The following is a 106,752-nucleotide window of genomic DNA, read 5'->3' on the forward strand; positions in this document are numbered from 1 at the left end:
AAAAATAATGATTTGAAATTCTTATATTTTCTGATTATATCCAAAATTGGTGGAGCATCGAAGGATTTTTTTCTTCATTAATTTGACTTATAAGGATTTTTGGTTTGAAAATTATCGAATTGAATTGATATGAGAATTAAGATTTGATTCATATTGATTATAGTAAATCTATATAATGGTTTAAATATGATATTGGATTCAAGGTTAATCAAGATTATTGTACATCAGTAAAAGTACGAATAAGAATCGAAAGTTAATCTTTGACTTCAATTGAAATTTAAAATTTTAGATCTTTTTTATTGATAAGGTAAAGAAATAATTTGATCAAACTTTTTTTGGTGAACCTAAAAAATTTTGATTGTTAGATCAGAGTGCGCAGTGAAAGCATGGTAATCTGGATTACTTTGAGTAAGTCAGGAATGTTGACCCTTTGAGTTAAAAAATTATGATAGATGATATGGTTTGATACAAAAAATTTATTGATATTAAAAAAATAATATTTTAAAATTTTGAATTTTTTAGATATCCTAATATGATTTTTAAAAGTAGTGCTTCCACCTATATATTTAAAAAAAAATATTTAGCATCCTAATTCTAGGATGAGTGGATCCTTGATTTTTGATTTTAGATTTAGAATATTTTGAGATAAATTTTTTTTATCCTAGAATTGAATTTTATAATTCTCTATTTATTAGGAAGAATTTGAGATTGTTTATTGAATAATAATTTTGATCTTAGATTATTATACTCAAATATTTATCTTTAGGGTATAATAAAATTTGAAGTTAGAACTCTTTTGATCATTATTATTTCTCTGACTGAATGAAAAAGATTGAGGTTATCTATTGATATTGACGATTGTTCTACAAAAAATAAATTAGAGTTATTTATAATTTAATTTGATAATGAATCGATTAATTAAGAGTAGTTAATATTTAGATAAAATAAATTGATATACTTACTTAGAATAGAGACATTGATTTTGATTATAAGAAAAATATAGTTTTGATTTAGATCAATTTTTGAGTTATTGATTTTTATTATGGAATGACTTAATGATAAAATTTGCTTCAAGAATTAGAATATTTAAGAGTTTGAGGGTTTAAGTAAGAAAATTTTGATGACTAGAAATAGTGATATTGATTCAATCAACAATGGTGATATTGATCTTTATGAAATGACTTAATGATGAAGTTGTATCGAGAATTAAAATATCAAAAGTTCGAAATGAGATTGAAATGATAAATCTTCAACCTTTGAAAGTACGAATAAGAGAAAATATTTTTGAATTTTGATTGATTTGGGATGTCATCATATGATTCACATAAGTATGTTTTTCCTATCTTATGATGGGTTGAAATTAAGAATGAATAATATTTAAAAAAAAATGAATGATGATAATGAATGAAGTTCTTATGCAAGAATAGAGACATTGATTTTCTTCTACCTACAAGAGATGGATTTAATTTTAATTTGAGTCGTGAGATATTAAACATGATTTTTATAAGAAATGAGATCATAATTTCGAAATCTTGAAATATTAAAAATCTTTGAGATGTTGGTCTTGATAGATAAAAAAAAATGAATGGTTCGTTTCAGATCGATATTGATGTATTGACTTTTTCTTATGAAATGATTTAAGAATAAATTTTATATCAAGAATTAGAATATTGAAATATTTATGGATGAAATTCAAGTAAGGAAATACGAAGGCTCAAGCAAGAAAAATTTCAAGGATGAAATTTCTTTTAGAGGGAAAGAATGTGATAGCCCGGCCCGGCCATGTAACAAACTCAGCCCACAAAGCCCAAATGAAAAAAAAAAAAAAATAGAGGAGAAGAACTCCCAAGGGAGTCTTCTTCCTCCTCTCGTCGGCTCCCAATCGGAGTCGGAAAAGAGCCCCCTCTGGCTCTATTTAAGGAGGAGATCCCTCCTCTCTTCCTTCCATCAAAGACCTGAGATCCAGTCGGTGGCAATCGTCGGAAAACCACCGTGGAGACCCATCCCTGTGCCCATCCAATTGCTCGCTGAAAAAGCCTCGCGATGTCGGAGGTAAGCCTCCTCCCTTCCTCTCTTCTCCCTTTTCCTTCCGTGCCGGTGTGCACGCTCGCCGGCATCGGAGTCGTCGAATTTTATTGCGAAAGAACCTCTATTTTGGCCCATTTTTCTTTGATTTCTGACGCCGGTGGTCACCGCCGACTACCGGTTTGGCCCTCCTCTTGTCGTTGGGCTGCCCCCTCCTGCCGACGGCCGCCCCATGCCGGCTGCATCGCCGGTCGAAACTCCAATGAGGGGATTTAAGATCCCCTGTTTCGGTCAAAGCAAGCCCGGGAAGAAGAAAAGAAAAAGAAGAAGAAGAAGGAAAAGAAAAAGAAAAGAAGAAGGAAAAGAAAAGAAAAAAAGAAAAAGAAAAGGAAAAAAAAAAAAAAAAAAAATAAAAAAATAATAATATAATAATAAATAGGATTTTCTCTCCTCTCTCTTTCGTGAAGAAAAAGAAAAAAAAGAAAGAAAAGAAGAAAAAAATAAAATAAATTAATTAATAAATAATGATATAAATAATAAAATATGAGAAAGAGAGTTTCTCTCTCTTCCCTCTCTTTCTTCAGCCTGAACTAGTATTTTCTCTCTCTAAAATTGAACTTTTTCTCTCTACTTTCTCTCTCTGAAATCTTCCTTCTAGGTTATTTTTCTCTCCTAAGATTTTTAGAATTTTGAGAAAAATAATGATGAATTTAAATGATCATAATGATGAATTTTTGATCTGTGATCGTCGGACGGTACGCCGACACCCATTTTGATCAGATCAGGTATTTTTAAGATTCTATTTTTATGATTTTATTGAATTATCCACATGATAATTTTAGCATGATTTGAGCTGATCGATCGAATTTGTTAAATCATATCGTCTGAGGAGTCCAAGATGAATTTTTTCTCTCTAAAATTTTTTCTCTCTAGAATTTTCTCTCTTAAAGCCATTTCTCTCTCGATCGATTTCTCTCTCTTGATCGACTTATCAATGAGAAAATTTTTTTAATATTTTTGATCTGATGAAGAATCCTGATTTATGATTGTCAGACAGCATACTGGCATCCACCTTGATCAGACCATGAATCTTTAGATTTGATCATTCATGATCCCGATCTAGCCATGACTTGATTTGATCATGTTGATTTCACCAATCAAGATATTGGATCAATTGTAATGTTGGATTGTGTCACCTGATCAATTCGAATTATACCTCATGAATTATCTCTCTTCTAATTGTCTCTCTCTACTTGATTTTATAAAATCGATGAAGAAATCTCGGTCCTATCACTTCAAATCTGATTTGATCTGATAGTCAAACTTTGGATCGTTTAGGTCCTAATTAGATTTTGATTAGATGAAATTAGATGATCGGACCCAATCTAAACCGTTGAAATATGGTATTCGTATTCTTTCTAATTATTGAAATTGATTCTATATAGGATTGTGGATGTTTGATCATGAGATATTGCGATATGATCTACGAACAGAATTTTTTGGAAGAAAATTTATAAAATTATGTGGATTTATTGGAATGCGTTCAAGATAAGTAATGTTTTACTTTTTCTAGATTTATCGATAAATTATAATATATTTTTCTGACATGATTTGTGAAACGATGCATGAATTAGATGAATGGTATTTTGTTATGAAAATATCTTATTTGAAATATTATGATGAAGTATGATTGAACATATTGATTCCATGATGCATTATATTGATTGATTTCGATACTACATGATTATATGTTTTATTATCGAAATTAGAATATGAAATATGATTTATGAAGAATTATGATATAAGAAACATTATGAATTGACAACCTGACTATGTAAATGACCCTGCCAATGGGGGCATATACATTGGCAATTGATTTATCCTGAGGGTTTACGTCGCCAGCGAGACCAGCGACAAACCGTCAGAGAGATCAGCGGTTCCGAAGGACTTTGCTGCCAGATGATTCGCAGCTCACCGCAAGAAGATACGCGGTGTTATGATCCTGCCAAGAGAAAATATGATCATAACTCATGGTTGACGAAAAGAATTAAAGAATGAAAGAAATTGAAATCTCGAAAGAAACTTGAATTTTGAAAAAGAAATAAATTTGGCATGAATTATGTTGCATAATTGAAATTGATTTCGAATTGATGAACTCTATATGCTTATTTTCTATAAATAATTATTTACTTAAATATCTGATGAAATCTATTGAGAAGTGATCATTGCTTACTGGACTGTCTAGCTCATTGCTTCCTATTTTACTGATTTTACAGATGTTGAGGAATTAAGATGATACAAAATATCAATGGAAGAGTGATCAGAAGCAGAATCTCTATACTTTTATTTTCGGTTGAAATCTTATTGAATTTGATGTAAGGATTATGAATCATTGTTGAATTTATTGAAATATTAAAGAAAAAATTTAGATCGTTATATTTTAGATTTAAATTATTGACTAATTATTCCGCTGTTGTTTTAGGATAGTATGATAAGATGCCTTGCATGTTTATGGGAAGAGTTTTCTATGAGTATGCGGCGGTTGTCATGATCTCGATTCACAATCTCGGATCGGTGACGTGACAGAAATGGTTTACATCAATGATAGTCGGACCATGATAAATTTATCAAGAGTTGTTATCAATTACTTGAATTAGACTTTCATCTATATTATTAATGCTATCATTTCAATAAATTGACGTAACGTTGGAGTAGGGAGGAGTTTTGCTTTTCCTTTCTTTAAGAGACCAAAAATCTACAGTTGGCCTTATGTCCCCGGAAATTGCTACCAGTCAAATGTCAAGGGCAAAACTAGGAGAATCTTTGCTTCCTTTTCCCAGCTGCCGTATTATTCCCCCACCCTTAGCAGTACTGCTCTACTTCTTCCTCGTTTAGGTGCTGTCCAAAGCCTGAACACCAAAATGCGCTGTGTTGGGATGTCAGGCGACGAATAAAGGCCAGCAATACCAATAGCCGTCAGGGATCCTTTTGCATCACAGCGCCTTTATTCCAAGTTCCAGCTCAAGAGCCAAATCAATAATTGTGGATGGAGCCCTGCAACTATCAACGGCTCAAGAACATGGCTCAAGGCTGCAAGTTAAATTGGTGTTAAAAAATATGGCTTGATCCAAATGATGGACTGCCTCCATTGCTGTTTTGAATGTAAATGAAGCTATCATCTGCCCTAACTTGCCTGGATTAAGAATGTTCAGGTGTATAATTAATAGTCATTGGCTACCAACTATAGAAAATAATGAAAAAAATCTTTCACAAAACATGGAAAATATTGCAACATTATTTGCTTAAGTCGCTGCTTTATCGGGCCAAAGATTTGAATTTGAAATGTATTATTTTATTCACTAAATAGTGAAAAATGATAAATATAAGCGTTTATCCAATGTGCAACGGATATTTTAAAAATATAAACAAATAGATAACAACTATTATTCAACTTCTTATTATCAATATAGATTAACAACAAGGTGACATCACCTATATTCATTTATCATTAAAGGAATAGATAATGCAATGGCCACTTACAACAGATATCTATTAATAAAAGTGATCATGAAAATCTATCTTCTTATATCAGCTATAAGAGCAAATAACAAATGCTATTTGCTATAAAATATATTATTTGGTTAATTCGATATTTAAAACTATTCTAATGATAATTATTATATAATAGTAATAGATAATAATAAAAAATAACGACAATACTTTTTTATCACATTTCATATGATAAAAATATTATTTCTCAAACTGTACAAATTCATTTGGAAAAAAATAATGAAAATGCTGAACCTTGAAAAGATATATAGTAAAAAAATGATGCAAATGAAAGTAATGGCTGCTCTTGATATCAAAACTAACTATGATAACACTAAATAATATATTATAAGAGACTCATTTATCAAAACTAAGAAATTTATTTATCACAATGTAAGGTATTAAGATCTTATAAACTCATTAGCGGAATTTTTTTATGAATATAATAATTTTTATCAAGCATATGGAGCTTGATGAATGATTATAATCATTATATATATATATATATATAATATATATATATATATATATATATATAAAAGCTATTCCAAATAAAGAATCATCTAAAATTAGGGTCCTATTTATCATTCAAAGTAAAGAATCGAATAATAATAATAAATCCAACATAATCGAATAATAATAATAAATCCAACATAAATAATCTTATTAAATAAAAACCCTACTTATTATCCAAAATAAGAACTATATTAATTAATAGTATTATTAATACATCTATGATGGAGAGCTTAGCACAGGCTGAGCCTCCATTTTAATTATATATATCTATTCTATGGCAAAGCTCTCGGGGATGCCGATTGATCGGCAAACACGGGTGTAAAGAATCAAGTTTGACTGGGCGTCCAGTTTTCTTCATTACAACTCTCAATGTATAAAGATTGTATGGTTGTACCCATGGAACTATGATGTATAATCATCTTGATATCACAAAAAAGTAGTCATACAGATGCCACACAGTTGAAGCAATCAAACAAGACAATACGGAGTGATACTAAATTAGGTTTTAGCAAGAGCATCCTAAAGGTGGCTAGCCATTGTATTTATTTAAAAAACTTCTGTTGACAGACCGTACTTTCGGAAAATACTTCAAAACATAAAAAAAGAGAGGAGCCTTTGGAGAATAATTCAACCCATGCACTGGAGATATGTTTAATGCATCTGGCATCCAAAACGTTGGGAAAATTACTCGGTTCTCAAGTAATAACAACAACAAATTCATGGCTGAGATGGGAGAGGAAAAAAAATATAGATATGAAAGGTAGAGGGGGAAAAAATCAATTTTAAAAATTTCATGCTTTGCTTCTTCATTATAACTGATGCATGACTCATCTCAATACAAGCTTGTTGCGAGATTAAGAATGTATTCCCCTGACCCAGTGCTGAAAATGCACGTATCTGTTCATTAGATAGACGCAATAGTTATTATGAAGAGATCCAACATGCATATTCTTGCAAAAATACAGACTAAATGCAGTCAATCTAAAGCTAGAAAACCATGGGGCTTCAATTGTTTTGGCTTTTGGGTACACCAAGACGCTGACGGAAATCCTCTTCCATGAGTGGCAGACCCTCACGTAATGTTACCTTGGGCTCCCAGCCAAGCAGTTCCTTGGCCTTTGTGATATCAGGCTTCCTTTGACGTGGATCATCAGGTGTATTCTCCACAATCATCACTTCCACTGTTGGATCAATCAACTGAAATCAACAACAAGGTTTCAGTAAGTTAGTAACACTCTTTCAACACTTCTTCATCAAATTATGAAGCAATTCATTAAAAACTTATGATTCTACTTTTACGTTGCCCACAATCTACCAATTGGTCTAACCTAGAACTTGGGAGATATTTTATAACAAGGGTCAGAGAGTTATAAAAACTCAACTTTGTAGTATAAAGGGCTGATCAACTTTATACAAACAGATTGTGTTGACAGCTGAAACCAGTGGTCTCAAGTTTCATGCTGGGTTAATTAAATAAAACAAGGCAAAGACATCTTTAGCAGAACTAAACAGGAATAACAAAGGATTTCGGGCATAAGCTGACCTCCTTCACAGTTTCTGCAAGCTCCATCATTGTAAATTCACCTACGATGGTTAATGCTAATTAGAATTATGGAACTCAATTGCCTAAAAAGATATAAGTTATGACAGAGAAAAACAAGTTATGACACTTAATTGGGCCAACAACAAAAAAGAGCTGAAAGCAGGAAGGCCCACAGATAAAACAAGACATCAACTAAGAAAGATCAAAGAAAATTTCAGAAATTACCTGGGTTTCCGATGTTGATTGGACCAGTGTGATCTCCTTCCATCAGGTGAATAAGGCCATCAACCTTCAGGATTAAACCAGTTAAATAATCAAATAACCACATCATACATGACCAAACAGCTCTGAAACTTATAGAAAGAAACAGAACATGTACCATGTCGGAAACATAACAGAAACTTCGAGTTTGTGTTCCTGGTGCTTGAACTGTTAAGTGTTCACCTCTGCATGACATCAGAGAAAGTAAGAAAGACTACAACAAGATAAGCAAAGATTGATGAGATGGGAGTCAAATATAAAGTTGGAATGCAAACAGAAGTCCTTAGAAATCTTACAGAATAAACAAAACAAACTAAGGGCCTTTGGAAGTAATACCGGAGTGCTTGAGCTATGAAGTTACTCACTACGCGACCATCATCAATGTTCATCCTTGGTCCGTATGTATTAAAAATTCTAGCAATTCGAATTTCTGTTACAGAGGATCCATCAAAAGATGGAATTTTCAAGAAGCATTAGGATTCACAATAAAAATAACTCCGAGCAGAAATTATTAACACAGACACAAAAGCTCAGAAAATTTAGTAAAAAACAGTATTTCACCTATGCCATGCTGCCTGTGATAATCAAACATCAAAGTCTCTGCCACACGCTTCCCCTCATCATAGCAGCTCCTTACTCCTACAATCAATCAATAAATTCAAAAGTTCAGAAAATGCCTAGAAGAAAGTTGATTATGATTCTCAAAGAATGTCAAATATAAATTCCAGCAAAAAGTTATAACTATATAGAAGATGTCAAGGTGGTGCTAATGATAAAAACAGTGAAAAAGAAAATAAACTAACAAAAGACAATAATGACATGCATGAAATCCAAACCCAATGCTAAGTATTGAAATATTGCAAAAAGAATAATCCACTTTGCAATAATAATCAATAGATTCAATACAAATTAATTCAGAAGGTAGACTCCTGAAAAATGAATGCCCAAGTAAAATATGAGGAAGTTGTAGCATGTATGTCAAACACAAAATATCTATTAACTATCCCCTAATTAACCATCCTTCCAGAACAACAAAGCACAAAGATTTGACAAGACCAATTATTTGAAGTGTGGTTCGCAGTAGTGGTTTCAGCACTTGTACCAGTACCATTTTGGTATGGAGTCAGTACACGCCGGTTTGTGCTACCATCACAATACACCCCCATTTTGAGTATTAGTTTGCTACCAAAATCTTTTGCTACACCCGATGCCAGATGCTACAATCCGGTATCACATGATTTAAGCGATCCACTAGGTAGATAAAATTCTTCAGCAAAAAGGAAATGATTTTACAAGATTATCATAAACTAAAAAGCTCATCTTTTGTAAGAAATAGCAGTATACCAATGTAAGTGCATTAATAATAATCCACAAGTTTAGTTGAGAATGACACAAAACAATTTATCACAGGGGAAATTGAGTGATCAACATAAAGGATCATTACAAGAAGTATGCAACATTCACAATAACCAATTCTGGATTACTTAAGAAAGAATCCAACATACCAATTGGGTTAACATTTCCCCAGTACTCTTCCTTTTGGGGATGCTCGAGAGGATCACCATAAACCTCTGAGGTTGATGTGAGTAAGATCCTGCAAGAGAAAAAAATGCACAAGGGATTTAAAATATCAACTTTGTCAGAAAACAAATTAAGCACCATAAGCAAGTCAAGAACTAACCTTGCTCCAACTCTCTTTGCAAGCCCCAACATGTTCAACGTGCCAATGACGTTTGTCTTTATGGTCTATTGCATATCATATTTTCAAGATATCACTTCCAAGTTCAATAAGCATAATTTATATAAGAAAACAAGTTTCAAGCTCATGGAAATATGCACCTAAGATAAAGGGAGGCAGAATTAAAGAAGATTTTCTTCTCACACAATGTTTTCTTGCTTTCAATTTGAAAACATGCTCTATTTTTTGAGAAAGATATTACTTCTATTTTTGTTTCTCTCACTAGATAATGGTTTAAAGAGACTATAGGACTTGTACTTCTGAAAAAGAAGAATCCATTCGCTATTTCGGTTAAGCTAAACAAGAGGGGTTTCGGTGATAGATATCATACAGATGCAAGTCATTGTCATATAACACATGCAAGTAATGCTATGCTGAGTAGGAGGGGCCTAGGGCAAGCCTATTTTAGCTGATGAGGTGCTTGTGAGGATTTCGAACATGTGTTCTTTGGATGCCATCTCCCTGCTGTTGCATGGCACTTATTTTGTTTGAGCCATTGATTTGCCTCCTTAGATAACAGCTCTCAGATAACCACGATGCTAAGTCATCGAAAGCACGATAAGTTGGGGACTTGTATACAGTCAATTATTTCTATATTTTATAGCTATTATGAGATGCAAGGAGCAGACAAGTATATTGGTATACCCAGTTCGTATCATAACAAGGGCTCAATATTTGGTTGACAAACATGACAGCTTTCTTGAACTACAACAAATAAATGGAGTTCAGTTTGACCACTGGTGAGCTATATGCTTGCGTGATATTTTGCCATCATTCTATTCCATTATTTGTTGGCCTCCCCCTCAACCTAACTGGAATAAATGGAACTTTGATGGCTCTTACAAGGCAGATGTTTATGCTGGTGATAGTTTCATCATCCGAGATAGCAATGGTTCTATGATGGCTGTCGGTTGTTCTCATGTACTCAGAGAATTCAGTGCGTTTTATTGAGTTACAGGGGCATGGGAAGGACTGAAGTATATACAAATGTAGAAAGGGACTAATATATGGGTGAGAAGTGACTTGGCAATGGCTATTTTGTGGCTAAATCAAAGGCCAGATCATAACCATCCCTATATCTCACCCACAGCTGCCTGTAGAATGGAATTTACAAATTCTAAAGGGACACTTGTAACACGAGAGGCAAATCATATAGCTGATTACTTGGCTAATATAGCTGTAGATTCAGAATAGGTGCGAGTTTGGACCAATGAATATCATTATGTAATCTGCACCTATGTCATAGGTGCCATGGCATTGCGTATGGTTCAATAAAATGACTATCCTTTCCTTCCAAAAAAGTAACAGTAGCATATGAGAAAGGGCACTAACACACGAAGAGACACAAAATGGTGTAGACATCGGAGTTTGCTATGGACCCCACAGCAAAGATTTCTAATGAGAAGGCTTTTGATACTATAGCAGATACTAATGCTACATTTGGTTTGCAAGAATGAAAAGGAATTGAATGGGGATTAGAATGCAATGGGAATAGAAGACAGGGAATTGGAATCATGATTTATATTCCAGTGTTTGGAGATGAAACCAATGAATGCATGGAAAAGGAATAGCAATTCAATTCCAATATTTAATTTAACTATTTATATACTATAATATAATAAATTTTATTTTATTTTAAAATATATTATTAACTAAGTAATAGAACTAATTTGAGAATACCAAGCTATAATTCTTTTGGGGATGTTTGATTATTATGACATAATTTGTACTTGTTATTTTCCATATATTTTTTATCGTATTTCTATTTCTATATTTATTTTATTTTAAATTTTAATATTATTTATTTATGTTTTTTCTAATAGTTTATTTATTTTATTCATATTTTAAATTTTCTAATATATATTTTATTATTTTTTAGTTATTTATTCTAATTAATTAATTCATCATCAAATATGTCATTTCTTTCCATTTTCATGGAAATAATCATCCCTCCCATGTAAGAGCCATTCCTTCAAGTGAAGGAATTGTGATTCCAAAGGAAGCGTGGTTATATTCTTGATCGCCATATCAAACATGGGAATGGAGCCAATGTTGAAATCCTCATTCCATTCTAATGCACATTCAGCAAACTAAACATAGAGCGAGAGCAGAGGAATAGTAAACCATGCACTTGGGGAAATAAGCTTCCACATGTACGAATGTGCAAAAAATTCAATAGCAGAATTGTTGATAATGATAAAGCAAAGCCAGGCTCGTAAGTCATGTCCCACAGAATATGGTTCTTAGAATCTGAGTTTCTTGAGCTTCCACTACTGGAAGTTGTATCTTGCACTTATTTCATCAGTTAGTGAAAAATCTTGGTTAAGCCAAAATTGTAAAGATTCGGTTATTCTGTAAAAGCTGAAATTAGCCTATAGGCTCACATATGATAGAATTTCAAGAATGTTAAACAGATAGATTCTTGTTGTATTCGAAGAGAATAATCATCAAAGATTCTTGATCCCTAAAATTAAGATAAGAGGATACACACCTTTACAGGGTTGTATTTGTAGAAAATTGGAGAAGCGGGGCAAGCAAGATGATAGATCCGATCAACCTCTACCAGCAATGGTTCCGTAACATCTAAAAGGATAATAAAAATGTATTTAACTACATGAATGGACATACAGACTTTTCACGGATGCATAAAATCTATGTAAATTGATGAAAGATATATAAATGTTTCTAAGTTGGACTAGAGAATATACTAGGAAACCACGAAATGATCAGACATTCAAGACAAGTTAAAAGGTCTGAAATTATGGAATTCTAGAAACTCTTCAAATATCATTATTAAAAAAAAAAAAAAAGGAACCGTCAAGGATATAAATAACAATTATTTAACAATGAGGCCAATGCAAGCATTGATATTTTCAACTTTAGGCATATCAATTTACCATGTCGGATAAGCTCAAATCTTGGGTGCCCAATCCACCTTTTGAGGTTATCTTTTGAACCAGTAAAATAGTTATCCACAACAATAACCTGAAGATAATAAAGTTAAAAAAAATAAGTAAATTATCAAGGAAAGCGTACATATGATTTAATCAGCCATCCCATAGAACAGAATGATCAGCTGGAAAGACGCTGTACCATTGCCACACTTGGAGAAAACATTATAGTTAATGCATTAAATAACATATTGACCTGCTAGCAACATAATTTAATGTAGTTGCCTTTTTCCTTTTGTTATGATTGCCAATTTTTGAGATAAATCTTTCCTGATTACTCAACAATTTTCAAACAAGAATTATCACTTCTCCTGATGAACTTGGAGAGAAGCGATGCAACTAATGCCTATTGTTAGAACAAAGTGAGAGGAAATAACAGAAACCAGGAGTGATAGTATAATTAGTTAAATAGTTATGCATCAATGGCATCATGGCCTCAACAAAATATATCAGATCATGCCTGAGAGAAGATAGTGGAGGATCAGATCAATGAAAAAAAGGATAAGACCCACATTCTTGGATTAGTCAAAGTATCATGTGATCTTCCATCCAGGAAAACTGTATGTATGTTCAGAAGATTGTGAACTTGCAAATTATTAAAATTTTTGCATCTGAAATTAACAATCACAATAGATATTAACACCACATACAGAAGTCATCCAAAAAGTACCTCGTGTTTCTCGTTTTCCATCAACTTGTCAACAAGATGAGACCCAATAAATCCGGCACCCCCGGTAACCAAGATCCGCAGATTAGCCTGTCAATTGTTAACATGACAGTGAGTTAACATACATGCACTTAATATCATCGCTTCTTACCAAATAAACATATGCCCATAAATCTCTTCCATGGAAAATCTAATTCTTTCGACATAATTTAGCTGAAAGCAAAATAACCTGAAAGAATTTGGAAAATCGCAGAGGAGAAGGGGTCGGAGGCGGCCTCGTGATGGTGTGCTGATGATCTCCATTGGCAGACTCCGCCATCGTTCCGATCTCCGCTTAAACAGCTGGTCTCGTTTCCAAACGCTAATATCATCAGATCTTATTGAAACTAATTTTATAAACAGGAATCGATTACAATCGATCATCTAGGTTTAGTATTATTCCATCCCAACATCTGAAGAACATTAAAAGCTTTAAAAAAAACAATTTGCTAACGTCGACGTAACAAAAACAGAAATTCGAACCAACAAATTTAGATGGAAAAAACGCCTATGTTCTTGTGCGGAGCCAATAAATCTAGGACCTTCATCTAGAGCAGGCGAGTTCAGCACCACCACCCACCGATGCAATGATCAAAACCTAAAATCCCGTAACATATGGTAGAACGAGCAGCGAAGATCACGCTTGAAACGGAGCAAAAGAAGGAAGAAAGCCGATCGAAAGCGATACCCATCGATTACGGGATCTCGACTCAAATCCGATTTTACTGTGTTTGATTGACTTGACACCGAGGATTAAAACAAAAAAATACCTGTATAAAAAGGATATGGTGAGAGTTATCGGCCTTCTTTGGATCGAATTGATTGGTCTTTTTAAAAAATTTTGCGATGAAAATAATGATAACTGTTTGGGATGAAGAGCGGAGGAGTTGGGAATTTATACAACGCTAACGCTCTCTCTCCCTCCTTTGCATCTATCTAACCCTCCCACTACTCCGTGGCTGAGCTGGCGCTACGTAAGATGGTTGACAAACACCAAACGCATGTTGATCCAGAACAAGTGGGGTAATTGGAAAATACGCTAGGGCCCCACTCTCGCACCAATAATATTAAAAGACCCAATCCACGCTTCTCTAGCTACCGGTTGGTGCAACCGAACCCCACCATTTGCGCAGGACCCATGAACCATACGGTTGGGGCCACAATATTTGTCAACATATTATCCCGTTTTGATGGAATTATGGCCGTCTGATGCGGATTATCTGGACTTTAACCAATACGACAAACTTTCGTGATAGACAGAAAACAGGTTTTTCTGTTTTTAACGTATGAGGAGGTGAGACGTGTCGTTCTGGCATGGAGGGAAGGGTTCTAGTGTTTCACTTCGGTGCAAGCACTCTTCTTTTATTTATGCATATTAGGTGACAGGGACGTGGCTTGGTTTTTTTGGTACATCGATGGCAAATAAAAAAATGGGCTGCTAATTAATATTGATGAGGTGAGTATTAAATCCTAGCCTTACATCTGTGGTGTTCGTTTCATCAGACCGACAGTAAGTCGTGTATCGGAGATATCCATATCTGCAATAGGCTACAAAATGAATATTTTCTATTTCCATCACCAGCAATCAGCATTGTTGTGTAGCCTAGAAAATTAGCAATACAAATTTACTGGGACTCCCGGTGCATTTCATATTTTTAATCGATATATTCGATCCTTTCTATATTGCTTACTCTCAGGAAACAAAGTTGCAGATTATGCACTATAACCTGATCGAGGACATAACATCGACTGCAAACAAAATTTTATGAGACAATGGATGCAGCAACATCACCATCAGGCACTGCTGCATTGCATCCTGACCACATTAAGTCCCAACTGACCTGTCTACAATGTGTCACAGACAGCATGACGAATCTGCAAACACAATTGAGGGCACAACTTAATGATGCAGCCAATATTGTCTATGCCCGCACCTAATCCACCACAATCTGCTCCAATCTACGTCATTGCTGGCGATGTTGCAAACATAGAAGGATTGAAAAATGAGTAAGCCACCTAATTCTACCTAGCTCTCAAAAGTTCTATCTTAATAAGCTATCTTTTTCACTAGGGAAACAAGTCTCTCAAATCATATCCAATTAATTAACTTAATTTGCAGAGCCATAACCTAGCTGCTTGGCGTATCAGGATGCAAATTTCGGCCATGCAATTCTGGGGATCAAGAAATGAACAAATGCCTACTTTCTCGTGGCATCCCAATCGGAACGGAGAAAAAGCTGCTACTCTGTTTTTGGATCTGGATGGTTAAACATGATTTTGATCTAATAACTAGTATTCGCTACAAATCGAGCAGGGTGTGTTCGTTATAGTTGAAGGTGTAAATTCTCTGTTTCGAATGAGATTTTTTTTAAAAAGCCGCTGTTTGGGTAAATGGCAAGGATAAACTTCACTTGCAATGATACTCAAGAATGCCAGTCGCAACAGTGATGTCCTGCTTGATGGGAATATATTATTAGTTGACGTGAATCAGCTCTATTTCTTCCCATTGATCAGGATCTATTAATGTCCTCATAGCTAATAGCATGCTCTTGGATTTATGTTCAAACCTTCCAGTATTTCGTTATTTCTAAGGTTGATATTAGGTTATTTTTTGCCCGACCGTATCATTGATTAAAAAAAAAAAAAAGGTTTTACTATCATAGGATTATCTTCGTTAATCTATCGATTGTCGACTGTTAAGGTGGGCACTAGCTACTCAAGTATTCGAACGTATTGATGGAACAAGGTTAGGATTCCCACCTTCAAGTACAGGGGACAATGCTTAACCATTTAATTTGCTTCAATTCATCTTATATCAGATTATATCGTCTATTTGATACAATAATCAGACTCAAATTTGAATTATTTTTTCATCGGTTAAATAAGTTGAATTTGAATTGACAAATTTTTTATCTATTCTGTATCCAATACGTATCTTGTCTGCCCCCATTGCCAACCCTAAAAATAAATGGCCCACAAACAAGTTCATCTGGCCCACGTTCTTTTTCTTAATACACGCAAGTAGATGGCACAAAATCGCCATAGCGCACCCCACCACTGAAACAACACAACCTTGCATAAGTGGTTATAACGAATAAAATAGGCGAACAATCTGAGACCCTGTTAAATGAAGATTAACCAGTTTTACCAAAAAAAAAAAAATGAAGATAAACCAGCAACTCACAACTTCATACACATATTCATGCGTCCATACGCATCAAAATTAAATAAATAAATAAATTGACACCTCTTCCAGCTCTGACACTTCAACCATCCACGAAGCAATCTCTATGACAATCCATAACATTCTCATCTTCTGCGCAACGGCCAGAACCCCACCCCGCTCATTTATCCATCATGCCTGACCATACAAGAACTTCCAACAAACAAGATCTCTTCATTCTTTAATATGCCTTGCACAAAGTATCAACAATTACAAACCAAACAAATAATTGCACAACATATTTTAATTATTTAATATCAAGATACAATCCGGTCCATGGATCAAAACAAACTTTTTTTGAGCCATTAGCTTATATGAGGGCAATTTAAAATTTTAATAGCACCCCTGCATGGCTCAGATCTTCAGGCTTAGCATATTCATAACCGGAGGAACTTCCAACTATAGTACAAACACAAAAGCACAAGAACATGCCCTGATGCGAGGCAGGTTGTAACAAATTAATTAAAATATCTCCTTTAAAAAAAGGTAAAGCTAGTGAGCCCACTCCCCTCATCTTCGGATGCACCAGCTGTAGCAGAAGAAAACCGACTAGTGAAGAGATACATAGCTCCAGAAAGGCTCAATTACTAGGCTTGAACATGGACTGGAGCTCTTCCGTTCTCCCATTTTTTTTCTGGTTTAGGTTCATACCATGACGAAGAATTAATTACATGTCCTGAAGGTGGGCTCTAGAATATGTCTGGGTGGAACCGTCCAGGAATAGAACTGGATTCCTGTGCCCTCTGAAGATGTATATTCAATGTGTAATTGTTCAGCTGCACCAAAATTATAACATTTTATCATCCCAGTCAAGACCAAGCATACTGAACATCCTAGAGCAATATGAAAGTGGCAAAGCCGTGTTTTGACCTAACATTATTAAGTTGAAACAAAATCCCAATAACAATTTGGAAGAGCACAGAATGTGGGATGGGTGGCTTCAGATGAAGAACAGGCAATGTGGCAGGGGCTGTAATTCTCTAAGCACACATGCTCAAAGTTTCACAAGTTGTATTTTACCATCACCATCTCTCTTAAACCATGAATGCATGTGCATGGGCCAAATTCAACATAACACTAAGTAGAGCTAAACTGAGAACTACTTTTGCCTACCTCCAATGTCCGGATTTGCTCTTGGTACTGACTAATAATGTGCTTCAATTGCTCCACCTCCTTTAGCTTCTCCTCATGCTCTATATTGCGTTCATGCTGAATAGCAACAGCTCTTCTCAGAATCTGGTTGTCTTTCAACAAACACTGCAATTGCTCCTTAAGAGAAGCAATCTCCTGCTGCTCCACATCAAAGTCAACAAGAAAGTCACAATCATTTATCAAGAAGAGAAAAGATAGGGGAAGAGCTCTCATGGAAGCCAAAATGGATTCTTTAGATCATCTACCTCCACTGATGCTGTGGTCTGTGCAGCAACATTTTGTTCAAAAGCTTCCAAGATTTTCATAGCACGGTTTCGAACATCATCCCAATTTGAGGCATTCATCATTTCTTGTACAAACATATCTACCCATGAAGCCACATTTTGGGAAATATTCGGTGCAGAATCCAACCTGTCAGTGTGAGTACCTTCAACATTCTGTGCAGATGTCTGAGAATTACCACCACCTGAAACTTGTAGACAGATAAAAGGTCTAAGAGAAAGTCATATGCAAGACTCAAAACTGAAATACAGATAGAAATATATGCAGGATATTACATGTAAATCCATGTCCTAACCTTCAACAGGATTTTCAGTTGCTTGGAGAATAGAGTGAAGCCTTGCTGACTCGATTCTTGCAGAATCATCACCAAGGCACAAAGCATGAAGACTCTTGATGGCATCATCAATTTTGTGATCATGAGTCTTTAAAACAGTTTCCACAACCTGTGCAGCAATTGCAAATAGAAAAATCATATTGTTGATGGTTAGAAAGGAAAAATGATTTACAGGGATTCATGGAAAACTAGATTCCAAGACGTTTGATAAAATAATATCGGCAGAAGGCAAAATACACTTGAGTCAAAATTGTTCCGTCAAAACTGACTAATTTCATATAACAACACAAACATTTACAGCATGAACATATCCCATATGAAAAAGAGGTACAATTATGCGGTGATAACATGATTTTTCAACGAACGTGTGAAGACATTAATGTCAGTAAATTCCATATAAACCACAATTACCCTATCGAGCACAACCCTGAAACCTTTAGGTGACCTGGGAGCTACTGAGCAAAGGAGTTTATTCTTCTTTAATAACAGTACATCTATGGTTTTCACATGTCTCAAACACTATTCAGAGAGCATACAAAATAGAGGACTGCTTTTAATTCATGCATGGGAATATAATAAAAAAAAAAATCGATAAAAATATCATACTTCCATCCCAATCTACAATGTTATCTAATGCAAGCTAATGAACTGCCAATTTTATGTGTCAACAACATCGGGGAACATACAACCATGTTTGACATGACGGTCACCATAACTAAATGAAACAAATCTCTTGTGAGATATCAGGCCTGAAAGTGCGCAGTGAGGATCACACTCTGCTTAAATGCATAAACTACTGGTAATTTAAAAACATTACGAGCTCAATTTGCCACAAAAATCAAATAGGAATCCAGCCAGCACATGACGCCAGTTTGTTTCAACACATCTCTTGGGGCTGAATCTTAGAAAAGAATATCAGTTCGTTTTACCTCAAATCCTCAGAAACAAATAATTTCCTATGCCAAGGAACAACGTCGAGAATACTTGTAAACAAAAGTTAAACGTCAGACTCATCCATTCACTAAATACACTCTCTTCAGCAGCTTTGAGTGAATTATTTCCCCATGGAACTTCGTACTTTCTTATTTCACCTATAACATTTGGTGTTTTCACAATTTATAACTGTAATTTGATCATGATCAAGAAAAAAAAATCGAAGAAAAAATTGCAGGAAATCGGAAAGCAATTGCTCCAACGAATTTATATCATTTACTGAACAAAAAAGGGGAAAAAATTTAAGAAATCCGCATCAGCGACCAAAAAAATAGCCAAACAAACCATCTAAATCCAATATATATCAAATTAGCATGCGGGGAAAAAGAAAGAGGGCAAGAAAGAATGTTTACCTCCCGATCCATGGAGGGGAACATGCGAAGGAGTATGGAGACCCTGTCGTCGGATCCGAGGCCGAAATCGGAGGAACGGATGGGAGATCCGTAGCGCGAGCAGCGAGATCTCTTCGCCGACGGTGCCGGCGCCGGAGATCCGAAGATTTCCTCCAACCCTAGGCGCTTCCCGCAGATCCCCGCAGACATGGCAACCAAACCCTAGCCCTGCGCAAAACCCTAGGGTTTTTGATCGAAAGGGGGCGAGCCCTCCCTCCCTTGTCCCGATTCCTTTCGCCCCCGTTGATCGCCCTTTCTTCTCTCTCCCCGCAAAATCCCACCGCTGTCCCCCACTCCTCCTGGTTCTCGTTCAATCGCAGATCCGTGTGGCTTTTAACCCGGCTCTGCTTTATATCTGACGTCTCTCGTCTCAGCCAGCCGCGGAAGATGAGAGAGGCCGCCGATTTATACTACACCGAATACGGTGTGGCGAGGCTTTTTGGACGGTTTGATCAGAGGTGGACGGCAACGATTTTTCTCTTATCCAGATAGGACTGGCTGACAACAGCGCTCGTGTAAATGAGGTACCCACGTGTCTACGGCTCGTCATCATGATCGTCAGCAGTGCACTGCACGGTATCGAATTGCATACCGACGGCTGTGATTGAGAAGGAATACATGTCGCAATGTAAGCACGTTTCTTCTAAGGATTTGATATATCAATTATTATAGAGAAATATATGAAGGTGTGATTGGAGGGAAATCTGGCGCCTTGGGCTGGCGAGCTACAAGTAGATAAATTCTCTATGTGATTAAATAGGTAGTTCTGAGCATAGTTGTCATACCTGGTTGTAGTTTATTTCTGAAAATTTTCACGTTGTGGCATCATTTGCTTTGTTCTTTTCTAATATATTCATAAATTCACATTATTTGCTTTTTTTTTTTTGGTAAGTAATTCGCATTATTTGCTTTGTTTTCTCCTTGCCTGTTAATAAGAGGGAGTACTTTTTATGTATATTCATAATTTTTCTCCTCCATTCTGCAAATGTATGGAGGCATTGAATTACGTTCCCTAAATTTATGATAAATGTAACAAAATATAAAATTTGTTGTGTGAATGAAAATGAGTTCGATTCATTATGTTGATAAATAATTATATATAAAAAAAAACATAGGGTGAATGACAACAATACTACTAGAACATATTTATGTAATAATTTGGATATTTTTTGAAATACTATAAATATTTCATGTAATGTAAGGTAAAAAGGTTTAATAGTTAAAAGAGTATCTTTTGTAATACTCTTACAAATTACAAGAATAATAGCTTATTATCTTTTGACATTGCGTCATGTATGTGATTTTATTTTTCTACAAGTTAGGAAAATGTCATAAAAAAATCGATGTTAAAGATAGTATTTGCATAGAATTATAGTTATTATTTATTTTTATTTTCACTATTTTTCAAAAATAATAAGTTTTTTTTGCTATCCAAAGCTTTAATGATTTATAAATAGTTTCAAAAAATAAAAAATTTATTATAATATATCGCCCAACCTAGTCTATTTTTTTAATAATTTTTTATGATAAAAATAAAAAATAACAATAATATCAATCAGGAGTGGTGCTAGTTGCTATACAGCAACCACATATTTGTGTTCGGCTGTAATTGCTCTCTACTTCAAAAAAAGTCGGTGGTCAAAGAAGCAGGGCATGGGCAATTTCAAAGCAAGATGGGTTATACTTTTGACTTTAATCAGATAATGGTTGGGCCCACTTTTGTTGTGGGACGTACATTGGGCCCATCTTCGTTTGTCGTTAAAAGAGAATATCAGGAGAAAGCCGTAGTGGATACTGAATGCGACAAAACATAGCTTGAAAAAGATCTTATCATGAAACCATACTGGTTCTGATGTAATTCAAAATAGAATGAAGGATTGCATGCGCGAGCGATGGGCTTCCACAACAGAATTTTCTTCGGATGTGTTTTTCCTTTTCTACCTTCTATAATGTATAGTTTTGTTAATTAAGCAATATTTTTTAATGAAGACACGATGTTATATCCTCTTGCACCAATTTATGCCATTTTATCAGCAACATGTCATTGCACATTATAATTTTGTTGACTAAAGTACCATACCAAGCAATCAACTTATATGTTGAATTCCTTTTCCAAAAGAACAGAATATTCTTCGTGGTGCAATCATTCTGACATTAGGTGAGAAATCAACTTTGTCAAGGCACCAAACAAAAGATAAAATGCGTTGTGATCAAAAGACCAAAGTACACACGTTCAGACGATACTTGATGCATGATCTTCAGAAGCACCATCGTTCCTTGACTTATGCAACGTTTCCTCCGGAGCACAAGCCCTTTCTCTGTGACATGAGGAACTAAAAATTATATGTGAAGATAATAAAACAAATCTCAACGGTGAAACGCCAGTAAGCAACACTTCATGTCCTTGAAGAGATTTCGACTAGCGGCAACTTGGTAAACATCCAATGCATATGAGGTTTTATTCACCCAACGGAATGTATTCCAAAAATTTTGACCATCTCGGATTTAGTTATCAATGCATCATCGTATTTCTTCAACTTTAATTACAACAATGAGAATCAATGCACCTAATTCCACATTGAAGGAACAGAGATCATAGATTAGCTTTATGTTTCTATGAAAGATATATCAGCTTTAATAAGTTGACATTTTAAGGGAAACTAACAACCGGCAAACAAGTGAAAAAGGGCTACAATTTAATTTCCAGATATTATGAAATCAATCAAAACCCAGAATAATAGAAGAAATTTTGATTCTTTAATCAATATGCTGCATATGAAAAGATGCAACAGAAAAATATAAAGCTCTCTATGGAAGGAAATTCAAAATCAATGACAATTACCTAGAAAATTTGATGCTTCAGTGAGTTTTAGCGAGCAATGGCGACATGTTTTTTAAATGAAACTAGGGCACAAGATACCATTCAATCACTATAGTCTGTCTGATGGGATAATGTTGGGCCCATGCTACATTTAACATGGGTGTCATCATGTTAGCCGAATAATCTTTCAAGTGTCAAACCTTGTCCCTTAATCCCAACAATAACCTCATATCCATATGTTTGCATCCATTGAGATTGTCAGTTGGGTGGGATCCATGCATGCAACAGTAGCAGACTGCTTGATAAACACAAAAAGATGAGAGCAGGAAAACAAAATATGCGAACGGAACACCATCGAAAATTAATTAAGTTCAGCCACTTAACAAGCATCATCAGTGGGCTGCGGCATCAGACCTGACTTCTCAACCAAACACCCAGCAAGTTAAAATTGAAAAATAAATAATTTCAAAGCAGATGTAGAAATGAGTACCTGATGAAGCGAGGAAAGAATGCCGAGAATTCAAACTGATCACCACCAGGGGTGCCAGGAATATTAGATTCAGGAAGTCTTTGAATGTACCGCAAGTAAACCCAACCCCAATAAGTGCCATAGAGCACAAATGACAGATGTTGCATTGGTTCCAACGTGATAATGCTTATGAAAATGGACATAAAGATGAAGAAAGATGGTAGCCACTAAACAACATCCACAATATTGATAATGAAGTCAATAAATGTTCGGTAAGTCAAGGGATCTATCCAAATTAACGTTGTAACTTATGAAACAAGTTTTTATCAAACGAATCTGCAAACGTCAATTTTTTTGCACAAACCTCAGATCTTAAATGGAAGCAACCAAACACCTCAATATCTTGATCAGGTGCAATTTGTTTCATTGCTACTAGAAAGCCTGCTAGAACTCCATGAAATCCAGAAAGCGGAACGTATCTGTAAGGCAGAGTATATAAGATAATGATGATCACCCATTATCTTAAAGAGTTACTGGAGGATGCTAAAGGAGGACATGATAATGCCAGGCAGACAAACTACATCATGAACTCAAAGCACAAAAAATCTCATTTTTTCCAAAAATTATTCAACATCTTTACATTATTAGATATTAAAATGAGCTTCTATAGTTATCTCAATTTTTAAAAAATTCGACTGAATTGACAATTTTATTATGCATATTTTATAAAAAGTGCCAACATGGAAAGTTTTTTTTTTTTTTCTTTCTTTGTTTTTTTTACAAATGAAAAGTATGGGTTTGGAGACACAGAGATTGTAGTAGAAGAGGCTAGACTATGTAATAGATATGTTTCCTTTTGTGCTAAAGTTGAGGTGTTGCAATGGAAATTAAATCCACGATATTAAGATTTGAAAGGTGTTACCCTGGTTGTTAGATTCACTTTACCATATATAAGTAGTGAAACGTAAAGTGTTTATGGGTTAGAATTGGTATCTAACACTGCCATTATGGCCATGGAGCAAATCAATGATGCAGCTTCATAAATATACCATTCACCAGAAACGTAAATAGATTATTTTTAGATGGTTAGAAGCTATGACGGAGAAAGAAGGAAAAAAGGGATGTATAGAAATATGTAAATGATAACAGCACATCATGAAATATCACATCAAATTATGTCAATGGTTGAAGAAGCTCCAATTACAAAGTGATACAAGACAGAATAAACCATCATCCTTACACATGGTTAGCTACAACAATAAAAGAGAACAAGCCAATTACACAATACAGGTCTGTTCCAAGAAATTTAATAAAACAAGTAAGAAAGTGCTCACAGAAGTGTCTCTGCCTTTGTCATATGGAAAATAGCAACAGCCGTGAGATAGACCCCAAGTAAAGTGGTTGTGTTTACAAAGATAATGAATTTCAGAAATTCTCTTGATGTCCACATGGGCTCCAGAAACTTCCCACAAAGAAGAAGGCCCAATATGCTTGATATCAACTGCAAAGTGCACACAAAAAGGTATTGCAATTTATCTTATCTACATACTAGCTTTGGCGATCAATAAAGAACAGTGTAGGTACTAAGAACAAAGACATGACAAGGACAACTGTGATATACTGCTAATAGAATTACTAGACAATAAATTGATAGGCAGAACAGAAGAAGGAAAAAACAGAAAGGAGACAACAGGTTTAATCTGAACAGCATCAATACATGCAGGATGCAAGGTAGACTGCCATAGTACTGTGCACTGATGATCCTGGTAACCATTTTTCTTACAAATAGGAGCTAGACTGCCAAAGGAGGGGGGAGATTCTAATGCATCAATCAAGAATCAAGAAAACATAAGGGAAATACATTAACCAGAAGAAACTCAATGATCATTCTTGTGAATATGCTTATTTATAACAGAGAAGCAGTTTTGAAATCTTTACGCAAGATGCAAGGTTTAAAGCAACCAAGACAGAACAGAATTACAAAGGAAATTTTGCTCCATCAAGTTTTGAATTTATCAGACGCCTCTTTAAAGAAAAGATTTCTACCGTGAGCAGAATCATATTATCAAGAAAAGAAACTTCCCATGATGCTGAAGCCGCCAAATTTTACCGACATTATAACCATCAAATTCATACTTGTTCACAATCAAGAAGGGGGAATAACATGAACAGTACCTCAGATATCGACTGTTCTATGTACCCTGCAGTAATGATGTTCCACACGAAAGGGAAGGTCCTGCATAAATAAAACCAAAAATCAACGTATCAGATAGTTGACAGCAGCATTTTTTTGCAAGAAAATAGCCAACGTCCCACTAAAATTCAAGAACCTAAAGGCATATTGACGCTTTTTTTTTTTTTTCCAGACCAAATTAATAAAAGAAAATCGAATATCATACTTGGCAGGAACTAGAGCCAGGTAATTCAAAGTCCATGGAGAGATTAGGACTAGAAGGTAACCAAGAAACAGCACTCCACATAGTCCTTTAGAGATGGCGAATCCACTCATAAACATCTGGTGATAAGGGAATTTAAAAAAAAAAAAAAGAAACAACAATAAACTCGTAAAGAACTCAAGGCAGATAAAGGAAGAGTAAAGAGGGATTACAATGGACAAATCCGCGGCGAGCAACGGAGTTTCTCGAGTTGAAGAGATTGCGAGAAGGGGAGGAGGGTCCATGGGGAGCGAGCGAAACAGCAAGCTGGCGAGAGAGATGGACCAAGAAAGAAAACAGAAGCGGGAACAGATTGAGAAAGAAGAGAGGAAGCGAGCGCAAGGGTACTAAAGGGTTTTTCTTCCCCGGAGACCGTACCCGCATTTATAAGTGGCGATTCGGATGGCCCAAACCGGAGCCAAAAGCCTATCGGCGCGCTTTTCTAATGAAAAGGGTGTGGAATAAGCTAACGCCTGGTTTCTACTTTCCAGGCTTGTACAGCCAAATAGGCCAAATCATAAAATCGATTCTAACCGCTAATTTCAGCTTTTTTGGGTTGAATTTTTTTTTTCATATTCTATTTGATTTCTATTTAAAAATTTAGAATTAAAAAAATAATTTGATTCCAGTTTAAATTTTAAAAATTTGATTTAAACTTAATCCATCTGTGTGCCTACATATGATAAATAAAAATTTATAAAAATACCCCTTCATTTTAATCTAATTTTATTTACATTCTCTTTATTTAAAAATGTTAAACTGGTCCTTTTAGTTATCGATATGTTCTAATATAGTTCATTATCTATCTTCATTAACAAAATTTTATAAAATAACGAACATACCCTAATCTCCATCTACTTCTTATTTCTTTCTTCCGTTTCTCCGATTGATCTCTTCCTCCTCCATCACCGGCATTTTTCTTTCTCACTCCTCTTTCCTCCATCACTTTTTTTCCTCCTCTTCATTCTCATCCACTTCTCCTTATTTATCGTGGCTTTCTTCACCTCCACTATTCTTCCATCTCCTCTCATTTCACCTCATCCACTTCTCTTCCAAACTGCTTATAAACAATCTTCTTCCATGGTGGTCCTCTCCACCTTCACCCCTTCTTGTTGGTAATCAACACTTCTTCCTTTTCTTTCTTCCTATCCTCTTCTTCTCCTGGTCCTCCTTGTTCAATTCATTTTTTGCTAGTAGCCCCTCTTTCCTCCTCTTATTCATTCTCATCACTTATTTATATTGTTAGAATTTGATGCTTCGAGATTCGATCCATATTGAGCCCACAGTGAGGTCCGCGACGATGAATGGAATCTAACGAGCTTAAGATCACATCAAACGGAGTCCGAATGATCGAGATATGCTCGATTGAAGTTGGCACGAAATTCGGAGTGATGGAGGATCGGAGAGAGCCGGCGGTGGCACGGCCTAGTGCACGAACGTGCAGGCGCACGTGCGCAGAGTGCGGCCCAACGCACAGAGCGCGACCCAGGCCAGGAATGCACACTGTGCGTGGCCCAGGCCCAAGCACGTGGCTCGAGCGTGGTCCAGGCCCATGTGCATGCGCGCGGGTGTTCAGGCACTCGGATATCTCGATCCACGATGGATTGGGCGGTCCATGGGTGGGCACGTGGACTACAAGGGCATTTCTCCTTGGTTTCTCGCGGTCCATCATAGATCGGATGGTGTTTTCCTCTCGATTCTCATGGTCTATTTCGTGGACCATATCATGATCGGACGGCCTGGGAGCTGTCGGTCATGATCCGATGGTTCTGAGAGGTTTTCTAGGTGCTGTGGGACACTGTTTCCTATTATTTCACGGCTTTAAGCCTTTAAAAGGCTCTATTCCATGAACAAAGAGTAGGTGTGCGCGGCTTTGATCGGTGAAGAACTCAAGAACAGAAGTACGATGCTGACAGGAGCAGAAGCAGGGCCTTCAGACAGACTGTTGGATAGTGAACAGTAATCACTTTAGGAGTTCAGGAGGATCTTCCTACAGAGAGCTTTTATGAGAGAGAGCTTCCTGTGAGGGAGAGATTGGGTATACGAGGGTTGAGGGTGTGATCTTCTTTTGTAATTTTTCTCTTTTCTCATAGTGAAGTTTGCATGCCCCGTGGAGATGAGCTTTTTTTTGACTAATCCACGTATTTGATTATTTTTGTTTTATTTCTTCTTTCTTCCTGCTGTGACGCGCGGTATCGAAAAGATCCTGGGAGGTGGTATCCTGGTCAGACATCCCCAACAAAGTGATATCAGAGCAAGCGATATCAAGACGCAGATTGCAGCGATGGTGAGCAAGATTGAAGATGGAAAAAACATGATCAATCAAGATGGAGATCAACAGAGCAATTTTCTTTGTGGCAGGTAAGGGTAAAAGACACGCTCATCCATCAAGGATTGATCGATGCTCTTTTATGCGAGAAAAAGCCGACCATCATGGAGGTGCAGGATTGGAGGCGGCTCCAGATGTAGGTGGTAAGTACCATCCACACACATCTAGCGGATGAGATGGTAATCCATATGCTTGGCGAGACTTCTCCGATCATACTGTGGTCAAAGCTCGAAGAGTTATACGTGGCAAAATCTCTCACCAACATTCTCTTCTTTGGAGGCAGTTCTATCAGCTGTGATGATTGAGGAACAAAACATACAGGAGCATCTCAGCCACTTTCAAAAGATCTCCATCGACCTCCTCAGGTTGGCGAAAAGTTAAGGAGAAGATCAAGGCACTGGACTTGCTAGCGTCGCTCTCCGTTTTGTGTATTCTTGGTGACTGCTTTTCTAGTGGGAAAGAACACCATTAAGATGGATGAGGTCACTATAGCGATTCTTCAGAATGAGGTTCTCAGGAGAAAGAACCTAGCTTCGAGCTCAGGTGACGACAGCTCAGCTTTGATGGTTTCTAGAAGAGCAGGAGGCGGTAGATGAAGCAACAGAAGATCGCAATGAGGGCGATCCAAGTCCAAGATGAGGGATTTAAGCAAAATCAGATATTATCGATGTGACAAGTTGGGACATCTAGCTAGAGATTGCTCTCAACTCAATGATCGAACGAGGGCTACTGTCGCGACGGCCAGTGATGATTCAAAGATGATGCCCTGGAGATATCTGACGAGATATCTACTTCTTTCCAACAGTGAATTTTAGATTCTGCATGCACCAATCATGTATGAGCAGTTTGACTCTCTGGAGAGCAGTGAGAGTACTGTTTATCTATCGGATGGATCGAACTATACGATCAGAGATATTGGGACGGTCAGCTGGAGAACACATGATGGTATAGTGAGGAGATTGAAGGAGGTTCGATACATATCCAATTTCAGACAGAATCTTATCTCACTGATCAGACTGGATTCGAGAGGCTACAGGACAGTAGCTGATGGAGGAATCCTAAAGGTATTACGTGGCGATAAGATTATTGTGGAGGAGAAGAAGAGGACGAGAGGATATTACTATCTGGTGGGGAGCCCAATGCGAGGTAGAGCTTTGGAGCCAGGTGGAGCCCAAAGTGAAGTGGAGCTCTAGGTGGAGTAGATTGGGCACGAGATGCGAGACTCGAGAGGATGAAATATGATATCGCAAGGTAAATTTTTATTGTCGCAGGATGATACCCCGAGCAGGTCTCAGGTTAGGAGGATTACAGCATAGACAGAGCTAAGATCTAGTGGTCTGGCTTGACTCTTATATTTGTCCATCCATGATCAACAAGTGATTGTCCCAATATATGGGGGCGAGGAGATCCAGAAGCTCTCAGAGTCAGGAGGAGGTTGAATGTCGAGTCGAGATGGAGATTGTTAGGATTTGATGTCTCGAGATTCGATCTATATTGAGCTCACAGCGAGGTCCGTGATGACGAACAAAGTCCAATGAGCCTAAGATCACCTCAAATGGAGTCCGAATGATCGAGATATGCTTGATTGAAATTGGCACAAAATTCAAAGCAACGAAAGACCGACGGTGGGCCGACGGAGCAGCGGTGGTGCGGCCACATGCGGCAGTGTGTGGCTTAGCACACTGATGCACTGGCACACGGAGTGCAGCCCAGGCCTAGGCGCACACGTGTTGTGCGCGGCCCAGGCCCAGGCGCGTGAGTGCGGGCATGGCCAGGCCCACGCGCACGCGCGTGGGGTTCAGGCACCCGAATATTTCAGTCCACGGTGGATCGGGCAGTCCATGGGTGGGTGCGTGGATCGTGAGGACGTTTCTCCTCGATTTATTGCAGTCCACCGTAGACCAAATGGCATTTTTTTTTTCGATTCTCGCAGTCTATGGGCTATTTCGTAGACCATGTCACGATCGGACGGCTTGGGGAAGCTGTCGGTCACGATCCGACGGTTCTGGGAGGTTTTTTAGGTGCTGTGGGACTGTTTTCTATTGTTTTATGGCTTTAAGCCTTTAAAAGGCTATGTTCCGTGAACAGAGAGTAGGTGTGTGCGGCTTTATTCGATAAAGAACTCAGAGAACAAAAGCATGGTGTCGACAGGAGCAGAAGCAGGGCCTTCAGACAAACTGTTGGACAGCGAACAGTGATCGTTTCAGAGGTTCAGGGGAGTCTTCCTAGAGGGAGAGCTGTTGTGAGGAAGAGCTTTCTGTGAGGGAGAGATTGGGTATATGAGGTTAAGGGTGTGATCTCTCTTGTATTTTTTTTCTTTTCTCATAGTGAAGTTTGCATGCCCCGTGGAGGCAAGCTCTTTTTTTGACTGATCCACGTATTTGATTGTTTCTATTTTATTTCTTTTTCTTTCTGCTGTGACGCGCGGTATTGAAAAAGTTCTGGGAGATGGTATTCTGGCCAGACATCCCCAACATTATCCTCTTCCTTCTTCTCATTCTCTTCTTTCTTCAAACCCACTCATGAGCTCTATCCTTCTACGATGGCTTCCTTCACATCCATTTCTTCTCATCGACAATCCATCTTTCTTTCTCCTCTTCCATCTCATCCATTTCTCTTCCATGTCGGCTCCCTCCACCTCCTTTCTTTCTCTTCATCCTCCTCTAAGCTGCCTATAAATCTATCCCTCCATGGCATTCTCCTCTACCTCTATTCTTTTCCGTCGGCAATTCATCTTCCCCTCCCCTTCCTCTTATTCTCTTTTCTTCCTTGTCCTCTTTCTCCTTCTTCAATCTATTCCTCGTTGGCCATCCTTCTCTCCTCCCATTCCTCCTTATCTACTCTTTCTCCTCATCCTCTTCCTTCTCCAAACCTCCTCCATAAATGAGAGGTATTTTCATCCATCAAAGAAAAATTAACACCATTTGTTAATAAAATGAACAGTTGGATCATATTGGAAAAATCAATAGCTAGAAGAGTCGATTTGATATTTCTTAAAGTATGGAGGTATAAATAAAATTGAACTAAAGTTGGGAGGCTATTTCTATAATTTTTTTTATGATAAATTATAAATTATCTTTATTTTTAAAAAATTATAGATCTATCTTATTTAATCTAGTCATAAATTATCTATTTAGCCTATCTTATAAGCTACCTATTTAATATGATTAAAATTTAAAATGGATGGTGGCACGTTCAGCGTATTTCATAAGCTGCTGATTTGATAGAAATTTAATAGCCAATAATCCAAAAGTCAAATAGGACTGAACTGATTTTTTTGAATTAATTTAATTTTTTTTTTGTATGATCAGTTCAGTTTTGATTTTAATTTTAGCCAATTTGATTTAAAGATTGATCCAAATCAATCAAAACTGAACCATGCATATCCCTTCTTATTTCCAAAAAAAAATGCTCACGTGCTCCAAACTTGCGCATAGAAGTCTCCATGCAAGCACTTGCATTCCATCTCCCGTCATCACAATTCATACAATCGTAATTAACTTCAGAGGGTTCATCTTCGTCGATTTTTTTGCATGAGATCCTTCTTCACGGGATCATGTTCTCTTGGATACATGCCCCATTGCGTTTTATATACCCTTATTGGGCATAATGCCAAAAAGCATTAAAATTGGCGGGTTCAAACTCGTAACCAAAATGTCTGTCTTTTTGAATGTTAAAAGAGGGTGAGATATCTCTCCTCACACTATCAAGTTGCTACGTTTACACTGCAACTAATTGGAACATCTAAAACCGCTTAATGCCATTCAAATCAAGTATCACCCTCGAACCACAGGTTTCAATTTATTACTACTGAAATCCGAAATCAGACTGAGAGCGATAAGATCGAGATGGTAATGAGGTGGGTCTCTTCGCCAAGCACCATGCGGATCAAGGATATAAAAATCGAAGCAACTCGGTTAATGGATGGACCTTAAAAATAGTTTTTTTGACCAAAGTTTTTCTATTGGAGGACCCTGTGATGCTCAACTCAATCGAAATTAAAAAATAGTTGAAGAGAGAGAAAGAAAGAGAATGAAAATTATGTGAGTGGCTGAATGTCTTATCTGAGGGTCACCCATTCATCCCTATTAATATCAAATGCATTTCCATATTTTCTCACAATTAAGGCTACTCTAAGCATATGATTATGGCCGAAAAGGGTCAATATTCTCAGATTGATATTATCATCTTTTCAGTCAGATATTATTGGAATAGCTTCATTTTTGGTTATTATTAAGATCAGACAAATAAATATCAATCATATCAATTGCCACAACAGATAACAAATAAGAAATGATTCGCTGCCTACAATAACAGTTTCCTTTTATTTATTTTTCTTTTTTTTAAAGAAATATTTTTCTAGGTAGTTGAAGAGTTTGAACCCTCGAACACAGCTTGTGCACGCGTCAGACAAAGTAGGTCTTTCCCATGGCCATGGAAGTCTGATCTCTATTTTGTTGACAAGGATTTTGATGCAATCAGCACAGCATCGATGACCAATGAAAGACCGTGTTTGTGTTGTTTTATACATCCGGCAACATCTTGAGAAACAACTCTGCCAGCTGCTTCCATGACCGAGGGTGCTTTCTTTTTGGCATCCTAGTAGCTTGTAGATATTAGGGCATGTTTGCACACTTGAGCATGCCATCCTTGTGATATCTCCTCATGGTTGTGCATGCAAGATGTGAAGTATATAGCAAATGAGGTAACCATGCTACTCGAACATGCTATTGGATTGCATTCATGCCCTTTTAGGTCGAATTCAACCTGCAACAATTTATCCTGCAATCAGTGCCAACCATGCAAGACCACATAAGGCCTTTCCCCCAAGCTGATGACTCACAAGGGGTGTTATTCATATAATTTCCACCACATCATAAGAATAATCTGAGCCCAACGACAGTTGAATTATTGAACAACCCACTCAAATATAATAGTATTACGGAATCTGGTGGTTATGAGAATTGTGCAAACCCGTGTCCAAGACATCTGCAACCCATTTCTTCCAACACAAGGTCCTATGGTGGCTTCTGAATTTCTCTCTCTCATATAAGAAGGATAGCAGTTGCAACACAACAACGTTGTCCGGCATCCCCCATAAATAAATCCAGAGGAGACCAGGTATAGCTACTGAAGTGTGACCATGTGAGAATTTATAAATCATTGGCAAAGACAAATATGGGTCTCATCTAATTATAACAACATTTTTTTTGCTGATCAAATGACATGGAATGCAGATATTTCTCTAGGATGCGTGCATGACCAACTTTCAAATTAAATTGTTTGCTGTTGTTAAACAATACCTTCTGCACAATGGTGCTAGTTCATAACTTGTGGTGCAAGTCACCGTAGAATACGAAGATCAAACCAGTACATGACTAAATTACTGTCAGCAGGTTTTGATCCCTAAACCAATTAGCTTAAAAAGGCAGACGTTACCTGGCTTCCTAATTGAGCTTTAAATATGAAAAATGATTGCAGATTCTTAAAAGGAAACACATTACCTAATATCATTTAAGTGCAAGAGTAGTAAAATGACTGCAAGATCATGCATGGATACATATTTCACCGGGGATGATACTATCCCATTACCTGAGGGGTGGTTTCAAAAAACCTTTCTGCAGCAGGTAAACGTCCCTACAGAATATATGCAATATGGATGTCTCTGCATCTCAGCTGTACTAGTCACTAATATTATGAACAGCACAAAACACGAACTGTGCCCCTTGAAACTTAAAAAAAAAAAACACCTTAGTTATGCGTTCAGTGGATCGCTGAACCCTTCTTCTGTGAGCGTGTTCTAGGGAGAAACCTAAGCCTTGGTGAGAACCGCAACGAAGGCTTCTTAGAAGATGCTGTCCTTTTTGAAGCAGGGAAACTTTCATCATCTTGCAAAATTTCACCTGCAAAGAATCAAGTTGTCCCATCATGCAAACATTGGAAAGTAGAAAAGGTTGGTTACCGTAAGCACCACAAAGATAAGCCAATATAAAAAGATCAGTCATTCTTTGCAATCACCTCGATCTTCCTTGGTAGGTGGAGTAACACTGGATGCCCTGGTCCTCTTCCTGCTATCCAGCGTCAAATTGGTCTCTGTATCTACAGAAGAGGGAATTTTCTTCTTCTTGCCCTCAATATTCTCAGGTGTGACGAGTTCTTCTGCATCTTGAGTCAACTTGTTGTTTTCAAGCTCTTGCTTAATATTTGCAACACACCTCATTTTCTTCTCTGCAGAATGCGTTAACCTTGTGCTTACAAGACTTGCAAACTTTCCATTTGAGGACCCTTGCTCCACCTCAACAGTTGAATTTAGTATATCTTTCTGTACAGCTGAACGAGTTAATCTTGTTGTCACCACACCGCCATTCTGCTTCCCATCTGTTACTGAATTTTTTGAATGTTTCACAATGGTAGAGCTTCCCACTTTCTTGCCTGACTCTTTGGATGCTCCTGCTGGTTTCTCTTGTGAACTTAATGAAGCTGGAGATTCCTCAGACACACATTTTTTTGTATTATTCTTTCTAGTAGAAATACATGCCTGGATAAATTTCTATCTTCAACTGGTGGACCATTGTATGAATTTTCAGTGGAACTTAAAAGGACAGATGGATTGTACTGGATCTTGACATCAGAGATGTCAAGCAAGCCTTCTACATCCAAAAAGTGCTCATCGATGTGCTTCTTTAGACCTTCTGGGGCAGGGTCCAAATAGCCTTCTTTTCCTATTTGACAGATGGGAAATTCGGGTTCATGTGGTAGTTCATGCACTAATGAAGCCAGAGCTGCGCGAGCAGCAAGAGGGCTCAAAGGCACATCCTCCGAACGCTTATTGAGTTCAATATCAAGCTGTTGTTTACTCTGGCTCCTGGTGGATCTTCTGAAATCATCATGACCATTAAATAGAATTGTTCGTGAAGTAACAACCATTTTATTCCATTTGCGGCCATTGAGGTTAGCTGTAAACAGGAAGTGTTCAGTTGTAAACATATGCCTGCCAACCAATTAAATCAACTAGAATAATGCATCCGGAAACTTGTGAATTTGAGGTTTTTAATATACATATACACATGCATAGAATGGAAAAGATATTTCAAGTATGTGCTACTATAATTTGCATGGCACAAATAGCAAGAATAACATAGAAGTATGTTGCTTAAGGAGTATTTTATCAAGTTCTGTTAATCAAGCACCGGGGCCTTAATGCTTGCTATATGGAAAGAAAATTATGATGATCTTTGTTATATGGATATAATAGTTTCTGTGCCACAAGGGGTGAATAAATTGGCAGCTTTCCTTATCAATTAAGGGTTTTAAGAAATTCTTCTCTCTTATTTCTTTTTTTTTTATTTTGAAAATATGCTTACACCTACACCAATACAGTTCTCCCTGCATTTTATATTTTTTTTCTATCCTCTTAACATCTTAATTTAAAAGGAAAAATGATAGATAACATTATTTCTTTTAACTAATCAAAATCAACGGCTGCATATAGAATCATACCTCGTTTAGCTTCTAACAGAACCTCTCTCGGGCACTCCAATCGATCAGCCGATTTGCTTATCTCTTCTATTTGCTTTTCCAACAATCCATGAAGGTTAGTTTCGCGGGTAGTTTCCTCTAAAAGATCAAGGAATGAAGGAAATTCCACACCATTTCTACGAGTCAAAGTGGTTAAAAATGCAGCGAATGCTGGGTGGCTGTCAATATCTTTATCAGAGAGTTTCATAACTGACTTAGATGGAACAGTCACAGTTTCCCCATTCAGCTTAGGATTAAGCCATCTGACTTCAAAAGTGCATCTGCAGTGTACTCGATTTGAATGTTTCACTCTGTATGTCTGCAGATGACACAGATCAAATGTACCAAACAAATCGGCATGGAGTAAGCATCCATATAATGAACAGAAAAAATGAAGTAGGAAGATAACTTGGACAATGAAATGTGAAGTTCTATCCTTATCTTTTCTTTGGATCATGTTATCTGAAATGCCAAGACTCTATGCACAAAAAATACTGGCAATCCATTTTCTTGTAGAAACAATAGAGTTCAAGTTCATGGTTAATACGAGCTTTTTTTTTTAAAAAAAAAAAAAAACTTTAATGATTATGCTAAGATTCATTTCCACTCTCAGAGAACACAATAACCTTCTTAAGCACAAAAAAGGTCAAGGTTAGCACACCCTGAAACATCCAGAGGTTGCAAAAAGTACACTCTTGCACCAGGGATGGTAGACTGCTGAACCCCTGAGTTTAGGATATCTGGAAAAACTGAATATAACTTAATAACATTATGGAAAAATAATAATAATAGTCATGAAAAAGCATTTCACATCTTACAACCTTTGAAAAAAAATAAGGGTAATTAACATACACAACAATTCGTCCATAAATAAACCAGTAACTTGTAAGAAACTGCTTAACAATGTCTAACTGAACCGGAAATCCTATCACCTATTGACACCAATTTTTTCTTGGTGTCCACTTCAAAGTTCTAGTTCACTCTGTCTGGTGGGTCCAAGCACCCAAGGTAGACTAAAGGTTTGATGCGTGGAGGAAGAGTTACTAGGAGAATGGTTACTACTAGAGCAAACCCCGCATCATTATTGCAATGGTGCTGCAGGTAGTTTATTTTTCAACTCAGCGCTTCTTGATCTCACACAGCCCAACTATACAGACAGTTGCTTCATCCAAGCAAATCGCCTCATGACACAAATGTTTGTTATGACAAGGATATGACTTTTCCTATATTATCTTTGTGAATCTAACCTTAGAAAAATCACATCTCATGTTTCATTTTTGTCCCAAATATGACCAACAATTTCATGCATCGCAGCATTAAACATAAACATTTTAGCTACTTTAATGTGTTTACAGCACCATTAGATGATATTTGCAGAAATTACAAAACAACAAGTCTTAAGTTCATTTTGGTTTGTATCAGGCATGTCGAGGAAGCTCCAAGCTTCAACTCAATGAATTATGAACTTTCCGCTTGAAACCTAGTGATTGTAGTATAAAAGCATTTCTCCTCCAATATCTGAAACAAAACTTAAGATGAGAAACTACCAAGTTCAACAGGCCTTTTTAATATCACATATCAATTCGGATGCAACACAGGAGTTTTAGCGGTCAAAATGGAAGGGAGTCAAGGGACCATGGCCAAAAGAGTCATTTTAGTTTGGACTTGAAATAATCGAATGCTTCATCAAAAACATTACATGCTGGTTAAAGTCTTAACAAGTGAAAAAATATAATATCTTGAACAGAAATGGATGAATATCTAGCATAAGCAAATTTAAATGAATGAAGCAAAATGGAAATTCCTCTATCGACTAAGTAAAATAGGCTATTTGGCTCCATTCCCCAGCAGAAAATGGGCATGTAAGAAAACCAAAGAGAACAACCACAAAGATAAATAGAACATTTCACATGTTTCTTCCTCTTTAAATTTGTCATCACAAAGGTCTACAAGAATGGAAATATTTGGTAGAAAATAAGTACCTTCTCTATAACAGCATCAAAGAACAAGCTTGTAGTTTGCCCCTTGCGCATGACAAGAACACACTCTCCTTCTTTGATATGAGAACACTCACCATATTCAAGGGGGGTGGAACGAAAGCGTAAACGTGCTAAGGCATCTTCTCTATCGGATATAATATCTTCTTGATTGCAACTTTCAAATTGCACAACAATAAAAGAAGTTGCATCATTGGAACTGCACAGTAATAATCATGCTTTAAAATTCTTAATACAAGTCAAAGAAGAAACAATTAGAAACAATAGCAACTTCAAGAAAAAAAATTCATATTATGTTTCACTCACTGATTACATCATACCTACACAAGCAGATGTACATATGCAAGTCTACATGTGCGTATGCATGTTCATAATCTCTTTAAAATCACTAATGCAGTTGCCAATTGCTACACGCTTATACATAGATATGATGTCAGGCATGCATGTACATATCTGGTGTGTGTGGAGGAGTGATAAAATGTGCTTAAAATTCAGATCAACATCATTCTATTTATCCTTCGGAGCATTTAAAACGATTCAATTTAAATAGACAAACAAGAAGTCAAAATTAGATAGATAGCACATATAATGAAAGCCAGAGGTTAATATGTGCATAGGAAAAGTTCATTTTAATTTGGCACTTTGGATTTTGAACCAACTGTGATTCCTTATGTGAAATCTTGCCTTCTTTGGTAACATAGACCTAGGTTGTGAAACCAATTTGGAAGGTCTCATGGCAAGTTTCTTTCTTGACCAAAATTGCTATTCCCCGGAACTTAGTACCAATACAAGGGATTGGCATCATGTTGAGAGTCAATGGTACTGAAACTTCATCGGACCATATGTTAATACATAACAACAATTTCATGTGCATAGATTAAGGTAGTTTGTTGAGGTAATTGTACAATTCCTGTCACATTTATTATGCCGACGTTCAATATGATAGCATATCCTGCATGTACATTCAGATATTAGATGATCGAAGTTCACTACATTGATGTACGCAAAAAATTCTAAAACCATGGCTCCCAGATACACATTACGACACCCCTTCCCTTTGTTCCCACCACAGGCAATACAGCAGCATGCCTTGCATGAACATGAAGAATTTACATAGGCAATGTTCCTTGCCTTAACGTGAACAAAAGATTATAAAACCATCTCTCGAAGATACCAATCAAACATGGATTACGAAAAGCACTTTGTTGGTTTAAGCATACCCAAACATGGTCGGTTAGAGAGTTAGACATTGGAAGTCGATATGATGAAAGAAACCACCAATGCCTAATTGTATGACCAGAAAGATGGGAATCGAAGTTAGCTTTCAACTGTAGATATTTCCCTAACCCCACAACACTGATAACCTAAACTATATTAGCACAAAGAAAGAGAAAATAGTTATAGATACACAATCTTGCAATGGAAGAAAGCATAACAGCCCATCATGCCTACTATGAACTGAGCTTCTCTACAAGTGGCCTCTATTACATAAATTTAGGTCTTAGCAAACACAATCCAATAACCGGAAGCACCTATCGGGGAAAACATTTAATCTCTTGACGCATTGAAATATCCCTAGACACCAACATATCAACTTCGCACGAATAAAATAAGGACCCCGATCACAAGGTTCGATCTAATCTATCATACGTGAAGGAAAACCCATTAAGATGGAAGCATTTCACACACGAAGAAAGTCATTTGGAATTCAGAATCACCAATCAGCAAGCATACTCGAAATCAAACCGGAATCCCAATGACCAATCCGGAGATTTGGGGGCTAGAAAAGAGAGGACCTCAAGGAGACGCGGCAAGGATGCCAAGAGCCGTCCTCCTTGCGCATCGCCTCGAGCTCCATAGACTTTCCCGACATCGCGGCCATGGGAGCTCTCAGGTCATCAACCCTAGAGAGAGAAGAAGAGATGGGGAGCCTTCGCCTCGTCCCCGAGCGAAGAGAGGGGCACCTCGGAGTCTGAGCTCTCCAAATGGAGCAGAAGAGGGGGAGAGAGAGAGAGAGTACTCGATGGGACCGGGCCACTATAAAATATTAATTCTTTCTGGCATGCCGTCCAGTGGTCCGGCAGGTCAACGTTCCACGATGGGCTACCGTCCATCGTACGGTCTGGATTGATGGAAAGAAAGCAATGCTGCGCTAGTGTGTGAGGAGCATCCTTCCTATGTTGGCCTTCCGGTTTACCGCCATCGAGCCAATGGCGCCTTTAGTACTGCATAACAGTGGTATGAACAGACTGCGCTACACCGTAGAAATACATACTAGATAGATCAATCAGGACAAACCACCGTCAGATCTCGATCTTACGTTCACCAGAGACCATCGGAGGTGGACGGCTGGGAGCCCTTTCGGACCGACCGGTTCGAGAGTTGGGCCGAGTTCCTGGACCTGTCTCAGTTGTTTGTTGGGACCCAATTTAGTTAGGTTGTGTTTATCTGACTTTCGAACAGCATGAACCTAAATCATGAAACGAGTGACTCCAATTCTGAGTCTGGACTTGGAGATTAACACGTCGTTTAAGATTTTGGTTGGGACCAAGTCCTTTTCGCCCAAATGGAGACCCATTGATTATCGAAACAGCACGTGCTTGACAAAATGATGCATAGACATGTCCCAAAATGAACAACTGCTCATATTTTTTGTTTTTGGTGGAAAGAGAAGCTGTAGCTTAATCACAGAGAAAAATATTATAGCTTGTATATTACAATATATAAAACAGGTGACCATATATATACACTAGAAATAGAAACATTACACGACTGAGAACAAATATAGTATAGTTTGAGCCACCAACAGGCTTGAATAGAATACCATGAAAGATGTCCTGTTCCATTCTCTTCTGCGTGGTAGACATATACCATGCCTCGATTAGCTTGACCTAGATACTTAAAATTAAGGCATCTAAGTCCTTCACACTATAATGAGTGAGAGTTGCTTTAAAAACAAAATTTACCATGAGAGAAAGGGAGAACAGATCTATGCATACTATGATTATTCAAATCCAGATTCTCCTGAATATGCTGTCCAAAAAATTGATAGGAAAGGGGTGTTATGGCACGGAGACAAGTCTCGAATGGGAATATATATATATATATATATATTATCAGGGCCACCGTCGTAACAGACAAGCCAAATCCCGGAGTCACGTTTTATCCCTCGGTCCCTCTGGGCAAAAGGCGCCTCACGTGGGCAAGGAGAGCCCGCACTACTTAAGCACATGACACTTCAGAGTTTGTCCGATGTGGGACTATTAAGGGAGGTCCCCCACGGCCTCCCCACAACATGCCCCCACTCTGGAGGGTACATGTGCGGGCAGGGGCGGGTGCCCCCTACCTGGCGCCCACTATTGTGTCCATGTATCAAGCAGGTACGATACCTTCCCCCTCCATCGCACGTAAGGTATTGTCCGCTCTCCCAGGGCCCGCCGCAACAGGCAAGCCAAACCCGGAGTCACGGTTTTGTCCCTCGGTCCCTCTGGGCAAAAGGCGCCTCACGTGGTAAGGGAGAGCCCGTACTACTTAAGCACATGACACTTCAGAGTTTGTCCGATGTGGACTATTAAGGGAGGTCCCCCCACGGCCTCCCCACAACATGCCCCCCTACCTGGGCGCCACTGTTGTATCATGTGTCAAGCAGGTATGGTACCTTCCCCCTCCACCGCACGCAAGGTATTGTCCGCTCTCCCCAGGGCCGCCGCCGCAACAGGCAAGCCAAACCCCGGAGTCACGGTTTTGTCCCTCGGCCCCTCTGGCAAAAGGCGTCTCACGTGGGCAAGGGAGACCCGCACTACTTAAGCACATGACACTTCAGAGTTTGTCCGATGTGGGACTATTAAGGGAGGTCTCCCACGGCCTCCCCACAACATGCCCCCCACTCTGGAGGGTACATATGAAATGTCATGTGCTTAAGTAGTGCGGGCTCTCCCTTACCCACGTGAGGGCCTTTTGTCCAGAGGGGCCGAGGAACAAAACGTGACTCCGGGTTTGGCTTGCCTGGCGGCGGCCCTGGAGAGTGCGGGCAATACCTTGCGTGCGATGGAGGGAAGAAGGTACCGTACCTGCTTGACACATGAACACAACAGTGGCGCGCCAGATAGGGGGCACCCACCCCCTGCCCGCACATGTACCCTCCAGAGTGGGGGCATGTTGTGGGGAGGCGTGGGGGGACCTCCCTTAATAGTCCAACATCGGACAAACTCTGAAGTGTCATGTGCTTAAGTAGTGCGGCTCTCTTTGCCCACGTGAGGCGCCTTTTGCCCAGAGAGGCCGAGGGACAAAACCGTGACTCTGGGGTTTGGCTTGCCTGTTGCGGCGGCGGCCTGGGGAGAGCGGACAATACCTTGCGTGCGATGGAGGGAGGAAGGTACCGTACCTGCTTGACATATGGACACAACAGTGGCGCGCTAGTAGAGGGCACCCGCCCCTGCCCGCACATGTACCCTCCAGAGTGGGGGGCATTTATGGGGAGGCCGTGGGGGACCTTCCTTATAGTTCCACATCGAACAAACTCTAAAGTGTCATGTGCTTAATTAGTGCGGGCTCTCCCTTGCCCACGTGAGGCGTCTTTTGCCCAGAGGGCTGAGGGACAAAATCGTGACTCCAGGGTTTGGCTTGCCTGTTGCAACGGCGGCCCTGGGGAGAGCGGACAATACCTTGCGTGCAGTGGAGGGAGGAAGGTACCGTATCTGCTTGACACATGGACACAACAATATATATATATGATCAAACCTAGAAATCTATTAGTCTGTGACCAAAGTTCCACTTATGCGTGATTATATTTTCACCAGTAAGGTACCAAATGATGGATGCGGAGCTCTTAGCAAGGATCATCTATGCCGGTAAGACATTCCATCTAACCAGATGTTTCGATAAACTTCCTGCTCCGTGCAAGCGCATCCAACCAGTCATACGAGGTAATAAAGAAAAATAGCATCAGTCCGTACCTACCGGTGCATGATTTGTGCAATCTAGTCACTTGGATGAATTGTGACATCTTGTGAAATTCACAAGGGACCATTGAATGTACTCTGTAGCCCACCGAAGGGTGCATGCATGTAGGCTGGCATTACTTGCAATGTTAACCACATCCAAATGAAATTAAACGCCATCCAGCAACTATAATGATACGTAATCTCCCTGTAATCCAACACCATGCATTCCATATCTCATTGCCATCCAAGCCCATCAAACTGCTGCAGTATACTTAATAGGTTTGCTCTCCTTTGACCCAGCTAGGGACGATGCACCACGTGAAAGGGCATGCCATTACACACTTAACTGCTGCCAATCTTAAGAAATTGCTCGATAGATTTGAAGTTCATGAACATACACTTGTCCACTGGCCAGGAGCTTAAATGGTAGGCCAGAAAATAGCGGTAGCCAAAGAAAGGCCAAAATTTATAATAGTCGCACCTGATTGAGCGCATTTAGCAGCAGAAGGCCCAGTCTAGATCCTCTGCCATGGGCATGCTCGACATCAAATATGGCTCGCATGTCAAGCACGATAGGCCGAGATATTTTCGAAATGTATGACATGTTCGTCACCAGATCACGTATGGCTCTCGGTTGCCATCTGGTACCGAATCAATAACATCCTATCGTAGCACCGAAAAATAATTCGGCATGGTATGAAAGAATATCGACATAATATGAGATAGTATATTGTTACGAGATTGCTACCACACAATATACTTCATATCAAACTATATGAGATAGTATCATAAACCATGATCCTCTACGGTGCAAAATATGTATGGCCAAGTGTAACTCAGCTGAAATGATTAACTATCCTCTTATGTGGGGCATATATTATTTGAGAAAATTTTTATGACCGCATATGATATAATAAAATTAACATAAAATACACTGTCCAACTATATTGAAGCATATAGCCATCACTTTCCAACGTACATTTAATAGCGTATTTAATATCTGCAGTTTTGATTTTTTGTTTAAAATTTTGAATGATAAAAATATTTTTCTTATCCTGTAAATATTATAACATCCTGTGGTCGTATTATAACATTTTGCCGTCAAATTATGACTTCCTGCACATAGAAAATCATAATTTTTTTCTAAAAATTATGAAGAGAAAAAGATATTTTTGTCATTAAAAATTTATGAAATTTTTAAATGATAAGAATATAATTTCCTTCCTTATGACATCTTGGATCTGATCAAATTATGAACAGAAAGTTATAATTTGATCGTGGTATATTATAATATGTCACGGAATGTCATAATTTTTTCAAAAGAGGAAGGATATTTTTGTCATTCAAAATTTTAAATGACAAAGTAAAATTATAAGTATTAAATATATGTTGAAAAATAGTAATTACGTGATCCAATCAGATGAGATGGTATATTTTTTTTAATCATATGTAGTATATAAAAAATATTTTATCTATTTTATTTTTGGATGTACTGAACTCACGATATACTGTGGAGAGAAGGAGGGGACGAGCGTGGATTGTGCGAGAGCATCGCATTTGGGAGGCAGATCGGGATTCACCTCGTGCCCGGTCGTCTCCAGATTCGCGTGATTGTACACACAGCGTCTCAGTACAGTACACTAGTTAAAGCAAAAGAGAAAGTCAGAAGTCCAGGGGCAAAGAAGGGAGTTCATTGACATGGAGACGGTGGAGGCCACCATCCTCAATCCAATAAGCGTCCGAGTCAGTACGACTCGCTCGACCACTACCGTCATACCATACACTTGCTTATGCGGAAATGAACGATCAGCGGCCGGCAAACGATATCAGAAATGGAAGGAGGATCCGGTGATGATGTAGGAAGCGACGCGGAAGGCGGAAAGAAGAGTAGAGAGTGCGAGGAAGGCGAACCCAGCGAAGCCCAACCCAACCGAGATGTACGACTGTACGCAGAAACCGCCGCTCTCCCTCTCCGCCGCCCACACACATGCCTTCCCCCGCGCTTCCGTCAACCCCGCCGCCTCCGCCGACAGCAGAATGTATGCGAACACCTTATAACCCACACCAATTCCAAAAACAGGAAAAGAACATCATTTTTTTTCTTTTTTTGGTAAATCAGATGCGCTAAAAGAATACATCTTCTCTTTTAAGACGGAGAGAAACAGCTAGAGTTATAGGTATCGAAAATGCGCATAAATAGTATTCACCCACCAACCTGGTCGTGACTGAAGTCGAACCAGAGCTGCAACGATTCGGGGAGCAGGGTGGCACCCTTCAGGATCTCCCAGATGGAAGCTCCCATCTCGAACAAGGAATACACGGCCACGATCCCATTCGCCGCGAACACGAACCTACGAGAATTAATGGGCCTCAGCTAGGTTTATACATATTATTGGAGAAAGAACGAAAGAGATAGAGAGAAGGAGAGGGCGGAGTACTTCAAACCTGAAGGGGTGGAAGCGGAGCCAGGAAGGGGAGGCGGGAGAGCGGGAGGAGTTGGTGGACATAAAGATGGCGGCGGAGAGGGAGAAGCAGAAGGCGGCGAGGCGCAGAAGCAGGATAAGCGCGATCAGCCGGCGGACCTTGTGCTCTGAGATGGAGGAAAGGAAGTGGCGTCCCTGGTGGCGGTGCAGTGGTCCGCCAGCTTCAGCGGGGAGTGGGGTGTCCCCATTCCGAAGAGGGGATGGCATCGCTGGAGGAAGGGGAGGGCGAGGCAGTGACAAAGGAGGGAAGGAGTCATGGGAGAAGGGAAGAGCTTGAGATGAGAAAAATAGAGCGGGGACAGGGGAGTGATGAGAGAGGATAAATAGCTCGTTAATGGAATCACGAGAGGGGGATGAGGTAAGGGGTTGGGCCTCCAAGTCCCGGATGGAAAGGGAGAGGGGTGGGTGGGTGTGTGGATAGAAGTGGGTGAAGAGAGAAAAGAAGGTAATGGATAACAAAGAACCAGGTGGGGTTCCGCTGTTGGGGATGCGGCCTCACTTTTATGGGTTTTATTCCTCTTCTCTGGTTCTAGTTGATGGAAGAGAGGCTTTAGGTTCTTCTAGGACGCTGGCCACCTCTTTCTGCACGTCATTATAAGTCACACGGTTTGGGATCATATGCGAAGCTTACCCTCTGGGAGGCAGATAGGAACCCAGAAGATTCTTGTAACTTCTAATTTATATTTATTATATTTCATCAACATCATTTTTTTATTTTTTTTGGGATGTAAGAGGGATAGGCCTGGTGCAAATACCCCTAATCCTCCAATCCTCTGTGGAAAAGGGACTTGAATCAACTCTAATACATCCACTTAAAGATTTTATGAACCTGAAAAGTTTTTTTTTTTTTTGAAAAAAAAAAAAAAGAGAGGAAGAAGAACCCAGAAGAAAAATACTACAGCTAAGCTCCAAGCAAAGCAAAACTCAAACAGTTTGTCAAGAGTGACTGCCAACAGTTTGAGGGATGGATTCTCAATACCAAAATTGGAATCAACATAAAACCATAGATTAGCTGAGTATAATGCCACCTAATTGCCCTATCAATCAAAACGAGATGCATGAAACTAAGCCATGGATATGAGATATGCAAGGTACCCTACAACAGACGAATAGGGCTGAGGCCGAAAGGACCAGGTCGAGTCACCCAGCTAATGTGAATAAGATCCCTCAATTTGTATTCAGAGGCATGGAAATCGAAGAAAACTATACACGAAGACCTAATCAAGGAGAAAAAAAAAATTTCTTTTAATATGCTTAATTCGGACCTCTCGAAATATTAAAAAAATAAAAAAAATCACAAAAGCAGAATTCTAGATCTCATTTCCTTCCATCAGTTCATAATAAAATTAAAAATAAATTATAGGAATACCCCTTTAACTTTAACTCAAATTCATTTACACCTCTATATTTAAAAAAATATCAAATTAACCTTTCTAATTAGTGATATATTTCAATATGATCTAGCCGTTCATTTTATCAATAAACGATGTTAGATTTTTTTTTATTGGATGAAAATGTCCTTTATTCATAGATGGACTTGGAGGAGGAAGAAGATGAGAAGAAAAAGTAGATGAAGAGAAAAGAAAGGAGAAGAGAAAGGTCGCAGGTAAGGAATGGATTAGAGAAGGAAAGGAGGACAAGAAGGAAAAGAGGGTGGAGAGAAAGAAGAAGAGAAAAAATGGGTTGTCGTTGGGAAGAGACTGAGGTGGAAGGAGCCGTCGTGAAGAAAATAGCTTATGGGCAGTTTGAAGAAAAAAAGGATGAGGAGGTGAAATGGATAAGAAGGAAGAAAAGAAGATGGAGGGAGCTAACATGGATAAAAAGAAATAAGCGAAGAGGAAAGTGTTAGGATTTGATGCCTCGAGATTCAATCACATTGAGCCCATAGCGAGGTTCGCGACGAAAAATGAAGTCCAACGAGATCAAGATCATCCGAAACGGAGCTCGGATGGAGAGATACGAGCTTTTGAAGTCGGCACGAGACCAAGGCGGCGAAGGACCGCCGGCAGCTGACGGCGGGCGGCAGCGGCATGCAGGACGCGCGACCTAGGCGTGCAGGATGCGCGACCCAGGGCCTGTGGCCCAGGCGGGGGCGCGGCCCAGCCCGTGCGCGAGCGCGGGTCGGCCCAGGCCCAGGCGCCCTGCCTGGGCCCTGTTCTCCGATCCACTATGGACCGGGCGGTCCACGGGTGGGCTTGTGGACCGCGTAAGTATTTTCCATGCGTTTCTCGCAGTCCACGGCACTATTCCGTAGACCGGAGTGCGATCGGAGGGCCCAGGTGATTCTCGATCTTGATCCGACGGTCTGGAACATTTTTTGGATTGATTAAGGACTCCTAAACCTAATCTAAATCCTGTTTAAGCCCTTTAAAAGCCCTGTGAGGCAACAGAGAAGGTGTGGGGTTTGGTTTTGCACTGTGGACGCCGTACGAAACTGAGGAAGAAGCGCACGTTGCTGAGAGAGAAGAAGCAGGAGGCTCTTGGACAGCGGTCGCCAGACACTTCAGGGGTTCAGGGGGTCTTCCAAGAGAGAGAGAGTTTTTGAGAGAAAAACTTCTAGAGAGAGAATTGGGTGTACAAGGGTTAAGGATGAGGTCTCCTTTTATAAATTTTTTTTTTCACAGTGAAGTTTGCATGCCCCGTGGAGGCGAGCCCTTTTGTGGCTGATCCACGTATTTTGATTGTTTTGTTTTGTTTCTTCTTTCTTCCTGCTGCATCGCATAGTACTGAAAAGGTCTTGAAAGATGGTATCCAGCCAGACATCCATCCAACAAGTGGTATCAGAGTAAGATGGTACAAGAACGCAGATTGCAGCGGTGGTGAGCAAGACTGAAGATGGAGAAGACATGAACAATCAAGATGGAGATCAATAAGTTTGATGGTAAGAGCAATTTCTCCTTGTGGCAGACAAGGTGAAGGATGTGCTCATCCAACAGGGATTTATCGATGCTCTCTTGTGCGATGAGAAGCCGACCACCATGGAGGTGCGGGATTGGAAACGGCTATAGATGCAGGCGGTGAGCACCATCCGCATGTACCTAACGGATGAGGTGGTGATCCATGTGCTAAGCGAGACTTTTTCGATGGTGCTGTGGTCGAAGATCGAGGAGTTGTATATGGCGAAGTCTCTCACCAACACTTTTTTCTCTGGAGGCAGTTTTACCAACTGCGGATGATTGAGGGACAGAGCGTGCAGGGGCATCTCAGCCACTTCCAGAAGATCCTCACCGACCTCCTCAGCGTTGGTGAGAATGTTGAGGAGAAGACCAGGGCACTGGTTTTGCTGGCGTCACTTTCTCCTTCGTACGAATTCTTGGTGACTGCTCTTCTAGTGGGGAAGAGCACCATCAAGATGGATGAGGTCACCGCGGCGATACTCCAGAACGAGGTTCTCAGGAGGAAGAACCCAGGTTCGAGCTCAGATGGCGGTAACTCAGCTTTGGAGGCTTCTGAAGGAGCAGGAGGCGGTAGATGGAGCGACAGGAGATCGCAACGAGGGTGGTCCAAGTCCAGAGGGAGTTGAGCAAAATCAGGTGTTACCGGTGTGAGGAGTTGGGGCATCTAGCCAGAGATTGCCCTCAACTCAAAAATCGGACGGTGGCTGCTGTAGTGACGGCCGGCAGCGATTCAGATGGAGATGTTCTGGAGATATCTGATGAGGTATCTACTTCTTCCAGCAGTGGATATTAGATTCTGCATGCCCCTATCATGTATGTTGCAGAGAGGAGCAGTTTGACTCCCTGGAGAACAGTGGGGCACTGTATATCTACCGGATGGATTGAGCTGTGCGATCAGAGGCATTGGGACAATCAACTGGAGGACACATGAGGTGCAGTGAGGAGATTGGGGAGGTCCGATACATACCTGATTTCATACGGAATCTTATCTCACTTAGCAGACTGGATTCGAGAGGCTACAGGACGGTAGCTGATGGAGGAATCCTGAGGGTCCTATGCGGCGATAGGATTGTACTGGAGGGAAGAAGGGGAGCAGAGGACATTATTACCTGCAGGGAGCCCAGTGCGAGGTGGAGCTTCGGGAGCCAAACGGAGCCCAAAGCGAGGTGGAGTTCCAAGAGATGGATCGGGTACAAGACAGGAGACTCGAGAGGATGAGAGGCGACGTCGCAAGGTAAGATTCCTATTGCCGCAGGATGATGCCCCGAGCAAGTCTCAGTCAGGAGGAGCACAGCATATGACGGAGATGGGATCGAGCAGCCTGGCTCGACTCCCATGTTTGCCCATCCATGATCAGCAGGCGATTGTCCCAGGCATGGGGCGAGAAGATCAGAAGCTCTTGGAGTTTGGAGGAGGCCGAATATCGAGTCGAGATGGAGATTGTTAGGATTTGATCCCTTGAGATTCAACCCATATTGAGCCCACAGCAAGGTTCAGGTGAAAAATGGAGTCCAACGAGACCAAGATCACCTGAAAAGGAGCTCGGATGGAGGAGATATAAGTTTTTGGAGTCGGCACGAGACCTGAGGTGGTGGAGGACCGTCGGCAGCCGGCGGCGGCAGCGGTGCGCGGGACGTGCGACCCAGGCGTGCGGGACGCACGAGCCCGCCCAGGCCCAGGCGCCCTGTCTGGCCCTGTTCTCCGATCCACTGTGGATCGGGCGGTCCACGAGTGGGCCTGTGGACCGCGTGGGCATTTCTTACGTATTTCTCGTGATCCACGGCACTATTCTGTGGATCGGAGCATGATCGGAGGGCCCAGGTGATTCCCGATCTTGATCTGATGGTCTGGAACATTTTTTGGGTTGATTAAGGACTCCTAAACCGAATCTAAATCCTGTTTAAGCCCTTTAAAATCCCTGTGAGGCAATAGAGAAGGTGTGGGGTTTGGTTTTGCACTGTGGACACCGTACGAAACCGAGGAAGAAGCGCGTGTTGCTGAGAGAGGAGAAGGAGGCTCCTGGACAGCGATCGCCAGATACTTCAGGGGTTCAGGGGGTCTTCCAAAAGAGAGAGTTTTTGAGAGAAAAACTTCTAGAGAGAGAGAATTGGGTGTACAAGGGTTGAGGGTGAGGTCTCCTCTTGTAAATTTTTTTTTTCACTGTGAAGTTTGCATGCCCGTGGAGGTGAGCTCTTTTGTGGCTGATCCATGTATTTTGATTGTTTTGTTTTGTTTCTTCTTTCTTCCTACTGTATCGCGTGGTACTGAAAAGGTCTTGGAAGGTGGTGTTCAGCCAGACATCCACCAACAGAAAGGAAGGGGGAAAATTTTTTTGTCGGTGAGAAAGGGTAATGTAGAGGGGGCCATCTAAAGAATAAAGCTTATGAGTTGGTTTAAAGGAAAAATATGACGAGGACAAAGAGAATGAGGAGGAAGGGGAAGAGAGAAAATGGGCCATCAATAAGGAATAGGGTAGAGAAGGAAGGGGAGGAGAAGAGGATGGAGAGGAAGATGGAGAAGACAAAAAAGGATGAAGGTGGAGGAAGCCACCATATAGGGGGATGATTTATAAATAGCTTGGAGGAAAAGAATGAGGAGGAGAAGTGAATGGAAAGGAAGAGGAGGAGAAAAGAGAGGAGGAGAATGGATGGAGAAATAGGAGGAGAATAGGTGGAGAATGGACTGGAGGAGAAAGGAGGAGGGAAAAAGAGAAGGAAGGAGGAGAAATGGGTGAAAAGGAAGGAGAGGAAGGAAAAAGAGAGAAGGAATTGGGAGGAAGAGGGACACCGACCATGAAGGAGGAGGGAGGAGAAAGGAGATGGATATTTTTATCATTTAAAAAAAATTATTAACGAAGATAGACGGTTTAACTACATCTGAATATATTGATAACTAGAAAGACTAGTTTGAATTTTTTTAAGTATATAGGACATAAGTGAAATTGAGTTAAAGTAGAGGGGGTGTTTCTGTAATTTACCTAAAACTAATTACAAATTTTCTGCTTATGCTAGTGAGATTCGTTCTTACAAAATAAGAATCAGATTTCTTTTTTTAGTTAAAAAATGTTACAACTCCTATAAACTAACTATGATTAGAGAAAATAATCGTAACAACAGCTAAAATACTTTTATAGTAAGATTTTGTATTCTACATTAACTTTATCTTTAGCTACTTTATTTAATTATTTCTATATTCTGAGTTATGGTTTTCAAAAATATTTGGCATGGAACTGAGTTTCCAATATGATGGATCTTAATCTCAAATCTTATATATCTAACCCTAGAAAACTATCTGATATGATTAAAATGGTCCACAATAAGTCTAATAATTAAGCTACTTAGAGTACCATCTTGAGGATGAAACATATGATGATCAACAAACATTGATGAATTAAGTACGACCTTGCATGTTACTTGGTAGAAATCACCAGTGAAACCATCTTTTATACACTTCTTTCAATTTATTTGCTACATCCCTTATCTTGCTTTGCTTCTCCAAAATATAAAATACATATACAGAATGGAAGAAAAAAGTAAAGGTGATTACTTGGTGCAAAGTCGCTCTCAAGGAGAATGCATGGATGACTAAGATAAGTTTCACGCAACCTTCAACATTTTCTAGGGCTAATCTCCTTTAATTTTGGCTTCAATAGTCAAAGAGATGAATAGAATGGAAATGCATTAGCAAGGCATCAATGATGGAGACATTAATTGATATAACATGAACATTATCATCATGACAAGTAGGATATGTCTATATTACAAAATTCACATTTGGTCCAACATTTGACATGACCAAAGGGCAAGATCTAAAACACAAGTGACTGGAATCCAACTGTATATCTTATGCATTGATAGAGTAATTGTGATCACAAATCACAACCATTTTTCTATCCATATCTCATCATCCCAACCCTCATCCCAACCTACATGGTTGTATAAAAGAAAATTTTGTTACCTACAAGTCCCTACCATGCCGGTATCCAAGACCACAATTAATTTACCATGCATGACCTGTACCCAAAAAAAATGGATCTTCTGCGGTACTCACAGGGTGCTGTGCATGCTTCGGAACATCCATCAAAAGATGAGTGACGCGCGTGCTTACATGCGTACGTTAAAATACTAAGAAAAGAGAAATAGATAAACTCCAAAGATATTTGAATAGTTTAGATAAACATCACATAACCGTCTTTTTTTTATGGACATTCCAATATGTGCACAATATCGTATGGTACTTTTTGAGTACTGCAGAAGATTTCGTTCCAAAAAAATTTACTATGCATGATGCATGTCACGTGCGTTATAAAGCAAATCCTATGGTTCTGTAACTCCGATGCTTTACCCTTCTTTCAATAATTTATCTTAGACTTGCCATTAAGCAGAAATTTTTTTATTATTTTTTTATTTCTTATTCTGAAAAATACCTCCTTCCCCAACTTATTTTTCATATTACCATCCATATTGAAATCGCGGGTTGAACTAGCAATTTCACAGACACCTTTGCACTGACATGCTCTTCATGTTTATTTTTATTTTTTTGTGCAAATGGAGGGCGGAGGACCCGTGGGTGCACGGGGGTGGAATGGAGAAGTCATGGCCGGGGGGGGGAGCGGCTGGGGTTTGGGGGCCGATGGGAGGTAGCACGGAGAAGACGCAGGGGGACGACGGGGGAGAGGAGGGGCGGTGCAGGGGGAAGGCACGGAGGAACGACAGGCAGTGGACGAATGAGCCATGGGTGGTGCCGAAGTGGGCGGGGGGTGGGTGCAGAGAACCCACCGACAGAGGGAGGGGTGGTGCGGGCGGAGGATGGCGTGCAGAGTGGGGAGGGACTGCGGGTGTGCGAGGGGTGAGGGGTGCGTAGAGCAGCCGCGGGCATGCAGGGGGCCGGGGGTTGCACGGAGTAGAAGAGGGTGGTGCGGTCCGTGCGGGGGGCGGGAGGGTGGAGAGGCGCAGAGGAGTGACAGGTGGCGCTGCGGGCCGAGGGGGTGCGTGTTCAGTGTAGAGCCAAGAGGAGAGGAGGAAGAAACCCAAACAAATAAAATAAAATATAATAATAATAATAAAATATTAATTTAAAAAATAAATACCTTTGAATTGCAAATTGTCCGTCAGGAGTGCGCTCGAGAGCCACTGGGATGAGTTCCTTCAACTTTAAGTAATTTTCAATATTATTTTTTAAAATAATATTTTTTATTATTTTTAAAATTTTTTTGATCCTAAGTATTTTTTAAATTATTTTTTAAAAATAATATTTTTTAAATATATTAAAAAAAATTTCTTCTCTCTCACAGCTTCGTGTCGAACACCCAACCCCCTCCAAGGCCACCCGCGGCTCCTTCGCATGGCCGTCGCTCCTCCACGCCCATCGATGCATTTTTTAAAATTATTTTTAAAAATAATATTTTATTAGTATATAAATTTTGTGCCCACTCACATATTTTATTATTATTTTTTAAAAATTTTAAGATATATATTTTTCAAAAATAATTTGAAAAAAAATGAGTAGGTGGGCACGGAGGAGCGGCAGTTGAGCGGAGGAGTAGCGGGTGGCGTCAGGGCGGGAGGGTGGGTGTTCGGCATGAAGCCACAAGAGGAGAAGAAAAAAATAAAAAAAATAAATTTTAAAATAATAATAAAATATTATTTTTTAAAAAAAAATAAAAATGCATGGGTGGGCGTGGAAGAGCGGTGGTCGGGCAAAGGAGCTGCGAGTCGCATCGAAGGGGGGTTGTAGGTGTTCGGCATAGAGTCACAGAAGTTTAAAATAGATTTTAAAAATAATAATAAAATATTAATTTAAAAAATAATTTTGAAAAAAAAGGTTGTGAGGTCCTTCACTCCGACCGCCATTCCTCCGCATCCACCTACATATTTTTCAAATTATTTTTTTAAAATAATATTTTATTAGTATTTTAATTTTTTTTTTCATTTCTTCCTTCTCCTCCCCTTTGCACTGAACACCTACACCTCCCTCCGGCACCACCTGTGACTCCTTTGCCCAGCCGTCGCTCCTCCGTTCCTACCTATGCTTTTTAATATTATTTTTTAAAATTAATATTTTTTTATTATTTAAAAATTTATTTTAAACTCTTAGGACTCTATACCAAACACCCACAACCCCCTCCGACATGACCTATGGCTCCTCCGCATCACCCACAACCCACATATTTTTTTAAATTATTTTTAAAAATAATATTTTATAATTATATAAATTATTTTATTATTACTTTAAAAAAAATTTTCTTCGTTCGTTCTCCTCCCGTGACTCTACGCTGAACCCCCTGCCCATGGTGGACCCCCACACAGCCACCGGCCGCACGTGGCTTGGGCCCGTTGTGCCTCCGGCACCACCTCCCAACCTCCTGTGCCACCTGTGCCGCCCCCCAGCCGCTGCCTGGCGCCTCCTCCCACCCTCCCGCATCGCCCCCGATCGCACGTGGCTTCACCACCCTCCCTATCTACCTGCTTCATCGCCCTCACCCACCCGTGTCGCCGCCCTCACCCACCCCACTAGTTCCCCAGACGGCCCCTGCTGCTCCACGCACCCTACCCCTCATGGCACCCCCCTGCACCGGCTGCGTCGCTGCTTCGTGGCTCCTCCCAACCTCCCGCACCACCCCCTGACCACCCGCGGCTTCGCTGCCCACACCCACCCACGTCGCTGTCGGTCACAAACGAATAGGATAAATCGCAGAGCATTTGGACGGTGGGCTCGTGATTTCACTAAAACCACTGGCCCTTAGTGACATCGTCGGCCTAAATGATGATGATTTTAGTAAAATCGTATATCCAAGTGGCAATTTCAATTTTGTCCGCCTCATCCGGCCAACTGGGCTTAGGTGGCCGTGAAATCGTGAGTTGAAATGGTGATTTCACATGTGGATGGTAGATTCGGAAATAAGTTGGAGACAGAGGTATTTTAGGAAATAAATATTAAAAAAATAAAAAAATCCTTTAAACATAGATGTAAGGATATGTATGACCATCGAATCTTTTGAAATTTCAACATGACATGAATCAATGCATCATCATTTGATGGTGTAGAAGTTTGAAGCTGGCTTGGCCCTCTATGGGTACTTTACCATACTAATATTTTTTTAAAATTTTTTTATCAAATAAATACATATTTGAACTTATTTATCAAACTAATGTAAAAAAAAAAATATCATTTGGAATGGCATTTTTGCAAGAAAAAACATCATGCAGAATGGCATTTCTTGGCCTAGTCAGCAGCCCCTCCATAACTTACGTAGAATAAGAAAAAAAGCTGAAAATGACATTCTGAATGACGCTTTCGAAAGCGCCACTCAAAAAGTGCCATTCTGAATGGCGCTTTCAAAAGCGCCATTCTGAACGATGCTTTTAGGTCATTATTCGACACTTTACCTGCTCCTTCCTGTGCTGCTTCTTCTCCATCCCGACAACTCCACCGACGGTGACTCCCTTCTCCATCCCAACCAGACGCCCTTCCTGCGAATGGCATTTTCAAAAGTGTCATTCAAAATGGTGCTTTTAAAAGCTCTTTATCACACCCCTTTGTCTCTTTCCTGACTCCCACTCCACCCTGCTGCTCTGCCACCCCATTCAAAATGGTGCTTTTAGGATCGTCCCATGTAGATTGATGGCTGGATTGAACCTCTACGTCTTGGTGCTCAGGCAGCAATTACGCTATTGGTGGTGCCGAAACAGTACTGGCTGGATTACTATTCGCTAGGACTGCATCTGAGATTGTTACTCGCACTTTGATTTACTTGTGAGACTAATATCCGGATTGTAAGTACTATCTCAATTGGCTTACTCCGGTGTGGTGATGATTGTAATAATGACAGTAATGTCGATGGTGCCTTGGATGGCTACGGTGATGATGGATGGCTACGGTGATGAGTGGCATCTTGGATGATCATTGTGTTTGCTAGGACTCCGAACCTGAACTTGGACCATTTTTATGGGTAGATAGTCTTGAAAGAGTGAATGATAGTCTTAGAAGACTAATTGAATCGATTCGAAGTTAGTCCGAGTCGACTCCTGAAGTCCTAACAACATGCTTTAGCTTAAATTTACAACACAATACTTGGATTAACTTGCAGCTAAAATTTTTAAACCTAATTTACCCTCCCTCCTCTTGGGTTGTCTAGCTGGGCAACATATCTTTTTTATTGGAGCATGTCCCCTCAGCTAGCATCTTAACGTGATATATTTCTCCCATATATTAGAGAAGTGAAGTTAAGTTGTCTCAGCTTGTTTTTTATTATTTCAAAAGATGTAATTGAATTACTTGATATATTATTATTATTTATATTTTATTTTGATTTATATGTCTTTTTAGCATGGTATTTTCTCTCCCAACCTTTCGAGACACATCTGAAAATCTGTATCTATGTCCATAAACCATAGCATCCTAATACATGAAATTAAACAAGCAAAATATCTAAACTAATTTCTAATAAAAAATAATTAATAATATAAGATAAAATAAAAATATCAAGTTTACAAAAAAAATCTCACAATACTACAAGTCTAAAAAATGCTAAGCCCACATGAACGTTGTAGTGCCCATAGTCACTTGGACTTTCTCAGGAAGATCCTCAACGATCACTCCTACTCCTATGTTACCTGTGATGGCCTCTCTCCTATATCAGTGGACGTCTCTTGATTATGTGCATGAAAAATAACAGGTACTGCCGAAGCATCGGTGATTTAAGTTATCCCCTCAATCTCCTCATCTGGATCCAACTGCACAGACCACTCGGATGAAGACTCATGATGCCAACTCAGACTTGATACTATCATCTGGGGCATGTAGAAATATAAGGCCCTGACATCTGTGGATTAAAAAGGTCGTGACATTTACAGAATATATGGTGATGGCATACATAGAATATATGGTGACGGTATATATCTCATATCTGATGCATCGGATGCTCTATGCTAAGGTGCACAGCTATCTAGATCACAGCTAGTCACCGTCAATATCCCTGAACATGATTTCTCCATCTCCTGTAGTATTTGGATTTGGTCGTCATCATTAATCATAGATAGAGCATAACGAGTGTCCAACATAAGATTTGACAAACGATCAGTCTACATAACAAAAATAAAATGAAAACTTAAAGAATTGAAATTCAATATGAGATTGACATAAGGCATAATTTTCATGACTTTACCAATATGCGCACAATAAAATTCTCACCCTTGTATCCAAAAATGCATACCGCTACCTAATGATCCATACTGAAATATTAAGAAACTAAGCCATGTAGTCCTCGGTATATAGATGGCCTCCCAATATGTGATCACCACGAAAGAAACTCGACATCCAGATGTGAAAGCAGAAACTCTCACCGTGCATTTCAAATGGTGATATACTCCGCATACCTAATATGCCAGTCAATATAAGCTCTTCCTCATCAATCAACATGATGAAGTTATTACTAGTATCATACTACTCTGGGATGTCCTGAATCCAGTCAAACTGCCGTAGCATACGATCTGAAAGATGCCACTCCACCATATTAAAATAAATAAGCAGTACCCTAGCAGCCCATATATCATATCCATCCATGCAAATCTATGGTAATATGGACAATATTTGATCTGTGTATTGCTCCCACAAAAACTGATAGTTAAAATAAAGTCAGATTAGTAAGCTCATTTTTTAATAGATTATGAATACTATAAAATGATATTTGTATATAAATTAAAATTATCCATCTATGTATATCAATCAATGTATCCAACTAGCATCTATAAACTCGTACCACTTTTATCGACATGTGGTGAACGTTAAATACAATGTTCCATCTGCTTGACAGTATGTTCACATTAATTAAATTTTATCAGATTAATTAGTATTGAATTTCAAGTAATGAAACCAATATGTTATACCTATATCCCTAAGGTGCGTCTAGTCTGAAGGGAATATCGGGATCATACTGCTTTGATGGCATCTCAAGCAACTTTCTTCGCAATAGACTGATAGTCGGCATCCTCTTTCATATCCAAATCTGCTAATTTCAAAAAAATCATATATGATATGTATAATCAGAGCTACAATAGAATGTAGAAAATTAAAATTTGTATGCTATATACCTACAATAATATAAGATAACCACCAATATCTGACTGATCTACCTTAGAATCTCGGCATATAGATCTGTACAGACAAACTAGTACTATACTGTTCCAATTGAGCCTACGAGCAAAATCTAAATCCTCTAACAATGATAAAAACATCAACTTCACTTTGTTAGATGAAGTATTAGGCAAAAGGGCATCCCTTAGTAACCACAGAACGTGACCTCTGACATAATGTCGCATCATCTTCTCTAGTGCATCATCTCCAATGTGCAAATGTCAATAGTGATCATCCAAACACTCCATCCTCAGTTGTGAATGATCAAAGAACTATCCCTCGAGCTGAAACCTAGCAACCGATAGCACATAGCCTGCCACTCTAGAATGCTAAGAGTGAGATCAGCTCCTGTAACCATCTCACCATCAACTGGTAATCCGGTGAAGACACTAACATCCTGTAATATAATGGTCGCTTCATTGAATGGAAGATGAAATGTGTGTGTCTTGTGTGCCATCTCTCAAGCAAGACAGTAATAAGATCAACGTCCATCTGTATCTATCCAGTCCAATGCACTCCATAGAACCCCAGATATTATAAATAATCTATAACTCTATTTGGGATATCCTCCATCGACTCATCGTAATCGGAGGTATTTGGGCTCCTGCAATAAGATAGAATAATTAGATAATGTATATGACTTTAACAAGATTCTCTTTATAAAAATATAAATAGTAAGAGTAAGAATCGAATGCTTATATTGCCATCTAAGATGGCCTGTGAGTGATGGGTCTCCTGCATTGTAAGAATACTGCGGTCTCGAGGGTCTGGATACCATCTCTCCTAAGCCATAACATACTAATGAATCTAAAACAATGACATACATCCCAAGTGCATTAGAGCATGAGAAATATAATACATAAAACAAGGATTTATCTCTAGACATAGACTACACAACAGTTCAATAATCAGAAAATGAACTGCGGACATAGACTACACAACAGTTCAACTATCAAAAATATATAAAATAATACACAACTCTGAAAATACATAAAGCAATACACTCTACTGCTTTTAATTTCTTTCACTGCTTGACCCTGTTCTTTATAAATGCCATAATGATTCTTGCTTCTTATTTGCCTATCATCCATTTAATTTTGCAGTTTTGTTGACTTTGGCCTATCTTTCTGCTTAGGTCTCAAACGATGATGATCAAAAATATATGTAAACATATGTGTGGATCTCCAGTAGTCTTTATGTGGTAATGGATAAAACTCGCCACTCCAAGCATTTATGTCTGTCACAACTATATATGCATTATCCATGAATCCACTAAAATGTACAATAATTTCTTAGCATGGCTAAAATGTGTGAACAAAGATATCTATAGCTACTCCACTTTCCACAAGAATATTTTCTGTCACTTAAAGTCACAGTTTGAAAATTTTCTTCACCTCTTAACCCTGCACTTACTCTTCTTGTAAGCACTTCATATATGTCTCTTTAGAGGTTGAACGCTGTTACAGTGTGCTGGTTAGCTTTAACCTGATCTTTTACAATCTTAATTGCAACATAAGGAGTAAAAAAATTATTTTGATTTTTCTGCACATATCTTGAGGCTTGGACATGTCTCGTATTAAAATATTTCACAAGATGATAAAATATCATTTGAACACAAGCTGTAATTGGTATATTTCTCACTCCTCGTAAGATACTATTAAAAATCTCTGACAAAATTTGTAGTTAAAATACCATAGTGCATGCTGGCATCATATGCGAATGTCCACTTCTTTTTTTCCAACTCAGACAGCCAACTCCAAGCATCTACATTCACTATCTTGATCCTACGCATAATAAAGTCAAGCTTGCAAACTTAATAAGTGCTTCCTGCTTGCCATGCTACTTTTTTGAGTTGTGCATTTTTAAAGTGAGTGTTGAAATTACTGCAGACATATCTTAAGCAGTATCGGTGATAGGCACGTGACAAACTCCATCCAATAGACTCATCTACAATGACATTTAATATGCCTAGATGTCTGTCAGAAATTAGACATATTTTATTTTTATCTTGTGCGACATGTGTTCTAAGTCGAAAAAAAAATCAACTCCAACTAGCAGTCGTATTTTCATCCACAATTACATATACTAAGGAATAAATCCTATTCTCTATATCAACTCCTGTTGCAATTAGCATCTTACTTTTAAACTTTCTATACAAGTGCGTGCCATCGATACTGATCATAGGACGACAGTGCCTCCAACCCTAGATAGATTGTTGGAAAGTCTAAAAAATATAATTTAGAATCCACATATTGAAATTTTAATTGGAAAGAAATCCCATGAAACAGCAGTGCCGGGTTTTGCATTTTGGAGCGTAGCCATATAATAGGATAATTTTGCATATGACGGCTCCCATTCTTCATAAATATTAATCAATGCCTTTTATTTTTCACATCATACTTTTCTGTATGACAATGTGTATTAAAATTGCTCATTAACGGCTGCCACAATAGCTTCAACTTTAATACCTGGATCTTTCTCAACCAAATATTGGACTAGTATTCCAATCATCCTTCCACTGACATATTTATGGTCTTGACTCAATTCCGTAAACAAACAAATGTAAGAACCCTCATATCTTGTGATCTGAAAATATCCATACTTTTTCAACAATGCAGCACGAAGCCTCCATTTATATTTTTGTTCAGTATCTGATGATACATATCGTATGGACCATAACTTTGAATGTGACTGAACTATATTATATATCCGATGTTTTCGAATGTGATAAAGATTAATAGCTCTCTTTAGCTTATCTTTACTCTCAAATATCAGATCTATAGAAAATTTAGTCATTGAGGAGTTTCAAAATTGATAGTCAAAGTCAATCTTTGACCAGCACTAATACCACCACCATGATCTAAATTTAAGTTACTAAAAACTTATGGAGGTTCATGCAAACGAGGTTCATGTTCTCCTATATTAATATCAGGCTGATCATCTTCGTCACTGTTGGTGCAAAAATCCGCTTGCACCGGAGAAGCTAGAGTCGGGGAAGTCGCGGTCGCCGCCGGGACCTGCAAGGGAAGTCTAAACCGGAGGTGGGGTTGCTCCGGCAAGACCCTCCGATGCTCAAGTCAGTTCTCTGCCTCAACAAGAATGGAGTGCTCGAACGGAGAATTTAGCAGAGTTTTGAGATAAGGGAAAGGAGCTTAAAGAATAACGTATCTAGATCCTCCTTTTATAGGTGGAGGAGGCAACGGATTGATGGCGACGTTTGTAACCGCCTGGTAGTGGGCCGCCCATGGTCAGGAGAATTGATTGCGAAAGATAGTGGAGCAGACACGTGGCCATCGTCATAGCCCGCCACGTAGGGCCTGTTGCAGGTAGTGGAGCGGCGTCCGTTGCCGCTAGTTGTCAGCGAGTAGTGGGATCGTGCAGCACCTGCCGCAGGGAGCGGAGCAGCATCATAGCTGTTGACACAGCCTGTCAGAGAGTAATGGGTCCACCGCAGGGGGTGATGGAGCCGCACGAAATCCGCTACGGGAAGTGGAACAGGATCATGGTTGTTATCGTGATCTGCCAAGGGAAGCGGATCTGTTGATCGAGGCTCGACAGTGGTCGGAGTTCGACCTTTGTAGGAGTCCGGGAGGAGTCCCCCTTTCGGTCGAGGTCGTGGATGGAGTCCGGCTCCAGTAGCTGATATTGAGGTCGGAGACTGAGGTCGGAGCTTGGCTCCCGTAAGAGTCCGGGTGGAACCTGGCTCCCGTAGGGATCCGGACGGAGCCGTCCTGCTGTCAATGGTGGAGCCCGGCTCCCGTAGGAGTCCGGGCGAAGCTGTTCTGTCGTCGATGAAGGAGTCCGGCTCCCGTAGGAGTCCGGGCGAAGCCGTTCTGCTGTCGATGGTGGAGCCCGGCTCCCGTAGGAGTCCGGGCGAAGCTGTTCTGTCGTCGATGATGGAGCCCGGCTCCCGTAGGAGTTCGGGCGGAGCCGTTCTGCTGTCGATGATGGAGCCCGGCTCCCGTAGGAGTCCGGGCGAAGCTGTTCTGTTGTCGATGATGGAGCCCGGCTCCCGTAGGAGTCCGGGCGAAGCCGTTCTGCTGTCGATGGTGGAGCCCGGCTCCCGTAGGAGTCCGGGCGAAGCTGCTCTGCTGTCGATTTCGGCCGTGGGTATTTTATACCCAACACCAGTCCCCCTACTTTCGAGTTTGAATTTCAAGCGAAGGAAGTACGCACAGAGAGAGATGCGCACAGCCGGAATCGCCCCTTCAAATTCTGCGCACTGCCGCCCTCAGATATTTTGACATTTAATGCGTGCATGTCAGAGTCTGCTTTTCGGTGAGGGCGATCTGAAGAGTCTTTTCGGAATCCCCGTTGAAACGCGATCCCAAGCGTCGTGCTGCGGAAATTTATGAGCGGTCAACCCTCGATGGCGATGAAGGGGATAAGCGCGACACGTGGCACACATCAGCTGGCCCGGGAATACACGCCGCCATAACTGCGCCAGGATCCGTCGGCTATTTAAACCCCTCAGTCCCTTCGTGGCTTCATCCTGGCGCTTTCTTCCCGTCTGAGAGTTTTGCTTCTCTCACCCCAGTCCTTGTCTCCTGCCCTGGCACCATGTCCCCTACTCGAGAGGCTGTTCTTGAGGGAATTTTTAGGGTTTGGAGGAAGGTGAGGAGGAGAATGGCGGCCGGTGAGAATTTTTGTCGTTCTAAAGGGAGCTCAAGGAAGAATTCTTTCAACAACAGGGGTTTAATAACGGGGGTGGTCGGTGAAGTTATTCTGCCCGCGAATCTCGGAGTAGCAAGGCGGGGTGATACCGGTCAAGAGGGCAGAATAGCCGTCATAAGCCATGACGGGATCCTTGACGCCGTCGGGGCCGAGAGACCAGAGGCGGTCGGCGTCGACGGTGGGGCAGTAGAATTTATTGCGGGGACGGTGGGAGTAACGCATGCCGACCTTGCCGGAGCGTCTCGGGTGGCGGCCGTCGTTGCCCCCTCCACCTCCGGGGATCTATCCCACCCCTTTCCCGCTAAGGTTGGGACTTCGGGAACAGAATGAGGCGAGAGGGGCGAGAGCTGTTACACGCACTGGAGAATGCGACTGAGAAGGATAGAGATGGAGTTCGTAGCTCGGAGTGGTCTCCGATTTGTCCTGCCCGAACCGTGCTCGCGAGACTTGCGATGACGTGTATCCTCTTTTTTTTCCTAACCCACCGGATCCTGTAACGTGTACTTCTGTTAAATGAAAAAGTAATTTCAGTACCTTGTTTGCATCTTGTGTTAAATAGTTGTCTGCCGAACTTCTTCATTTTCCTTTCCTTCTCTTTGTCTGTGTTACGTCGTTCCAAGGTCGTCGGCGACCTTTTCAGCTCATGTGGGGTTGTCATTCGCCGAGCTCCTTTTCGACTTTTATGCCGTTCAAAGATACCCACTTGTCAGGTTTGCTTGAATTTTTTTTTTTTTTGCCAAAGTTGGGGCTAAGTTCGGCTCCCTTGATAGTCCGAACGGAGAAGCCCTCCGGAAGTTGGAGTAGCTCGGTTCTCGTAAGAGTCCGGACGAAGTCTTCTTGGCGGTGGAACCCGGCTCCCGTAGGAGTCCGGGCGAAGTCTTCTTGGCGGCGGAACCCGGCTCCCGTAGGAGTCCGGGTGAAGTCTTCTTGGCGGTGGAACCCGGCTCCCGTAGGAGTCCGGGCGAAGTCTTCTTTGTCGTAGGAACCCGGCTCCCGTAGGAGTCCGGGCGAAGTCTTCTTTGTCGTAGGAACCCGGCTCCCGTAGGAGTCTGGACCTTCCACTTTGCTCATGTCAGGACGAGGTTCTCCTCCTGTTCCTGACAGGGCTGTGGGGGCACATCAGGGCATTGCAAGGCCTCTCCCCCCATCCGGTCTAAAAGAACCGGACCTTCGACTTTGCTCAAGTTAGGGCGAGGTTCTCCTCCTGTCCCTAACAGGGCTGTGGGGGCACATTAGGACGTTGTAAGGCCTCTCCCCCCATCCGATCTAAAAGAATCGGACCTTCGACTTTGCTCAAGTTAGGGCGAGGTTCTCCTCCTGTCCCTAACAGGGCTGTGGGGGCACATTAGGGCGTTGTAAGGCCTCTCCCCCCATCCGGTCTAAAAGAATCGGGCCTTCGACTTTGCTCAAGTTAGGGCGAGGTTCTCCTCCTGTCCCTAACAGGGCTGTGGGGGCACATTAGGGCATTGTAAGGCCTCTCCCCCCATCCGATCTAAAAGAATCGGGCCTTCGACTTTGCTCAAGTTAGGGCGAGGTTCTCCTCCTGTCCCTAACAGGGCTGTGGGGCACATTAGGGCGTTGTAAGGCCTCTCCCCCCATCCGGTCTAAAAGAACCGGGCCTTCGACTTTTGTAAGGTTGCCTTCTCGTTTTTGATACCGTCTGCTTGAATTGTCCCAAGACAAATGGGCACGCATTTTTTGATTAGGATGAGATTACTGGTAGTACATCCGTAAGTTTTCTGAGCTCCAAGGTTGCGGGAGGTCGGCTCCTCCGAGCTCCTTAAGATAATAAGTTCCAGGCCGGACTACTTCTTTGACCTCATAGAGTCCCTCCCAGTTTGGGGCAAGCTTCCCCTGGCCCTGTGGTTGTGAGACAGCAGCTCGTCAGAGCACTAGATCCCCTGCTTTGAATGCCTTGTTCTTGACTCGGGCGTTGTAATATCGGGCAACTTTCTGTCTGTAGGCCGCCATTCGAACCTGAGCAACCTCTCGCCTTTCTTCCAGTAGGTCGAGGTTGGCTCTGAGACTTTGCGCGTTTTGGGGTTCATCGAATGCCACGACTCGTGCCGACGGGAGTTTAAGCTCGATCGGGATGACGGTTTCCGTACCAAAGGCTAAAGCAAAGGGAGTCTCCCCTGTGGGCAACCTCTGGGTGGTTCGATACGCCCATAGCACATGATAAAGTTCGTCCGCCCAAGTTCCTTTTGCTTTTTCGAGCCTGGTCTTATTCCCTTGCAAAAGGGTTCTGTTAGTTATCTCAGCTTCGCCGTTCGCCTGAGGATGGGCCACTGATGTGAAGTTGTGGGAGATGTTTAGATCTTCACAGAATTCAGCAAATCTGGCTCCCACGAATTGCCGTCCGTTATCAGTGATTAGGGTTCTGAGCAAACCGAACCTGCACACGATCGATTTTCAGACGAAGTCCTGCACTTTCACTTCTGTGATTTTGGCTAGTGGCTCGGCCTCGACCCATTTGGTGAAGTAGTCGATTGCTACAAGGAGGAATTTTCTTTGACTAGACGCCATGGGAAAGGGGCCAAGAATATCCATCCCCCATTGCGCAAAAGGCCATGGGGCGCTCAAGGGTGTGAGCTCGGTAGCAGGTTGTCTCTGGACGTTGGCGTATCTCTGGCATCGATCACACTTTTTGACATATTCGATTGAATCACGATGCATTGTTGGCCAGTAATATCCTTGGCGGAGTAGCTTGTGGGATAGAGATCTGGCACCCAAATGGCTTCCGCAAGCTCCCTCGTGTACTTTCCATAAAGCGTAGTCGGCTTCTGAGGGTCGGAGGCATCTCAAGAGAGGCAAAGAGTACGACCTTTTGTACAATTTGCCCTCATAAAGGATGTACCGGGAGGCTTGACTTCAGAGTTTCCGGGCCTCTTTCGCATCCTGGGGGAGAATCCCATCTCTAAGATAGGTTATCAGCGGGTCGACCCAGCTGGGCTCGTGGTCGATCTCCATTATGAGCCGCAGTTCTTCCGTACTCGGCTGTTTTAAAACTTCAAAGAAGATGCCTTTGGGTAATTCGGCCAGAGCCGATGTCGCCAGTTTGGAGAGAAGATCGGCTCTGATATTCTCCGACCTTGGAATTTCTCTGATGTCGAAATTGCCAAAGGCAGGGGTGAACTCCTTCACCTTCTCAAGATATTTGGCCATACTGTCCTCCCGCGCTTCGAAGCTCCCGCTGACTTGCCCCACCACAAGTTGGGAATCGCTGTGCACCCGGAGTTGATCTATTCCAAGCTCCCTGGCGATCCTCAATCCTGCGATCAGAGCTTCATATTCCGCTCTGTTGGTGCAAAAATCCGCTTGCGTCGGAGAAACTGGAGTCGGAGAAGCCGCGGTCGCCGTCGGGACCTGCAAGGGAAGTCTAAACCGGAGGTGGGGTTGCTCCGGCAAGACCCTCCGACGCTCAAGTCAGTTCTCTGCCTCAACAAGAATGGAGTGCTCGAACGAAGAATTTAGCAGAGTTTTTAGATAAGAAAAAAGAGCTTAAAGAATAACGTATCTGGGTCCTCCTTTTATAGGCGGAGGAGGCAACGGACTGATGGCGACGTTTGTAACCGCCTGGTAGTGGGCCGCCCATGGTCAGGGGAATTGATTGCGAAAGGTAGTGGGGCAGACGCGTGGCCATCACCTCAGCCCGCCATGTGGAATCTGTTATGAGGGGTGGAGCAGCGTCCGTTGTCAGCGGATAGGAGAATCGCATGGCATCCGTCGCAGGAGGTGGAGCAGGTTCGTGGCCGTTACTGTGGCCTGCCAGGGGATAGCGGAGCTGTGCGGAGTCCGCCACAGGAAGTGGAGCAGGGTGGCTATGGTTACTGCGGCCTGTCAGGGGATGATGATACTGCACGGAGTCCGCCACAGGAAGTGGAGCAGGGTCATGGCCGTTTTGAGGGCCTGTCAGGGGGCGTGGATCTGCCGATTGAAGCTCGGCAACGGCCGGAGCCCAGTTTCTGTTGTGATCCGGGAGAGGTCCTCCTGACGGTTGGGGTCGTGAGCGGAGCCCGGCTCCCGTAGGAGTCCGGGCGGAGCTGCACTTGCGGAACCCGGCTCCCGTAGGAGTCCGGGCGGAGCTGCACTCACTGTCGTCGGTGGAGCCCGGCTCCCGTAGGAGTCCGGGCAGAGCTGCGCTGCACTCAAAGTTAAGGGTGAAGTCCGGCTCTGGTAGGAGTCCGGATGGAGCTTACCAGCAGTTTATACTGAGAGCGGAGCCCGGCTCCCGTAGGAGTCCGGGCGGAGCTGTTCTGATGCCGGCGGTGGAGCCCGGCTCCCGTAGGAGTCCGGGCGGAGCTGCACTTACTGTCGGCGGTGGAGCCCGGCTCCCGTAGGAGTCCGGGCAGAGTTGCGCTTGCGGAACCCGGCTCCCGTAGGAGTCCGGGCAGAGTTGCACTTGCTGTCGGCGGTGGAGCCCGGCTCCCGTAGGAGTCCGGGTGGAGCTGCAACTGCTGTCGGCGATGGAGCCCGGCTCCCGTAGGAGTCCGGGCGGAGCTGCGCTGCTGTCGGCGGTGAAGCCCGGCTCCAGTAGGAGTCCGGGCGGAGCTGCGCTGCTGTCGGCGGTGAAGCTCGGCTCCCGTAGGAGTCCGGGCGGAGCTGCAACTGCTGTCGGCGGTGGAGCCCGGCTCCCGTAGGAGTCCGGGCAGAGCTGCGCTGCTGTCGGCGGTGAAGCCCGGCTCCCGTAGGAGTCCGGGCGGAGCTGCAACTGCTGTCGACGGTGGAGCCCGGCTCCCGTAGGAGTCCGGGCGGAGCTGCGCTGCTGTCAGCGGTGAAGCCTGGCTCTCGTAGGAGTCCGGGCGGAGCTGCAACTGCTGTCGGCGGTGGAGCCCGGCTCCCGTAGGAGTCCGGACGGAGCTGCGCTGCTGTCGGCGGTGAAGCCCGGCTCCCGTAGGAGTCCGGACGGAGCTGCAACTACTGTCGGCGGTGGAGCCCGACTCCCGTAGGAGTCCGGGCGGAGCTGCGCTGCTGTCGGCGGGGAAGCCCGACTCCCGTAGGAGTCCGGGCGGAGCTGCGCTGCAATCAAAGTTAAGGGTGAAGTCCGGCTCTGGTAGGAGTCCGGATGGAGCTTACCAGCAGTTTATACTGAGAGCGGAGCCCGGCTCCCGTAGGAGTCCGGGCGGAGCTGTTCTGATGCCGGCGGTGGAGCCCGGCTCCCGTAGGAGTCCGGACGGAGCTGCACTTGCTGTCGGCGGTGGAGCCCGGCTCCCGTAGGAGTCCGGGCGGAGCTGCAACTGCTGTCGGCGGTGGAGCCCGGCTCCCGTAGGAGTCCGGGCGGAGCTGCGCTGCTGTCGGCGGTGAAGCCCGGCTCCCGTAGGAGTCCGGGCGGAGCTGCGCTGCTGTCGACGGTGGAGCCCGGCTTCCGTAGGAGTCCGGGCGGAGCTGCACTGATGTCGATTCCGTTGAGGGTTTCGACTGTGGGTATTTTATACCCAACACCAGTCCCCCTAAATCCGAGTTTGAATTTCAAACGAAGGAAGTACACAGAGGTACAGCCGGAACCGTCCCTTCGAATTCTGCGCCCTGCCGCTCCCAGATATTTTGGCATTAAATGAGCGCGTGCCGGAGTCTTTTCGAATTGGGGCGGTACGAGGGGATGCTTCGAAGACTCCGCAGGTACGCTGGCCTAGGTACGGCGCAATTATGACCCTGCCAACCGCCAGCCGCCTTTAGCCGCCTGTCACGGGGAGTGGGACACGCGTCAGATGCGGACTGGCCTGGGGGGGATTCGAGATCATTATGGCACCGGATCCCAGGGTCTATTTAAACCCGTCCTCCCCCCTTCAGGCGTCCCACTCCATTTCTGATTTCTTGCTGGCGTCTGTCCTCTCCCCGAGAGTCTGCTCTAGCGAACGCCCTCTCGAGCTGTAGGCGCCTTCCGTTTCTCGCTCCCCAGGTCCCCAGAGCAAGATAGGTTAGTGCCAACCTTCTTCTTCTTACCGCCTAAGGGCTTCTCCTCTTTTCATTTCTTTTGTGTCTTCTTCTGAGTTGACCTTCGGCGTCTCGTTCCCTTCTCGGTTTGCCTTTCTAGGATCCTTTAGGTTCTCCCCCCGAAAAATGTCTTCCGACTCTTCTGCCCCTGCCAGTTCTGGGAGTTCTTCTGCTTCGAACCCCCAGGCCCCTGTCTCTGCGGACGAACCCGCGTCCGGGGCAGGGCCTAGCCCGGTTTTCGCACCGGGCGCCATTCCATGTTCGTCGACTCCGGACGAACTCCTCCTGATAAGGGCTCGGTACGGGGTTCCTTCGGAGTACGACCTGGAGCTTTCCGGCCCCTCAGACCGGGCCAGCGCTCCCCCTCCTGGTCGCTTTTGTTTGTACCAGGAGGCATTCCGTGCCGGACTCCGGCTTCCGGTTCCTGCCTTTGTTGCCACCTTTTTTCGCTTCTTAGACATTTCTCCCGCCTCTGTGGCCCCGAATTCCTTTAGGTTTTTGATAGGGTTTCTCTCCCTCTGCCATATAGCTGAGGTCCAGCCATCCCTCTCCTTGTTCAGGCATTTCTACACCTTCAAACGCCATCCTTCAGCGAAGGACTGGTGGTACTTCTCCCCCCAGTTCGGTAAGAAGGGGTTGTTGAAGGGCGCCCCTTCTTCGATTCACAACTGGAAGGAGAAATTTCTCTTTGTCTACTGCTCGACCCTGGAACTAGGTCTGCCCCCTTGGGGGTCTTTGAGGGATTCCGTCCGTCGGGCTCCCAGCCTGGGAGAGGACGACCTCCAGGCTGCCCAGAAGCTTCTGAGTTATCCCGCTTCTTCCCTTCCTAACCTTCTGAAGGAGCAGCTTCTTTTCAACATCGGCCTGAGCCCTCAGGATCCAGCAAGTATTTATCTTTCCTTTTCTTGTCTTCTTCTTCTCTCTCTTTTTTTTTTTTTTTTTTTTAGCAATGGACGCCGAAGCCACACGGATGCTCGCCAAGGCTATGAGAGCTCAGAAGAGGAAGGGCGCGACGACCTCCGGTTCGACGAAGAGGGCCAGGGTGGAGGAGACGAGCTTGGCTGCGCCCGTCCAGGCGACCCCGGCCATCGACATTCCTTCGGATGCCGAGCTAGCGGCCCCCCGGGCTCCCTCAAGGAGCCCGCCGACTGGGGTCCCCATTTCGGAGGTCCGCCCCACCGATGCGCCCGCCGCGGGGAGGAGGAGGAAATCGGTGGTCCGCAGGTCGAGCAGCCACCGAGCCGCTGTAGACGAGTCCGTCTGCTCCGAGGGGGGATCGGAGAACCCCTTGAACGATAAAGCTCTGATCAGGCGGCTGCTCGATGGTTGCATTCTGTCCGATGTCGTGGAGAGGATCGACCGCACCGATCCCGAGCAGCGGGCCTGGGACACCTTGGGGTCCTTTCTTGAGGTAAGCGGATATTTATTTGCATGGTCGCTCGGTCTTCGTTGTAATTCTCTATCCGTCCTTGCAGATCGGGCACCAGCTCTTCGCCTATGTCGAGGCATCGAGCCGCATGAGGAGGGACCTTCTTCAGGCGGAGGAGCGCTGCCAGGATGAGGTTGCCCGTCTTCAAGCGAAGACGGCCGAGGTGGCCGCCCTCCGGGAGGCCCTGGAGAGAGAGAGGCAAGATCGGGAAGAGGAAAGACAAGCCCGGGAGGAGGAGAGACGAAGCTTGGAGGAGTCGGCGAGGAAGGCGGAGGCCGAGGTCGCCCATCTGGCCGAGCAGACTCCGGTTCTGGTCTCGGGGGCTAGGACCCTTGCGGTGGAGGAGTTCAAGGCCTCCGCGGAGATGAGGGAGCTGAACGTCCAGTTCGGCCTGGAGGCGTTCACCAAGGGATTCGAGCTCTGCCGAGAGAGGGTGGCCAGTAGATACCCCGACCTTGATCTCGGCTTTTTGGAGGAGTCTGACGACGAGGCCGCCCCTTCGTCCGCCGCTACCGCAGTCGCACCCCCCGCGCCGAGCTCTCCACCCCCTGCCCCCGAGGTCTGAGACCTCCGATCTTGTATCTTTCTTTTGTCGCCATATTTCCTTTCCGCTTGTCTTCAAGATTAATCAATAAAGTCGAATTTCTTATTGTGGATGACCTTTCCTTCTCCCTGCTCCTTCTTTTCTGCCTTTCTTCTTGTAATGAGTCGGTCTTTGACGTTTGCTTCTTCCGATGGCAGTGCCCTGCCGAAGCACTCCCCTTGCCCCTGGGGGTCCCACTGAAGTCAACTATCCAACGGCTAAGAAAGGAGGTCCTCCACCTGACGAAGAAGTTGAAGAAGTCGGAGGACGAGCTCCGCAAGTCGAAAAAATGCTATTCCGAGGCCGCCGCTGAGGCCGCCCACTTCAGGAGTCTCCAAGTGAAGGCAATTATGGACTACAGCCGGAGGAAGGCGAACTTCACAAAGGAGCTCGAGGAATGTACGAAGAGCGCCAGCGATCGAACTTGGGCTCAAGAAGCCAGGATCAGCGCCCTTAAGGTGGAGCTGTCAGCTGCGAAGAGGAGGATCGGCCAGCTGGAAGGGAACTCATCCCGGCTCACAGCGCAGGATGAGCAGAAATGGTCGCAGAAGGTCTCCGACCTCCAGAAGCAGCTTCAAGATGCTGAGATGAGCTACGATGTGCAGCGGGCCAGCTGGCGCCGGCAGGTAGAAGAGCACAAAGGGAGATTCCGTCAAGCGGCGGACGAGGTCGTTCGTCTCCAGAGGCAGTTGGTAACTAGGGCGCAGCTTGCTAACGCCCAAGATACCGAAGAGCTCCTAGCCCTGAGGGGCACTGTCGAGGAGATTTCCGTCTCCCTTGGAGAGAAGACAGCCGAACTTCAGCAAGTGAAAATCTAACTGACGCTCGAGCGGAAGGCCGTTGCGGATGCGGAGGCGGAGTCTGAAGTTCTGAGGCAGTCCTGGTTGAGGGATGGAGGCGATAACCCTAGGTCGGAGGGAGCAGGACCTCCTTAGAGTTCTTTTGTAGTCACCCCCTTTTTGTAGCTGCTTTCTTCTTGTCGTTTTGTCCCTCTTTCCCTGGCCGTCCTGATCCTGTAGTACGTATATCGAAAATGAAGAAAAAGTGCTTTATGTTACCTTGCCCACGCGTAGTACCGATATTGTCGTCCGTTGACCCTTTCTCGTCGTTTGGCTTGTTTGGCTTAGATGTCATCGTGGGAAGGGACCCTCCCCTTCCCTCCGATCTCGTCATGTGGCCAAGTCTCGCCACTATTTTTAACCCTTGCTGGCGAAGTAGCGGATGGAGTCCGGCTTCCTTAGGAGTCCGGGCGAAGTCTTTCTTGGCGGCGGAACCCGGCTCCCGTAGGAGTCCGGGTGAAGCTTTCCTGGGCGGCAGAACCCGGCTCCCGTAGGAGTCCGGGTGAAGCTTTTCTTGGCGGTGGAACCCGGCTCCCGTAGGAGTCCGGGTGAAGCTTTTCTTGACGGCGGAACCTGGCTCCCGTAGGAGTCCGGGTGAAGCTTTCCTGGGCGGCAGAACCCGGCTCCCGTAGGAGTCCGGGTGAAGCTTTCCTGGGCGGCGGAACCCGGCTCCCGTAGGAGTCCGGGTCTTCCATTTTGCTTGAGCCGGCACGAGGTTCTCGTTATCAGCCTGGCTTGTAGGGGCACGTTAGGGCGCTGTAGGGCCTCTCCCACCTCCGGTCTAAAAGAACTGGGCCTTCAACTTTGCTCATGTCAGGACGAGGTTCTCCTCCTGTTCCTGACATGGCTGTGGGGGCACATTAGGGCGTTGCAAGGCCTCTCCCCCCATCCGGTCTAAAAGAACCGGGCCTTTGACTTTGCTCAAGTTAGGGCGAGGTTTTCCTCCTGTCCCTAACAGGGCTGTGGGGGCACATTAGGGCGTTGCAAGGCCTCTCCCCCCATTCGGTCTAAAAGAACCGGGCCTTTGACTTTGTTCAAGTTAGGACGAGGTTTTTCTCCTGTCCCTAACAGGACTGTGGGGGCACATTAGGGCGTTGTGAGGCCTCTCCCCCCATCCGATCTAAAAGAACCAAGCCTTCGACTGTGCTCATGTCAGGACGAGGTTCTCCTCCTGTTCCTGACATGGCCGTTGTTTTTGGAGGGGTCATATCCAGTCATAATACATCCACGTTAAGTAGGAGGAGCATGTTAGCTAAAAAGAAAAGTAGATTCAAAGCGAAATAGTAAGCGATACATTTATAGTATTCCCGCTCCTTCTTGAGGCCCTCCGGTGATGGAGTCGATGGTCCCGATGGGCGGCCGGTCCCCGGGCTGCTCCTCCCTTTTCTGCGGTTCAGGCGGCGGGAGGGCTCTTGGCCGGTCTCTTCTATCCTCAGGCCTGCGGTGGATGAATCTGTCGAGTCGACTTCGCCGAATGAGCTCCTCGATCTCGTCCTGGAGCTGGATGCACTCCTCCGTGTCGTGGCCGTGGTCGCGGTGGTAGAGGCAGAACTTGTTGGGGTTGCGCTTCCCGGGGTGTGTGCGCATCCTCTCCGGCCTAGGGAGCTGCTCCCTGACCTCCATCAGCACCTGGGCCTTCGAGGCGTTGAGGGGGGCGTAGCTGCGGAATTTCTCTGGTGGGGAATCCCGTCGAAACCTGTTGTCCGGGCTTCTCTGCCTGCGTGCCCGGGGGGGAGTATGGGCGCGCTTATGTCCAGGAGGGGATCGGGAGCGAGGTCGGGCTTCCTTTGGCCTCTTCTCGGCTGCGGGCTTACTAGAATCTCCCGCCTGACGCTCCCTCGCAGTCTCTTCGTCCTTCATTTTGAAGGCCTCTTCCGCTCGGGCGTATCCTTCAGCCCGAGCCAGTAGATCAGCAAAATCCCTGGGGTACTTCTTCTCTAGGGAGTACAAGAGGTCATTCTTCTGAAGGCCACCTTTCAGGGCGGCCATGGCAACTGACTGGTCCAAGTTCCGGACCTCCAACGCTGCGATGTTGAAGCGGTTGACGTAGGCCCGTATGGACTCCCCTTCCCTCTGTTTGATGTTGATGAGGGACTCCGAACCTTTCCGGGGACGCCGGCTGCTGACAAAATGGGCCACGAATTGGTGGCTCATTTGATCGAAGGAGAATATGGTACCCGGCTTCAGAGCCGAGTACCAGTTTCTTGCTGCTCCCTTCAAAGTAGACGGAAAAGCCCGGCACAAGATGGCGTCGGGAGCACCGTGAAGCAGCATCATCGTTCGAAAGGCCTCCAGATGATCAACCGGGTCCGACGTCCCGTCGTAGCTTTCAAACTGAGGGAGCTTGAAATTCGGCGGGATCGGTTCCTGCATAATCATTTGGGAGAAGAGAGGGTCAGTGCAGATATCCTCACCATAAGCGGGAGGCGCATGGCGGAGTTCTTCGATCCGCCGGTTCATCTCCTGGAGCCTCCGGTCCAGGAAGTCCTCTCGACTCCGAGTCTCAAGGGTCCTTTGGCAGAACGGGGGCAGGGATCTCCCAGGGGTGGAGTCGTGGTCCGATTGAGGGCTCTCTACCCTCGGATTCGCCTTCCCAGGAAGGACGGGGTGGCTGGCCCAGGTGGCCCGCCCCACCGCCGGGTTCTGGCGTTCCGGAGATGCCCCCTCCGGATGCGCCGACGCCTGCGGCTGCTGCTGCTGTATTGCTTGTACGGCTTCGACGAGGCCTTTGACCTGCTGCGCCAGCAAGTCAAACTGCTCCGTGCCGACCGCCGCCGCCGGAGGGGGAGGAGGAGGAGGCTGAGAAATGGGAGGGGAGGCCGGAGCCTGAGATCTGGCCGCGAAGGCCGTGGACCGCCGGGTGGACGCCCTGCACGGAGGCATCGAGTGTCGATCTCGCGGGGGAGGATTAGGAGTGGATGACGGAGAGATGGTCGGAGGCGGCTCCGTTGAACACTCCTTTAAGAACAAGGGTGCTGCGAAGACACAGCCCCTTCCTCTAGCGCCAATCCTGTTGGTGCAAAAATCCACTTGCGTCGGAGAAGCTGGAGTCGGGGAAGCCGCGGTCGCCGCCGGGACCTGCAAGGGAAGTCTAAACCGGAGGTGGGATTGCTCCGGCAAGACCCTCCGACGCTCAAGTCAGTTCTCTGTCTCAACAAGAATGGAGTGCTCGAACGGAGAATTTAGCAGAGTTTTTAGATAAGGAAAAGGAGCTTAAAGAATAACGTATCTGGGTCCTCCTTTTATAGGCGGAGGAGGCAACGGACTGATGGCGACGTTTATAACCGCCTGGTAGTGGGCTGCCCATGGTCAGGAGAATTGATTGCGAAAGGTAGTGGGGCAGACGCGTGGCCATCACCTCGGCCCGCCACGTGGAATCTGTTATGAGGGGTGGAGCAGCGTCCGTTGTCAGCGGATAGGAGAATCGCATGGCATCCGTCACAGAAGGTGGAGCAGGTTCGTGGCCGTTACTGTGGCCTGCCAGGGGATAGCGGAGCTGTGCGGAGTCCGCCACAGGAAGTGGAGCAGGGTGGCTATGGTTACTGCGGCCTGTCAGGGGATGATGATACTGCGCGGAGTCCGCCACAGGAGTGGAGCAGGGTCATGGCCGTTTTGAGGGCCTGTCAGGGGGCGTGGATCTGCCGATTGAAGCTCGACAACGGCCGGAGCCCGGTTTCTGTTGTGGTCCGGGAGAGGTCCTCCTGGCGGTTGGGGTCGTGAGCGGAGCCCGGCTCCCGTAGGAGTCCGGGCGGAGCTGCACTTGCGGAACCCGACTCCCGTAGGAGTCCGGGCGGAGCTGCACTCACTGTCGTCGGTGGAGCCCGGCTCCCGTAGGAGTCCGGGCAGAGCTGCGCTGCACTCAAAGTTAAGGGTGAAGTCTGGCTCTGGTAGGAGTCCGGATGGAGCTTACCAGCAGTTTATACTGAGAGTGGAGCCCGGCTCCCGTAGGAGTCCGGGCGGAGCTATTCTGATGCCGGCGGTGGAGCCCGGCTCCCGTAGGAGTCCGGACGGAGCTACACTTGCTGTCGGCGGTGGAGCCCGGCTCCCGTAGGAGTCCGGGCAGAGTTGCGCTTGCGGAACCCGACTCCCGTAGGAGTCCGGGCAGAGTTGCACTTGCTGTCGGCGGTGGAGCCCGACTCCCGTAGGAGTCCGGGCGGAGCTGCGCTGCTGTCGGCGGTGAAGCCCGACTCCCATAGGAGTCCGGGCGGAGCTGCGCTGCTGTCGGCGGTGAAGTCCGACTCCCGTAGGAGTCCGGGCGGAGCTGCAACTGCTGTCGGCGGTGAAGCCCGGCTCCCGTAGGAGTCCGGGCGGAGCTGCGCTGCTGTCGGCGGTGGAGCCCGGCTCCTGTAGGAGTCCGGGCGGAGCTGCAACTGCTGTCGGCGGTGGAGCCCGGCTCCCGTAGGAGTCCGGGCGGAGCTGCGCTGCTGTCGGCGGTGAAGCCCGGCTCTCGTAGGAGTCCGGGCGGAGCTGCAACTGCTGTCGGCGGTGGAGCCCGGCTCCCGTAGGAGTCCGGGCGGAGCTGTGCTGCTGTCGGCGGTGAAGCCCGGCTCCCGTAGGAGTCCGGGTGGAGCTGCAACTGCTGTCGGCGGTGGAGCCCGGCTCCCGTAGGAGTCCGGGCGGAGCTGCGCTGCTGTCGGCGGTGAAGCCCGGCTCCCGTAGGAGTCCGGGCGGAGCTGCGCTGCAATCAAAGTTAAGGGTGAAGTCCGGCTCTGATAGGAGTCCGGATGGAGCTTACCAGCAGTTTATACTGAGAGCGGAGCCCGGCTCCCGTAGGAGTCCGGGCGGAGCTGTTCTGATACCGACGGTGGAGCCCGGCTCCCGTAGGAGTCCGGGCGGAACTGCACTTGCTGTCGGCGGTGGAGCCCGGCTCCCGTAGGAGTCCGGGCGGAGCTGCAACTACTGTCGGCGGTGAAGCCCGACTCCCGTAGGAGTCCGGGCGGAGCTGCGCTGCTGTCGGCGGTGAAGCCCGGCTCCCGTAGGAGTCCGGGCGGAGCTGCGCTGCTGTCGACGGTGGAGCCCGGCTCCCGTAGGAGTCCGGGCGGAGCTGCACTGATGTCGATTCCGTTGAGGGTTTCGGCTGTGGGTGTTTTATACCCAACACGCTCCATTGTTTGTTGCGGAGAATTCGAAACGCAGAGCGTATTCCGCGACGACTCCCTCCGGGCTGGTCAAGATCAGGCCCGCTTCCGCGCCTGCCATGTTGGAAGATCCGTCCACATGGAGGGTCCAAAAGCTATCGGAGGAACCGGCTTCTTCGTCGGGGGAGTTCGGTTGAGTCTTCAGGCTGTCAATTTTGCTTTGCTCAGGTTCGGCCTCCTCGGGGATGGTGCATTCTACTATGAAATCCGCCAATATTTGGGTCTTTATTATCGGTCTAGGTTTGTAGTTGATGTCGAATTCTGTGAGCTCGATTGCCCATTTCGCCATTCTCCCAGAGGTGTCAGCTCGGTGTAAAACCGCCTTGATTGGTTGGTCGGTGAGTAACGTCACCGTGTGCCCTTGAAAGTAAGGCCGGAGTCTCCGAGCTGCAATCAACAAGGCGTAGGTTAGTTTTTCGAATTTAGTATACCTGGTCTCGGCGTCCCTCAACACACGACTAATGTAGTAGACCGGTCGCTGGACTTTCATTTTCTCTTTAACAAGGACAGCTGCAAGGGCTGTGGGAGAGACTGCCAGGTACAAAAATAGTTCCTCCTTAGGCTCGGGCTTTGCCAGCAGTGGGGGCGAGCTAAGGTAGCTCTTTAATTCTTTGAATGCCTGTTGGCATTCAGAGGTCCAACAGAAGTTCTTCGGTTGCTTGAGGGTTTGAAAGAAGGGCAAACATCGTTCGGCCGACCTCGCGACAAAGCGATTAAGAGCCGCAACTCTTTCCGTGAGGCACTGAACCTCCTTGATCGACCTTGGGGCAATCATATTTTGGATGGCGCAAATTTTCTCCGGATTGGCCTCGATCCCGCGCCCCGATACCATGAAGCCCAGGAACTTTCCTGAGGTTACCCCAAAGGCGCATTTGGTCGGGTTCAGCTTCATTCTATACTTTCGAAGAGCGCCAAAGGTCTCCTCGAGGTCGGTGACATGATTTCCGAAAGACCTGCTTTTTACGAGCATATCGTCCACATAAACCTCCATGTTTCGGCCGATCTGCTCTTTGAAGATTTTGTTCACCAGTCGTTGATAGGTTGCGCCCGCGTTCTTGAGGCCGAACGGCATAACCCTGTAGCAGTAAAGGCCGCGATTAGTGATAAAAGCTGTCTTTTCTTCATCTTTCAATGCCATTCTAATCTGGTTATAGCCGGAGAACGCGTCCATAAAAGTAAGAAGCTCATGGCCCGAGGTAGCGTCCACCAGTTGGTCGATCCTGGGAAGGGGGTAGCTGTCTTTTGGGCAAGCCTTATTCAGCTTTTTGAAGTCGATGCACATCCTCCACCTGCCGTTTGCTTTCTTGACCAAGACAACATTGGAGATCCACTCAGGATAGTTGACCTCCTTGATAAATCTGGCCTTGAGAAGTTTATCTACTTCCTCAGCTATTGCCCTCTGCCTCTCCGGGGCATGACTCTGGATTTTTTCTTTTGTCGGCCGATGTTTAGGGTCGACCGCCAGATGATGTTCCATGACCTCTGTGTCAATCCCCGGCATATCCGTCGGGATCCATGTGAAAACGTCCGCATTCCTTCGGAGGAAATCCACGAGATGCTTCCGCACCCCCTCCTCCAGGTTGGAGCCAATTAACACCACATGCTCCGCATTCCCATCATTCAAAGGAATTGGTATTAGGTCCTCGATCGAACCGCCCCTCTCTTCAGTGAGGTCATCGCGCGCATCCAACCCGTCGACCGGACAGAGGTCCGCTTGATCGCTCCTTTGCAGGGCGATGTTGTAGCAGTGCCTGGCCAGCGCTTGGTCTCCCCGGACTTCTCCGATCTCCTTGTCGGTGGGGAACTTCAATTTCAAATGGTAGGTCGAAACAACGGCTCTGAGGGCATTGAGGTCGGGTCGGCCAAGAATTGCATTGTAGGCAGATGGCGCCTTTACCACCAGAAAATTCACCAGGGCTCTGGACTGCTTTGGATGTCGACCCGCGGTCACAGTTAAAGCTATCATTCCTTCCGTTGGAACGGCGTCACCAGTAAACCCTATCAAGGGGGAGCAAATCGACCTTAAATGATCGCCAAGAGTGGCCATTCTCGAAAAGGCACTGTAGAATAAGATGTCGGCCGAACTTCCGTTGTCGACAAGAATGCGACGGACGTCATAATTTGCTATGTTCAAGGAAACTACGACCGCATCGTTATGAGGGAATTGGACTCCCTGGGCGTCTTCTTCAGTGAAGGCTATGGGTTCTTCAACTTTTTGCCGCTTGAGGGGCGCAGCTGATGTGTTGATTGCCACCTGCCGGGATTCCCCCGAGATGACATTGACGGAATCCGGCTGGGACTGATTGCCTGGCCACCCTTTGTCGGCGACCAGAGCCGAAGGTAGTCGTACAGAAACCTCGCGAGAGGGCATCGGACGGGGAAAAGAGAATTGGGTGCCGAAAAAGATGGCTGGAAGCGGGTCCGTTGAGCGCTCCTTCAAGAACAAGGGTGCTGCGAAGGCACGCCGCCCTTCCTCTAACGCCAATCCTGTTGGTGCAAAAATTCGCTTGCGCCGGAGAAGCTGGAGTCGGGGAAGCCGCGGTCGCCGCCGGAACCTGCAAGGGAAGTCTAAACCGGAGGTGGGGTTGCTCCGGCAAGACCCTCCGACGCTCAAGTCAGTTCTCTGCCTCAACAAGAATGGAGTGCTCGAACGGAGAATTTAGCAGAGTTTTGAGATAAGGGAAAGGAGCTTAAAGAATAACGTATCTGGATCTCCCTTTTATAGGCGGAGGAGGCAACGGATTGATGGCGACGTTTGTAACCGCCTGGTAGTGGGCCGCCCATGGTCAGGGGAATTGATTGCGAAAGATAGTGGAGCAGACACGTGGCCATCGTCATAGCCCGCCACGTAGGGCCTGTTGCAGGTAGTGGAGCGGCGTCCGTTGCCGCTAGTTGTCAGCGAGTAGTGGGATCGTGCAGCACCTGCCGCAGGGAGCGGAGCAGCATCATAGCTGTTGACACAGCCTGTCAGAGAGTAATGGGTCCGCCGCAGGGGGTGATGGAGCCGCACGAAATCCGCTACGGGAAGTGGAACAGGATCATGGTTGTTATCGTGATCTGCGAAGGGAAGCGGATCTGTTGATCGAGGCTCGATAGTGGTCGGAGTTCGGCCTTTGTAGGAGTCCGGGAGGAGTCCCCCTTTCGGTCGAGGTCGTGGATGGAGTCCGGCTCCAGTAGCTGATACTGAGGTCGGAGCTTGGCTCCCGTAGGAGTCCGGGTGGAACCTGGCTCCCGTAGGGATCCGGATGGAGCCGTCCTGCTGTCAATGGTGGAGCCCGGCTCCCGTAGGAGTCCGGGCGAAGCTGTTCTGTCGTCGATGAAGGAGCCCGGCTCCCGTAGGAGTCTGGGCGAAGCCGTTCTGCTATCGATGGTGGAGCCCGGCTCCCGTAGGAGTCCGGGCGAAGCTGTTCTGTCGTCGATGATGGAGCCCGGCTCCCGTAGGAGTCCGGGCGGAGCCGTTCTGCTGTCGATGGTGGAGCTCGGCTCCCGTAGGAGTCCGGGCGAAGCTGTTCTGCTGTCGATGATGGAGCCCGGCTCCCGTAGGAGTCCGGGCGAAGCCGTTTTGCTGTCGATGGTGGAGCCCGGTTCCCGTAGGAGTCCGGGCGAAGCTGCTCTGCTGTCGATTTCGACCGTGGGTATTTTATACCCAACAGTCACTATCTTCATCTTCATCATTATTACTGTCCTCATCAAGCTATTCTTCTTCAGCCTCATTCTCATCTGACTCAAAATCTTGATTATTAGAATTTATTCCAGTGCTGACATAATTATCATCCCCTATTTGAGTGTCGTATCCTGTACTTACTGCTACTTCTACCATAGGAGAAGTCATCATAGGAGAAATTACTATAAGACTTTAAATAATTAGATAATTAAGGCCAACAGTATTAGAATGTTGTTCTGCAAACATGACATCAACACCAAAGGTTCGCACCATAGGACTTATGAAAGGCGAAGAAGGTCCAAGAGTATTGCCCTCTTAGGTTAAAAGCCTACTAAAATACCCAAACCTCGGTACTATCATTTGAGTAGTATTTTTAGTAAAGAATACATCTTTCTTTTCAATATATAATTCAATATATCGATATTTTAAAAATTTTAAAAAAAATATCAATATTTTTTAGACATCTTCATCATTATTAATTGAAACTAAGATATACTTACTCTGCATTAACTATCTCGATAAATTAAAAGATCTCTATCTCAATTTGATTTCATATTTTTCTCTATCTATAAGAATACCACTGTATAAAGGGTCTAATAATTTTTGACGTGATAATGATGAAGACGGCCAAACCATCCAACTCGCAGGCTGACTGTACTGTATGCTATTTTTGTCATATTTTATTATGTCATCATAATACAATAGTATACGAATCTGAGCACTGATCATTTTCTCAAAAAATTCTATGACAATATCAAAATCAAAATATTTAGTATTAATAATTATTTTAATACAATAGCTTACATAATAAATATATCCTATCATCAACTAATAGGTATAGATAGGTCTTATTCCATTCAGAAATTATATTAATTCTATAGGTAATTACAATAATCAAATGATACACAATAGGGATCGAAAAAAATTTCGACAGTATTTCTCCTTAGTTCTTCCCATACGGCTGAAGATGTATGAAAAGAACTAAAGAAAAATGCTATACGAAATTTCTCTCGAACCCTCTGCATATCGTTTGATTACTATAATTATCTAGAGAATTAATTATAATTTTCAAACTGTCTAAACTGGATAGTCAATTGATCAATATACATAATTCTCTTATCCGTACAAAAATATATAAATGTATGGATGGCGTAGAATACGTACATTAATCAAAAGATGGGTTTATGATTCTATATAATGTAATATATTTAAAATTTTTAAATCAACCACCTATCAAAGTCTCGAATAGCATTATAAACGAGCTGGGCTGGGCTGGAAACTGCCCCTAACCGAGCCCGATGCAAATACATTAGCTGAAAGGAGAAGAAAGAAAGAGATGATAGAAAGAGCCAGGGGGGAGAGAGAGAGAAGGAAAAGGGGTGGGGGGAGTAGGGGGAGGGGGCGTCGACTGGAAAGAGAGGGCCAGGGCGAGGGGGAGAGAGAAGGAAGAGGGACGAGGGGTGGGTGGGAGGGGAGGGGGCAGAGAGAGAGAGAAGGAAGAGAGGGCCGAGGTGGGGGGAGGGGAGCAAGGAGAGAGAGAGAAGGAAGAGGTGCTGGAGGGGGGCGGGCGGCCGGGGGTGGGGGGAAGAGAGGAAGAAGGGGAGGGGGAGAGAGAAGGAAGAGAGGGCCGTGGGAGGAAGAGGAGAGAGGGGGAGGGCACAGCGGCTTACCGATGGCAGGGCGTCGGATAGAAGGGAGTCGGCGTCGGCAGAGTCATTGGGAAGAAGGAGGCACAGGTAGGATCGGATATTTTATATATATATATATATATAATGACTTGAAAACGTCATTCTGAATGGTATTTTCAAAAGCACCATTCAGAATGACGTTTTTGAAAGCGCTATTTTGAATGGCATTTTCAAAAGTACCATTATCAATGGTATTTTCAAAAACATCGTTCTAAATGATGTTTTCTGCATTTTTTTTTATTCTACTAGGCTATGGAGGGGCTGCTGAGTAGGTCAAAAAATATCATTTTGAATGATATTTTTTTCTATAAAAATATTATTTCAAATAATATTTATTTTTTTTACATTAGTTTGATAAATAAATTTAAATCTATATTAATTTGATAAAAAAAAATTTAAAAAATATTTAGTGTGGTAAAACACTTCCTACAATACCTGCACAAAGAGACCACCTTGGAGTTGCACTGAATAGAGTAGCTTGCTTGTACCTTGAGAACCCCATCAACCAACTCCGAGCAAAGCCAAAAGGAAGCCCGCTCCTTCAGCAGACGTGGAGGCTAGAGGGACGACATAGCATGCATATCCGCCACCTCCCTCTTGTTCCTTGTCCCATTCGTCCCTCACTCGCTGAAACCTAGCCGTGCGCCTTCCATATATAAGAAAGCTTCTCACCCGGTACTTGCATGGATATCCCCTCTCATCCTCAACCGACCGGCAGCCAAAAAAAGAGACGGTGAAAAAGATATATAAGAGCAAGTGAGTGGGCGAGAAATTGGCATATGGCTCCAAATCCAAGCCCAGCCTTTGCCTACACCGTCGTCTACGTCAAAGACGTCGCCAAATCGGTGGCCTTCTACTCCAACGCCTTCGGCTACAGCGTCCGTCGCCTCGACGAGTCCCACAAGTCCGTCCACCCCTCCCTTAATTCTACTCTCTTCTGTTCTAAAAATTATATTCTAATGGTGGTGCAATTGGTTTTAGATGGGGCGAGTTGGATAGCGGGCAGACGACGATCGCCTTCACGCCGGTGCACCAGAGGGAGACCGATGGCTTGACGGGAGAGGTCCAGACTCCGGCCGGGGGATGGGAGAGGGGCCCCGTGGAAGTGTCCTTCGCTTATGCCGACGTAGATGCGGCCTACAGGAGGGCTGTGGAGAACGGAGCCATTCCGGTGAACCCGCCCGAAGACAAAGTTTGGGGGCAGAAGGTCGGCTACGTTCGGGACATCGACGGCATCGTCGTGCGCCTGGGAAGCTTTGTGGTGGAGCCGCGTCCATAAATAACATCTCTCATTGAGCCCACCACCGCTTTATATTCCCTAATAATTACGTCATGCAAATAGAATGTTATGGATTACCCAAAAAAAAAAAAAAAAAGAAATGTTATGACCTTTGAGGTCACAACTAATGGAGACTCGCTGGCGTTCCATTCACGAGTAATTTGTGAGGATATTAAATAAGCTTTGAGTACTAATTAAATTGCACCATTTTCTTTTTCTTTTTTCTTTTTAGTAAAGATCCTATGAGATTTATACTTTCTGCTTTGGTGGTTTGCCCATCAACCATCTTGGGAGAAAAGGTTTGAACAAGCAATTTGCAGCAGTACAAGTCCTACTTACAAACGTACTTATCCGTATGATCATTATGATCTTAGGGATTCTAAAGCAATACGTAATATACCATAGAGCCATTTAGGTCTAGGAGTTGGACTGCTCCGGTCCTTGAACAATCTCGGACGACCCTGCGCTTCGACATCCGTATCTGGTACATAATTTACGCAAGCTAAGTTGCAATCCCCGTATACAAATTGAGGCCGACTGCGGGAGTCCAAGTTCAAATCACAGAGAGGTCCATCAGTTGGAACTTCTGTCTGATACGTACCACCACCGGCCGGCTGACAAGGCATTAAGCGCATGAAGGAGAATTCCGATCTAGATTTAGTTCCAACGTTCTGAAAAAAATGAGTAGGAAAATCTAGCAATGGCCGTTTAAAATGGGTAAATCCCACAAGCGAAAGGGATAATGATAAAACTAAGAAATTCACGGAGGAAAAATAATGGTACGCACAAGTACGAGGAGGAAGCAATCATATTTGATGTACCAAGCATCTACACTTCAGAAATGAAACGATGTGCGACCATGAATGCATACTTGCATTCTTAAGAAAAACATTAAATTTAACGATGAACCGCATTTCTTGACCCTAACAACGTCATCAAGAGCACAAATTTTCTAATCGACTACTAAAACAGGGTTGGCTTCATAAATGGGGAAAATATTCTTGATAAATAAAAGGAAACGATGAAACCAGAAACTTAACGAGTGAAACCAGGCTTTGAAATATGACAAAATATAGAGACACCCAGGTTGCGTTAAAAAAGTTGAAAACATCCGTATCACGCTGTTTCTTATGACGCAAACGAGTTGGGGACAATGACAATGACGAACACTACAAGTGACCCAACAAAAGATAATGATGCTCTTTTACCTAGCATATCAACGACCCTTTCCATAGATATAGTTTTTCAGCAAAACAGGTCTGAAGCTGTTGCTCGCGAAGATCTCCACGAGGCCAGCTTTTAAAGCTCTCAAAGCATTTCCTGTGATCGTCTAACGATGCGACTGACCTTTTTCTTGAATTCGTCCCTTCTTTCTCTCCATTCCTTCTGCAGTTGGCAATTAGAAGAGATTTGTGTCAAAGCAAAGTTCTCTTCAAAACTCACCAATTGTGCTGACCCAAAAATTGAACATAGAAAACAAGGATAATCACGATCCATGTCGTCAAGAATTCTTTAATTGGAGCCATCAAGAAATGGTCACGTAAAAAATAGATATTGCAAAGATATCTAATGCATACCCTACCAACTTATTGTGAGGTATTCTAATCAAAGAAGAGCTGAATACATGGATTAAATAATGTGCAGGCACACATTGTTACTTGCGCTTCAGAGGATTTATTTTTTCTTTTTTCCAGAATATAGGAGATATTTGATGATTAATCTCACATTGGTGCCGAAGACCAAATGGAGTCATCACTCTTTGGTCAATCTCATAAAAGGTTATATGCCCTTAATAGTCCATTTATACACCTTGTCAACAAATTTAGTCCTTCTCGTATATATAGCTAACAGGGATATTGGGTAGATAAGGACTGATAGGAACAACAACACAAGAAAAACGTATATTGGCTGTCTATACAGCAAGACATCAGGAAGAATCCAAGGCAGACCGGAATGACATGTAAGACTTCATAAACCTTTTAGCTGCTTTAACCGTTCTTATTTCAATAGAAGGTAACAAATTGTCAACTCATTCACTTTTCCCGGCCTTCCCAAAAAGGTTTAAAAATATACTTCTTCATATAATGTCGAAAATCAGAAAAATTTGACAAGCAACTCACTAGGATGTAGTTTACTCCAGTCTACTTTAAAATTTGATACTGCTGGATCACAACTACAAATTGATTGTAGTCTAATTGCCCGTGTGTTGTCTTATGACCTATATTACTGCTTGCTCAATATATTGTTCTGGCTGAAATATCTTAAATAACCTTTTTGTCATCAAATTCCGAATGATGTCTCAAAATCTTGGATAGAAAGCAAACGAATATATTTGATCCTAGTGCTTTCTTACCATATATTGGACAAAGCACCATCTGGACATCCGTTGTCTTGGAACTCTCACCTCATCAGATTACAATCTCTATTCACCAAAACTAAAAAATTCAGGATTTCATCTGGTTACACTTCGTTCAGCGAACTAGACTCCAGAGAGCCACAATTTCCCTTTGTGCAACCTCTTCCTCCAACTTTCATCCATCTCAAATCTTTCCAGAGAATTTGGCCCTCCACTTGCAACCTAATGAAGTACATAGCACCATATTGCCATTCCCTCCCTCATCCAGATCACTCCCTCTTGAACTGCTAACCAATTCTGTTATCAAAGTACCTTATTTTCAACAAATCCATTTTCCTTCACATCTTTGAATTCCAAATCCTCTACTACACCCCCAAAGACCTCCCTCTAAACCACAATGATGGACCAAGTTTTCTCTCCATTATGAGCACCAAACAATCATTTCTTTGATTCTTAGCCCAACATTCCCAGTTATAATCTCCAACTCGAGATGTTTTAAATAAGTGCTGAAGCTCTGAAGATTGGCATCCATGACCCTTTATTGTACACTAACCAAAATAGAATTAGTCCAAGATGGGCTATTCTCTCTGAGGGCAATAAAGAAGTAAATTCCAGAACCCAACCTTGCTGAAAATACACCGATCAGTCTGCTGGTTCTCATAAAATGTCAAATAATTGGCTAAGCCCACCTAATATTCATCACAATCTTCAAAAAATATTTTAATTTTTATACTTCATAAGAATGTTAGGATAACACTTGTGAAGACAGGGACAAAGTTCTCTACAAAAAGAAGAAGAAGAAAAAAGAAGAAGATGGACAAGCTTGAAAATGGGACAAGGGAATCCCTATGCCCTCATATATCCTGCTATAGCTTCATCTGTTTCAAGTCATACCGGAGGATTTATAGTGTGTACTTAAAAACCATCATCATATCTAGCACTGCACATGTTAAGAATATAACACATCTAAAAGCTAAGGAATTGTATTAACATCCCAATAAATTAAATCAGCAACATAAAACATGATAAAGCATACCCCCAGTTCATACATCAAATATATAGAATGAACACCCTTCCCCTGCCGAATATCAAGAACCACTGTGTGTGTGTGTGTGTGTGTGTGTGTGTGTGTGTGTGATAGAGAGAGAGAGAGAAGAGTTGAGAAGACAACTCTATATTTCTCTTCAGACGCACATGAGCTATAGCCTAGGTAATTACAGATTCTTTCCTTGGCCTAGTCACAGATATGCAATTCCTAGAGTGTAGCATCCACTAATTTATGAGGACCAAATTAATATCTGCTATATGGTTGAATCCCTAAATCCTAGCACAAAAAAGGTTTGCTCAATTTGAGAGATATATTTTCAAAGATTTGAGAGATTTAAATTGTTTCCACTCAAAATAAATAAGTTACTTCGATATATTTAAGAATATAATGTAGATGCACTTGATAATACCAACATCTTCACAGTTAATACTCTCACTTATTTATTCAGATCCAACTCAAATTTCAAGATCCTAATAGTAGGTTTCTCACAAAAGAATGAAGAACATAGACACTCAAGGATATTTTTTAAAGAAAACACATCATATTAAAATTAGAACCTTACAAGTCAACTGACTAAGAAAACTACAACCATTCGTTTTACAAAAATCCACAGTAAAAGAATCCACCTAAAGAAAACATATAATTTTTCCTGATATATTCAATGTGCATAAAGATATAATAACCTGTATCTTTTATACTGCCGCATATACTTCAACTTTATTCCTTTCTTTTTTAGTCTAAATTGGCTTCCCCTAAAGTTCCTAGTTCCTCAAGTAAATTTGTTGAGAGATAATTTCATAGAAGATAAAAGAAAATCAAGTTGAAGATAAACAGTGAAAGCAGTGGTACAACATTTCTTTTACTTAGAGCAGCTTCAATATTTGCAGGTGATTCATCATTGGGGCTTGAAAGCATGGAAATGATACTTAAAACTATTCTCTCAACCTGCAAACCTGTATCTTTTATTACTGCCGCATATACTTCAACTTTATTCCTTTCTTTTTTAGTCTAAATTGGCTTCCCCTAAAGTTCCTAGTTCCTCAAGTAAATTTGTTGAGAGATAATTTCATAGAAGATAAAAGAAAATCAAGTTGCAGATAAACAGTGAAAGCAGTGGTACAACATTTCTTTTACTTACAGCAGCTTCAATATTTGCAGGTGATTCATCATTGGGGCTTGAAAGCATCGAAATGATACTTAAAACTATACTCTCAACCTGCAAACCAATACATGTTCATTACAATTTGCTCTCAACAAAAATCCTACAATTATATTAATTGTAAAGGCAACATGAATTTCCATGCAGAGTATACAGGATTGAACTTTGAAACTTCCATCTTGAGCTCTTTACCTGACAACTAAGTAATACCATCAAATGATACATAAATATAATGCTCTCAACCTGCATATTTTGAACTAAACCAAATAAAAATCGTAAAAGTAACATGAAAATTCTCAACCAGAGGCCATCAAATATTTGCTTAACAAGGTCCAATAGTGGTTCATACTGTGCTTTCAATTCAAATGGCTGTGATTCCGTCCTACCAGCAAAATATATGAGCTTGAGTGTGAAAACAAATAAAGAAAGCCTTAAACTTGAAATTCAGAATTTTGGCTTACAAGAACATGTTTCTGTAGAATCTATAGCATCAACAGGAATCCCATGGTCTGTAGCAAGCATGGGGGATCTTCCACAAAACATAGGCTTTCACACAGACTGTAAATTGAAGGCCTTTGTTTCCCATCTCGGAATGAAGAGTACCAAAACAACCAACAATTCTTCAAATTCTGTTATGTTTCCGTAACTCTCCATTTGACTGTTCGAAACATATGTTGTATGTAGATTCATGACTAGTTTAGTTATTTCACCCTTTTTATGTGAATGAGGAACTTTGATTGATTAATACGAAGATAATTTTTTAGAAGAAAGAAAAGTTTCACAATAATCTTCATGTGAAGGATCCAATTTAAAAAATTTAAATTTTGTTCTCAAAAGCGAAAAGTTTGAAGAGCTCACCTTCCAAAAATATATTTACATCACTTATAAGAAGCAATGAAGTGCCCGGACAAGGTAATATGACACTGAGAAAAAAAAAGAAGGGAAAAAACACTCTTAAAAAAAAAGGACCCCTGGCGACTCCTAGTAAAACTGTTACTTTCTGCATCATGGGAGAATTACTTGCATCCATAAACACTCAGAGCATTCTACATTAAAAACAGATATATGTTTCATATTTTTCAGTCCAAGCACAAAGAAAGATAATCTCACTCCTCAACAAATTGAAAAGAACAAAGCAACTAGATTGAGGAAAAAGAGAGAGAAACAAAAAGCACCAAAAAAGAGAACAATATTCACTTTCCAAATTGGAAAACTTGCTCCTTTAGCAAGCACTGTTCTGGATTTACACATCAATAAGTCTTTCGTGTTCACTATTACAGAAGAAACTGATATATCCCTAGAAAGTCCCCAATCAAGATAGTCAAACCAAACCACCACCTAGGTGATTCATGCAAACAGATAAAAATATGTCCTCATGACAAACATTACTAATGACGAAATGACTTATAAAAGAATCAAGATATTGACAAAACACTAATGCCAAATTGCAACCAAATTGAATTTAACATCTAATTGGCTCCTGTATTATGTATATGAGATGGAACAATAGGATAAAATCATTGAGAGCAATGCTTCCCAACACACACAGTAATGAGCAGAACTGTAGTTTATCATGACAATCATCAAAACACCTATCATAAAGTGAATTCCTAGTTGGTCATGTGTTTCTCACAGCAAACACTTTTAAGGATGTTGTAGATTGTGCAAAATCATCAAGAACCATCAATCGTATTTGATGAAGTTTAACATTCAATGGCTAACTTTCGAATTTCGTGCAGTAGGCAAAGCATATTTTATCTGGGAAAATATTTGTTAAAAAGTACTCATGATACTCATGATAAGAGATGAAACTATGAAAAGAGTAAATTAACTCGAAAAGCAAGAAAAGAGAGAGAACATAATATCAAGAACATACTGTGTGGACAGGCGACCAACGCTCACTTGCAAGCTCATAGCCATTAGGGTCTTCCCCAGGAGCATGAAGAATTGAAATGCAAACTCGACCATCCGGATATACTGAGAGATAAGTCCCGATCAATTAATTTTCAAACATTGCTTTTTCATAATAAATATAACCTGGACATAAAACACTTAGACAAGCATATGTAACTGACCATTTGGATGCCACATCTCTGATATAAATCTAACTGTAGGGGGGCTGTTAGGATAATTTGATGGAAAGCTCATGATAGCATTGAAATAACCTCCTTCACTACAACACAAGGATTGGCCAATCAAGATCACTGAAAAGAAAATGGTGAAATCTATAATAATCTCACAAAAGTTGGAAGATACAAGCATTCTGTATGCAAATAACTATAAAGGCACATAATTTTTGTTGGACCATGTGTCTAAAACAGCACATCAGGAAATGCTAACAAATTGAGGGTAACATGGACAATTTAACAAATATAATACCATGATTTAGTAATTTCTGAAAAAGATTCTAAATAACCATCTTCTGAGTACAAGATCTCAGTTAAAGATATGAACATAAAAGCAGATGTTAATAATTTAATATTGAAATTTGACACTTCTGATTTTGTAGCTTTTGCATGATCCTGAACCAATGACCGCAATTAATAATTAACATGAGCATAAATTGCAAAATATGAATGCCAAATTTAGTGAATCATAAACAATTCTCCAACATATACCAAGAAATGGGAAAGTTTCCGGTAAATTCAAGAAAATAAGATACTTCAAGCACTAGAACCACAAAAATCTCCCATACAAATAAAGTACGACGATGCACACAAATGGATTTAAGGAGAATAACGAATCTCAATTCAAGAAAATAAGATACTTCAAGCACTAGAACCACAAAAATCTCCCATACAAATAAAGTACGACGATGCACACAAATGGATTTAAGGAGAATAACGAATCTCAATAAAGAAAGCAGCCTTTAAGGGAAGAAACATTTTCCCTCGTATTTGCACGATTAAACCATGTAAACTCCAATCAATCACATAAAAACCCGAGCAGACAAGAAGGGATTCCAGTATCGAAGCCCAAGATACCACGAACCACAGAGAATGAAAAAAAAACCATTTCAAAACCGAAAAAAGCCAACAAATTTACTCACTAGAGTGTGTCCGGAGGGCCGATGATGGTGACGCTCCACTCAAAGATGTTATTATCGTCGACGAGGCCAGCGGAGAAGCCGTCCACCGGATTCTTGCTGAGATCTGGGCCAAAGACAAAAAAAAAAAAAAAAGATATTTAGCGACCATCGATCCGCTTCCGGAGGCCGTGATTCAAGAAATCAGTGGAAGAACCGAGAAAGAACGCAACAAAGGAGATCGAATCCCCATACCTCTGAGTTGTTTGTGGAGGAGTAAGCTTGCCTGGCTCGTCGAGGCCATGAAAGGAGGAAGGACGGCGGAGCAAAGCTTCCTCTCGGGACCGGAAGGGCGTGGAGGAGTCGAAAAGAAAATGGCTTTGAAGCGGATGCACTCGGGGGCTGTAAAAAGAGACTGTGGAGCTCGGCCGAGTGAAGGAGGCGGCGAGGGATCAAGAAAGGCATATATTACATTTGATCTCTTCTAATTTTAATGTTTTCATGGGGCTGCAAATGTAGTCGGTAAATTTTGCCGACAATGTCGCCGATTCATGGCCATTCAAGTACGTAAATATTATTGAACCCCCAGTGTAGCTTATTTCACTTGCGGGATATGGATTGCCGATATTAGTTTAAACCAAGCAATAGCTTCCATGGATTGCAACTTTGACATTCACGTCCCTATACATCTAACACCTCATTATATCTGGTATTTAATGCCAACTCCTAAACTTGCTTCGTTAAGCAAAGCTCTTCTTGATTCAGTCCTTGTCTTCAATATTGGAGAAGGCAATATATTTTCTTGCAACAATAGTAATTTATTTTTAACTTCAAAAATAATGCAAATTTTTGATCAAACTGGAACTGCAACAGCTATGCTCTCTCATGTGCAATTGCTCATTGAACTGAACTTGCTATCTGCAAATTATGAGGATAGCTTTCATGGAACACATTATTTGGCTAAGAAGTTTTAATCGAGATCTTTATTTTTTTAAAAGCAATCTAGAAGTTGAGGTTCCTGATTGTTTTTACTGATAGAAGTGCAGGCAATTAACTGCATTTTCTAAGAAGACATTGTATTCAACTAGTTTGAATAGGTATTTATATGAGCATATTCATATTATTCTAATCACTACATTTGCTTGCAGCACAATAAATTAGTCACAGCAGGAGCAGGAATCCCCAAATCCAGCATCAATTGGCTTAAAAGTCAAGTTAGCAGTAAAAAAAGTCTTTTATGTTATAGATCAAGGTGATATGGTACCAATTTCAAATTGATGTAATATGTTGATCCTTTAAACAGTTGGATTTCACATACCAATATTTGTTTGCATACATCATTCAAGCATACTATGTGTTAGCTGCATGCAAAATTAAGTTGAGAATTGTAATTGACCTTGGTCCAACGTAGAACAATTTAAACCCATCTAATAAATACTTGAAATAGTAATATTGAGCTTTAAGTCCAAGTAAGTAGGTCTAGAGGCTTTCTTCTGTGGATGGGTGAAATTATTCTGATAGTTAAACTGTGTGTTTAAATTGAAAGAGCTTCTTTATGTTTAATTGCGAAGGAGTTAGGGGGTATTCAAAAAAAGAGTCAGTAAATATTAGGTTGTTCGTGTTTCTTAACGAGGACAAGGAGTCATTATCCCTCTCAGCAGTGCCGAAATCTGGGCAGCTAGCTCTGTCTTTGGTAGGACAAAACTTAGCAGCTCAGTTCTCTTGGGTTGAGAAGATGCAGAAGATGATGACAGCAATCAAAAAGCTACCATTCTAAATTTATAGCTTTGCAATTGTTAGCTTCGAACCTTAAGCTATTCCAATAAGATGGCTGCAGCGCATTCTCAAACAAATTCTTATGACATGTAATTTTAACTATAATTTTGTGGCATTAACTAACATGTTTTTTCTATTCATGAGATTGGTTTTTAGATTTTATGCACCATCAGTTAGCTTCTTGCATTAAAACGCAGGCCATGTTCTTTTTCAAGAATTAAGGGTGTGTTACTTTGTCATGAAAGGTCCAATATTTGAGGTTGTTAACTTGTGAAATCATGTTTCTTCATTTCCATTCATAAGATGTACTTTTTAATGTCTGCCTGCCTTTGTTGAATAAAAAGGGTTATATTTAATCATTCCAACTAAATGAAAATCTATCTTAGTTAGATTATTAATTTTTACACAAAATAAATCAATATTTAAAGCAAGAAGTTCAAGATTGCCTTTCACATGTAGTACAGAGCTTCATCATATCTTCCTACCAAAATTGCACGGTCTTATTTTTTTATATAGAACTAAGATATAAAAGCTATCACTCTGGTTTTTCAAACTGGATGACCCTTGAAACTATATTTTATTTCATGTTAGACATAATTGAATATTTTATGTCAATCTTCCTCTCCACATGCATTTTCATGGACATCTTTAATAAACATAGGTTGACATATAAGGAGTCTTCACATCGAATCCTGATCTCAAACAAGAATAGGCGTCCATGGTAAAAGATGCAGAGAATTTAGTCTACCTTTGGCTTTTGGGACCACTAAATTTGCCCGCTGTTGCTTGGAATTCCATGTTCAGAGGAGGTTCTGGACCATCTCGTGGCCATGCTTATGGGCTTAAGCTTGTAAACCAGCGAAACCGAGTCCCCCAAGTCCAGCAACCCTTCCATCAGACTTGCATACAGGGAAAACTTTCAGTAACTTGAGTTGGACTAAAAACATAAACTACAAAAAAACCAAAATATGCTCAAAAAATGAATGCTGAAAAATACAAAACAGAGGTTTAAAAACAGAAGAATATAGATACCATTTTTAAATCAATTCCATCATAAGTTTGATAAATGATCAGAATTTGAAAAATCTGTTACAACGCTAGCAGAAGGAAAGAGAAGCAGAAGAAATCATCAGGAAAAAAAAACTTTCTGTGTACTGATATCATAGACTTCAAACAAGCCAAGTCAAAATATGAAAATGTAATCTCTATTTAAGTGCTTTCAGGCTTCAGTCCTGTCACAGTTCTACCTTAGATAAATCAATCACTTTCATTTAAAGATGTCAAGATAACATACTTTGTGAATTTTACTAAAGCTTAATATATTCTCTTCTTAATGTGCAAGTATAAACAGTAATGAGGAGAGTATAAGATGTCAGAGATAGTTGGAGACATTATGAGTGCTAAGAAATCATTGACTAAGACTTATTAGGGAAAGATTCAAGTGCAAAGTGAGGAACACATCTTTTCTTCATAAGGCACATGCATTTTTTACACATGCTACGATGTTTCAGCTGAGACCATGCACCCCATTTGTTCTTAATAAACACCTTAATTTGAGAAAGGCACCAGCAGGATTTGCTTGAGGCCCTCTCTACAAATCAGCAATGATAAGCAAGCAACCTCGATAGTCAACAAGGCAGAGGGATGTAACATTTCATATGTTATGTCAGAGATACCTCAGAATGCTATATAAGTTGAACCACATCAGCAATTACATGAAGTTTCCAGATACTAATGCACTACTGAATCTAGATAGCATAATGCTACCAGGAGAGCGCAATCCAGCAGGAAAATAGATAATTATGCACAAACCTGGCAATGGATTCACCCCAGCTTGCCTATCTAAATGGCCTGTCTCTGGTTGTATTCTTTCCTAATGAAGACAGAAGAGCAGCCATAACATAAAAATTACAGTGGCAGCAGATATAATTGCACATGAATCAAAGGATATGGTAGAAAATTTTAGACCAAGTTTTACCCTAAAAAGTGGGAAAACGGATTCAGGTTAGTTACCAAAATATATTGTAAACTTATGCCCTTCATTTTCTTTGTTTCAAAAACAAATCAAATTTGCTAAGAACTCAGTGTAAACCTGATTGCCTGCATATCTCTCCTGTATTGCCTTGATCTTTGGCTGAATTTTTTTTTTTTTTTTTTTAAAAGGTTGTCATAATAGTTATTTGCATGACAATAACTTGTTACAGTTTGAGAAGTGGGATGTAATGACAAACAAGTTTGTAAAGGTAAACAACAACGTATATATAAGTAAATTACCAGAAGAAACATAATAGGATTGACCTTTGCAGGTGATACGCATTGCATTAAAGGTCTTCTTATCATGCTTAGCTAAAACAAGCATTGGCAAAATTAGCAAAAAGCTAGTACATCAAGAAGATCACCACTTGCACTCAGGATACCACTTTTTTTCCTTCCCCAATAGTTTACGATATAACAGATAAGATGTGTAGAAACTAACAAAGAAGCAATGAATAACCATTCCAATTTACATGAGTATAGCGGTATGATTATTCACATGTTTCTTTGTCAATGGAAATGTTGCCACCTTAACAATAACAGTGAGCAAGATGATTGCAAAACCAAAAGCATATGGCACATGTACTGCTGTAAGGCCATCTTTTAGCACCTGGAACAAGCAAATGTATCATATTAGCTTTTTATTTGATGCTACATATACATATCAGTAATTTATCCTGCATATCTTCACTGCTCTCTGATGGACCAATAATCTGATCTAACGTTAGTGTTGTGAACATGATGCTACAATGGAAAAGCCAGAGAACGCACGAGAATGCAGTTGTAGGTCAAACCTTCTATTACAACATGAGCAATGACTAGCATGTTTAGAACGTGTGGCATACCTTCACAACCACGAAGCTTTCATCCAGTCGATTAACATAATTTCCTCTAAGAACATAGTTAATACAAACATAATCAAATGCACGAACAAATACAAAGTATGTTCCATAAATGAGCAATTATCATCACATGGATACAAATGGAACTGTCAAAGCACCTGTGAACACACTTGGAGCAGTTGAGAATGAACAGTTACACTAATGAATCCTTCTCTGATCAAACATAGAATCACAGACACATGAATGCATGCACGGAATCAGTGAGAACTAACGAATAACTATAAAAAGTAATCATGCTATGATACAAAAGCCCCTGCTTTTCTAACGTACATCCACTAAGAGAGCCAAGATGAACTGGTAGTAATGGTGCTTATGTCTACAACTATCCATAGCTCATCCTTCCAATATCAACTAAAAACACCCAAAACAATTGATAATTCAACATACCATGATGCCCATGGGAGCGCTAGAATATGGTAAGACCTACATTTGATTTCTAGCAAACTGAAAAAATAGTAAAATTCTTTCCACGGAAAAAATAATAAAATTCCTTCTTCCCACGAAGTTGGAAGTCTTGGAAGCAACAGATTTTTCAAGAAATCTCAAAATTCTCAGAATTTCCAAAGAGAAAAGAGAATGAGATACCTTAAGAACTACTTCCATGGCGTCCGAGATGAACCCGAACCATACCCCGTTCTTCTGAGCCGTCTTGGTAGCATCAGCTCCCGTGGAAGAAGGATCAGCAGCCACGGCCGCATCGGCGAGCATTTACAGGAGACCCTCCACTCGGGAAACAATCCCAGGGAAATCGACGAAGGAATCGAGGCCGTCGGGAGGCGGAATCTCCTGGAAGCTCAGCTCGACGCTGGTGTCTAGCCGCCGAGGCCTGTCGAGGGGGAGCACGGGACGGCCATGGCGGGGGAGGGGAGGGGAGGGGAGGTAGGGGCGAGGGAGGAAAGAGAAGGAATAGGAGAATATAGTTTTGGCCATGATTAGGGCTTCGGTGGATCGGAGAGGTTAGGGATTCACAAGGGTGGGAAAGGGATGAGGGAGGGAGGGAGGGAGGGAGGAGGCACGGGGATTTGTTCTTACCGTTATCCGTCCGTTTTGTGTTTTGATTTTTCTGAAGCAGGGCAATGAAGGCACATGCTGTCGTCTCGGTGTGAATCCGCTACAAGTTTCGGACATTCCGTCGATTATGAAAGACCATCACCGAGTCGACTCCTGGCGCATCCTCGTTTTTTAATTTAAATTTATATATTGTTGTCAAGAAAAAAAGAGAGAGCTTATCAAAAAAAAAAAAAAAAGGGGGAAGGAGAAGAAGAGAGGGAGGCTTATCTTAATTACCCAAGTCTAAATTTATATTTCATCAAAAGTAGTTTCATCTCTCCTGTTTCTCTTTTTTTTTTCAGATCATCAACGTGATGTCTTTTTTTTTGTTTTTGAAAAAAAAAAAGGCGCAGTGAAGCTCTCAAGCTTTCAATTTTCAGAGGTTTGATCTGGGTCGTCCAAGATAAGCAGTAGCTATGCTCCAATACAATTGAGGAATCCTAACCGTCCAATAGTTGGTCCCTGGTTGAATATCTTCTGGGGTTTATTCAATATCAGAAAGAAGAGGAATCCTAAACGTCCAGTGGTTGGCCCCTGCCGTGCATGAAATAGCTGTCCAGTATCGAACAGCAAAGTATGATGATTTACACGTGCTGCTTCCGCGATGGTAGCCCAAGCCGGTGCTTTGGTTGTGCCCACCTTACACGGGCGTCACATAAACGCTGTTTGGCGTTAAAGATCCAAACGAGAAGGTGACGAGAAGCGGGAAAGAGCGTTCCTGGCTTCGCCAGAGGATTCTGGAAACACCCAGTTAGTGGGCGAAGCATCGACCACCTTCCCAGGTTCCAATAGTAGAATCATAGATCTAACGCTAATCCGACAGTCCACATGTTCCAACAGAAGGTTCCCGAAATAAGGACCTCTTGATCTCTACTCCCTATAAAAGGACCCGTCGTCCCTTCCTCGTCTCCTCCAGGACTTCCAGTGTGCAAGAAAGCTTCGTCTCCTACGGGCTCGCAGGGTTCTCTTTTCCATCGTTAATCTCTCTCTTTCTTCCAAAACCGCTTCTTTTCTTCTCCATATTCTTTGATCTACTACTCTTTGATGGCGAAAGGCGAGGGTCCGGCTATTGGAATGATCTCGGCACGACCTACTCGTGCGTGGGAGTATGGCAGCACGACCGGGTAGAGATCATAGCGAATGACCAGGGGAACCGCACCACCCCCTCCTATGTGGCGTTCACGGACACCGAGCGTCTCATCGGCGATGCTGCCAAGAACCAGGTCGCCATGAACCCCACTAACACCGTCTTTGGTAAGTTTTCGTTTCAATCCCCTGTTTTGAAAACTCTCTTTTGCTTTCTTTGTGTTCCTTTTGTTACTCGTGGATGTGATCTAAGAATGTAGGGTGTTTAGTGTGACGGACGTGTTCCTCGATTTCATCACTTAGATGGTTTTTAGATTCGTGGTTAGTCGGGCGTTTGCATAGTCAATTTTTCTGATTTCTACTCTTTTTCTTTTCTTTTCTTTTCTTTTTTTTTTGATTTTTAACAAGAGAAAAGTAAAGTAATAAGTTTGGGTTTTTGTCGGTAAAGTTTATGTTTTTGTGGGTTCCTTTTGATAAATTGCTCTTTAAGCATCCTTTTCCCGTTATGCTTCTAAAAGTGTCCAAAGAGTTGAATTTTACCGCTTCGGTCAACCGGCATGGCGTTTGATTGAAACCATGATTGATCTACCGTGTGTTGATCCGTTTGTGACTGCTTTGCTGATGTTTGGTCAGTTGCAAGTGAAATGCTTCTAACAGAGTTTTGTGTGTAAAAAAGGTGTTTCATAGACAGACGCACATATATATATTTTTGTAAATTGTAATTCTGAAGAGGGGTTTTCTATATGTTGTAATTCTAAAAAGGTGCCGTCTGTATTTCCTTGGTATATGTTATCTAGATTTAGAGAATTTATGTAATTTTCATAGGACGGAACGAAAGATCGCAGTTTTATAATCCTTAAGATTGGAAATCGCATTTCTAGAATTACTACTTCAAAGCTGTTCCGATATATTTTATGAATATAGATCTAGCCCAATCGGAGCCTGTGATCCCATTACTGCTGCAGGATTTTCAGCTCAATCCCGTAGGAAATTCAAACAAGTCTTTAATTTTTTTTCCCCCGGTTCTAAATTCTGTGAACTTTTTGATTTTTCATTGTTTAGCTTCATAACTTTTTTTTTTTTAATTTCATTTTGGGCTCTAAATTTTTTATGAGTAAATTACGAGTGAACACGGAGTACTCACAAGCTTGCTTTGTTTTAATGTGGCAGATGCCAAGCGTCTGATTGGGAGGCGTTTCAGTGACCCTTCTGTCCAGGCTGACATGAAACTGTGGCCTTTCAAGGTCATTGCTGGCCCTGGCGACAAGCCCTTGATCGTGGTCCAGTACAAGGGCGAGGAGAAGCACTTCACCCCTGAGGAGATCTCCTCCATGGTCCTTACCAAGATGAAGGAGATTGCTGAGGCCTATCTCGGCATCACCGTCAAGAATGCCGTCGTCACGGTCCCTGCTTATTTCAATGACTCCCAGCGCCAGGCCACCAAGGATGCTGGAGTTATTTCTGGCCTTAATGTGATGCGAATCATCAACGAGCCCACCGCTGCTGCCATCGCCTATGGTCTCGACAAGAAGGTCGGCAGCTCGGGGGAGAAGAATGTTCTCATTTTTGACCTTGGTGGTGGCACCTTTGATGTCTCTATCCTCACCATTGAAGAAGGGATCTTCGAGGTGAAGGCCACCGCCGGCGACACCCACCTCGGTGGCGAGGACTTCGACAATCGGTTGGTGAACCACTTTGTTCAAGAGTTCAAGAGGAAGCACAAGAAGGACATCAGCGGCAACCCGAGGGCTCTGAGGAGGCTGAGGACCGCGTGCGAGAGAGCAAAAAGAACCCTTTCCTCCACTGCTCAGACCACCATCGAGATTGATTCCCTCTACGAGGGCATCGATTTCTACTCCACTATCACTCGAGCAAGGTTCGAGGAGCTCTGCATGGATCTGTTCAGGAAGTGCATGGAGCCCGTCGAGAAGTGTCTGAGGGATGCTAAGATGGACAAGAGCAGCATCCATGACGTTGTTCTCGTCGGGGGGTCGACAAGGATTCCCAAGGTGCAGCAGCTGTTGCAGGACTTCTTCAATGGGAAGGAGCTCTGCAAGAGCATCAATCCTGATGAGGCCGTTGCCTATGGTGCTGCCGTCCAAGCTGCGATTTTGAGCGGTGAAGGCAACGAGAGGGTGCAGGACCTGCTGCTGTTGGATGTCACCCCGCTCTCCCTTGGACTGGAGACCGCTGGAGGAGTCATGACTGTTCTGATTCCGAGGAACACTACCATTCCCACCAAGAAGGAGCAGGTCTTCTCCACCTACTCTGATAACCAGCCTGGTGTGCTCATTCAGGTCTACGAGGGTGAGAGGACCAGAACGAAGGATAACAATTTGCTGGGCAAATTTGAGCTCTCTGGCATCCCTCCTGCCCCAAGAGGTGTGCCCCAGATCAATGTCTGCTTCGACATCGATGCCAACGGTATCCTGAATGTGACTGCTGAGGACAAGACCACGGGCCACAAGAACAAGATCACGATCACCAATGATAAGGGCAGGCTTAGCAAGGAGGAGATCGAGAAGTTGGTTCGTGATGCTGAGAAGTACAAGGCTGAGGATGAAGAGCACAGGAAGAAGATCGACGCAAAGAATGCTTTGGAAAACTACGCCTACAACATGAGGAACACGATCAAGGACGACAAGATTGCTTCTAAGCTGTCTCCATCTGACAAGAAAAAGATCGAGGATGCGATTGAGAAGACTATCCAGTGGCTGGATGGCAACCAGCTCGCTGAAGCCGATGAGTTTGAGGATAAGATGAAGGAGCTTGAGAGTCTCTGCAACCCTATCATTGCGAAGATGTACCAAGGTGGCGGGGCTGGCATGGCCGGAGGTATGGATGAAGATGCTCCCAGTGGTGGTGCTGGTGGTGCTGGGCCTAGAATTGAGGAGGTCGATTGAGAGGTTTGAGTTGGATCAAGTGGTTATGGATGATGCTTATGGTTTGTTGGGTCTTCTCTTTGTGGTAGTGTCTTTCGTTTTTGAACCTGGTTACCTGTTCAAAGACCCCGCGTCTACATCAGCTAATGCTTTTGTGTCCTTTCAGTGATCTTGTAAATTACATGTCATAGGTGAAATAATAATTGAAGATTTTCTTGAAGTTGTCTCTTTTTTTTTTATTTAGGAAAAAAAAAAAAAGGTTATTCGTAACCCTTTCAACTAGAGGCGGAGGTGGCAATCGGATCGAATCGGATATAAAGGGTTAGATCTTGTTTAGATCAGATACGGATCGAATCAAAAAATTTTAAATTAAAATTCAATTTATTTATTTATTTAAATAGATAAAATTTAAAATTTTAATTTTAATTTTTTTAATAATAAATAAATTAATATTTATAATTTATTTATTATCAAGTTTTAAAAAAAATTAATTTATTTGTGATTTGTTTAAAAAAATAAAAATATAAAAATATGCTCTTATTTCTCCATCTCTGGTCTCTCATTTCTGCATCCACTTCTCAGCGTTCGCCCTCATCAGCGTTGCTGTGCTTTCGATCTCACCGCTCTTTCACTCGACCATCTGTTAGAGCGTTCTCGATTCAATCGCTCCTCAGTTTTCGCCCTCTATTCCTGTCGGTGTTGCTGCGCTCTCGGTTTGATCGTTTCTTAATCTTCATCTTCTATCCTCATCGGCATTGCCGTGCTCACGACCTGATCGCCTCTCCACTCGACCGTCCATTAGTTTTTACCGACGTCGCGGCACTCTCGATCCAATCGCCCCTCAACCCTCACCTTTTGATCTTGCCGGCATCGTTATGCACTTGGCTTGATCGCCCCTCAGCCTTCGCCAGCATCGTAGTGCTCTCGGTTCGATCATCCCTCTGTCGATTGCCTCCAACTCTGCCTTAGGAGGTTTGATCGGTGCCGTCTTTTGACCAACTAGTCCAGCATGTGCTCTTATCGCCTTTAGGCTCTTGCTCCGTCTGACCACATCCTCCACCGCCTCCGGCAACGCAAAGAAAAAGAAAAGTGAGGGCCGAGGTGAAGAGAGAAAATCGTAGAGGGAGGGTGCCTAGGCCTTGATTGCTCAGGTGTTTTGAAAAGCAAAAACACAAGGGGCTAGTGTGGCGTGTTATCGATCGTGAAATTTAATACGGTCCAATTATACACAGGGCACTATTGAGCACATTTGGGAAATATCACGCATTGTGTGCAGTAGGCTCGCATGAGAAGAGCCCACTAACTTGTAATCCTATTACCCAATGCCTAATTCATAATCAATCAAAAACTTATATACGGATTAAGCAAATTAGATGTATAAAATCCGAATCTAATCTAAATAATGAATAAATTAAATAGATTAACCTATTTATAATCTAAATTTATTTAATATAAATTTAAATTTATTAATGATAGATCGAATACAGATCAGATCGTTGAATCGGATCATATTTTATCATTCCTACTTTTTGACTCTTCTGTTTCTCTTCAAGCAGATAATTATGGCCGGTAATTTGCATCTGTCCTGCCTGGGCTTTTGTAGCTGTATTCGTCGCTTTAAATTGTTGTTGATGTTCTTGATTGGAAAAATCCGGAAAGGCTGAGAAGATGCTCTTCCCAACAACAATCTTGGGCACATGTCTGTCTGCCCCTGTTGGGGAATCCCCACCGACCGACTTACGGTCGAAGGGACCGACTGGCCGACTCTGACTGGCCGACCGACTGACTGGCCGACCGACCGACTGGCCGACCCCGACGGACGACCCCGACGGACGACTGGCCGACCCCGACGGCCGACCCTGACTGCCGACCGACCGACTGGCCGACCCCGACGGACGACTCCGACCGACCGACTGGCCGACTCCGGCCAGGAAGTCTGATGGCCGACCCCGACGGCCGACCCCGACTGGCCGACCCGACGGCCGACCCTGACTGGCCGACCATCGACTGGCCGACCCCGACGGACGACTGGCCGACTCCGACTGGCCGACCGACCGACTGGCCGACTCCGACCGACCGACTGGCCGACTCCGGCCAGGAAGTCTGATGGCCGACTCTCGCAACATGATGCTCGCCGACCAATGGAGGGCCCGACACCACTCAGCTGGCTACCGACTTTGGGTCGGTCGGCTCCTCCAACCACCGTACAGCCGCCAGACGTTGTCAGCTCTGACACGGACATGCGGCGCAGTTACCTAGGGACATGGTCCCGCCGAGAGCCGGGTCAACCCTGGTGATTGGACGGCCACACGGCGACATGACGTTTTTACGGCGGCTCTGACAGTCCACAGTGAGTTGACAGTTCCTCACTTGTCCGCGCCATTAATGACGGCGCCATACCTAGCTCCACTATATATACCGGGGAGGGCAACAGTGCAAAGGATCGATCCGCCCGTCTCCCCCACATACGCAGGCTCGCTCCTCTCTCTCTCCTTCTCTCTTTCTCAGAGCTCTCTGTCTGCATTTCACTGTTGCCCAGTCACCTCTCTGACTTGACCGTCGGAGGGTCCCCGCCGGAGCCGCCTCCGTCAGTGCGGACTTCCTTTTGCAGGTGCACGCTCCCCGGCGATCGGACGACGAGGCGATTGGCCGCAACAGATTGGCGCGCCAGGTAGGGGAACAGCATGAAAAGACAAGAGCTCAACGATCGAGAATCACTGGTCGGCAAGGCGCTCTTCCCGCCGGGAAGAGGCCTCCCCGCCACCACCGGCGGCGGAGCCTAGCTCTCCGCGCCCTGCAGTGACCACGGAGGCCCAGATTGCGGCCATCGTACGGCAGATGACCGTACTGACCGACGCAGTCAAAAGCCTCCAGAACAACCGCGGCCCGACCTATGCCTTCCAGGAGCAGCCGCCGACGGCCGCGCCGACCCCTGTCGCCTCCATGCGAGCGCTCCCAACAGCACTCCCACGGAGAGGAGGAGGGGCGACCACGGCGCGACGACCGACGGTCTCAGCGGCCCTCTCCTTCCCCGTTGGAACGGGCGAGGAAGGAAAAGCGGCCGCGCACACCGTCGGCCTCTCTTTCAGAATCCTCCGGAGGCTCCACCCCTGGGGTCTCCCAGCATCGACGAGCGGACGACTACGAGCGCCGGTTCGAGGAAATCGACCGCCGACTCGCTCAGTTGCAGATGGACGGCCAGAAGTCTTCGAACGACGTCGACTTCCAGACCGCCCAGCCTCTCTCTCGACTGGTCCTCGACGAGCCGATTCCCAGTCGGTTCAAAATGCCGAACGTGGAGCCATACGACGGCTCCACCGACCCAGTCGACCACCTCGAGAGCTACAAAGCTCTCATAACAATTCAAGGGGCAACCGACGCTCTTTTCTGCATCGGCTTCCCCGCGACGCTCCGCAAGGCTGCCAGGGCTTGGTACTCCGGTCTTCGATCGGGCAGTATCCATTCCTTCGCGCAGCTCGAGCACTCGTTCGTGGCCCATTTCAGCACCAGCCGGAAGCCACCGCGAACGTCGGACAGCCTTTTCTCCCTCAAGCAGGGAGAAAACGAGACGCTCCGACACTTCGTGGCGCGATTCAACGCAGCCACGCTAGAGGTCCGGGACCTCAACGAAGACATGGCTGTTTCAGCCATGAAGCGGGGCCTGAGGTCGTCCCGATTTACCTATTCTCTGGACAAGACCCTCCCCGAACATATGCCGAGCTACTGGAGCGCGCATACAAGTATATGCGCGCGGACGAAGGAGCGTCCGACCGACGTTTGGCCGAACCCAGAGGCCCGAAGGAGAAGCGGAGGAAAGGTCGGGAACCCGCCGAACCAAGCAGGCTCCCGACAGATAGTCGGGTCTCGCCACCCCGACGAATCCAAAAGTCACCCTGACGATGGAGTCCGAGACTGACGCATCGCAGGTATGACTCCTACACCCCTCTCCCCGCTCCTCGTGCGCAGATCCTGATAGAGATCGAAGGAGCGGAGAATCTACGACGGCCTCGGCCTCTGAAGGCAAAAGGCTCCGACCAACATGGCCGATCGTCGATCGCCGAATCAACGGCTCGATCACCGATCGCCGAAATCGACGGCCTCGGCCTCTGAAGGCAAAAGGCTTCGACCAACATGGCCGATCGTCGATCGCCGAATCAACGGCTCGATCATCGATCGCCGAAACCGACGGCCTCGGCCTCTGAAGGCAAAAGGCTCCGACCAACATGGCCGATCGTCGATCGCCGAATCAACGGCTCGATCACCGATCGCCGAAATCGACGGCCTCGCCTCTGAAGGCAAAAGGCTTCGACCAACATGGCCGATCGTCGATCGCCGAATCAACGGCTCGATCATCGATCGCCGAAATCGACGGCCTCGGCCTCTGAAGGCAAAAGGCTCCGACCAACATGGCCGATCGTCGATCGTCGAATCAACGGCTCGATCATCGATCGCCGAAATCGACGGCCTCGGCCTCTGAAGGCAAAAGGCTCCGACCAACATGGCCGATCGTCGATCGCCGAATCAACGGCTCGATCATCGATCGCCGAAACCGACGGCCTCGGCCTCTGAAGGCAAAAGGCTCCGACCAACATGGCCGATCGTCGATCGCCGAATCAACGGCTCGATCATCGATCGCCGAAATCGACGGCCTCGGCCTCTGAAGGCAAAAGGCTCCGACCAACATGGCCGATCGTCGATCGCCGAATCAACGGCTCGATCATCGATCGCCGAAATCGACGGCCTCGGCCTCTGAAGGCAAAAGGCTCCGACCAACATGGCCGATCGTCGATCGCCGAATCAACGGCTCGATCATCGATCGCCGAAACTGACGGCCTCGGCCTCTGAAGGCAAAAGGCTCCGACCAACATGGCCGATCGTCGATCGCCGAATCAACGGCTCGATCATCGATCGCCGAAACCGACGGCCTCAGCCTCTGAAGGCAAAAGGTCCCGACCAACATGACTCGATCATCGATCGTCGAACCGACGGCCTCGGCCTCTGAAGGCAAAGGGCTTCGACTAATGCGGCTGGCTAACTTGCCGACTTAGCTTCGACTAAGAAAGGCAAAACGCCAAGACGACCGCAGTCGTATTCGCGACATACCGATCTGGTCATGACCGATCGAAGGATATTCGGCTTGCCACCGTTTATCATACATCCCGACGCATACGTCCGGCCAAGGGTGGATAATGGATATTCGATTTGCCATCGTTATCCTATCCGAATACGTCGGATGCTACTCGACTATCAGATTCTGCGGAATGATCGTGTCGACAAGCAACGTTCGGAGGTTGGCCGACCTCCGATCCGACGTGCATGCTCGACCTACAGTCGGGACGACCGATATTGGATCATTCGTTGATGTGATCGCCAGAGTCGGGGCAGGAAAAGACGGAACACCACTCCTTTCGTCTGAAGCCGTCGCCCACGTGTTCACGCGAGCCAACACGACATCGGGCTCAGGAGTGGAGGGGGGCAACTGTTGGGGAATCCCCACCGACCGACTTACGGTCGAAGGGACCGACTGGCCGACTCTGACTGACCGACCGACTGACTGGCCGACCGACCGACTGGCCGACCCCGACGGACGACCCCGACGGACGACTGGCCGACCCCGACGGCCGACCCTGACTGCCGACCGACCGACTGGCCGACCCCGACGGACGACTCCGACCGACCGACTGGCCGACTCCGGCCAGGAAGTCTGATGGCCGACCCCGACGGCCGACCCCGACTGGCCGACCCGACGGCCGACCCTGACTGGCCGACCGATCGACTGGCCGACCCCGACGGACGACTGGCCGACTCCGACTGGCCGACCACCGACTGGCCGACTCCGACCGACCGACTGGCCGACTCCGGCCAGGAAGTCTGATGGCCGACTCTCGTAACATGATGCTCGCCGACCAATGGAGGGCCCGACACCACTCAGCTGGCTACCGACTTTGGGTCGGTCGGCTCCTCCAACCACCGTACAGCCGCCAGACGTTGTCAGCTCTGACACGGACATGCGGCGCAGTTACCTAGGGACATGGTCCCGCCGAGAGCCGGGTCAACCCTGGTGATTGGACGGCCACACGGCGACATGACGTTTTTACGGCGGCTCTGACAGTCCACAGTGAGTTGACAGTTCCTCACTTGTCCGCGCCATTAATGACGGCGCCATACCTAGCTCCACTATATATACCGGGGAGGGCAACAGTGCAAAAGATCGATCCGCCCATCTCCCCACATACGCAGGCTCGCTCCTCTCTCTCTCCTTCTCTCTTTCTCAGAGCTCTCTGTCTGCATTTCACTGTTGCCCAGTCACCTCTCTGACTTGACCGTCGGAGGGTCCCCGCCGGAGCCGCCTCCGGTCAGTGCGGACTTCCTTTTGCAGGTGCACGCTCCCCGATGATCGGACGATGAGGCGATTGGCCGCAACAGATGCCCCAAGATTATATCCACTCAAAAATGTGTAAAAACCAATTAACGTAGACCACAAGGGGGAGCTAATCCTAAATTCAAGAACGATA

General features: G+C 43.5%; 8 protein-coding genes across 12 annotated transcripts; 2 read left to right on the forward strand and 6 right to left on the reverse strand.

Annotated features, from left to right (window-relative positions):
- Window positions 1–6,870: 6,870 nt before the first annotated feature.
- Window positions 6,871–14,216, reverse strand: LOC105056964 (UDP-glucuronic acid decarboxylase 6). Of its 3 annotated transcripts, none has more exons than XM_010939367.4 (13): window positions 14,060–14,216; window positions 13,480–13,592; window positions 13,254–13,340; window positions 12,530–12,617; window positions 12,124–12,215; window positions 9,576–9,640; window positions 9,400–9,488; window positions 8,456–8,533; window positions 8,231–8,324; window positions 8,013–8,079; window positions 7,859–7,922; window positions 7,634–7,674; window positions 6,871–7,287 (listed from the first exon to the last, which is right to left on the reverse strand). In XM_010939367.4, exons 2-13 carry the CDS (start codon window positions 13,567–13,569, stop codon window positions 7,096–7,098), a joined length of 1,047 nt encoding a protein of 348 aa, XP_010937669.1. In that variant the 5' UTR covers window positions 13,570–13,592; window positions 14,060–14,216; the 3' UTR covers window positions 6,871–7,095. The 3 variants fall into 3 exon arrangements, with proteins under 3 accessions (XP_010937669.1, XP_073104482.1, XP_073104481.1); XM_073248381.1 differs by having other exon boundaries at window positions 13,480–13,636; window positions 14,060–14,207; XM_073248380.1 differs by lacking the exon at window positions 14,060–14,216 and having other exon boundaries at window positions 13,480–14,039.
- Window positions 14,217–16,741: 2,525 nt separating this feature from the next.
- On the reverse strand, window positions 16,742–19,988 carry LOC105056963 (uncharacterized). Of its 3 annotated transcripts, none has more exons than XM_010939360.4 (5): window positions 19,627–19,988; window positions 18,242–18,389; window positions 17,910–18,136; window positions 17,626–17,799; window positions 16,742–17,288 (listed from the first exon to the last, which is right to left on the reverse strand). In XM_010939360.4, exons 1-5 carry the CDS (start codon window positions 19,813–19,815, stop codon window positions 17,202–17,204), a joined length of 825 nt encoding a protein of 274 aa, XP_010937662.1. In that variant the 5' UTR covers window positions 19,816–19,988; the 3' UTR covers window positions 16,742–17,201. The 3 variants fall into 3 exon arrangements, with proteins under 3 accessions (XP_010937662.1, XP_010937661.1, XP_010937663.1); XM_010939359.4 differs by having other exon boundaries at window positions 17,626–17,802; window positions 19,627–19,986; XM_010939361.4 differs by having other exon boundaries at window positions 17,626–17,802; window positions 17,910–18,130; window positions 19,627–19,983.
- Window positions 19,989–21,753: 1,765 nt separating this feature from the next.
- Window positions 21,754–25,728, reverse strand: LOC105057047 (rhomboid-like protein 19). The gene is made up of 6 exons (XM_073248663.1): window positions 25,564–25,728; window positions 25,355–25,470; window positions 25,131–25,191; window positions 24,290–24,456; window positions 23,320–23,434; window positions 21,754–23,182 (listed from the first exon to the last, which is right to left on the reverse strand). The coding sequence occupies exons 1-6, from the start codon at window positions 25,633–25,635 to the stop codon at window positions 22,952–22,954; spliced, it is 762 nt and encodes a 253-aa protein (XP_073104764.1). The 5' UTR covers window positions 25,636–25,728; the 3' UTR covers window positions 21,754–22,951.
- A 7,526-nt stretch (window positions 25,729–33,254) lies between these two features.
- On the reverse strand, window positions 33,255–39,244 carry LOC105056962 (uncharacterized). The gene is given in 6 exon segments (XM_010939358.3): window positions 33,255–33,622; window positions 33,738–34,259; window positions 34,262–34,675; window positions 35,220–35,556; window positions 37,220–37,433; window positions 39,031–39,244. Coding segments are annotated over 6 exon segments (1,713 nt in total). The 5' UTR covers window positions 39,117–39,244; the 3' UTR covers window positions 33,255–33,482.
- A 4,602-nt stretch (window positions 39,245–43,846) lies between these two features.
- On the reverse strand, window positions 43,847–45,185 carry LOC105036714 (CASP-like protein 4C1). The gene is made up of 3 exons (XM_010912456.4): window positions 44,623–45,185; window positions 44,393–44,528; window positions 43,847–44,228 (listed from the first exon to the last, which is right to left on the reverse strand). The coding sequence occupies exons 1-3, from the start codon at window positions 44,865–44,867 to the stop codon at window positions 44,004–44,006; spliced, it is 606 nt and encodes a 201-aa protein (XP_010910758.1). The 5' UTR covers window positions 44,868–45,185; the 3' UTR covers window positions 43,847–44,003.
- A 37,129-nt stretch (window positions 45,186–82,314) lies between these two features.
- On the forward strand, window positions 82,315–83,136 carry LOC105056961 (uncharacterized). The gene is made up of 2 exons (XM_010939357.3): window positions 82,315–82,544; window positions 82,622–83,136. The coding sequence occupies exons 1-2, from the start codon at window positions 82,420–82,422 to the stop codon at window positions 82,917–82,919; spliced, it is 423 nt and encodes a 140-aa protein (XP_010937659.1). The 5' UTR covers window positions 82,315–82,419; the 3' UTR covers window positions 82,920–83,136.
- Window positions 83,137–83,982: 846 nt separating this feature from the next.
- Window positions 83,983–95,303, reverse strand: LOC105056960 (ubiquitin-conjugating enzyme E2 7). The gene is given in 7 exon segments (XM_010939355.3): window positions 83,983–84,305; window positions 87,462–87,539; window positions 89,359–89,459; window positions 89,558–89,655; window positions 90,532–90,634; window positions 90,763–90,897; window positions 90,900–95,303. Coding segments are annotated over 7 exon segments (666 nt in total). The 5' UTR covers window positions 90,973–95,303; the 3' UTR covers window positions 83,983–84,227.
- Window positions 95,304–97,177: 1,874 nt separating this feature from the next.
- LOC105056959 (heat shock 70 kDa protein 4) lies at window positions 97,178–100,457 on the forward strand. Its single transcript, XM_010939354.4, is given in 3 exon segments — window positions 97,178–97,341; window positions 97,344–97,523; window positions 98,526–100,457. Coding segments are annotated over 3 exon segments (1,941 nt in total). The 5' UTR covers window positions 97,178–97,313; the 3' UTR covers window positions 100,259–100,457.
- Window positions 100,458–106,752: the final 6,295 nt, after the last annotated feature.

The sequence above is a fragment of the Elaeis guineensis genome, chromosome 14, assembly GCF_000442705.2.
Source record: "Elaeis guineensis isolate ETL-2024a chromosome 14, EG11, whole genome shotgun sequence".
Classification (NCBI taxonomy): Eukaryota; Viridiplantae; Streptophyta; class Magnoliopsida; order Arecales; family Arecaceae; genus Elaeis; species Elaeis guineensis.

Coding starts and splice junctions, on each gene's coding strand:
- LOC105056963 (XM_010939359.4), bottom strand. CDS start 19,815: ATGTCTGCGGGGATCTGCGGGAAGCGCCTAGGGTTGGAGGAAATCTTC. Junction 18,390..19,626: donor TCCCCTCCATGGATCGGGAG/GTAAACATTCTT, acceptor ATTGCTGCACAG/GTTGTGGAAACTGTTTTAAA. Junction 17,803..17,909: donor AGACCACAGCATCAGTGGAG/GTAGATGATCTA, acceptor GATGTGGAGCAG/CAGGAGATTGCTTCTCTTAA.
- LOC105057047 (XM_073248663.1), bottom strand. CDS start 25,635: ATGGACCCTCCTCCCCTTCTCGCAATCTCTTCAACTCGAGAAACTCCG. Junction 25,471..25,563: donor TCGCCGCGGATTTGTCCATT/GTAATCCCTCTT, acceptor CCTTATCACCAG/ATGTTTATGAGTGGATTCGC. Junction 25,192..25,354: donor CTGGCTCTAGTTCCTGCCAA/GTATGATATTCG, acceptor TTATTTATGCAG/GACCTTCCCTTTCGTGTGGA.
- LOC105036714 (XM_010912456.4), bottom strand. CDS start 44,867: ATGCCATCCCCTCTTCGGAATGGGGACACCCCACTCCCCGCTGAAGCT. Junction 44,529..44,622: donor CTCCGCTTCCACCCCTTCAG/GTTTGAAGTACT, acceptor TAATTCTCGTAG/GTTCGTGTTCGCGGCGAATG. Junction 44,229..44,392: donor TCGACTTCAGTCACGACCAG/GTTGGTGGGTGA, acceptor GTGGGTTATAAG/GTGTTCGCATACATTCTGCT.
- LOC105056961 (XM_010939357.3), top strand. CDS start 82,420: ATGGCTCCAAATCCAAGCCCAGCCTTTGCCTACACCGTCGTCTACGTC. Junction 82,545..82,621: donor CGCCTCGACGAGTCCCACAA/GTCCGTCCACCC, acceptor AATTGGTTTTAG/ATGGGGCGAGTTGGATAGCG.
- LOC105056964 (XM_010939367.4), bottom strand. CDS start 13,569: ATGGCGGAGTCTGCCAATGGAGATCATCAGCACACCATCACGAGGCCG. Junction 12,618..13,253: donor TGGAAAACGAGAAACACGAG/GTACTTTTTGGA, acceptor TATTATCTTCAG/GTTATTGTTGTGGATAACTA. Junction 9,489..9,575: donor GCAAAGAGAGTTGGAGCAAG/GTTAGTTCTTGA, acceptor TTTCTCTTGCAG/GATCTTACTCACATCAACCT.